General features: G+C 55.4%; 23 protein-coding genes across 23 annotated transcripts; 8 read left to right on the plus strand and 15 right to left on the minus strand.

Annotated features, from left to right (window-relative positions):
• Nucleotides 1-5,981: 5,981 nt before the first annotated feature.
• On the plus strand, nt 5,982-6,386 carry HRG_11684 (uncharacterized protein; the record flags this gene model as incomplete). The annotated part of the gene is made up of 1 exon (XM_044870154.1): nt 5,982-6,386. One exon carries the CDS (start codon nt 5,982-5,984, stop codon nt 6,384-6,386), a length of 405 nt encoding a protein of 134 aa, XP_044714649.1.
• A 2,074-nt stretch (nt 6,387-8,460) lies between these two features.
• On the minus strand, nt 8,461-13,570 carry HRG_11685 (PIF1-like helicase domain-containing protein; the record flags this gene model as incomplete). The annotated part of the gene is made up of 12 exons (XM_044870155.1): nt 8,461-8,490; nt 8,572-8,642; nt 8,705-9,480; nt 9,528-10,191; nt 10,269-10,555; nt 10,617-11,021; nt 11,079-11,482; nt 11,631-11,675; nt 11,758-11,842; nt 11,949-12,579; nt 12,652-13,081; nt 13,286-13,570. 12 exons carry the CDS (start codon nt 13,568-13,570, stop codon nt 8,461-8,463), a joined length of 4,113 nt encoding a protein of 1,370 aa, XP_044714650.1.
• A 5,663-nt stretch (nt 13,571-19,233) lies between these two features.
• On the minus strand, nt 19,234-25,527 carry HRG_11686 (PIF1-like helicase domain-containing protein; the record flags this gene model as incomplete). Its single annotated transcript, XM_044870156.1, has 5 exons — nt 19,234-21,438; nt 21,511-21,540; nt 21,611-22,478; nt 22,534-24,657; nt 24,734-25,527. The coding sequence occupies 5 exons, from the start codon at nt 25,525-25,527 to the stop codon at nt 19,234-19,236; spliced, it is 6,021 nt and encodes a 2,006-aa protein (XP_044714651.1).
• Nucleotides 25,528-28,848: 3,321 nt separating this feature from the next.
• Nucleotides 28,849-30,118, minus strand: HRG_11687 (restless-like transposase; the record flags this gene model as incomplete). The annotated part of the gene is made up of 2 exons (XM_044870157.1): nt 28,849-28,853; nt 29,197-30,118. The coding sequence occupies 2 exons, from the start codon at nt 30,116-30,118 to the stop codon at nt 28,849-28,851; spliced, it is 927 nt and encodes a 308-aa protein (XP_044714652.1).
• A 1,623-nt stretch (nt 30,119-31,741) lies between these two features.
• On the plus strand, nt 31,742-32,854 carry HRG_11688 (DDE superfamily endonuclease domain-containing protein; the record flags this gene model as incomplete). Its single annotated transcript, XM_044870158.1, has 2 exons — nt 31,742-32,126; nt 32,472-32,854. 2 exons carry the CDS (start codon nt 31,742-31,744, stop codon nt 32,852-32,854), a joined length of 768 nt encoding a protein of 255 aa, XP_044714653.1.
• Nucleotides 32,855-36,131: 3,277 nt separating this feature from the next.
• HRG_11689 (DDE superfamily endonuclease, CENP-B-like protein) lies at nt 36,132-36,761 on the minus strand (the record flags this gene model as incomplete). The annotated part of the gene is made up of 3 exons (XM_044870159.1): nt 36,132-36,395; nt 36,447-36,545; nt 36,591-36,761. The coding sequence occupies 3 exons, from the start codon at nt 36,759-36,761 to the stop codon at nt 36,132-36,134; spliced, it is 534 nt and encodes a 177-aa protein (XP_044714654.1).
• A 1,579-nt stretch (nt 36,762-38,340) lies between these two features.
• On the plus strand, nt 38,341-39,153 carry HRG_11690 (transposase; the record flags this gene model as incomplete). Its single annotated transcript, XM_044870160.1, has 1 exon — nt 38,341-39,153. The coding sequence occupies one exon, from the start codon at nt 38,341-38,343 to the stop codon at nt 39,151-39,153; it is 813 nt and encodes a 270-aa protein (XP_044714655.1).
• A 3,242-nt stretch (nt 39,154-42,395) lies between these two features.
• Nucleotides 42,396-44,199, minus strand: HRG_11691 (DDE superfamily endonuclease domain-containing protein; the record flags this gene model as incomplete). The annotated part of the gene is made up of 4 exons (XM_044870161.1): nt 42,396-43,514; nt 43,565-43,594; nt 43,649-44,030; nt 44,099-44,199. The coding sequence occupies 4 exons, from the start codon at nt 44,197-44,199 to the stop codon at nt 42,396-42,398; spliced, it is 1,632 nt and encodes a 543-aa protein (XP_044714656.1).
• Nucleotides 44,200-45,266: 1,067 nt separating this feature from the next.
• Nucleotides 45,267-46,907, minus strand: HRG_11692 (amidase domain-containing protein; the record flags this gene model as incomplete). Its single annotated transcript, XM_044870162.1, has 1 exon — nt 45,267-46,907. The coding sequence occupies one exon, from the start codon at nt 46,905-46,907 to the stop codon at nt 45,267-45,269; it is 1,641 nt and encodes a 546-aa protein (XP_044714657.1).
• A 5,277-nt stretch (nt 46,908-52,184) lies between these two features.
• On the plus strand, nt 52,185-53,660 carry HRG_11693 (PIF1-like helicase domain-containing protein; the record flags this gene model as incomplete). Its single annotated transcript, XM_044870163.1, has 3 exons — nt 52,185-52,430; nt 52,491-53,288; nt 53,589-53,660. The coding sequence occupies 3 exons, from the start codon at nt 52,185-52,187 to the stop codon at nt 53,658-53,660; spliced, it is 1,116 nt and encodes a 371-aa protein (XP_044714658.1).
• A 7,222-nt stretch (nt 53,661-60,882) lies between these two features.
• HRG_11694 (PIF1-like helicase domain-containing protein) lies at nt 60,883-64,254 on the plus strand (the record flags this gene model as incomplete). Its single annotated transcript, XM_044870164.1, has 7 exons — nt 60,883-61,435; nt 61,521-61,842; nt 61,910-62,129; nt 62,295-62,365; nt 62,417-62,850; nt 62,923-64,175; nt 64,246-64,254. The coding sequence occupies 7 exons, from the start codon at nt 60,883-60,885 to the stop codon at nt 64,252-64,254; spliced, it is 2,862 nt and encodes a 953-aa protein (XP_044714659.1).
• Nucleotides 64,255-64,887: 633 nt separating this feature from the next.
• Nucleotides 64,888-65,464, minus strand: HRG_11695 (uncharacterized protein; the record flags this gene model as incomplete). The annotated part of the gene is made up of 2 exons (XM_044870165.1): nt 64,888-65,274; nt 65,312-65,464. The coding sequence occupies 2 exons, from the start codon at nt 65,462-65,464 to the stop codon at nt 64,888-64,890; spliced, it is 540 nt and encodes a 179-aa protein (XP_044714660.1).
• Nucleotides 65,465-68,611: 3,147 nt separating this feature from the next.
• Nucleotides 68,612-70,056, plus strand: HRG_11696 (uncharacterized protein; the record flags this gene model as incomplete). Its single annotated transcript, XM_044870166.1, has 5 exons — nt 68,612-69,181; nt 69,251-69,328; nt 69,394-69,435; nt 69,481-69,624; nt 70,015-70,056. 5 exons carry the CDS (start codon nt 68,612-68,614, stop codon nt 70,054-70,056), a joined length of 876 nt encoding a protein of 291 aa, XP_044714661.1.
• A 3,747-nt stretch (nt 70,057-73,803) lies between these two features.
• HRG_11697 (ATP dependent DNA ligase domain-containing protein) lies at nt 73,804-74,449 on the minus strand (the record flags this gene model as incomplete). Its single annotated transcript, XM_044870167.1, has 2 exons — nt 73,804-73,938; nt 74,009-74,449. The coding sequence occupies 2 exons, from the start codon at nt 74,447-74,449 to the stop codon at nt 73,804-73,806; spliced, it is 576 nt and encodes a 191-aa protein (XP_044714662.1).
• Nucleotides 74,450-77,741: 3,292 nt separating this feature from the next.
• Nucleotides 77,742-79,297, minus strand: HRG_11698 (uncharacterized protein; the record flags this gene model as incomplete). Its single annotated transcript, XM_044870168.1, has 5 exons — nt 77,742-78,073; nt 78,309-78,678; nt 78,732-78,794; nt 78,854-79,072; nt 79,220-79,297. 5 exons carry the CDS (start codon nt 79,295-79,297, stop codon nt 77,742-77,744), a joined length of 1,062 nt encoding a protein of 353 aa, XP_044714663.1.
• A 3,537-nt stretch (nt 79,298-82,834) lies between these two features.
• Nucleotides 82,835-83,529, minus strand: HRG_11699 (uncharacterized protein; the record flags this gene model as incomplete). Its single annotated transcript, XM_044870169.1, has 3 exons — nt 82,835-83,156; nt 83,221-83,254; nt 83,427-83,529. The coding sequence occupies 3 exons, from the start codon at nt 83,527-83,529 to the stop codon at nt 82,835-82,837; spliced, it is 459 nt and encodes a 152-aa protein (XP_044714664.1).
• A 3,180-nt stretch (nt 83,530-86,709) lies between these two features.
• HRG_11700 (uncharacterized protein) lies at nt 86,710-88,022 on the minus strand (the record flags this gene model as incomplete). The annotated part of the gene is made up of 2 exons (XM_044870170.1): nt 86,710-87,623; nt 87,959-88,022. The coding sequence occupies 2 exons, from the start codon at nt 88,020-88,022 to the stop codon at nt 86,710-86,712; spliced, it is 978 nt and encodes a 325-aa protein (XP_044714665.1).
• Nucleotides 88,023-90,400: 2,378 nt separating this feature from the next.
• HRG_11701 (reverse transcriptase (RNA-dependent DNA polymerase) domain-containing protein) lies at nt 90,401-93,443 on the plus strand (the record flags this gene model as incomplete). Its single annotated transcript, XM_044870171.1, has 5 exons — nt 90,401-90,664; nt 90,731-90,876; nt 90,956-92,451; nt 92,509-92,691; nt 92,821-93,443. The coding sequence occupies 5 exons, from the start codon at nt 90,401-90,403 to the stop codon at nt 93,441-93,443; spliced, it is 2,712 nt and encodes a 903-aa protein (XP_044714666.1).
• An 870-nt stretch (nt 93,444-94,313) lies between these two features.
• HRG_11702 (integral membrane protein pth11) lies at nt 94,314-95,543 on the minus strand (the record flags this gene model as incomplete). The annotated part of the gene is made up of 4 exons (XM_044870172.1): nt 94,314-94,630; nt 94,687-94,745; nt 94,803-95,311; nt 95,388-95,543. The coding sequence occupies 4 exons, from the start codon at nt 95,541-95,543 to the stop codon at nt 94,314-94,316; spliced, it is 1,041 nt and encodes a 346-aa protein (XP_044714667.1).
• A 1,764-nt stretch (nt 95,544-97,307) lies between these two features.
• Nucleotides 97,308-98,353, minus strand: HRG_11703 (ATP-dependent DNA helicase PIF1; the record flags this gene model as incomplete). The annotated part of the gene is made up of 2 exons (XM_044870173.1): nt 97,308-98,135; nt 98,207-98,353. The coding sequence occupies 2 exons, from the start codon at nt 98,351-98,353 to the stop codon at nt 97,308-97,310; spliced, it is 975 nt and encodes a 324-aa protein (XP_044714668.1).
• Nucleotides 98,354-100,806: 2,453 nt separating this feature from the next.
• Nucleotides 100,807-102,240, plus strand: HRG_11704 (uncharacterized protein; the record flags this gene model as incomplete). The annotated part of the gene is made up of 2 exons (XM_044870174.1): nt 100,807-101,273; nt 101,343-102,240. 2 exons carry the CDS (start codon nt 100,807-100,809, stop codon nt 102,238-102,240), a joined length of 1,365 nt encoding a protein of 454 aa, XP_044714669.1.
• A 678-nt stretch (nt 102,241-102,918) lies between these two features.
• HRG_11705 (MYND finger domain-containing protein) lies at nt 102,919-103,485 on the minus strand (the record flags this gene model as incomplete). Its single annotated transcript, XM_044870175.1, has 1 exon — nt 102,919-103,485. The coding sequence occupies one exon, from the start codon at nt 103,483-103,485 to the stop codon at nt 102,919-102,921; it is 567 nt and encodes a 188-aa protein (XP_044714670.1).
• A 3,304-nt stretch (nt 103,486-106,789) lies between these two features.
• Nucleotides 106,790-107,131, minus strand: HRG_11706 (uncharacterized protein; the record flags this gene model as incomplete). Its single annotated transcript, XM_044870176.1, has 1 exon — nt 106,790-107,131. The coding sequence occupies one exon, from the start codon at nt 107,129-107,131 to the stop codon at nt 106,790-106,792; it is 342 nt and encodes a 113-aa protein (XP_044714671.1).
• Between the last annotated feature and the right edge of the window lie 14,423 nt (nt 107,132-121,554).

Consider the following 121,554-nt stretch of genomic DNA (forward strand, 5'->3'; position numbering starts at 1 on the left):
CTCGCTGCGAGGCCGATGCGTTCCAAGGCAAAACGACACCCAAGAAGACACATCTTTGCATATGACCAGTTTTCCTGCCTGCAAGTTTCGCATCTGAGGCAAGCCCCTTCTTCCTAGCGGGGATGTCCACCCGGCTTACACCACCTGTTTGGGTACCCCTCTATCCCCCCTCACATTTTCCTCCAAGAGTTCCTGTTCTTCATCATTTCCTATCAACTCTATTTATCAGTCATCCATCATGTCTGTTACCGCCAACCCAAAGCTCCTCCTTTCCAAGACCGAGGAATGGGCCAGCTGGTTCAGCACATTCAAACGCAATGCCGAGACCACTGACGTTTGGAAATTCGTCAATCCCGGTCCCTTTGCAGAAGATCAGATGGTTCCAACGCTTGAGAAGCCATCTGAGGTGACGTACGATGGAGAAGTTGCCCGATTGGCAGCTAGAGGTGATGGTCAGGAAACCATCAAGGATCTCAACGAGGCCCAGCTCAAGGTCTTCGTCATTCGACAGGGAGAGTATAAAACGAAAATGACTCAATACCTCTCCGACCGCAAGTCATATAGTGACCTCATGACTTGGGTCCATCAGACGGTTGACCTAGCTCTCATCAAGTTCCTCCGGAAACGGCCAACCTTCGCGATATCATCATCAAACTCAAGGAGCTCGTAGGCGTTACCGAAGCCTACAAGATCGAGCTAGCTAGACTAGCATATCGCAGGCCCTTCACACCAACCGACGCACGAGCCCGGTCGATTGGTACAATCAGTGGGAACTGGCTTATAGAGAATGAGAGAAGCTGGAGATCTTCGAAGTTGAGGGGATATCGCCATAGGGATTTCTTGGAAGCAGTCAAGACTTTCGACCTGGAATGGGCGAAGAGGTATAAGGACGACCTACGCAAGGATCAACGCGCCACTGGCAAATCGTCAATGACTCTATTGGAAGTGGGCAAGCAGTTCCTTGATGCTGCCCGCGACAACGTCAGAGATAAGCCATCATCAGGGGCGTTTTCAACGACAAATCCTTCCTCTTCGTCAGAAAGGGACATGATTGCCCATGCGGCCTCGCTAAGAATCGGCACTTTTGGGCACCAACGGACTGCACGGCTCTCCATGTTGCCGTCAATGGGATCGCCAATTCGACCCGCCCGGTTCGAGAAGACCGCATGAAGAAGGCCAAAGCCGCGATGACAGCGTCGAAGTGGAAGACTCTTATCGAGGCGGTAAAGGCAGCGAAGCCAGCCTCAGGGGGTGCAGACTCGTCGTGGCCTCCACCAATGGCCCAAATGGTCATTGATCAGTCAACCCCTGAAGGGCGGCAGCTGCTGGCCTTTTCGACTATGCCTCAAGCCCACCCACTCCGCGATTCGACGCTTCTCGATAATTGCGCCAGCACGCACGTTGTCAACAACAGAGATCTTCTCGTGGATGTCCACCCGGCCAGCGCCTCTGATGTCGTTTTAGTCGGTGATACGGCTCTCCAAGTCGTGTGCCGAGGAAAGCGCATCATGAGGAATGCCTTTAACGGCCCTGGCGGACGAAACACACGAGATTTGGTCCTCAACAACGTCGCCTTCGTGCCGGGATTCCATACTAACCTGATCAGCGGCAACGAGCTTCGGGCCCTTGGCTATTGGTCGTGCACCCTCGACGACACGCTGCGCTTTGGGACGATGGCCAGCAACAAGATCATGATGAATATGTCCAGCAAGTACGGTCTTACCGTAGCTGAATACAAGCCTCTTTCATCTTGCTTCTCTCCCAAGTGCTCCAGCGTGTGTGTTTCATCAATTCGAGACGTTAATGCCGACCAACCAAGGCGCCGGCCCTCAAGGGATCCACAACAACCAAGGCTTGCAACGGCAGCTTTGTGGCATCTCAGGGCCGGGCATGCAAACCCGAAGGTCCTTGATCAGATGGTTCCACAAGTCAACGGAGTCCGAATCCAAGGTCCAACAACGGTTCAGTGCATTGGGTGCGCAACGGGTAAAGCGCACACAGTGATCTCCCGCAGAGAGTCGCCCAACCGGTCAAAACAGCCATTCCACCGGGTGTTTTTAGACGTGTTCACCTTCTCTGCGGCTTACAACGGTCATCGCTATGTTCTCCTTGTCACGGATGAATATAGCGGAATGATGTTCTCATGGACGATGGCGTCAAAAACCGAGTGCTTCCACATCATTCGGAACTTCGAGTCATCAATCAAGCGTCACTGTGGAGTTGTGATCTGCAAGATCAGGATGGATAACGAGAGAGCGCTGGTTAACTTACCGGAACAGTGCGACTCGGAATTCCAGTCCTGGGCAAAGGAAGAAGGTATCGAGATCGAGCTGCCGCCCTCCCACACAAAGGAGCCCACAGGGGGAGCAGAGAGACCAGGCGGCATAAACCAACAACGCCTGAGATCAATGCTTGGCGAGCTTCCTCGTAACCTTTGGCCTGAAGCCTATCAGACCGCAGTCAAACTTCACAACATCCTTCCAAGCCGCAGAAATCAATGGAAAACCCCTCAGGAATCATGTGATCAATGGTTCAACAGGCATCTCCGCTGGTTTGGCAAGGTAGGGACAGATATTAACTATGAGAAAGATTTACGACCAGAGTGGAGAGGCAAGTACGCTTTCGGATGTCGAGCGTATCCTCTGATCAACGACTACAAGGCAGGCATTTCCAAAACGCCTTCAAAGTCAACCCCAGAGCACATGTAGGATATTTGGTTGGCTATCACAGCAGCAATATCTACCGCATCTGGGTTCCCAAGCTTCGGCGGGTAATTCTGTCAAGAGATGTTACGTTCAATGAATATCAATTCTTCGACCCTGCAACAGAGGACCAGCAAATCGCGATACCGGAGTTCAAGCCGACCGTTGAGGCTATTGAACTGCCTATCCAACGAGACTGGAACGCGATATTGGACGATTTCCTGCAGGAATTCGATGAACAAATCCTTGAAGTTAACCCCGTCGGTTCGATCTCGGGGGTGGAGGGCCAGAGCACCGCATATACCACGAGATTAGCTATCTCGATGGACGATCAGATGCTTCGTGCAGAGCCAGAACCTGCCCCAAGAAGAGATCTCACGCCGGAGGAACTAGACACGTCGACTACCGCAGAACCTCTGAGAGTTGCAAACTTGGGGCAGATAGCGGCTCACGTGGTCCCCTCCATTTTTGCAGACGAGGGACTAGATGTGCCGACTACCGCAGAACCTGAGGACGCTGCACAACCTCAGGCAGATAGCGGCTCGACCAATCCTCCTTTCCCTATTCCAGAGGACTTTCCGCCGAGGACTAGACACACGGACTACCACAGAACCTTTGGACGCTGCACAACCAAAGGAAGATAGTGGCTCGCGTGGTCCCCTCCATTCACGCCCGAAGCAACACCTAGGCGACCTGGACGAGATTTATCGATGTCGCAGGGTTAGGCTTCGAGGCACCATCTAACGAGGGTTCAGACGGTGTAGGATCATCTGATCACATGTCTGACAGTCCTGTTAGAACGCCTTCTTCGCTTCCAACTTCTTCGCCACACGTGGAGCTTGGCACACCGACCTGTCAGATGAGGCCACATCTGAAGGGAGTACAGGGCGGCCCAACTGCCAGCAACGGCAAGACAGGAAGGAATAGCAACCTCGGTCTCGCCTCCGCAATGCTCCTCGTTATAGCAGCTGCCGCTGGCCCGACGTTAGACCCGCCCTCGTCCGGTGGAGCTATGTGTCCGGCCGCGTCCCCGATCCCTTTGGGCCGGATGGGTTGGGGCGAGTGCTTGCTTACGCCCTTCAGCCGAAATCTTGTTAAACGTGATGCTTGCCCTCCCTCTGAAGTGGCACCATCGACGTGCGGCAGCTTTTTTCCCAGCTGACCGCCTCGCCGACTTCGCTGAGGCAACAATCTTTTGAGTGCTTCTGCTTCTTCCCTCGTGAGTCCCCTCGGACGCCGGCGCCTTCTTCGCCTCGATAGGCCGCAACCTAGGTGCCGCGCCCGCTTGACTTTCGTCGCCCGACCCCGATTCGGCCCTGTGTCCGTTGCGATCATCCTCGCCTCCGCAATGATCCTCGTTGCAGCAGCGGCAGCTCCTACTGTCTCCGGTTCACCCTCTCCTACCACCGACCTAACGTCGCCCCTAGGATTCTCCCCCAAACTTATATTTCCCTTACGGTAAGGGTCTGCGAACAGGCGAGAAATTACGAAGCCTTCGCCTGAGGTGTGATCCAAGGCCACCCCGCTTGCAAGCGATGGCAAACTTATAGTCTCGATAACATGCGGGCAACACGGCAGTACCTGGTCCGGGAGAGGCCCCCCCTCCCCATCTATTCCCCCTTCTCCCCATCCTTCCCTACCTTACCGCCATGTGTCTATCCCTACGGACGGCCTTGACCGGCCCTAGCCCAGGCAATGATGCTGCAGCTCTATCTAGCGCGGCCTTCTCCTGGTCGACTCTCCTGGCAGCTCCTATTTGACCGTTGCCAAAGGGCGTCCAATCGGGCATTATACTAAGACATTCTCCTTGGTATCTCTTACCATCCCCGCCGCGCCGAAACCAGGAATCGCCCTGCCATCCGGCTCCGCTCGCCTAGCACGGTGTCGAGAAGAAGGTCCGAACGAGTTGAGGTCTCTAGGTCTCTCTAGGTAATACAGCTTGAAACCAGGTAAGAAGGGAAGTCTGCAGACTGTTGTTTCTTCTTCCTAGACCACTGAGGGGTCCGGAGGATCTCCTATTCGAACGGGGACCCTTTGAGGAGTCCGGCATAACTATTACTGGCTCGGGGACCTCGAGAGACTGAACTATCGATTTCATAGCTAGAAGAGCTATTCGATCGGGGAGATGGAGCTGATGTTGCTGACGTAGATGACTTACGTGGCCTTCAGTAAGTGGCAAGAAGTGCCCTCTTCCTGATAGAATGTATACTATACCTGAAAACGGGATATCAACTTGGGAGAAGCTTGGAGGGATATAAAAGGGGCTGCTTGAACGGGAGAGATAGAGAAAAAAAAACATCTGATCGGGTGATACTCGACCTTCAAAAAGTCCCTTTATCCACGTTTATGCCCGCTTTTGCTCTCTCCTTCGCGAGAGTTATGAGCCCGGGCGGAGGGGTTACCCCTCCGGGAACTTCCCGGTGACTGCGCACGCACTTCTTCTGGCTAGCCTGGCGCGCACTACCCGAAAGGCCCGTGGTTCGAGTCCCGCCAGCGCAATTGAGCGCGGTTTCAGCATGGGGCCTGCCTATATAAAAATTCCCGCTGTGGTCTAGGATATCCAGGTATCCCGGGACGAATTGACCCGATATCCCTGAGGGGGTGTGTCGCGTACTCTATATGCGTTAATTGACGCTGTCGCTTGTATCTGACAGGCGGCCACATCTTTTTCGTGACACACGGTGGTTTTTAGGTCCGTCTTGCCCGACCTTCCCTGTCAACCCTAACTGCGACCTTCCTTATAGCCGCTCTCCGTGCGCTTGTTTATATTATATGATGTTCGGTCGACTTCTTCTACCCCAACTGAAGACGGCGTGCTAGTCATCATACGGCAAGGCGAGGAAGGCCGGGACTCGGTTCCGTGTGTCGACCTGGCTTGCTTTATCCTCCTATATTTCGGCCTTCCAACACGCCCCTTGTGTATGTCCTTCCGCAATAATGCCCCCCTTTATGCATTGGGCCTCTATTCTCCCGGACCTTCCGGGCTTCCTCTAGACCTATCGGCAGACGAGTCTGCCGACAGCCCTGCCGGACTCTTAAGTCCGCGTCACCCTTGGTGCCTGACTGGAGCCCAGCTTCGCGACACCACTGCGTATCCCTTCGACATCTAGGCAAACACTTGCCGTGGCAAAACTCCTCACATTTCCCGGCCAATCTATATCACCCTTGGTTTTTTTCTACGTACGTTTACGCTCGATCTCCTCCTTACTCCGCTCTTAACGCCAGGCAGCGGTCGTTCTAGGGGGGCGCGACGGGTCTATCGACCGGCCCAGGTGCACAATGTCTTCCTCTCTACATCCTACCGACCTGCCCGCACCGCACCTCCGAAAGCCGCTCGATAGCCAAACCGGCGCTGGCGGTGATATGTCCGTGATGCTTTTCGTCCAAACCGACTGCCCCGCCAGGTTTGCCCACCTGGACGAACACCGCATCAAGGGACTTAACGCCGAAGCCATGGCCCGCGTCTTGCTGCCTCCGCCCGCGTGGCTGCTCACAGCGGAATATGCGCCCCTGCGGTCGGGTGCCGACAGTTCCCCAACCTTCGTCTTCTTTAGCCTTAACCTCTCGATTTACGGTCAGTCGATTCTTGACACCGACTGGACCGAGCAGTGGTTCTTCATGAACGGCCGCGTCCACCCTACGCCCTTGCGTGGAGGTCGAACAGCGCGACGGCCTGGAGTCTGACACGGGCGGCACCGTTCTCTATACCATGCCCGCCCTCGTCGTCCGCGACCAGGGCTACCAGCCGTAGGCCGGGTCCCATTCCCCCGCGCGTGGCAGCGAGGAAATGGGTAGCTAAATCTGTCCTAAAGCGTTCTTCCTAGGCTCTTTGCCTCTATGGACGACTTCCCCCACGTCCCGCCTGTTGTTTCCTTCACCGGCCTCGTCGTCGGCACCGGCCACTCCTGCTGCGGAGGGACCTGCTGCCAGGCCTAGACACCGCCCAACTTAGATGTTGCGGCTTCGTCCACCTATCTACCTACGTCGCCCCGGGAACCCCGATAAGATCCCTTTAAGGGCTTCCACCTTCCAGGCCTTCGTCATCTTCCCTATTCACGCCAACCCCTGGGCCGTCCTATGTAAGAAGATGGCCGAGAGGCGAAACTCTTACTTTCAGCCTAATGTCCCCTTTACCTGCACAGGCAAGGTCGCTGGCCTGCTGGACCACAGCGTCATGGTTCACCCGCCGGGCTCTGACCGTGACTTTGTTTTTATAGTCGTCCCGGATTCCTGGACTTTTCTCGACAAGTCGTCCACCTCTATGGCTGCGATGACACCGCTACCTCTACGCCACCAAAACGACAACAGTCCTCCGCTTCTGCCGCTTTTCATAATATGCGCGCTGCCTCTATGTCCGTGGTTATCCCTAGCACTCTCCCAATTAGTCCTCCGTCCTTAGCCGCGGCTGCGCCTTCGACTTGCTCCCCCACGCCGCCCCAAAAGCGCCATTATCCTGAACCTGCCGATACGCCGACGAAGCGACCGTGCCTGACGCAACAGGCCTCTGTGCCTTCTTCTTCCCCTATCCCTGGCCCCTTGGCTACTCAATCCTTCTCGGTCTCGGCTGTCTCATCCATTCCCGACCCGGATGTATCATCTAAACAGGGTCCCGCCTCGGAAACCCGCCCCTTGATTCGATTGTCGCCCACCCCGTAGCCTCACCGGCCCGCCCGCCTCGAAACCGTCACCCAGCTAAGAGAACGATAGATATAGAATAATAAGGCAAGTTTACTGTCGGCTGGGATTTCTTGAACAGCTCATGTTAGTTGACCTTTATTTTATCTACTCTTATATTACTTGATAGAGGCCTTGACCTGGCACATTATGTCGTGAATCGTCACTTACACCTACCAAACTAAACCTCGTCCCTTCGTATATCGTCCTAACTTCCTATCACCCCTCCCAACTTTGAGTCTTTCCTGCCTCCCCCTTTCCTACCTTGAGTCTTCCTAACTTTCCAACCTTAACTTAAAGTCTTTTTCTTTCTTTCTAACTTCCCCCTCTTAACTAATCTTAAATCTTCCTAGCTTCCCTTTCTGAGCTTGGATCTTTTAGCTTGAGTCTTTCCAAACCTCCCCTTCCAACCGCAAGTCTTTCCAACCGCAAGTCTTTCGTTCCTCAAGGCTCTTTGCGCAACCCTGCTGGGTTGCCTTCTCCTGTGTGCCTTGAGGAACGAAAGGCTCTTCTGGACGCGAAAAAAAACCCAAAAACTTCAAAACTCATTCACCCTCGAAAACCTCGGCTTCTAATTGGCCCAAGATTTCCTTCTTTCGTCTTAGCCCCTCCTTGCAAGCTTCCTTCTTTTATTGGTTGTTTGGTTGTGTTGCTTTAGCACGTTGGCCGAGGTCCGAACCGCGACCTCTCCCGCATCCCTACTTAATACGAGCACGATGCTGTCGAGCGTCCGGCATCACCATGGCTGCACATATATGCCCCTGGAGCTTAAAGAGTCGACGTCCAGCCATCCCGAGGCCTCGCGAACAGTCTTGTCGCTCAGCTCACCCAGTCTCGCTTGTGCGGCGGTCATCTCCTCTGGAACTCTATTGCCCACCAAATCTCTATCCCGCACTTTAGAGACGAGCATGATGCCATCCAACGTCGGGCAGCGGGACAGCTGCACGTACAGGCTGTACGGGTCGCACTGCGAGGATACGGCGCGTCCATCGATGTTTGACGTCCGCGTCCCCCGCAGCTCCAGAGCTACACGCTCGAGCGTCCTGCCCTGCACTTTATAGTCTGTGCACGCGAAGGCCGCCGTTCAGGGCAGACCCTTTCGGCTGACGTCGTTCTGCTGCCACGGCCTCTTTCGCTGGCATTGTATCTTGACGGTCATGGGCGTCAACAAGATCGTTCCTGGCGGCATCCCGACGGAGTGAATGTCTTTCGTTGTCTCGGACTCCAGCATTATCCCCGCCGGCGGCCCGAAATGGACCGTCATGTCTGCCGAGATGCGATGCCCCGGGTACGACTTGTCGAAACCTCCAGCGCCGTGTAGCTGGCACCGTTCACCAGCTTTAGCCCCTGATGGGTGTTGTGGTTCACGACGACCGGCATCCCCGGCACGAACATGAAGACGGCCGGCACCGGTATTGCGCTATCGTCGCCCTGGTTCAGCATCATGATGGCCTCCTCCTCCGTCGGCAAGCCCTCCTTCCATTTATGGCCGGATATGAAGATGCGCAGCGTCGACCGGTGCTGGATCTGGAACGCCAAGCTGGCCTCCATGTTGAGGTTCCACCGGTTCCTATTCAGCGGCGTCACCACAGTGATGCCTGATGCCCACGGGATCCGCCTACCTTCCTGGTAGCATCTTGAGTTGAGGAGGTCCAGATCCGTGCGGTCCTGCGCGCCCAGTCGGATTCGCTTTAACAGCCTCTGCAGCTCTGGGTCGCCAGCGGCGCGCACTTGCTCGTCGAGCATGACGACGGTCGTGAACCTCTTCCACAGCGCGTGCGCCTTGTCGTGCTGGTGCCGTTGCTCGGCCTTGAAAGAGTTGTCCATGTCCCACGAGACGGCCGTGCTGGGGAGGAGGATCGACCGCTCTTGGACCGGGCGGAACTGGTGGAAGTCTCCGCAGAAGAGGACAATGGGGATCCCTCCAAAATCCTTGTTCGACCCGCGCAGCCGGCAGAGCTGCTCGTTGACCGCGTGGAGCGTCCGCGCACCGAGCATGCTAACCTCGTCGACGACAAGCACGTCCTTCTCCTGCCAGTCCATCCGGGATTGCCCGTGGACGAACCGCTCCGCCTGGTTCGGCATTCGCAACCCGTCGAGATCCCTGGCCATATTTGCGACTGCCGCGAGATCTTTGGAGAACCCGCAGGCGGGTGGATCGTGATGCCATTGATCCGTGCTGCTGCCGTCCCTGACGTCGCCGTTATTATCACGCGATTCGATTGATCCTTGGACGCGAAGAGTTCGACGAGCGCCTCGATGACTCGCGACTTGCCCGTTCCGCCCTCTCCGCCGACGAATTGGCATAGCTGACACCCGTTGCCTTTCTCCCCGCGCCGTATGAGGTCAAGCTGACGGCATATGATTAGGAAGGCAATCGCCTGCTTCTTGTTCAGCGTGAACCTCGCTACCAGGGCCTTACCCGCCTCGATAAAGGAGGTTGAGGCGCCGAGCCGGATCTCCATTCCCGCGCTGGCCTCTACCGTTTCCTCGAGGTCCGCCGCCGTCATCAGGATATCGTCATCCCCGAAACCCGTGAGCACGCTGCGCACCGCCGCCCGACGATCAGTCACCTCTGCCGGGGGCACGCTTTGTATTCCCGGATCATCTTCTCCTCTCCTGGACGCACAGGTTTGCTGCGACTTTATGGCCCTAACCTGACTCTGCGGCGGTATGGTGGCTCCGGAGGATGCCCGCCCCGGGATGTTGATTCGTCTCGGGCCCCGTTCGGATAGTATTGCGGCCTGGAACTCGGAAGACGACGAAAACGCCAGTTGCTGGAAGCGGCTGAGCTCCTGCATTATCGCTATGAGCTCTGGCGAGCCGGCCGTGATTTGGTTCGCCCCGATCGAGCTTCTGACAACGTCGATTAGACGCGTCGTGTTTCCGTACTGTCGGCCTGGTATACCGATCCGGGCTCGACACCCGCCTCCGCGGTGCCATCCTCGTCTAGATAGACTGCCGTGGAGTCGCCGTCACCGGATGAGGCTGCCCACTGCTTGGCGTCCCGCTTTGCATCTTCGGCCGACCGTCGCAGCAACTGCACGTTATCGACGTAACATGATATCCTCGGGACCAGAGCTGCTCGTTCCCTCCCCCATATGCGGTTGATGTCGCCGCTTTCTTCCCCTAAGAAGAGCTCCCAAGGCACGAACAGCGCAAGATGCTGCACAGCCGCTCTTCGACGTGGAAATTAGCCTCCTCGACCCGGCGCCCCTGGTCCGTCAACGACAAACGCACCTTCGGTAGCATGATCCTTCGTCGTCTTCGTCGAAATCCTTGCTCAAATACCCGTCGAGGCAGACCATGGCCTGCTTGCCCGGTCGCCTGAGCACCTGCACCCAACTGCTTCCTGGAGCCCAGCCGCTCTCAAGCGGGACCTCGCCCCAGGCGGCGGGCCTCTCGTCCCCGTCGTTGCGCTTCAGCCTGACTAGCGAAATGTAATCGTAGAGACATAGCCCTCGAAGGACATCTCCCCGGTGACGATATGCCTCGACGCGGCAAATCCTCTGGCCTGCTTCCTCGACGAGTATTGACTCGTCCACGGAACCATCTGCAGTGGCTGCGCCGCTTTCTCGTCGAAGGTGCGGCCATTGTCGGAAGACGTGCCAGTAGAGCACCGAAACGTTCAGGAACGCCCAGGTACTGTTATTCGTCAGTTCAGTCGGGTATCCCAGAAGATCCGCAATAACCTCGACCTGCGATAACGGCCTCTCCGTAAACACGCGATTCGCCACCTTCATTAAGAATTTTCGTGTCTTATTTTGCCTGCCATCGTCCCCGGCACCTTCGCCTCCACGAACCTCCGCGCCGTCGGCCATTTCGTCGCCTGCTCTGGGAGGCAAGAGGTCCGCGGCCGCGACGACGCGCTTCCACACGGGGTCCTCTACCTTGGTCACATAGTTAGTGACGTAAAAGACGAGGGCCATGGTCTTGCGCTGTGTGGCGATGAAGGATATGTCATGGTTGTGGCGAAGCCCCACGGCAATCGCCTTGTTCCACCGATTCACCATGCTGTGCGACCTCCGAATCCGCAGCACGCCGTCTCCCGTGAAGGCCGTCTCGTCGACCAGTCCCCATGGCGCCTTGAAGCGGCATAAATCACCCTGCGCCCCTTTTTCCCAGCGAGTACTTGACACAGGTCGGGCTATGGGTATGGATTTGCGTCGCGCCGGCACAGAAGTTCGCTTCTTCGTCGAACGAGGCTGAGAATTGCCGTTCATCGCCTAGCAATTGCGATATATCTAACGTCACCGATCGCTCTGCCTGGATTGCGCAGAAACCTTCCTGGTCGAGATCCTGTCCCATTCGTCAGCATTCCTCTCGCTCGGGTTTAACTGAACGGGGGACATAGGCCAACACGCGGCCCCCTGCACCATACCTCGGAAAAGACGCTGTCGACGTATCTGACGATGCGTTCTCGGTATGCCGCTTGATCCTCGCCGTGGATATCGACAAGCATCGAGCTTAGATGCGCGTTTCCTGCAGCCAGAGCAGTCCGTGAACATGAAGCGCCCTCGCTCGTTGGTCTCAACGGCGCCGTAATAGTGGCTGATGCGCCCGAATACCGACTCCTCGCCCACTCTGACGTAATTTTCGAAGAACAACGTCATCTCTCGGTGGAAGAATTCGGCCGAGCTCAACGGGTCCGAGATGGCCAGCCGCGCACGTTTGAATGCCATGTCGAGGCTTCTCAGAAATGCCTCGGCCGCTTCAGGATCACGTGTGCGGTACGCCGCCAGTCTCAGCTTCACCGGGTTCGTGATGTCGTTCGGGTTGAGCGTGAACCATATTGCAGGCACGCCACGACACAAGATGAGTGACTGGATCTTGCGTCGCATGCTCAGACGGAGTTCCCTCGACATGGGCTGCCGGTAGCCGTATAGCGAAAGGCATCTTAGGAGCTCCTTCACGCCATCATCGGTGGTCTTGCCCAGGCTCTCCAACTCCAGCCTGGCCGCCGCCAACCTATCTGCGGTCAGCGACTGTACGATGCGCTCTACCTCGGGGAAGTTCTTCCGCGTCACGCTGAGCATGCTGACACGACGATTCCTCGACCGCACGTCCATGTTGAAAACGAGAAACGAGAAGATGGCATGCGTCGCGAATCGGCCACCATGGCGCCGCAGCACGATGCCGGCCCACGTCCGAAGGCTCATGTTCCGAGACGACAGGAGATCTCGCGCGGCCGTCTCGTCTCCGACTGCCGTAGCGCGCGAATTGACCGTCCCCTCCGACCCTAGGATGACTTCCTCCGCCAGCCGTGGTCCTCCACATCCGAACGGCAATAGGGTGGGAAAGGTCTTCGCGAAGAACGAGGCGTCCAGCGAGTCGGCGAATTCATCTCCACGACCGACGTGAATGTACGGCTCACGGACATCCATACCCCCTCGACCCGCCCCCGCCGACCTTATCCATGCCCTCGGGCCCGGCCGGTCGTCCTCGGCCCCGTCGCCGCCCACGGCATTGCAAGCAAAGCGGACCTTCTCCGCATCCGACACGCCCGGCGGTCCGTCCAACGCAAACATGCCGGAAGAGGTTATCTCGTTGATCATTTTGGCCCCGTCTTCGGGCACGGCATCATTAGCCCCGTCCGCTCCGCCCCTCAAATTCTCGACTCGGCTTGTCCGATACGTCTTGTCCCTGGCGGAGCCGAGCAAGGACTTCCTCGATCTCTGCCGGACCATCGTCGTCCATGGCCCGCTCTGCGGGCGGCACAACCTGTGCCGTTCGCGTCTTCTCCCACGCAGACGGTTCGTTCCGCTCCATGCGTCCGTACACCATCGACGGCACGCCGTGCGACGGGTTCCCCAACTATCCATTTCCGCCTTGTCGATCTCAATGTCGGCGTAATGGGGATTGTTCTTCTTCAACCAGACAAGCGCTCTCTCGACGACTTGACGCCTCACCGACAAGAGACCCGACAAATCGCTCGGTGCTGGCTTCTCCGCGCCCTGCCACGAGACATGGATCTCGTCCATTGTTTGCAAGAGCGGGTGCGGGAGCACCTTTCTCGCCAGCTCCTGCACGTTGTTTGGGAACACCGTGATGTGGCCCTTGACGTGTCTCGGATACCTCACGGCCTGCCGCTGCCCGCCCGGAATGCTATACCTCGTCACAAAGCCATAACACGAGTTCAGCGAGATGAGCTTTTCTTCGACCGGCGTCAGGCCCTTGAGCTCGTCGGGGAACATGTGCTCACAGCCGAGGCGACTGTGAAGGTGGACCGCCGGCGACAGGCTCCCGCGCCCCAAACATCGAGCGCACTCCACACAAACCGAGACGGCCTCGCCCTCGGAAAGCAACTTCGACACCCAAATGGCGACCGGCCGCCTTTTGGAACGCTGCTTGACCTCCATTGGTCCCATGTGCTCTCCTCAACTCCTTCCTTGTGCACTTGCGGTAGCTGGCATGCAGGTCATTATCGGCAAGGTGCTCACATCGTGGAACGCCCGATAGAACTTTCCCACCGTCGATACCTTCCTCTCATGCGGTACTGGTGTGCACCAAGTTTGCTCGTTGGACAGCCTCTCCTTCACGGCGAATTCCTCTTCAAGGTACCGCAAGGCACTGGCCAAATCCTCCGCCTGCAATTCCTTCCTCCTCTGCCCCGGATGGCCGCCCCGTATGCGTTTCGTCAGAGACCCGTCACGGCCGGGGTGGCGCCTCCTCTTTCTCTGCTCCACGGGCCGCGAAGGTCTCGCCGCCTCGTCTCGTCTCGGCCGACCCTGTTCTCCACCTGTGGTCTGGCGTGATGGCCGCGCTGACAACAGTCCGAATGACTGCCCATCTCCTGCTGCCTCGCCCTCTCTTTGGGCTGGATTGGCCGAACCGGGTACTCCTGATATTCCCAGACGGACGCCTGACAGCGGTTGCTGGCCGACCTTCTCTTCCCGGGCTACCTTGGTCTCCCTCCGGCCCTTCCGCATTCTCCATTTCTTTAGGTCTGATTGGCCTTGGCGAATGCTGACTCCCGTTTTCCAGCCGAAATCTCATCATCATTGTTGATCCTCCATCCTGGCGCTTTCTCCCCACACCAAGTGTCCGCTCAATAGGACCGTTCGGCCTCACCAGTACGTCCCCGCTAGATTGCCTAGGCCCAACGGTCTCAGGTCCACTTACGGCCACGACAGACGCTCTCCCACTGTCTAGGTCGTCGTCTCGCCCGACCAAGGCCTTCGGGGGACTTGGTGCTTGCATACCAACGGTGGCCGCTGCGCTCCTCCCATCACCCCAATCCTCCTCCTCTTGGGCAAAATGTGCCGGTACGAGATCGAGTCGTTACCCTCGCACTGCAATACACCGCCGACGGGTGGCTCCAGACTCCACACGGCTTCGTACCCAGCCCCGGCATCGCAGCGTCCGTGTCCATACTCACGGGCTCGTCACGCACGTTTATCGGTGCTAAACGTCGTGCTGGCCGCACCTTCGAAATGCCATCGTTCAGATCTGATGTTCCCCTTCGCCGCCGACCGCCTCGCCGACTGCCCCTGGGCGACGCTCCTTTGAGTGCTTCCGCTTGTTCTCCCCGGGAGACCTCCTCGGCCGGCGCCTGCTTGGCCTGGATAGGCCGAAACCTGGATACCACGTTCGCCTGTCTTTCATATTCCGGCACCCGCTTCAACCCTTCATCCATTGCACTCAATCTCGCCTCCGCGGTACCCCCCGTTGCAGCAACGGCCGCTGCTGCCGTCACTATCTCGCCTTCTCCCCCCACCGATTGAACCTTGCGGCTAGGATTCTCCCCCATGATGATGCTGTCTTAACGCCGAAGATCTGCAAACGGACGATGGATCGCAAAGCTTTCGCCCGGAAGATTCTCCCAGGTTGTCTCGCTTTCTGGTAATGGTGCGCTCCGCCGTATCTGGCATTCTTCCTACCAGCGGTTTCCCAAAGCCCTATTGTCTTTATATCACCGAGGCAACACGGTAATGCTTGTCTGAGAGGGCCCCCTCCCCCCTTTTCGGACGGCCTCGACCAGCCCATGCGCAGGAACTGACACCGCAACCCTATCCTGAGCGACCTTCAACCGCTCTGCCCCCCCGCTTCCTCCGATTCCATCGTCGCAAGTGCGCGTTTGAACAAACGTCGTATTAGACTTTCTTTTTCTCCACTGTCCATGCTGCAGCAGGCAAAGGGGTAACCCTGCCATTTGGCTCAGCTCACCCGGACGATAGCTTCCAACACCGTCATCCCCAGCTTTCCCCCTCAATCCTAACAGCAACGTTCCCCAGACCGCCTCTTCGTGTCACTCATTCGTGGCGTTGAGCACCATGTGCACCATTCTTCTCCTCATGCTTGTCATGACAAAGTTGCTCGCCCCTCCCGTCCTTTCCGTAATCCCTTCAAAATACAATAAGCTCGTTCACTCTCCGCTTCCTACTTTCCTGCTCCACGGTTGCAACAGTCGTTTGCGTGCGGGACAAAACACTGATCAACCCCACGTAGATGCAGTGATACACCATGTCTTCCTCTTCACCTCTGCCCCACCACACCTTCGAAGGCCGCTCGACAGCCAGAGAGACGCTGGCGGTGAAATGTCCATGATGTTCTTCGTCCAGCCGGATTGCCCTCCAGATTCGCCCACCAAGACGAGCATCGCATCAGAGGCCTCAACGCCGAGACCATGGCCCGCGTCTTCCTGCCTCCTCCGTCGTGGTTGCTCACTGCGGAATATGCGCCTCTCCGATCGGATACCGACGACTCCGCGACATCCATCTTCTTCAGCCTCAATCTCTCAATTTACAATCAGCTAGTTGTCGCCTCCGAATGGACCGAAGAGTGGTTTTTCATGAATGGCCGCGTCCATCCCTACGCCCTTGCGTGGGAGGTCGAGCAACGAGACGGTCTTGAGTCTGGCGCCGGAGGCATCCTTCTCTACACTATGCCCGCCCTTATCATCCGCGACCAAGGCTACCAGCCGTAAGGACTACCCAATTCCTCCGCGCACACCTCGAGCACTAAATTTAGCTGAAATGGGCCTCAAGCGTTCTTCCTAGGCTCTTTGCCTCCATGGACAGCTTCCCCCGTATCCCCCCCATCGTTTCCTTCACCGGGCTCATTGTTGGCCCCGGCCACTCCCTGCTACGACAGGACCTTCTGCCAGGTCTGGACGCCACCCAGCTGAGGTGCTGCGGCTTCCTCCAGCTTTCGACCTATATCACTCCCGGATCCCTGACAAGATCCCTCTCAGGGCTTCCACCCGTTTCAGGTCTTCGTCATCTTCCCCATCCGCGCCAACCGTGGGCCATCCTTTGCAAGAAGATGGCCGAGAGGCGGGACTCTCAATTTCAGACTAATATCTCCTTCACCTGCACGGGCAAGGTCGCTGGCCTCCTCGATCACCGCGTCATGGTCCACCAGCCGAGCTCCGACAGAGACTACGTCTTCATCGTCGTCCCGGATTCTTGGACTTTTCTCGACAAGACCGCCACCACCGCAGCCGCGTCGGCCTTAGCCCTCACATCGCCACCGAAGCGGCAACCGTCCTCCGCTTCGGCGGCCTTCCAGGATGCCCGCGCTGCCTCTTTCTCTGTCGCTACACCTGGCGCCCTCCCGCCGAGTCCTCCGCCTTCGGCTTCGACTTCGGCTTCGGCCGATCCCGTTACACCGCTGCAGAAGCGTCCTTGTCCCGAGCCCGCCGACACGCCAACGAAGAAACCGCGCCTGTTGCAGCTGGCCTCAAAACCTTCCTCATCGGCCGCCACTGGAAGCTCTGCCACTCAATCGTTCTCGCTTTCCGCTGCCTCTTCTTCCTTCGAGCCGGAGACGATGAGACAGAGTCCTGCCTCGGGAACCGTCTTGGGACCCGCCGTTGATTCGATCGTTGCCTACACGTCAGACTCATCGGCCCGGCCGCTCAGAAACCGCCACCCAGGCAAAAGGACAATGGAAACAGAGTAACTGCTTGATATAATAGTCTACCGATATAAGTTACAACATTCACAGAAAAGTGATTCAGTTCCATGCTTTATCTTGCTTCTTAGCAAATATCTACACCGAGCTGCAATCTTACAACACTCCGTCCACAACTTCGGATCTCGTCATCATTCCCTTCCGGACCTTCCCTCTCTAGTGATCTTCTCTCGGCACGCATGCCTTTTTGTGAACCTTCCAGTCCGCCTTTTGGTGTTCTTTCCCGCAGTATGCCACTGCATGACATCTGCCGCAGCGACTCACGCCCGCGGTCGTCCCGCATACTTTGCACAACGTGACCTCCGTGCAACCAGTGCGTCCTAAGAACCCGTCGCGTGTTTCGTGCTCTTGCCGCATTTCCCCCATCATCAGTTGCATTTCCTGTCTCATTTCCACCTCGCACTGCCCGCTTCCGCATAAAGATGTGACCCAAACTATAATGCGAGCTTCGTCCGCGTGCAGCAAAGATATTGGACTCTGTAGGATATCTGTCGCAAACCGCCCGCAGCATTCGCAGAAAGCCCCCGACGCGCTGCGACATCTTGATTCATGCTCCTTCATGAGAGGCATCATGGCCTGTGCAAATTGTTCCTTGTATTCAGCATCCTCTCCGGCGCGGTTTGCGCCGGTGATGAGGCTCCGGCAATGCCGTGGCTGCGTATGAATTGCTTGGCACCGATTTGGCACATGAATTCGAATCGAACCGTGGACGTTGCCATAACTGACTTGGCCGTGATTTAGATGCTATGGGTGATAATGCGTAGGTAGGTACGTATGATGAGAAGGACGGGGAAAAGCCCGTGGCTCCGGATCGGATTCTACTTGTCCGATCTATTGTATCGGCTCTTCCACCCATCCCTTCTCACCTTCGCCTTGCTTTTCTTGACACGTTGTGCTGCATGACACGTTGGCGCGCGCTCCCAAGGCCTCTACGTTTCGCCCCTAACCGGCCGTCGCGCAATGCAAGCTACTGCGGGAAGGAATTGCCGGTTACCTAGTGCCGCAACCACCACAAAAACCTTCAAATAGATGACTCCCTCTCCAACGTCATCTCATCCAACGTCATTTCATGTTAACTCAATCCTCCAACTTTCGTTCCGAAAGGCTCTTTGCGCAACCCCCGTTGGGTTGCCTCTCCTGTGCCGCCCTCTGATTCGTCGTCTGCCAACCTCTGATTCGTCGGTTGCCGGGGCCTCTTCTCTGATTCGTCGCCTGCCGCCCTCTGATTCGTCGGTTACCGCCCTCTGATTCGTCGGTTGCCGCCCTCTGATTCGTCGGTTGCCGGTGTCTTTCCTCTGATTCGTCAGCTGCCGCCATCTGATTCGTCGGCTTGCTCTCCTCTTATTGGTCTGAAAATACATCGCACTCGTCCTCGTCGCCCCCTTCGCCCGTCCTCCTGGCCCTTGCTTGACCTATACTCCTTTTACGTCGGTAGCTACCGCTAGCCTAGAGTCGGCCGGCCCGTCTCTCTTCCTCTTGGCTGTACTGTATATGTGTGCGAAAATGTAAATCTCCGCCTTTTTGCGGTTCGGCTATATTGGGCACGCACCCGTCCATGTCCGTTAACTACTCTTCGGATTTTTGATCTTGTTTCCATCTACCTACGTTGCGCCTTCCCATACCTCCAATGATATCTTCGCCCCCTGATTATGTGCTAGGATAGTCGTCCTAAGGGCAGGATCTCCTCCGCTGCGAGCGAGACGCCTACGCCGCCCGCGTTACCCGCTGAGCCAGTCGGCCGCCTCCCGCGTTGTCTGCCTGCTAAGCTCCTCTAGCCGGGCCTGCGCTGCCGTCATCTCCTCGGGCACCCGGTTCCCCACCAGGTCCCGCTCCCGCACCTCCGATACGAGCATGATGCCGTCGAGCGTCGGGCACCGCGACAGCTGCACGTACAGGCTGTACGGGTCGCACGGCGACGGCACCGCCCGCCCCTCGACCGTCGTCATCCTCGCCCCCGCAGCTCCAGCGCCACGCGCTCCAGCGTCCCGCCCTGCACCTTATAGTCTGTGCAGGCGAAGGCCGCCGCGCACGGCAGGCCCCTCCGGCTGACGTCGTTGCGCTGCCACGGCCGCTTCCGCTGCGCCGTGATCTTGACGCTGATGGGCGTCAGCAGGATCGTCCCGGCCGGCATCCCGACGAAGTGGAAGCCCCTGGTCGTCTCCGAGGCCAGCACGATGCCCGCCGGCGGACCGAAGTGCATCGTCAGCTCCGCCGACACCCGGTGGCCGGGGAAGGCCCGGTCGGGGATGACGTCTACCGCCGTGTACCCGGCGCCGTTCACTAGCTTCAGCCCCTGGTGCGTGTTCTGGTTCACGACGACCGGCATGCCGGGCACGAAGACGAAGACGGCCGGGACCGGCGTCGCGCTATCGTCGCCCTGGCCCAGCATTAACAACGCCTCCTCCTCCGTCGGCAGGCCCTCCCTCCACTTGTGCTCGGACAGGAAGACGCGCGCCGCCGTCCGCCGCCGCGCCCGGAACGCGAGCGCCGCCTCTAGGTTGAGGTTCCAGCGGTTCCGGTTGAGCGGCGTGACCACCGTCAGGCCCGTCTCCCACGGGATCCGCCTGCCCGGCCGGTGGCACCTCGAGTTGAGCAGCTCAAGGTCCGACCGGTCCTGCTCCCCCCGGCGGATGCGCCCGAGCAGCCGCCGCAGCTCCGGGTCGCCGGCGGCCCGCATCTGCTCGTCTAGCATGACGACCGTTGTGAACCGCCGCCACAGCGCGTGCGCCTTGTCGTGCTGCCGCCGCTGCTCGGCCGCGAACGCCCCGTCCTCGACCCACGCCACCGCCGCGCTCGGCAGCAGGATCGACCGCTCCTGCACCGGCCGGAACTGGTGGAAGTCGCCGCAGAAGATCACCACCGGGATGCCGCCGAAGTCTCGCGCCGACCCCCGCAGCCTGCACGTCTGCTCGTTGGCGGCGTGCAGCGTCCGCGCCCCGAGCATGCTGACCTCGTCGATCACCCACACCTCCTTCTCCTGCCAGTCCATCCGCGACCGGCCGTCGACGAAGCGCTCGCCCTGGCCCGGCAGCCGTACGCCGTCTACGTCCCTCGTCGCCCCTCCCGCCTGGCCGCCCTGACCGACCGTAAGGCCGCAGGCCGAGTGTAGTGTGATGCCGTTGATCCGTGCTGCCGCCGTCCCCGACGTCGCCGTAACCAGCAGCCGGCTCGATAGGTCCCTCCGGGCGAGCAGCTCGACGAGCGCCTCAATGACGCGCGACTTGCCGGTGCCGCCCTCGCCGCCGATGAACAGGCAGAGCTGAGCGCTGCCGTCGCCGCCTGCTTCGTCGCCCTGCCGGATTCGGTCGAGCTGCCGACACACGATTACGAGGGCGATGGCCTGCTTCTCGTTGAGCGTGAGCTGCCCCGCCAGCTCCCTGCCGGCGGCGACGAACGAGCTCGACGGGCCGAGCCGCACGCGCATCCCCGCCGCCGTGCCAGCGTCTACGTCGCCGTCGGCCGCCGTTACGTCCATGTCGTCCTCGCCGAAGCCCCCCATCACCCCGCGAAGAGCCGCGCCGCGGTCGGCCCCGACTCCCGCCGCCGCCCCGCCGCCCTGGATGCCCTGGATGGCTCGCTCCCGCTCCCGCGCCGCGCTCCTCTGCTGCGACTTGATGGCCCGCACCTCTTCTTGCCGTGGCAGCGCCGCCCCCGAGAGCTCCGAGCCCGGTAGGTTCACCCGCCTGCCTGCCCTCTCCTCCGCCACTACCGTCGCCGCGAGCTCGGCCGCCGACCCCAGCGCCGACTGCTGGAACCGGCAGAGCTGCTGCGTCATCGCTAGCAGCTCTGTTGACTGCGCCGTGACTTGTCCCGCGCCGGCGGCATTCCGGACGACGTCGATGAGCCGGGCCGCGTCGCCCGCCCCGCCGGCGCGGTACGCCTCCTCGCCCCCCTCGGCCGCCCCCCTGCCTTCGTCGCCGGCCTGCGGCACCGTCGTACCGCCCTCCTCGGCCGTGGCGGCCCACTGCTTGGCGTCGCGCTTCGCGTCCTCCGCCGACCGCCGGAGGAGCTGCACGTTGTCTGCGAGCCGCGCGACCCTCGGCGCCAGCGACTCCCGCGCCCGCGCCCAGATGTCGTCGATGTCGCCTGCCTCCTCGCCGAGGAAGGACTCCACGGCACGAATAGGGCCAGGTGCTGTACCGCCGCCCTAGGCGCTGTTAGCCGATGCCCCTAGCCGCGCTGCCTTCCCCTTGGGCGCTCCCCGTCTTATGGTGCGCACCTTCGGTGGCACGACTCGTCGTCTCCCTCGCTAAACTCCTTGCTGAGGTATCCGTCGAGGCATACGGTCGCCCCGCTACCCGGCCGCCTAAGCGGGGTACCTCGCCCCAGCCCGTCCCACCGTCGGCACCGCGGCCGTTTCGCTTTAGCCTTACGAGCGATGCGTAGTCATAAAGGCAGAGGCCCCGCAGGAGCTCGCCCCTGTGCCGGTAGGCCTCGACGAGGGGGATCCTCGGGCCGGCCTCCTCGACGACGACCGTCTCGTCCGGCGCGTCGCCCGTCGCCTCCGCGCCGCTCGCCCGTCGGAGGTGCCGCCACCGGCGGAAGACGGCCCAGTAGAGCTGGTTCGCGTTCACGTACGCCCACGCCGAGCTGCTGCTAAATTCTGCCGGGTACCCTAGGAGGTGCGCGATCACCTCGACCTGCGACAGCGGCCGCTCCGTAAATACTCGGTTCGCCGCCTTGAGCAGGAACGTTCTCGTCTTGTTCCCCCCTCTGGGGTCCGCCGCCGTCGCCACCCCTTCGGCCCCGCCCCATCGGCCGGCGTCGCGGTCGGCGCCACTTCCGTTGCCCTCTCCCGTCGGCTCTAGCGCGGGGAGGAACTCGGCCGCGGCGGCCACACGCTTCCACACGGGGTCCTCTACCTTCGTCGCATAGTTGGTAATGTAGTAGATTAGGGCCATGGTCTTGCGCTGCGTCGCGATGAACGAGATGTCGTGGTTGTGCCGTAGCCCTACTGCCATCGCCCGGTTCCACCGGTTCACCATGCTATGCGTCCGCCGGATCTCGAGCACCCCGTCCGCCGTCAGCGCCGTCCTCTCCACCAGCCTCCACGGCGCCTTGAACCGGCAAAGGTCCCCCTTCCGCGCCCCCGCGCCGAGCGAGTATTTTACGCAGGTCGCGCTATGCGTGTGGATCTGCGTCGCGCCGGCGCAGAAGTTGGCCTCCTCGTCGAAGGTGTCCGTGAAGCTCCAGCGTCCCGCCCTGCACCTTGTAGTCGGTGCAGGCGAAGGCCGCCGCGCACGGCAGGCCCCTGCGACTGACGTCGCTTCGCTGCCACGGCCGCTTCCGCCGCGCGTCGATCTTGACGCTGATGGGCGTCAGCAGGATCGTCCCGGCAGGCATCCCGACGAAGTGGAAGTCCTTGGTCGTCTCCGAGGCCAGCACGATGCCCGCCGGCGGCCCGAAGTGCATCGTTAGCTCCGCCGACACCCGGTGGCCGGGGAAGGCCCGGTCGGGGATGACCTCCACCGCCGTATACCCGGCCCCGTTCACCAGCTTCAGCCCCTGGTGCGTGTTCTGGTTCACGACGACCGGCATGCCCGGCACGAAGACGAAGACGGCCGGCACCGGCGTCGCGCTGTCGTCGCCGTAGCCTAGCATTAGCGCCGCCTCCTCCTCCGTCGGCACGCCCCCCTTCCACTTGTGCTCGGAGAGGAAGACGCGCGCCGCCGTCCGTCGCTGCGCCCGGAACGCGAGCGCCGCCTCTAGGTTGAGGTTCCAGCGGTTGCGGTTGAGAGGCGTGACCACCGTCAGGCCCGTCTCCCACGGGATCCGCCTGCCCGGCCGGTGGCACCTCGAGTTGAGCAGCTCTAGGTCCGACCGGTCCTGCTCCCCCCGGCGGATGCGCCCGAGCAGCCGCCGCAGCTCCGGGTCGCCGGCGGCCCGCATCTGCTCGTCCAGCATGACCACGGTCGTGAACCGCCGCCATAACGCGTGCGCCTTGTCGTGCTGCCGCCGCTGCTCGGCCGCGAACGCCCCGTCCTCGTCCCACGCCACCGCCGCGCTCGGCAGCAGGATCGACCGCTCCTGCACCGGCCGGAACTGGTGGAAGTCGCCGCAGAAGATCACCACCGGGATGCCGCCGAAGTCTCGCGCCGACCCCCGCAGTCGGCAGAGCTGCTCGTTGGCGGCGTGCAGCGTCCGCGCCCCGAGCATGCTGACCTCGTCGATCACCAGCACCTCCTTCTCCTGCCAGTCCATCCGCGACCGGCCGTCGACGAAGCGCTCCCCCTGGCCCGGCAGCCGCACCCCGTCTATCTCCCTCGTCGCCCTTCCCGCCTGGCCGCTCTGGCCAACCGCGAGGCCGCAGGCCGAGTGCAGCGTGATGCCGTTGATCCGCGCCGCCGCCGTCCCCGACGTCGCCGTAACCAGCAGCCGGCTCGATAGGTCCCTCCGGGCGAGCAGCTCGACGAGCGCCTCAATGACGCGCGACTTGCCGGTGCCACCCTCCCCGCCGATGAACAGGCAGAGCTGGCCGCCCTCGCCTGCCCCGTCGCCCGCCCCGTCGCCCTGCCGGATCCGGTCGAGCTGCCGGCATACGATTAGGAGGGCGACCGACTGCTTCTCGTTGAGCGTCAGCTGCCCCACCAGCTCCCTGCCGGCGGCGACGAATGAGCTCGACGGGCCGAGCCGCACGCGCATCCCCGCCGCCGTGCCTGCGTCTGCGTCGCCGTCGGCCGCCGTCACGTCCATGTCGTCCTCGCCGAAGCCCCCCATCACCCCGCGAAGGGCCGCGCCGCGGTCGGCCCCGACGCCCGCCGCCGCCCCGCCGCCCTGGATGCCCTGGATGGCTCGCTCCCGCTCCCGCGCCGCGCTCTTCTGCTGCGACTTAATGCCCCGCACCTCCTCCTGCCGCGGCAGTGCCGCCCCCGATAGCGCCGAGCCCGGCAGGTTCACCTGCCTGCCTGCCCTTGCGTCCGCCACTACCGTCGCCGCGAGCTCGGCCGCCGACCCGAGCGCCGACTGCTGGAACCGGCAGAGCTGCTGCGTCATCGCGAGCAGCTCCGTCGACTGTGCCGTTACCTGTCCCGCACTGGCGGCGTTCCGGACGACGTCGATGAGCCGCGCCCCGTCGCCCGCCCCGCCGGCACGGTACGCCCCTTCGCCGCCCTTGGCCGCCTCCCCGCCCTCGCCCTCGGCCTGCGCCGCCGCCGTCTCGCCTTCCTCCGACGTGGCGGCCCACTGCTTGGCGTCGCGCTTCGCGTCCTCTGCCGACCGCCGGAGGAGCTGCACGTTGTCCACGAGCCGCGCGATCCTCGGCGCCAGCGACCCCCGCGCCCGCGCCCAGATGTCGTTAATGTCGCCTGCGTCTACGCCGACGAAGGACTCCCACGGCACGAACAGGGCCAGGTGCTGCACCGCCGCCCTATTATGTCCCGTTAGCGTAAGCCCCTGGCCGCGCGGCCTTCTCCCCTAGGCGGCCCCTTTCTCGTGATACGCACCTCCGGCAATACGACTCCTCGTCTTCCTCGCTAAACTCCTTGCTTAGGTATCCGTCAAGGCGCACGCTCGCCCCCTTGCCCGGCCGCCTGAGCGCCTGCACCCAGCCCTTCCCCGACGCCCAGCCCGCCTCGAGGGGCACCTCGCCCCAGGCCGCGCTGCCGCCCCCGTCTCGCCTTAGCCTCACTAGCGACGCGTAGTCGTAGAGGCAGAGGCCCCGCAGGAGCTCGCCTCTGTGCCGGTAGGCCTCGACGAGGGGGATCCTCGGCCCGGCCTCCTCGACGACGACCGTCTCGTCCGGCGCGTCGCCCGTCGCCTCTGCGCCGCTCGCCCGTCGGAGGTGCCGCCACCGGCGGAAGACAGCCCAGTAGAGCTGGTTCACGTTGACGTACGCCCACGCCGCGCTGCTGCCGAACTCGAACGGGTACCCAAGGAGGTGCGCCACCACCTCGACCTGCGACAGCGGCCGCTCCGTGAAGACTCGATTCGCTGCCTTTAGTAGGAACACCCTCGTCCTATTCCCCCCTGCGCCGTCTACCGTCGCCATCCCCTCGGCCCCGCCCCCCCGGCCGGCGTCGCGGTCGCCGCCACTTCCGTTGCCTTCTCCTGTCGGCTCTAGCGCGGGAAGGAACTCGGCCGCGGCCGCCACCCGCTTCCACACCGGGTCCTCGACCTTTGTCGCATAGTTCGTGATGTAGTAGACTAGGGCCATGGTCTTGCGCTGCGTCGCGATGAACGAGATGTCGTGGTTGTGCCGTAGCCCTACTGCCATCGCCCTATTCCACCGGTTCACCATGCTATGCGTCCGCCGGATCTCGAGCACCCCGTCCGCCGTCAGCGCCGTCCTCTCCACCAACCTCCACGGCGCCTTGAACCGGCAGAGGCCCCCCTTCCGCGCCCCCACACCGAGCGAGTATTTTACGCAGGTTGCGCTATGCGTGTGGATCTGCGTCACGCCCGCGCAGAAGTTGGCCTCCTCGTCGAAGACTATCGGCAACTACTACAGTACCATCGCCGAAGAACATGACGTTGCGAAACAACTATCACTCCTACAGTCTCGAGTCGCACCTACAGACTGGGCGCTCGAACGGGAAGTTCTTCAACGTTATCGTTCAACACTGTCGTCGCCTAATAGGACCAAGATCGAGACTTGGTGTCACGCGCCTAAAGTGCTTGACCACGGTAGATGGCTGGTTGATTCCAACCACTGGCTGGAGTGACTTTTCCAGGGAAAAGCACGGGGCTGGGAGGCCTCTCGTGGTTATAAAAGTAGGGTTGCATAGCACCTGATGGAGCTCGTCAGAGATCAATGAATTGAATGATTGACCCCCGTTCCTCACTCTCTGTTTAGTTGTGTGTGCGCCTTACATTGACAGTATATTGGGGTCATCGCCGCCGCCGGTCACCCCAACACCACTCATTCCGGGGTGGAAGGGGCTTCAAGGGATCGTTTAATACGTCCGGGCTTCTCAGGCACCGAATTAGGATCAAGAAGGTATATAAATTGGGAAGAGCCGAATGTGGGCTACGCACTTCAACATTAATAGGTGCGCGCCTCAACGCCGCGCAAGGCCGCATAACGCGTGTTTTCTGCATCATCAATAGCCTCAAATAATAAGGGTGATTGGGTCTACAATTTGCATGTCTAGAAAATTTATTTAGACACTCAAAGGACGCTGTGGCGGCTGTTTACCCGGATGTGCCCACCAGGCGCGCGTCCGGGAGTTTTGGGGCTGTCCGGGAATTTTGGGCCCTCAGGAACCCTAAGAACCTTTCGTCACTCGTTCCTCGTTCCTCAAGGCATTTGTCAAGATCGGAACGCTCATTCACTGTGCTGCCTAACAGGCAGCAAACAGTTCGTAATGCCATATTAGTGATGGATTCGAACCTTCTAGGTGACGTCGTCATCTATGCTGCCTGGGTGGCAACATCGCCACTCAGCCCAAAATCACAAGTATAAGAAGCCAACTTTTCACCATCACTTAGATAGAGAATTAAGAGTCTTTCGTTGCCCGATTCACAGGGGATCTTCTTCCCGATCGTTGCTCAGTCACCCACACTGTCCGTGCCTCTTGTTGTGTGACAGCATTGGTCTCTTTCCGACTGCTATCTTCGTAATGCCTGGTAATTCTTTTGATTCTGGACCCCGCTAACCCCAGAAGCTGTCCCATTTGGACTCAGAATTTTCAGCGTCGTTCCGTCCTCGCAAGTATTGGGTTACTTCGCTGTTATGAGCACTACCCGCCTGTCCAGACCTGTGTCGCATGGAAGTTGCCGTCTGCGTTGTCATGATGGGCGAAGAGATATTTATGTCTCTTACAGGTCTGTTGGCCTTGTTCCTGCGCAATCGAAAAATTGACAAGACGAAGCGAATGAATTGGTTTTTTCTTTTGTCCTTGTGCAGTGCATCTGCTCCGACTGCCCGATTGACTTGGGCTGGCTTAGCGCAATGGCGCTGAGGGGAAGACTTTTGGCTTTGCCTGCGCATCCTGGCGATGACCGTAGTTTCGGTCAACGCACCGTTGAGGTCTTCGCCTCCGGAGTTGTAGTACGAACGTGGACTAGACATATACGAGGCCTGGTGGTAATACAATGAAATCAGTTACCAGAGAAGTTTAAATGAATCCGGGCCGATATAGGATGCTTTTTTATGGATTGTGAAAGCATTATGACTCCCCTTATATAGTAACACTTATGAATGGCTGGACGATGTCAGAACCACCGTGCGTAAAAGCCGGCAAGGCCTGTATAGAAATGTGTCATGGAACCTGTAACCATGGTTGCCACAACTTGAGATGTAATTCATTAAAGGAGTGAGAGCTATCTGTCGGGAAGGAAGACAGACATCAGATATGTGTCAGTTGCAGCACACCTGTTGGAGCGCGTTCCACTTTTGCCTGCATGGCGCAATGGTCTTCGCAACACTATCTAGAGCAATAATGCCGTGGCTAATCGTAAGAAATGGCGCGGATGCATAAGCGAACGAACTGGTTCGGGCAAGATTGGCTATTTAGTGAGGTAGCAGAACCTCCCTTCCTTGGAGGGGATCCTCTGAGCTGGTTTGGCCCAGAGGTTTAAAATGAATACTCAAACCTTATCTGGGGTTGATTGCTTGAGTCAGGACCAACCCAAGTCCTGAAGGCACTAGGCTTTTCCGATCCGGAGGATGTTGTTAAGAACAAGCCGAAAAGCAAAATGCAACATCCTAATGACTCGAAGGCCTGCTAAGTCCGCCCTGACTCGTTTTTAAGCATGCAATACTGGCGTGGTATCCGGTGGTCGAAGCGATTCTAGGGCAAGGGTCGAAATTCTCGTGCTGCGGTGGGGAGGGTTCCAAATAAGGTTGTGTCACAGGTTCCCGGGGCCGGCTGACCGGTAATCCGGCATCGGATTACCGCGCCACCCCCATACAAAAACCATGTCATTTCTGAAGGGCCAGTATCCGTGCCACGCCCCACTTTATTGTCACTCGCAAGCTCGCACCACTTACAGACTTCGTTGGGTGCCTGCAAAGAACGAGGAGTTCGCCCTTGGGCCACTGGCCAAAATGCAAGCGAAAATAGCGACGCGAGATGAATGCATCGCTGAACCAGCAACGTTTCAGGCAAGAGCAACGACGTTACGACTGCTGCTCAACGAACACACTCGCGGTCGTCAGATCCCAGAAAGGGTTGGAAAGCACTCAAAGCGCATCGATAAAGCATTGCCGGGCAAGCACACCCGCAAGATGTACGACGAGCTAACTAGAAAGGAATCTGAAGTGTTGGTACAACTTCGAACTGGCAAATCACGACTGAATGGCTACCTTTGCAAAATCGGGGCAGAGGAATCGGATGAGTGCACCTGCGGACAGTCGGCGGAAACGGTGGAACATTTCCTCTTTTGATGCAGAAGATGGACGGTACAACGAGAAATCATGCTTCGATATGCTCGCGGAAAGATGGGAAACCTGTCTTTCTTCCTAGGAGGCAAGGCAGAGTCAGACGACGACAAGTGGCAGCCCGATATGGGGGCTGTACGGGCGACAATACAGTTCGCATTGGCAACAAAACGCTTCAGTATGGACCGACGAGGAACCATGTACTGATCAAGGGATAATCATACTAACACAACAGCCTTAAACTTGGCAGACCGCGCTTCAGTCGCTGAAGGTAGGACGCTGAACACTTGGAGAAACTGACCTTCAAGCAGGCCTGTCATGTCACAGCGAACGAGGCTGGAAACAGATGGAAAGAAGCGTTGGGCTTTAGGTGAGAAGAAACCATGTATAGTAGGTACGTAGCTTAGCGTAGTGGCTCTATGGGGGAACCCTCCGGGCGTAATACAACCAAAAAAAGTGGGGGCGGGGGTAGCGTATGCTGACCCGTGGGGCTTAAGGTGTTACGCATTAATGTATTTTTGACAACGAGGTTGAGTATATGTCCAGTGCAACGGACACGTCGCTGGATATGATTGAAATCGAGACTTCGGCCGATAATCTCCATCGCTGTGTCGTTGTTACCTGCGTTGTCGAGGGTGAAATATCCAAGCTTGTGCTCAATGCCAAACGAGCGAATGACGTCGAGCACCTCTGCCGCGATGTTCTCCCCGGTATGGCGGTTGATTAGTTCGGGAAGGCCAAGGACGATTTTCTGCGGTTCATTCTTGACGTTCCTGGATACTGCCGTGATTCCATATAACGTATGCCTGTTCCTGCTCCTAGAACCGTCAAAGGCAATGTGAATCTGCCCAGGGGCTGCCTTCAGTATTTCCTTCACCCTCGTCTTGTGCTTCTCGAAGCGCTGAATTGCCAGGCGCCGAACCGTATGCCTCGAGATGTGGGCGTCTGTGACCTTAACTGCGGGGTTAAGATATTCGAATATGTGCCGTAGGCGAGGGTTTTCGACCTGTTGGAAGGACTGTTGACTATCGACAATCCAGTTGACAATGAGCTTTTGGAAATGCCCTCGATCAAACCGTTTGATCAGATTGTTGGCCAAGGACTGCTCCTTTGGGTCGTCGCGGCTGAGATTGAAGATATCGGTGATGGAAGAGAACATCCTCTTCCCCCCCTTCGTCACAGAGGGTGCCGGGCGTTTTCCTGATAGATCCCAATGACCGTGGGATTTCCATAAGTGATGTTCAGCGTTCTGTGTGCCTCTAGAGTCGTATGACTGCGGGTTGTGGCTTCTTTGGCGGATACATGGCATACAAATCCACCGTCTCGCCGCCTTAGACTGGATCTCAATACCGTATCCCCATACCCAAGATGAGGTGTCCTTTGATCGTTCCGCTGCCGTGAATCCTTGCCATCGTTTGAAGATGCGGGCTTCTTCCTCCGGGGTTGGTTTCCAGTCAGATGGTACAGCGGGGCTATCGTCGGTCGATAGGGCAGAGTCGAGAGGCATTTGGTTTGGGTGGTTTACCATGCTTAACGTAATGGCCGGGAATTGGGGGATGAAAGTGTACGAAATAGGGGTCTGTCTGACGCGACGCGACGCACTTTTTAAATGATTCGACGCCATATTAAGGTTACTTGGCAATAGTGCGTGTTAACAAATATTACTCACTATCCAGCAGAACATATCTAGGTCTATCTAGCACTACTGAACTTGGTCAGGGTCCCATGTCTAGCGTCAACGATCATCAATCAATATCAATCAACGAGAAGACGACATGGATTGGTGGATTATGAAAGCCAGACGCCCGTGGATTGATGTGGATATTGATTGACGTCAATATATTGATCAACGCGTTGATCTGGTGGATTGATGAGCGTCTCTGAGTAAGTTCAATCGCAACACGGACCCCTCAGTGGTCTAGGAAGTGGAAATAACAGTCTGTAGACTTCCCTTCTTACCTGGTTTCAAGCTGTATTACCTAGAGAGACCTAGAGACCTCAACTCGTTCGGACCTTCTTCTCGACAGAAGATGGAGACTTGAAGAACGGTTACAACCGATGTATGTAATTGATCAGGAGGGCTGTGGCCGGCTGCTACGGCGGGCTTGAAGATAAAGATCGATATTCTGCTCATTCGGGTAATCTGTTCATTTGGGTGTCCAGCACCCACTTTATTGGGATTCGCTTGGGCTGGCGAGAGAGCATGAACATACCGGTAATGCATACAGTACCGTACACTATGCGAGCCCGTGTAGAGCAAGAGAAGCCTTGCCTCCCGTTGGAGCTGATTCGTGAATTTCATCTTCTCGTAGTTAAAGCTATCGATGTTGAGTCGCCAATCAAGTTCAATGTGGGTAGAGACATGAGTCGTGGGAGTTTTACTGACTATTAGCTGGTGGAGCCGTTGGACCCCAACGGGAACTCCGTAATTGTAGCTCGATGATGACACTACTCGTGCCCGCCCCCACTTTAGTGGGTGAGCCGCTTGGTCGAGTCAATCGCAGCTAGTTCGGGAGCAGTGCATAATAACCTTAACCTTATGGCCTCCGGGGCCGTCCCCTATTCATCGACGAGTCGAGATTACCTACAGTGGGTCCCCTTTCGCGCTGGATGGCTCCGGACAGTCAGGTTCGGACAGTCAGATTACAGGGATTGTTGCGCTAAGCAAGGATCAAAAGCCATCGCGCCTTGGCTACCATGCTTACCCCCCCTTCTGCTCACCCCCCCCCCTTATGCTCCGCAAAAATGTTGCCGCTCCATACAAATTGGACCAACTTCACTTATACAGAATCTACTCAATTTAAAAGCTTTCGACGAACAGTCACCTGTAGCGGGTATAGAAATGACTGAACTTACATTTTGTGAGGTCAGATGATGACCACAGGTGTCGTGGCCCGTGACACCCCGGCATCGCAAAATGGCAATTTCAACCCCTAATCTCCTCCTGCCTCCTTTGCTTTCCACTCTTGCTCATCCTCCACCACCTGTCACAAATGGCTCCAAAAAGGCCTCGTTCCATCTATACAGAGAACTTGATGGCTGAGGCAATCCTCAATGTCACTGATAACGGTTTGTCGCAGCGCCAGGCTTCTCAGAAAGGGGGATACCCCAGAGTACTATTTCCAGCAGAATGCGAGGTCAGTCGGCATTAACCGACCAGGAACAGCCTGGAAAACTCGTATCCAGAGACCAGGAGGCCAACTTGGTTGCATGGAATCTTCGCCAAGAATCTCTGGGTTACGCTCCGTCCCAGAGTCAAATCCGCGCCTGCGTTGTTGCCGTTCTGAAACAGCAAGGCTGCGACTCAAGATTGGGACGTCATTGGGTAGAAAAGTTCATTCAACGCCATCCGGAACTTAGAAGCAAGGTCGGTAGGCGTCAGGAAGCCAACAGATTCGACTCATTTACTCCCAAAGCAGTGCACTGGTACTTTGACGTCAGGGAGAAGGAGTACGGGTGGATCAAGCCGGAGAACACGGTAAATGTTGATGAAGGGGGGATTATGTCGGGCTTTGGTATGCGATCTCTCACGAAGAAAGTCAGCAGAAAGGTCATATTGTATTCCGTGTCTCTGTTCTCCTCCCTTTCTGCCCTAAACCCAAGCCCCTATTTATATCCCTCTTTCGTAGTAAAGGTAATGTGTTCAGGGAGGCTGGGGACCTGGGGGTTCCCAGCCTCTCGACTTGAGATGTTCCAGTCTTTTAAGAGGAGCTTTCCAGCCTCCTCGTTCAGACCTGGTTATCAGCTCCCTTGCTGCCCTAGCTACCCATGGGTGACCTGGTTGACTCGACCATGGGCCGTTCTTCGCGACACGATCAACTCTCCATAGGCGATATAAGCTAACATAATTTCTTTGCTAGGTCTGGACAGTCTGGTGGTTGGAAGTTCGGACCCTAAACGGAAGACTCTTCTCAAGGGACCCCAGTCCCGCAGCTGGACCACTTTTATAGAGGCCATCACCGCCGACGGGCGCGCCTTGACTCCTGGCATCATATTTAAGGGCAAAGATCTCCAGGCACAGTGGTTTAAGGACGAGTTTCGAGAATTTGCGGATTGGAACTACATAACTTCACCAAATGGATGGACGGACAACCACATTGCCGTCGAATGGCTTGAGGAAGTCTATTTGCCTCAGACGCGGCCTGACGACGACTCTGAGGCCAGGCTTATCATCTGGATGGACATGGGAGTCATTCAACGGTTCGTCCTTTGTTTTTATGGCGATGAGGCCCTGCTGATTTGACGACAGAATAAGTGGATGGCTCGTCACCACCTCTCCGTCGATAGCACGCGCATACGGCTCAGAAAGAGCCAGCACAGCGAAGTCCTTGAGGCCTGCGTCGTTCATCAGGCTTTTCTGCACTACATCACTCTTGTGCGCATTCAGCTGTAGGATGCGGAGGGACTCAAGCATCACTGTTCGGGTTCCTCATCCTACACTTCCAGCTGAACGACTCGTGCGGTCCGCCACACGGGACGCATTTTGGCTCAATTGCTGTGCACTCTCTGTGGTGATGCCCAACGTTTGCGCACTTGCCGCATGTCCGCTGCTTCTTGCATGAATATGCTTTGTGACCGATCTCCTGGCAGTTGAAGCATTGGACTGGTCCCGTTCTTGGCTCGAATACATAGGTGGTGGCTGACTCTCCCGCTAGGTCAAAGTAGTACCCTTCTAGAAGCCTTTCTGCGTCGCTTTTCTTGGTGACATACACCACCATGGACCCATACGCTTTGCCAGACTCTCGTTTGCTCAACCAGGAAATCTTGCCAATGGTCACTCTGTTTTCGGCACTCAAGGCCTCGATCGCTCCAGGCAGAACGTTACCTTCCGCGTCAAGGACTGCTGTGCGGTTGGCGTTGTCGACTCGGACCGGGTACAGCTGGTCTCGCATAACTCGTGAACTTTCCACGGCTGTCTTCTGCCATCTGAAGCTCGGCTTCGTCTCTGCAGACGATCTTGACTCGGTCGGCATAGTTATGAGTCTTGTCCCTCCGCTGAGTAAAGTCGGACGAGGTTTAAACCTGACCTTGTCCCAGTCGTCTATGCACTTGCAGGTGATCCGCTCAACTGAAACATGGTTTCTGCAATCGGAAGATCGGACATGACTAGTCACCGGCCGCAGACTGGCCATCCCAACTCAAATCCCGCCTTTATCTTGACCCACTGTCGGCCGACCCGGATTCGCAAGTCATGAACGCCGACTCGCGGCCGTGATGAGTCAACCAGAACTCACACTGTACGGACGGATCCTCGCCCGCCTCTGTCATCCCGATTGAGCGACCGGCCCATGCTAAAGATGACGCTCTGGCCCTGGAGCTGATCGAGCTCCTCCCCACGAGTCCCACTTGGGCACATATCATGTCGACTCGCACCAGCTTCCCCGATTACCTGAGCCGGCAAAAGTGCTCGACAGAGTCGTTAGCATACTCGTGCCCGCCAACTGTTAGATCCGGTAGAATCCGGGTAGATGCAGCTACGATAGCGTCAGGCTACTAGCGGCAGCGCCAACGGTAGCGCAGACGATAGCGCACCAGGTAGCGCAGCCGATGAGGCCACGAGGACATCTATGAGACAGTTACAGAGATATGACGTGATGGCATGTCATAGGGATTGAGGCCATCGCCCTTTGATATAGGGCTTGGGGCAGAGCACCCCCAAATGGGGGACACAGACAGACACACACATCATACCTCACTTCATCCGATCGTACCATTCTTGCTGTGTCCGTGACCTATCCGACGAGAACCTCATCAAGGTTCTGACACCAACCGCCCCCACTTTAAAGTGGTAGTAAGTACTTTAAATGCGGTGGATTGTTAAGCGGTCCCTATTACAGTACCAAGCCATCGGTTTACTTTCCACCGTTTCAAGTGACGCTAATCTTTCATCTATCTAGGCAGAACTAACTTTGGCCGCATTAGATTGAATGGCGCTAGATTCTTATCTAGGCAGACTTGCAAATAGATAAATCATAATCAAATCAAATCAAATCAAATCAAATTTATCCAAATCAAATCAAATCAAATTGCCCCTGCGCTGAATCAAATCAAATCAAATCGCAACATCCAAATTTATTTGGATATCTGATTATTTGGATACGCCCCACAATGGCGACCTGGGCCAATAATTTTTGGGAGCCAGCCCTGGCCCAGAGCGGTCGCTTATTAAGGGATTTCCCGGTGATCTGCCGGATCGGATGATTCGCCGGATTTTGGTTCCCTTGCATTCCGGTGAAGATTTGAGTGAAACTCCACGAAAATAATATGAAACAATCTCACATTAAAGCAGAAGCAAGAAAGATGCCTAGCAATTCCATTCAATCTACTTCGCAGTCATCAAGCCACCGTGGCCGCTTCCTGTGGCGTCCCGATCGCGCAAGTCCCCGCATTGCGACTACCATCTCCTGGTCGCGCTCGACAGCCAATGATGGCTTTTGGGACGTGAGGAAGTGGTCAATGCCGGCTTTGGATCTTTACGCAACTTAATGTTTGGCGATTTTGAGTGTTCCGGAGCTGTCGTCGGTTCTGGTGGAGCCGAAATGGCGACGACAATCTCGTCTCGAACGCCCGGACTCTTCTCGCGAGTCTGTGGAGCAACAGAGGTCCGGATCCCATTTCCGACATTTTTTTCTGGTTCTTTCGCTTGAGCTCTTTCCGTATCTGCCTGTTTTTCTCCCGCTCTTGTTGTCTGGCTTCCTTTGCCTGACGTCTTTGCTCAGTTTTTGCCTCCCGCTGCCTTCTCTTCTCCAGAGCGAGAACTTTGAGGTTTGCCGCCTTTTGCTGTCGCTCAAACCTTTGTCGTTCTTTCTCCAAGGCCTCTTCTTGCTTCTGAGTCTCCATGGCTGCTTTCTTCAAGCGCGCTTGGGCCACTTTTGCAGGGCTAAATACCTGCGCCGAGTTAGGATCTACACGATCGAAAAGGTAATCCTTCAGAGCTTTACCGCGCATTCTGCGCTGCTTTTCGTGAAAGATAGTCTCCGAAGTCCCTGATTCTCATATCGAAGCAATTCGTTCTGAGATTGGAGACTTTCGAGAGTACTTTGAGCTTCCGACTGTCTCGGCTAGCGTTTTTGAGGATCCATCGACTACCTTGTCGACAAGTCGGCGCAAATCCCGAGCAGTGGGCTGCTGCAGGGCGAGCGAGTCAACGGAGCTGTCGCCAGACTCAGACTCATCTTCTGTTTTCTCCGCGATCTGCGACAAAACGACTTCAGGGTCAAATGGGAGGAGTCCGGTCCGTTTCCAACCACTTGCGATGTTCTCCGCCGAGAAAGATGACCCGAATGCGTTCCAAAATAACGACCAGAACTCGCGTTTCGATAGCCCGATGAGTCCCTGTGTCTTTGCAGTCCACTGGATGAGCTGGTTGGTGTATGCGGTCGAAAGAGGGCCAAAAAGGGACACATCAAGGGGCTGCAGCCTGTGCGTGGAATGCGGCGGAAACACGGCAACGATTATCCGATGCTGGTCACACCACTCCAGGAAGTCCATATTGACATGACTAGAGTGTCCGTCGGTAATCAGGAGGCGGTAATCCCGGCCGTTTCGCGCCTTTTCTTTCGTGAACCGGTCGAAAACACCAATGAGCCATTCCTTTCCAAGTTCATGGTTCGTCCAACCCGTTTCTGAGGTTGTGAAAACGCCGCTTGGTGCTCCGGATCAAACTCCGTGAGCCAGGAGTCCTGAACTTGCCCTGGCTTGCCTTGGTAGATGAGAAACGGGGGTAGCGCGGTCAGGTCTTGACAGACACATGCCAGGAACGTGATCCATGATCTGTTGCCATCCTGCGCAGCACCGATCAATTTTCCTTGCTTCTTGGCACGAACAGAGAATACTCTCTTGGTACGATTGATGACGCCGAGGAGAAAGCCCTTTTCGTCCACATTATACGTGTTGCAAGGCAGGATGTCGTATTTCTCGATTTTCTCGCCAATCTTGTACGATCAGCAATGAAGGGATGGACTTGGGCACCTACTTACAAGCTCATAGTAGGCTCTGTATCTAGAAGCATTGTCTGCTCTCTTTCTTGCGATATCAAAACCGTCGAACCAAGTGCAACCGAGCTCATCGCTGTTACGTCGGACGAAGCTATACGGCCAGTCCTTTCCGACCTCAATTTTGGCGATATCCTGGGCAAAACTTTTGATCATCGGCAGCGTAGGCGGAATCCCACGTGATGAAAGCTTGCGAATATACGCAACAAGATCCCTTTCTTGCTGTTTTGAGAGACGTGACTTATACAAACTGTCGGCATCCCGTCTTGACCTCTGTTTGCCTTGGTGTCGCCGTCGCAGGGTAGTCTCGTCGCAATTGAACTGACGCGCAGTCTTGGCATAGTTAACAGTGTCACACAGCTTCAGAAACTCAAGCGCTTCATCAATCGGGGCCATGGTGGTGGAGAAATTCAGGATTGAAGTGGAGACGTGAACTGGCGGTGAATCCGGCGAATCGCCCGATCCGGCAGATCACCGGAAATCCCTTACTGGCAGTTGCTTTTCCAGGCCGTGTCACTAAGCTTTCTTTTGCGTTTTACCTGACACGTTTGATCGTGAAATATATCTTTGGGTGCGTCTGCCATATTACTGGGGAAATATTTGTAGCCGGTGGCCAAATGGGACAGCTCTGCACTTGACTGCAATGGCGCATACAGCAGAAGGCGAGGCGCTGTCAGCCGCCCTTTCTAGTGTCCCGTCCACCAGTTTTAGCGCTCCCGAGAGCTCCCCGACCTTGACACATCACCTTCGATCGACTACGTTGGATATGAAGGCATCGATTGAATCGCCTCTCGGTTTCTCCATACGCAAGTATAGAAAAGAGCGCGGACGGGATGGGTATGGGAGCATGGGTTCGATATCGAGAAAACCGATTCCGGTCATCGGTTTTGGCTTTGCAAGGCCTGCCACGGGAAGAAGGCTACAATTACCCATATGTACGATGCTGCATCCACAAGTCAAGCGAACAGTCACATGGAAGAAATTCACCACATCAACAAAGGCGGGCCAATGCTACCACAGAGGAAGAAGCAACGCACTCTTTTCGACGTGGTTGACCTAGACTCCAACCGACCGAAGGATCAGGCTCTGATGAATGCCTTCATCTCGTCCTTTGAACCGCTTCGCTTTCAACATCTCTTGATACGCTGGGTGGCATGCGACAACATACCATTCCACAAACTGGAGAGTCCGTACTTTCGCGACCTTATGGCTTACGCGAACAGCGCAATTGCGGATTCGGGCAGTATTCCCACTCATAGCACAATACGCGACTGGATTGTGCGCTCCTTCAATTGTCACAAAGGTGTCGTGACGGAATTGCTTCGTCGGTCGCTCAGCCGCATCAACGTCTCCTTTGATGCTTGGTCCTCCCGAAAATTCACATCTCTGCTCGGCCTTACCGTACACTTTATTGATGACGAAGGGAAGTTCCGTACGTTTCTCCTCGGCTTGCCACGGATTGAAGGTCGCCACTGTGGAGAAAACCTGGCCGACCGTGTCAGCGAGATAATCCACGAGTATGGGTTCGAGGATCGCGTTGGATATTTTGTCACAGACAATGCGGAGAGCAACGACACGTGCCTTGAAGACTTGGGCGCTGAGTTGGGGTTCAACAAGCAGCATCGTCGGCTCCGTTGCTGCGGCCACATCATCAACCTCGTCGCCCGATCCATCCTTTTCGGCACGGACGCCGACGCGTTCGAAGAGGATTGCCAAGCCAACAAAGAGATCCAAGATGAGGTCAGACTCTGAGATCAAGGGCCCCATCGGCAAGTTGCACAATATCGTTCACTGGGTGGAAAGGTCTGGGCAGCGCATTGAAAGGCTCCACATGCTCCAATCCATCGAGAACACCGCCCTGGGCCTCGAAGACAAAACAACCTACGATGTGGTCATGGACAACGCTACTCGCTGGAACTCGTCCGAAGCGATGATGGAGCGGGGCTACATGCTTCGCAATGCACTCGATTCGCTGGTCCAAGCGGAAGTGACAGAGTGGAATCAATATGTGGCGAGAAGGACACAGCACGGGGCAAAGCCGATGCCGAAGAAGTGCCGCAAGAAGCCTACAATTGTGGACGACCAGATGGTCACTGAGGACTGGTCCGTTATTGCAGAGTATTTGGCGATCCTGAAACCATTGAAGATCGCGACAAAGCGCCTAGAGGGCCAGCCACGACAAGGCAAATTCGGCGCGATTTGGGAAGTTTTGCTCACAATGGAGTGGCTTCTGAAGCACCTAGAAGAGGCAAAGCTACAGCACGAACGGGACGAGGAACCGTACCTGCGAATCGGCTGCAATCTCGGCTGGATGAAGCTGGATCAATACTACGCCCTTACGGAGGATAGCCCTGCGTACCTCGCGAGCCTCGTCCTCCATCCCGCGTTTCGCTGGTCCACCGTCGAGTCGCAGTGGTCCGATCATCCGGACTGGTTGGCCAGAGGAAGGGCGGCTGTGCAAGAGCTATGGGAGGAGTACCGAACCTCGCGGTCGAGCAAGATACGATACCCGAGGAGCCCACAGCTGCAAGGAAGACAACGGACCTAGATGACTTCATGACCTCAATTAGGAAACTTGGCGCCCAACCTGCGCCCTCACCGTCCTCCACGCGTGACGAATACGCAGAATGGGTGGCCAGTACCGATCCGGGCGATTGTCTTGTGGACAATCCCATCCAGTACTGGCTTCTCCGCAGACGCCAGTATCCACGCTTGTCGCGAATGGCAATCGACCTCTTTTCTATTCCGGCAATGTCTTCAGAGCCGGAGAGAATATTTAGCCTTGCCGGACAGATGGTCACAGCTCAGAGAGGCCGCCTCAAAGCGGACCTTATCGGGGCGGCTCAGTGTATTTCGTCGTGGGAAAAAAGTGGAGTTATCCAGATATCCAAATGAGATCCAAATCGACTCAAATCAAATCAAATCAAATCAGATCCATGATTTTGCCATCCAAATCAAATCAAATTGGACCCCGGATTTGATTTGATTTATCTATTTGCAAGTCTGTATCTAGGAGTTCTAGCAGGACCAGTTTGGTCAGATTTTATACAGGAACTTTCCCCGTCATTGTACCAGCGCACTTCTCATGTCAGGTCAGTCTCCCACTTTGCAGGTTCAATGCTGACGAATTGAAGTACGCTAGGTCCAGAGGCGCGATCCTGAGTTTAAGGAGCCTCGCCACCGCTCCTACGTCAAGCGACTCTCTCGCTTTGAAGAGAACGGACGAAGATGCCGCAGCGCTGACATCAATTCAAGTATCAATTCAAGTATATCAAGTAAGTCAAGTAAGTTGACTGCTAAAATTATTTCAAGTAAGTAAGTCCATGGTGTCCGAAACTTGATATACTTGATATAGGTACTTGAAATGAAATATTTTCAAGCTTATTAACTCAAGCTATAGGGTATGCGATGAAGGCTTCTAGCCATCGCACCAATGGCAGACGGTAGGGCGCAGCAGGGATCGCGTCGCAAACCGCGCGTGTTTTTGCTTTTGCAGGCGATACGTGTCTCAGCTCAAATCGAGGGTCCTAGGGCTTCGCCCCGTCATTCCTTTCCCGAAAGACTTTAGTTCGCGATCTTCCAGTTCGCCAGTGGCCCACTATGGCAGCCCAGCAGCTGTCTCTAACATCGCTTTTGGCGACTAGCGCCCATCGCAAATCACTCAAACAGCAGCTCGACGCTGCCTCTGTTAATGTCGAATCCGGAAGAACGACGCTTGCCGAGCTTCCTACGGTTCGCATTGGCTGCAAAAAGTATATACCAGAAGAATATATGGCAAACAAGAACCGCGAAGGCCGGCGAAGCTGGATTCAAGCGCACGGGTTCTTCCTCACTGAAATTAGTCCTGATTTACAGACCTTGCAGACCTACTTGGTGTGCTCGAGATGTGATGAGCAAGGGAAGAGCTCGTGATTTGTGGCAATTGTGGTGGAAGGATCATCAAGAAGAATATCCACGCCTGAGCAAGTTTGCCCTCGACGTAATGGCGGTTCTTGCCATGTCTGTCGACCCTGAGCGAACATTCAGCGTCACAAAGCTAACCCTGAGCTCGCAAAGGCATAGCCTGAGTCCAGAAGTCATAGAGGAGATACAGTGTCTGCGGAATTGGCTGGGCCATGGAGCGATCAATGTTGGTGAGATCGTCAGCCTTGGTAACGAACTGAAAGGCTTAGATGAAGAGGAGGCATGTTAGTACCCCTGATTGTGATCCGACCCCAGATATCAAGTATATCAAGTATATCAATTCAATTCAAGTTAATCAAGTTGACAGGCGATTTTATTTCAAGTAATCAAGTTACACCCTCAAACTTGACTTACTTGAATTGAAGTCAGCACTGAGATGCCGGCCTATCGCCTGCAAAGGATAGGTCGGGAACTCGTCCAACGCCGCCAGAGACACTACAACAATCTTCCGTAGCTAGAAGCTTTGTTCGGAGAGCAGAGCAGCCAGCCTCATGTTGTGTTGGGCACGCCGCTTCCAGCAACCCAACAAAGCCCGCGGCTCTTCAGGGCACTGGCTCCCGTGCAGCGAACGGCCCATCCAAGAGTCTCACACTCTAATGCATCGACTGTCCGAAGCAGCCATGGTAGTATCAGAGATTACAGTTACTTGGCTGGTAGATTCCACAGAGGTGGGAAAGACTCGCAAGATGATTCTGCCAGGGCCGGGGCGAGAGCCAAGCGGGCCGCGATCCAGCGCGGACACCGTTCACGACGCCGTGCAGGGAATCTGTGTCATTGACCCCTCTCATATCCCAACTCGGCGTCACGGAAGGTTCATGTGTTCTGGGTAAGGATATTCTTGCGCTTCCGTTGCAAACAGTTTGTTTCAGCTAACTATGGAAGATAGATGCAAGTCAAGATCGAATGCAGCCGAGCGGGCTTCTGGATGAGGATCGGGTAGCTAATAATGGAGACGACAGAGACCGGTTCTCTGAATCTGATATGGACGCCGAGGACTATTTCAACCTGCTACTTTCGCCCGTTCGACCGCGTCGCCACGTCAACAATTACCCGTTGGCGGGGCCTCTGGCAGCCAACTAAGGGGCCCCTTCCCCTTAGTTGGGCCCAAAATTCCCGGACAGCCCCAAAACTCCCGGACGCGCGCCTCGTGGGCAAATCCGGGCACACAGCCGCCACAGCGTCCTATGAGTGTCTAAATATATTTTCTAGACATGCAAATTGTAGAGCCAATGGCCCTTATTATTTGAGGCTATTGACGATATAGAAAACACGCGTTATGCGGCGTTGCACGGCGTTGAGGCGCGCACCTATTACTGTTGAAGTGTGTAGCCCGTATTCGGCTCTTCCCAATTTATATACCGGTACTTTCTTGATCCGAATTCGGTGCCTGAGAAGCTCGGAAGTATTGTACGATCCCTTGAAGCCTCTTCCACCCCGGAATGAGCGGCGTTGGGGTGACCGGCGGCGACGATGGCGGCGTGGCCCCCGGCGGCGGCGATGACCCCAATATACTGTCAACCTCGTCAAAGGAGGCAGTGCATAGTGTAGAATCGAGTGAGGCTTCTTGTGTGTTCTCGTCAGGCGCGGGCTCGTTCGGTTCGCTCGTTTCGTAGGGCTCAGGTTGAGGCTTCTTTTCTGACGATATGATGATCTCAATAGACTGCTCTCTTTGGAGGTGAGGCCATTGAATTGATTGCAGAGGCCGCGCCGAGGCGCAAGCTCTATCGACGGCTTCTTCCTCGGCAGCTGTGCGCTGCGTGCGTGTTGTATCGATCGTGAACTGGTCTCGTGGTCTGAGGAGTCTGTTGTAGACCTCTTCGCTGCTCTCTAGGGCAAGGAATCCTCGCTCTTCCCGACGAAGTCAAGCCATTGTTTGATAGTCAGTCTCTTCATCTTTCCGTTCACCAGCTGCACCTTGTTTTTACGGTATTCGTCAAGGAGTTGCTGTCGCTCGCGCCGTATAATGCCACGCATCGAGAGGAGCAGTTGGCGTTGACTTTTCTCTTCTTCGAGCCGAAGCGTGCGTTCACGAGATTTACGGATATCTTCTAGGCTGACGCTAGTGTAGAAAGTGCCCTCGGCAGCCTTGACGGCCTTGCCGCACCTCGGGCGGCTGCTTATCTTCTCGATGCGTTGTAGGCGGTCTTTATAGCACTTGGCCAGTGTAGAGCTAAGAAGAGATGCCTCTGTGACGGCCTGGGAGACGTTGGAAAGCCTGCCACGCGTTGGAGAGCTTAGAATCTCGTGATAACGCGTTCGAAGGTCTTGTACAGTGTCGGCAGCCTGTTGGAAGCGTGTTTCCTTAGGGAGGAGCGATGCGAACGCTGGGTTAACGGCCTGTGATACCTTCAGCTGCTCGGCCACGAGCTTCTTCATTGCCGGCTGCTCTGTGGGAGGGTAGATGCCCATTTTTTCGAAGCCCCCTATGATATAACACGCTGCGAAGCCCTCTTTGAACCCTTCCCAGAAAGACTTGAGGAAATCGTGCCTCGTGAAGTTCAGCTCCCCTGACTCGATGAACTTATGTAGGATTTTCTGCTGTGCGTGCTTAAGAGGCTGGAAAACGCCTACATCGAGCGGCTGAAGGATATGCGTTGAATGCGGAGGGAACACCGCGACGATGATGTCAAATTTGATGCAATATTGTATGAAATCGAGGCCTGTATGCCCAGTGAAGCCGTCGATGACGAGAAGACGATGAATTCGCTCGTTTTCCGGGATAAGGCGTGGCTCTGCCTCGAGGAAGGGATATTCGGGCTCTCTGCACCACTCATCTACACCAAACCACTCCTCAAGGGTCTTTCCGGTGCGTTGAGCACGGGCAGACCGCTTCCAAGACCATACATTAAACTGGTGTATCCAATCAAACGTTATCTCGCCGTTGCTGAAGCCTGTGTCGGATCGTGCGAATCGTATATCGTCGGGGGCGTTGATCTCGGCCCAAGACTCACAAGGGAAGGTCTTGAACACCAGCCAAGGCGGATCGTGTCCCCAACCGCGTTGGCAGCGGCAATAAGCGTACAAGACTCGCGATTCCCTGGGTCAGAGACTTGAGGGCGTTGATGACGCGTTGTACGCACTATAACGACGTGAATGCGTTCTCGTAAACTTCCAATACGGATGCCGCACTCGTCTTCGTTCCAGACCTCTGAGGGGCCGATTCCATACGAGCTGATGATCTCCTTAAGCCTCGAGAAGAACTTCTCAACGTATGACACATCGTTGGCCTCAAATACCTTCCTGGACTTCTCTACGGCCTTTAAATATGTGGTTCGAAGCTCTGGGTGATCCTGAAGCCAACGACGATACCAGTTTTTGCCTGGTGGCTTCGCATTAGGGTTACGGCGCTGAAGGAGCGTTAGAGCGGCCGATTCGACCTGTATCTTGCTCGCTGGGAAGCCAGAGCGTTGTAGCCATGTCACGTAGGCGGCGATGGCATCGTCTTCGTTGTCAGAGAGCAGCCTTGGCCGGCCACGGCTTCGAACGCGACCCTGAAGCCATCGTGGATGCCGCTTGACGCCGTCGTGTACCGTAGAGCTCGGTACGCCGAAGATCTGAGCCGCCTGCCGTATTGTGACTGTGTTGGGGAGCGCGCGGCGCGTCTGACGGCGCCGCCCTTGTGCGATGGCATCGCGGGAGTCTATAACTAGCTCCACAGCCCTTGACGTGGCCGTCGGCTCAAGCCCGACGTATTGAGACATTGAAACACGTGCTGCGCATCACGCGTTCTTGTGTTTTGGTGGGAATGCGCACTATTTACGAAGCAGCTACGATGGCGGGGCTGTAGGCGCGCGTCCGGGAGTTTTGGGGCTGTCCGGGAATTTTGGGCCCAACTAAGGGGAAGGGGCCCCTTAGTTGGCTGCCAGAGGCCCCGCCAACGGGTAAGTGGCGAAGACACTTAGTTGGGCTGCTGTGGGCCCCACACCTTGACCAACGGGTAATGCCGAGATAAAGAGAGCCACAGGACGTTGTCTAGTTACTTTGAAGCGGGCATACGTATCTGGAGTGATGTGGCCATGATAATTTATCCGTCATCCACTTCACACGCATCGCAGAACGCGACAGGAGTCTCGAGGCGTGCTGCTTCTGGGCCGCGCGAGGGGCCCGCATACCGTGCCTCTTCATTAGCTCCCGGCCAGGCGTTGGGAGGATGCTCATACGGGGGGTCAAGGGGTGCCGCTCATCTAGGGAGCGTAGACGGACCGCGGCGCGTCCCTGGGCGTCTGGGAGGAGCAGCGTGGTAGGGGGGATCCCGGTTTCGCGGTGGAGGGCCACAATGGGCATGGTACACCAAACGGGCGCGATAGCGCGCATCGCGACGTTTAAGGTCAGCTGGATCCTATTCTTCAGGTAGGTGATCCGCGGCGGAACTAAGCGGGCAGTCCCCCACACAGGCCGAAGCGCTCCCGGGTACCATACATGGGCGCCGTATAAGAGGATCGGGAGGACGCAGGCCGTGACCGCATGCCGTGTCGACCGGGGAGGGATTCCGCGCCGGGTGTTTGAGAGGTTCTGGAGGAACCCTGCGGCCTTCCTCGCCTTCGCGGCCCAATGGAACACGGAGGAAGAAGCAGGGCAAGGGGATAAATATAGGGCCTATGACAAAAGGGAAGAATCAACACACATGCACCCCAAAAAAACTATGCCCTTTGCCCTGCTTTCTTCGTGAGACTAATATACAACTATATACGGCAAGATTCAAGGCCGCATTACATCTCGCAACTCGGTCTTGGGCTGCATAAATGGCTTGATCGAGGTTCGCACTTGAGTCTTTTGTTCAAAGGCATACGCCATGCCAATGAGAAGTTCCTCGCTCCACCTGTCCCCGGAAAACCCGATTCCAAACGGCAAGTTGGGCCCTGTTGTGTTCAAGTTGCCAAATTCATTCAACTCAGTAACGGTCGAGTCTGGTGTTCGTCCCAGCGGCACTGTGACAACTGGAGTCCCGAGGAGAGCCGCATTGCTTATTGCCAACGTAGTCGGCAGCACAACGGCGTCGAGGGTGAAATTCTTCAAGGCCCCCGTAAGGCCTAAGGTGCCAGCCAGGTACGCTATGGTGTCTCTAGTCTTCTGCGCCTCAGAGGCATTCTTATCGAAACCCTGTGCCAGTGCTTCATCCCAAGTCGCAGTGTCACGCTTGGGGAACTCCTCCGCGGGGTTCTTTTGCGTAAACTGTCGCAGACTTTGTAAAGAAGTGATGTTGTTGGCGTTTGAAACCAAGAGCGAGAGGTAATCGGGGAGGTTCGAAACGAAATCAGAGTTTAGCACCACGCCTGAAGCATTTGCAAAGTCTCTGTTCAGAATGTCCAAGCCGGGAAACGCTAGGTCATCGATGATTTCGGCGCCCGCTCCTCGGAGGACCTTCAGAGCCGATTCGAAGGCTGCTACGGACGGGTCTGACTTTAGTTGACTGATTAGATTTCGGGGTATGCCAAGGCGCTTGCCTTTCAGAGCATCCTCTTTGCAAACCTTGATGTAGTCGGGAACTTGGCTAAAGGGAATGGCAGATGTGTAATTATCATTGTGATCAGGCCCTGCGATTGCCGCGAGAAGATGGGCAGCATCCTTGACAGTTCGTGCCATGGGGCCAACGGTGTCTTGGTGCTCCGAAATTGGAATCACCAAGTAGCGAGACGTCAATCCTACCGTAGGCTTGATACCAACCGTATTAGCCAGCGCAGCGGGTGACAAGATTGAGCCAGCCGTTTCCGTGCCCAAACTGGCCCATGCTAGACCAAGTGACGAGGCAACCGCGCTGCCTGATGATGAGCCCGAGGGGTCTTGTCCGGGATAGTACGCGCCCACGGTCTGACCCCCGTGCGCCGACCAGCCATTGGTTGAATTGGTGCTTCGAAAGTTTGCCCACTGGGACAAGTTGGACTTTCCGAGTATAATAGCGCCCGCCTTCCGTAGCTTGGCAACAACGGGGCTATCCTCAGGTACCTTTGCCCCGAGCAGGGCCGTAGACCCGGCCGTGTTATTCATGGAGTCGGCAGTAGCAATATTGTTCTTGATGAGGACCGGAATCCCATGAAGCGGACCCAATATGCGGGCGCCATTACTCTGTTTTCTCTCTGCGTCTAGCTTTTCGGCGATGACGCGCGCGTCCGGGTTGATCTCGGTGACGGCCCGAACAACCCCATTTACCTCGCCTATCCTGGCGAGGTATGCATCGACGAGGTTGACGCTTAAAAGCGCTCCAGTGTCCAAACCTTGGCGGAGCTGGTCGAGAGTCGCATCGAGCAGAGGTGGAAGTGTTTCGTTTGCAAAACGCTGTGCCGAGAGGGCTGCGTAGGCAATGCCGATGATTTGACTAGTGAGCAAGACTGAGGCTCGCATTGTATATGCTTCGTTTAGGTATATCTTGGAGGTGGATTTTTGATCTTTTTTTGTAGGGGAGTTTCACATTTTAATACATGTCGCCATACCTGTCGTCAACACAAAGGGTTAGCTGTCTTCCGCGGGGCTACTGTTCAAGAGGCGCAGCATGGTCGACCTGTTTGGCAACGGGAAAACGGGCGCAGTGCTGGATGCCGTCTTCGTAATGTTAGCGCGACTCGTTAGCGCGACTCACTAGAGGCCCTTCACAACCCCACTTTATGCAATGCCTTCACTTGTGGGATCGACCTCTGTCGCGAAGAACGGCCCATGGTCGAGTCAACCAGGTCACCCATGGGTAGCTAGGGCAGCAAGGGAGCTGATAACCAGGTCTGAACGAGGAGGCTGGAAAGCTCCTCTTAAAAGACTGGAACATCTCCAGTCGAGAGGCTGGGAACCCCCAGGTCCCCAGCCTCCCTGAACACATTACCTTTACTACGAAAGAGGGATATAAATAGGGGCTTGGGTTTAGGGCAGAAAGGGAGGAGAACAGAGACACGGAATACAATATGACCTTTCTGCTGACTTTCTTCGTGAGAGTTATGAGCCCGGGCGGAGGGGTTACCCCTCCGGGAACTTCCCGGTGACTGCGCACGCACTTCTTCTGGCTAGCCTGGCGCGCACTACCCGAAAGGCCCGTGGTTCGAGTCCCGCCAGCGCAATTGAGCGCGGTTTCAGCATGGGGCCTGCCTATATAAAAATTCCCGCTGTGGTCTAGGATATCCAGGTATCCCGGGACGAATTGACCCGATATCCCTGAGGGGGTGTGTCGCGTACTCTATATACGTCAATTGACGCTGTCGCTTGTATCTGACAGGCGGCCACATCTTTTTTCGTGACAACCTCAGCGTTCTTAGCTGAAAAGTCGGCCAAAAGAGATGCCCGCATCACGGGAACGGCCACGGGACAGGAAAATGACTTCGTACGGACACGGTTGGGATACTAGAATGACTCCAAGTAAGTTCGCTCGGGGCGCCACGAGTTGAAATATTCGTCGCATCTCGGTGGCCGGATCGCATGGCTGACCAGAGTGAACGGCTGATGAAGAGGCTTTGAGCGCTGCGGTTGCGTCAGCAACGCAGATGAATACGTCCGCAGGCGATCTACTATTGTCGTACATCAAGCCTGCCTAGAAGGCTTATTCATGAATCATGAGGTGGCACCGTGGCGATATTACTACGCAACGCCGCTGTGGCCTGCCAGGGAACAGCTACTGCGTAATCATGCGACGAACCTTTCATTTGTGTATAAAAGAGCTGCACAATTCCGTGCGTTCATTCACTCGCTTCTTGTTCTTTAGATAATTCTCATCAACTTGACTGATGCCATTCAGATTGCTTTGCCCAACTGCCGTCGTCGTGCTAGGTGTGGGACTGTGGCAGTCCCCGGCCACTCCATCACCAGAACGAATTAGAGACGAGCAGGCACATCCCGCTCCACCGCCCACGCAGCCAAAGAGCTCCAAGAGACATAATCAACCGCCAGCCACGCCATCGCCGAAACGGCCTAGAGACGAGCAAGCACCCCCCACTCCGCCACCGACGCAGCCCAAGCGCTCCCCCAAAAGACCCCGGCCGATGCGAGAAACCGTTCAACTTCAACGAGACTCTGTCGAATCCATACTGCATCACTACAACGCCACTTTCCGCGTCAAGGAGCAGGCATCATCGACAAGATCCTGGTGCAACGAAGTTCCAGTTGCCCTCCAGGTAGAGGCTGCTAAATCTTTCTACCAAGCGTTTACCGAGGAACGGACGTTGCCGGTTTCCCACTGCGTCTTCTGCTATAGGAAGACACCGCCATGCGAACTCGCCACCATGCAGTGGAGGGGTCGCTTGTCGCCCTCCATGCTGCGGGTGACCAGGACTATCCAAGAGTGTGGCGCGTGCCTTCCGTCACACGAGGGCGGCGGGGTTGACGTGTGCCGCGAGTGTCGCGCCAGCTTCGACAGTGGACGGCTGCCTAAAGCCTGCTCGGTCAACAACATGGCCATCGGTTGCGAACATCGGTACCCCGAAGAGCTTGATGACCTCTCCCCCGTTGAAGAGAGACTCATTGCCCTGCATGCGCCTTTTGGCTATATCACCAAGTTCACAGTCGACAACAAGACCCGTTCGGGAATCAGCTACCGCAAGCACGTGAAAGGACATATCGTCGTATTTCCAAACAAGGTGGACGATCTTGTTGCCACCGTTCTTCCCCATCCCTTACTGCAGGCCATCGAGAACATCCACATCTCCTGGAGCGGTTCAGGCAAGCCTGGCTCCGGGGATGTCAGACACTTGCTTCAAGTACGCAAATCTCGAGTGGCAGCTGCACTGGCATGGCTGCAAAGGAACAACCCGCTCTACGAGGATATCGCGATTAACCAAGCAGAGATGGATGGCTGGCAGTATGCCGATGGCTCCACTGTTCCGACCGTCATCATGGACCGCATGCAAAGAGAGGAACCGTCGACCGTTGAGAGGACACAAACGGATCACATAGTCCCGGACACTGATCGAGGCCTGCAGGAAAACAGCTTCAGAAGCATCGATGAACTCGTGAGCTCGATCGATTCTACCTTCGTCGCTGAATCTTGCGATTTGGACTGTACTCTGTCGACTGAGCAGACTCGACCCCCCCCTGGTGAGCCGGTGACTCTTGTCCCCGACTCGGCTGCCATCGGCCAGGACGTTGACATCGTCTGTGAGACGTCTACGTCCGGCATGTTTCCTCTCGATGGACCGGCTGCCTTCGCGGATACAGATAAACTGTCGTTTCTGGCCGACATCGTCAACGCCAATCCGGACCGCCATGGCACCTCTGTGCCGTGCGTTATGCAGGTCCAAACTGCGGGAGACCAGCCGTTTGTCCGAGTAGAGCGTGGTGCGGATTTTGCAGACAACTTGCACGAAGATTTCTTCCCTCGAACATTTCCCAAGCTTTTTCCGTGGGGAAAGGGCGGCCCGAAATCGAAGTGCGGCTCAAGTCCCGACCTGCGAAGCGACTCTGCTGACCATCATCCGAATCACTCGCTTAGTTACTGGGCCAGATATGTATTGCAACGGCATGGTGGTCGATTCGCCGCGCACCCTGTCTTTTGTTTCCTAGTGTTCAACACCCTCCTTCGCTCCTCCAACCGCCGCATTAGCATGGTCCGTGTCGCTAAAAACTCCTTTCACAGACTTGAACAAGCGTATGCGAACCTGACCGAGGACCGACTGAAGAGGGCCGAGGCGGAGATGCGGGAGACAAGGACTACGTCGGACCCCGACATATCGGTCTTGCTTCGCGAGCTGTCGATTTTGGTCACGCACAGCCGCTCTCGAACGAATCCCGTTTGCTTATGCGGAGGAAGATACAAGCTCTGGACATCCGCGCTGGCATGCCCGCATTATGGATTACCATCAATCCTAACGACATCAATAATCCGGTCAAGATGAAACTCGCCATTCACAGGCTCCATGATCATGAGTCTGCCGAGGAGCTTTTAGCAGATCTCCGTGGAAAATACGACAGAGTCGCTCTCAGCACCATGGATCCAGTCAGCTCGGCCGTTTTCTTCCATCGGGAAATATCATTGTTCTTCGATAAGTACGTGAACACAGGCCAGGAGTCCATCTTCGGGAAGGTCAGCCACTACTACGCGACGGTGGAAACGAACGAACGAGGCAGCCTCCATTTACACGGACTCCTGGCTGGACGGCAACATGCGATTACCGAACCTGATGGATGACATGGCCAACCCCGCGGAAGAAGCATACCGTGCCCGAGTGATCCGATACGTAGATTCCGTCTTTCACGAATGTCTAGATGAAGATGCCGGGAAAGCCGTGCGACAGGAGAGGAAGCCCATTCATCCCGTGGAGGAGGTCATGACCAGCAACCTCGGCTCTCACTGCGGCCTTCCGAGGACGAATCCAACTTCATCGCGTACTGTTGCCAAGTGCACTCCCACACGTACACCTGCCTCAAGTATTCTCTCAAGGGGATCGTCGAACAGGGTGCAGGTCCACAGAGACGAACGGCCTGCCGCTTCAAAGCACCGTGGAAAATCGTCGACGAGACGGGGTTCACAGAGGACGGCTTGCTTCAGATCCGGCGCAACCATCCACTCGTCAATCGATATAACAAGTCATTGGCGGTCGGCCTTCGCCATAATCACGACGTCTCGATGATCTTGACCAAGACCAAGGGCCTGGCCATGGTGTACTACATCACGAACTACGCCACCAAACCGGATACGACACCGACTTTACCAACGTGCCGCATTGGTCCTTCCTGAACTTGACGGCCCTCTACTGGACAATCTTTCGGCTATGGTCACATCTCCGCCACCAGGCCGGCGAGCTCACGGACGCAGAACGTCCCCCGGAGACAATCCCTCTGAGGCAAGGAGGGCGAACCCTTTTATACCTGGACGCGTACGCCTACCGCGGCCATGTTCTACGAGACTTATGTCTGTATGACTATATGTCGATGATTTACTTGGTGCGTTGGAAAGGCCGGGCTGAAGATGAGTCTCACATTTCTCTCGATGGGCAGGATTCCGACTGTGACGGCTGGATCCAAAAGCTTCGACGGCCCGACGAGTACGCCATCCCAATCTTCCAAGGATACATTAGCGACGACGTTGAAGACGATCACCCGGTGTATGTTAAGCGGTACGCTCTAGACCTCCGGCGCCGCTTCGGTTTCATCTGACATTTTCTCTAGGAACTCCGTTCTCCACCTGGCGTTATTCGTCCCTTGGGAAACCTTCACTTCTGAGGGACAAGGCGATATCACCGACATATGGACGAGGCATCGAGCGGCGCTTTGCCCCCGCCTCCGTTTCCACGTCTCCAATATTTGTCTTCTGAGAAAGTCTGCAGAGGATGCCCGTCAAGACGCGAAGCTCTGGGCCAGTCGATCGGAGGGTGATGACACTGTTGACGTCGAATACCCGCTTGACGATGGCCAGTACGAGGAGCCTCCAGCGACGGCTCAACACCATCAAGCCTATACAGCTCTACTTCAGATTTTGCAAAATGCCGTCCAAGATGGTGAAGCCACGAAGGACTCCTCTGTCCTGGCGGTCTGATGCGTGACCTGTGCGAGGAGAACCCAGCTGAAGAAAGGCAACCTTTTGTGCAACGCCAGGAGGATCTGTACCGGAATATACCGCCTGGTCGTGGTGACGCCTTGTGCCAATTCCCAATATCTCGAGATGATGTCCAAGCAGCGGCAAAGGCTCAACAACTATTGCATCTTCGAATGCTAGACGACATTGAGAGTGGTTCTCAGGAGACCCTGCTTTCCACGGATGGCGCCGACATCGACGATACACTGGCTCGCTACGGCGATATGGGCCCCGCCATTGCGCACCCGGGTAGTGATCTCAATGAACGGGGCCCTCGAATGCTCGTCGACGCCAGTCCGGCGACTAGCTTCGCGGACATGGGACTCGCCACTGCAGCCACCTTCACTCTGAACTATCTACAGACCATGGCCCTTCAACTTGTTTGCGCATTTCTGGACAAGTATACCGCTAATCCGGACTCAGCTGGCCAACATCTCCAGTATACTGGCGGGCCGGGTGGCACGGGAAAGTCGAGGATCATCGATGCCCTGAAGGACATGTTCGCGGCGAGAAACCAGCCACATCTTCTGCAGATAACCGGCACATCGGGCAGTTCGGCGGCCCAGATTGGTGGCACGACCATCCACTCGGCCTGTGGGTTGGATTCCCATCGAGATCCAAACAAACCGCCTCCCCCTTTCTCGGAGGCGAAGAAATGGATATGGAAACAGAAGCTGGTACTCGTGATTGACGAGGTCAGTATGCTGGGAGGGGCCACTCTGCACAACGTCAGCCGTCACCTACAGGCGCTCCGTGACTGTCCGGACGAGCCGTTTGGCGGGATGCCCGGCGTTCTACTGATGGGAGACTTCTACCAGTTCGCCCCCGTGCGGGAAACAAGCCTCCTGATCATCAGACCGCCGGACCGAACGGAGACCCACCTGCGACAAGCGACCATCTCTCACCACAGCGGCTGCAGATTGTGGCATCTGTTCAAAACCGTGGTGCTCCTCGAAGACCAAGTCCGCGCACGCAACGATCCCCAGCTCCGCGCACTCCTGGATCGAGTTCGTAACGGGCGCCAGACACAGCAAGACCTCGAATTGCTCAACGCCAACATCGTAGGACGCTCCCAAATCACCTTCCACGATGGTTTGCGTGCTATAACGCCACTGAACCGCACCCGGTGGGCTCTCAACATGGAAGCTGTCGTGGGCTGGGCGCGCTTCAACAAGCGGCATATCCGTATCTTTGTCTCGACTCACACCTGGCGCAACGGCACGCTTTCTCCAAACATCGTAGCGCGAACCATAGGACAAGGTTGTCAAACGACATTCCGCCCCAGTCGAGGAGGTGTCCCGACCCATATGGGCACCGTTCTTGTGTATATAACTGGGACCTTCGTCCCCTTGACTTGGGCAGTGTTAAGGCCAATAGACTCTCTATAACCGTCATATGCATGGCATCTCTCATTTCCTTTTGACAGGCAGGACCATTCCCAATTCTGAAAGTCTACCCTCGTTCATGCTTGCTTAAACTCCCCGAGGGAATGAAGATATTTCCCGTGTTCCACAACTCGCTCCTACGACCAAAACCAGAAGCAAATGGTCTACCCGGCCAAGACGTTATCAACGAGGCCGAGTCAAAAAACATCCGAGGACGAGTCCTAGAACGCGATGACGAGACAGGAGAACTAGTCGAAAAAATGGCTATTTGACGGGCTACTAGATAGCCGCAGAGACGCTGATGGCCTACATTACCTAGTCAAGTGGAAACACTATGATCCTACCTGGCAACCGGCTGGAGACCTCAAAGGACATAACCAAGTACTCCTCGACTTTCATAGAGTTCACCCAAACAAGCCAGGCCCCCCGGTCTGGGCAAAGAGGTAAAAGGCACAACGATATACTTTGTGCCCAGGCCGCTCTTGGTCGTTTAGGCTGTTCGAGGACGAACAGCCGTTTGGGAAGGGGGTACTGTCACGGCACCAACCTGGGTTCTGTCACGTGCCTCCCTATACTTAGTCTAGACTCTGTTCCACCTCCGTAGTTTGCCCTCCTCACAGCACAACATAGATCTTCCCTGGCATCCTAGGTCTGCCCCGTGATACGATGGATTATGGAATGGCTGCAGTCCACTTAGTAGCCCCGCAAAGGAACACATGCTTTGCGGACGCCATCCCCAATTCATTGATAGCTTTCGTCTAACTCGACTCTGGCCGTGTCGTAGCTTGATACACCCACAAAATCCGACGGATAGTCGCGGCCTTCCGTAGCGTCATCGCGCAGCCTGGTCTTGACGCTCGAGCTGCTGCACTACGTAATGTGACACCCCAAAGAGAGTGATTCATTTCTGACGTCGTCGGTGGCTGCGTCAGCATTCTGTAACTTAACGATTTTCTTCCGGGACAGCGGGAAGCGCCTGTTGAGCATAATGAAGGTTGAAATTGGCCATTCGCATTTGTTCTAGGAACGGAAGCTACAGGACTCCCCAACAGTAACTAATGCAATACAATGCAAGCGAGGTTGAGTAAGAGTCGCTGAATCTGGAATGACGAGGTTTAGAACGGCAATGTTTGATGGTTTGATATGGCAAGGTTTTATTTGGCATGGTTTGATGTGGCAAGGTTCGACGTGGCAAAGTTTGATGTGGCATCACCACCTTCCCCACTTCGGCGACTAGGTCGTAGTACCTCGGTGTCACTGCCAAGCTCATTTAAACACAGTATATCAGGCTTTGCACGTGGTAATATTCGTCCCGCATGGCCTGCATCACCCGACTTAAAGTCTGGACCCCAATCTCGTCCAAATGTAGCTCAGAGCAATGAGTTAATATCTATATGAGGGCAAAAAAGACTAAACCTACCACTGTCCTTGCCGAACATATTTTCCATGAAAAACCACTCATGTGAGCGATAGAAATGAGTACTCCGTAGTGGGTCTTTATCTCCTGAGTCGTGCAAAACCCCCTAGTGGCGAGTAATTTACGCACTAGCTCCACTTTCAACAATATGAGGGATAAACACACTGCTACTTGAACCGAATCCAGAAAGGTGGGGCGGGCACGAGTAGCATGTTGTAATTGAACCTGCTGAACCGTTACAGCCAGGGCCCATGTCATATCAACCCCCCCCCTCCCTGCAAGCTCCCCTGTCTGCCCCCCTGCCGGGACAGGACTTTGAAAGCTTCCTCCGTACATTGTCGAGAAGAAGGTCCGAACCAAGCGAGAGGCCTCTAAGTCTCTCTAGGTAATACAGCTCGAAACCAGGTAAGGAGGGAGGTTTGTGGTCCACTGAGGGGTCCGGAGGATCTCCTATTCGAACGGGATCCTTCAAAGAGTCCGGTATATTATCTTTACTGGCACGGGGACCTCGAGAGATTGAACTATCGACCTAATAGCTTGGAAAGCTATTGATCGGGGAGATCGAGCTGAATGTGCTGGCGTAGATGACTTACGCGGCCTACAGTGAGAGGCAAGGAGTGCCCTCTTCCTGATAGAATGTATATTATACCTGAACACGGGATATGAACATAGGGAAGGCACAGAGGGATATAAAATGGGAGGGCTAGACGGATACGGGAAACCGAAGAGAGCAATGAACACATGCATTTTCACATACCATCTAATCGTACCGGTATGATACTCGACCTTCGAAAAGTCCTTTTATCCACTTTTATGCCCACTTTTGCTCTCTCCTTCGCGAGACCTTATACGCTCTTCCGTGATGGAAATCAAGTCAATCTTCTTCGCCTTGCTCTTGCTCGTTCAAGTGTCCCCTGGGCTTACCGGTACTGCGAAGAGAAGTGCAACTGTCCATGTCGATAATAAAAGCCAGAACCCGCTCGAGGGATTATCAGTCGTGCATAAGTATAGCGACGTCTTTGTTGACAAATACACCATCAACAGGCTTGCACCAGGGAGCAGGACAGAAGATTTAAAGGTCGAATATCATACGGGCTTTTGGACTACCGGCGGAGACTGGTGGAAAATCTGCTGGACAAGCAACAATGCCACTACCATTACCTATACAGATCCCAATAACTTTCGCGGCGCCGTTGATTGGTTTGAGAAATCCATTTCGGATATAATACCGTTCGTCGGCTGGGGAGTAGGAGGGATGCTCGGAGGGGGGGTTAGGGGCAGTGGCAGGGGGAGCACCTAGCATTCCAGGTTCAGCAGCTGGCGGTGCTGCAGGCTTCTTAGTCGGCAAGGTCATCACGGGTCTTGTAGCCAATCAAGCGACAACGGCTGGGTTCAAGCAGCACATATTACGGGAGGGGGATCACGACACATCCATCGTCATTGAGAAAGATGGCAGTGTCACTTTCCAATCGCCTTCGGGCGTGTCTACGACGACGACAACGACTCTGGAAGTGACCGACAAGCTCCTTGCCAAGCATAGGAAGGAATTGGAAAATGAAGTCCCCAAACGGCTGCGGCCTTGAACCCTAACCAGGGGCGGGGGAGGCAGGCGCTAGGTTTTATTCAGTCCGAAGGACTTTATTACGACGATAACTTGAATTCGAAAACTCTACTATCATTGGTCAGATGTGTCTCCATAGTCTCCACTCAACGCCCGGATTGAAGGGTGTTTGTCGGCCTGCCAACGACGCATGTCGCCAGGGGCCAGTCCTTTCTCATTCTTCCTCATCAAACCATCCCTCCAATCCAACACACTCATGGCTGATTCTATTCCTTCGACGAAAGCTTGCAGAACTGCAAGCAGAAGAAGCCGGCAGATCAATTCATATCGAAGAAAAAATCTTCCATATCATATGGAGGACTTACGGCTCACAGTCTCGACTGCAGGAATCGGCGAGCCTCACGCGCCTCTAAGCGTACGGCAGAACAAGCTGAGTTATCCCCGATACGTCGACAAGGATTGCCATTATTAGACTTGCAACTAGGTACACCAATTGTGTTACAGGAACCTATTCTGCTGGGAACACCAATTGCCATGTCAACAGGAGCAGTCGCTCTGGCGCCGATTACTTCCCGTCCGAGTCCCTCGATTGCATCTCAAGAAGGCGTACGACTTGTAACGCCGATCGAGTCTCCGGTATCGAGTGCTATTTGGCCGAGACCAGCCCAGGGAAGACACTCTCACTCACCTCTGCCGCTGCGTCAGGCGGCTCTCGAACGCCCAGTCATATAACGTCGAGATTTCGAGCTTCCAGATTCTGACTGGATGGGTGATATGTCGCACTGCCCATTGTCGGACCGTTGCTCCATTCTACACTGGGTTTCGTACGGCGCCACTCGTACGAAGGCGTGACTCTACCGTTAGCTGTGACAAGCCGCAGACCGAGCTTCGTACTGGCCTGCAGAACAAAGATCCTGACTCTCACCTGTTCCTGCGTGATCTCGGCCTCGTCGTGGCTGTTGGTCGTGAACATCGGAAAAAAGCAGGATTGTCGGGCAGGACTGAAAGGACCATAAGATAGTTACTGAAATGGGAGAGAAAACAAGTTACTTGGGCAATTCCTTCGGCCTGTTCCATCTCCTGAGGAACTTTTTCCATCGCCTTTTCCGAAAGAGCTTTGCCCTTATTGCTGTCCAACTCATCAACTGAATACCATCCTTGACCCTCCATAAAAAACTGCGCTCCCGCCGCAACTTTCCAGTTTGATATCTCTCCTGGTCTCTTCCTACCATATTTCGCGTACAATTATTTCCATTCGGCGAATGGCGTCCACCACGTTGCCGTCCTCGGGCAGTTGGCTCAGTCACTCGTTGTCGATGACGATGCATCGATATCCAGGATGATGATGGCGGAGGTAGTCAAGCCATATCATAACCGCCTGGCGGCGCACACGGAACTGACGGGTAAATTGCCGGCTCAGATTGGCTTGTGATGACGTGTTGGCAGGACGCAGCAACACCGTGTTCAACTCCCGCGGCAGAAGCGGGAGCTGGTTGTACACCAAGCCAACTTCGCGAAGAAAGTGAACGACATGCCCCCGATACTTGTACTGCTGCCCTCGCACCAGCATGATGTTCACAACTTGCCTGCTAGGCAACCGCTACTGCGTAATCACGCGACGGACCTTTCATTTGTGTATAAAGAGCTGCACAACTCCGTGCGTTCGTTCATTCACTTCTTGTTCTTTAGATAATTCTCATCAATTGCCTGATGCCATCTCTGACCCGTGTGGAGCCAATTGTCTGACAGTATTCGATTGCCGATGCGGATGGGTCATCTCGGCTTTAGGTGGGCGAAGGCTCTAATGACATGGCCTGTAGCTACCTGCTTTGCCTTGAGGAACGAAAGGTTCTTCCTTCCGCGTCCTTCGCCACACCTCCACATCCTCTACCCCCTACGCACGGACCGCATGCCGCTCCGTGCCCACCAGCCACTCTTCACCGCCACCTGTTCTTTTCCCCACCAACCTTCCTGTTCCTGCTGCCCGTTCCCCCGCTCCCGCCCCGGTCCCACTCTCCGGGGCCAACTCTCCTTCTCGTACCGATTGTTCACAGCCATCACCGTGCACCATGCCACGAGAACACCCCGTCACGGTCTCGCCCGAGGAGGTTCGCCGCACTTTGGGTGATCTTGAATCGCAGAGATCCCAGCAGCGCCGTTCCTATCAACGACCTTCACCGCTTATCAGGGTTCCCCACGACGAGATCCTCCGCGTCTTGCACGATATGGACCGCCAGCGCGCCGAAGAACGATCCCGCCGCCGTGAAGCTCAATTCCAATATACCGCACACACGCAACAGCCGAACAACCCATCCCCGAGACGACCCGAGAAGAGCAAGCGCCTCCACTCCACCTCCAACGCAGCCAAAACACTCCCTAGAAGACAAACGCAGCTGCCAGCGACTGCATCACCGAGACGACCTAGAGAGGGCTATCACCCTCCACTCCACCTCCCACGCGGCTAAGGCGCTCCTCCAAAGACACGCGCAGCCGCCGGCCGCTCCATCGCCGAAACGACACAGAGAAGAGGAGACACCTCCCACTCCACCCCACGCAGCCAACGCGCTCCTCCAAAAGACACACGCAGACGCCGGCCTCTCCATCACCGAGTCGATCCAGGGCGGAACAACCGCTTCGCCCTTCATCGCCCACACGGACGGGGCGCTTCCCACGAGGCCCGGGCCTACGCAAGAAACCGTTCAACTCCAGCGAGACTCTGTCGAGTCTGCGCTACATCACCATGACGCCCGTTTCCGCTCTAAAGAGCAGGCATCGTCAACAAGATCCTGGTGCAACGAAGTTCCACGTGCCCTTCAGGTAGCAGCTCCTAGATCGTTCTACCAGGCGTTTACGGACGAGAGGACGTTGCCCATTTCTCACTGCGTCTTCTGCTATAGAAAGACCCCACCTTGCGAGCTCTCAACCATGCAGTGGAGGGTCGATTGTCGCCCTCCTGCTGCAGGCGACCAGGACCATCCAGAAGTGTGGCGCTTGCCTTCCGCCGCACGAGCGCGCGGGAGTTGACGTATGCCGCGAGTGTCGCGCCAGCTTCGACGGTGGACGGCTGCCCAAAGCCTGCTCGGTCAACAATATGGCCATCGGTTGCGAACATCGGTACCCTGGCGAGCTTGATGACCTCTCTCCCGTTGAGGAGAGACTCATTGCCCTGCATGCGCCCTTTGGCTATATCACCAAGTTCACGGTCGACAACAAGACCCGTTCCGGAATCAGCTACCGCAAGCACGTGAAAGGACATATCGTCGTCTTTCCGAACAAGGTGGACGATCTTGTTACCACCGTTCTTCCCCATCCCTTGCTGCAGACCATTGAGAATATCCACGTCTCTTGGAGCGGTTCGGCTAAGCCTGGCTCCGCAGACGTCAGACACCTGCTTCAGGTGCGCAAATCTCGAGTGGCGGCCGCCCTGGCATGGCTGCAAAGGAACAACCCACTTTACGAGAATATCGCAATCGACCAGGCAGAGATGGATGGCTGGCGGTATGCCGACGGCTCCACTGTTCCGACCGTCATCATGGACCGCATGCAGAGAGAGGAACCGTCGACCGTTGAGAGGACTCAAACTGACCACATAGTCCCGGACACTGATCGAGGCTTGGAGGAAAACAGTTTCAGAAGCATCGATGAACTTGTGAGCTCGATCGATGGCACCTTCGTCGACGAGTCTCGCGACTTGGACTGTACTCTATCGACTGAGCAGACTCGACCTCTCCTGGTGAGCTGGCGACTCTTGTCCCCGACTCGGCTGCCATCGGCCAGGAAGTTGAAACCATATGTGAGACGTCTGCATCCGCCATGTTCCTCTCGATAGACCGGCTGCCTTTGCGGATACCGATAAGCTGTCGTTTGTGGCGGGCATGGCCAACGCCAATCCGGATCCACGTGGCCGCTCTATACCATGCGTTATGCAGGTCCAAACTACGGAGATCAGCCGTTTGTCCGAGTAGAACGTGGTGCGGACTTTGCAGACAACCTGCACGAAGATTTCTTCCCTCGAACATTTCCCAAGCTTTTTCCGTGGGGAAGGGGCGGCCCGAAATCGAAGGGCGACTCGAGTCGTAGCCGACAAAGCGACGCTGCCGACCGTCGTCCGAATCACTCTCTTCAATACTGACCAGATACGTATTGCAACGGCATGGAGGCCGATTCGCCACCCATCCTGTGTTTTGTTTCTTAGTATTCAACACCCTCCTTCGCTCCACCAACCGCCGCATCAGCATGGTCCGTGTCGCTAAAGATTCCTTCCACAGACTTGAGCAGGCCTATGCAAACTTGACCGAGGACCGACTGAAGAGGGCCGAAGTGGAGATGCGGAGACGAGGACTACGTCGGACCCCGACATATCGCTCTTGCTTCGCGAGCTGTCGATCTTTGGCCATGCACAGCCGCTCTCGAACGAATCCCGTTTACTTATGCGGAGGAAGATACAAGCTCTAGACATCCGCGCCGGTATGCCTGCAATCTGGATTACCATCAGTCCCAACGACATTAATAACCCGGTAAAGATGAAGCTTGCCATTCATAGGCTCCACGATTACGAGTCTGCGAAGGAGCTTTTGGCCGATCTCCGTGAAAAGTACGACAGGATCGCCCTGAGCACCATGGATCCGGTCAGCTCGGCCATCTTCTTCCACCGAGAAATATCCCTATTCTTTGAAAAGTATGTGAATACAGGCCGGGAATCGATCTTCGGGAAGATCAGCCACTACTACGCGACGGTGGAAACGAATGAGCGAGGCAGCCTCCACTTGCATGGACTCCTCTGGCTGGACGGCAACATGCGCTTACCGAACTTGATAGACGACATGGCCAATCCCGCGGAAGAAGCATATCGCGCCCAGGTGATTCGATATATAGACTCCGTCTTTCATGAGTGTCTAGATGAAGATGCCGGAAAAGCCGTGCGACAGGAGAGGAAGCCCATCGATCCCGTGGAGGAGGTCATGACCAGCACCTCGGCTCTCACTGCGGCTTTTGAAGACGAATCCAATTTTATCGCATACTGTTGCCAGGTGCACTCCCACATACACCTGCCTTAAGTATTCTTTGAAGGGGTCATCGACCGGGGCAGATCAACAGAGACGGACAGCCTGCCGCTTCAAGGCACCGTGGAAGATCGTCGAGCAGACAGGATTCACAGAGGATGGCTTGCTTCAGATTCGGCGCAACCATCCACTCGTCAACCGGTATAACAAGTCGTTGGCGGTCGGCCTTCGCCACAACCACGACGTCTCGATGATCTTGACCAAGACCAAGGGCCTGGCCATGGTGTACTACATCACGAACTACGCCACCAAGCTGGATACGCCGATGTGGAAGCGCATTGCTCTCGCCACCGAGGTTGCCCGCCAACTTCGCGAGGCCGGTCGTCCGACGTCTCGCGCGCCAGGTCCCGCCCTGCCCGACGAGAGGCACCAGGCGGTATTGAACGAAAGCCGTCAATTCCTGATGAGAACGGCAAATCGCATCTTCTCCGAGCGACAACTCGGCTGTCGAGGTTTGTTACCACCTCCTTGGATATGACACCGACTTTACCAACGTGCCGCATTGGTCCTTCTTGAACTTGACGGCCCTATACTGGACAATCTTTCGGCTATGGGCGCATCTCCGCCATCAGGCCGGCGAGCTCACGGACGCCGAACAGCCCCAGAGACAATCCTCTGAGGCAAGGAGGGCGAACCCTATTATGCCTGGAGGCGTACGCCTACCGCGGTCATGTTCTACAAGACTTATGCCTGTATGACTACATGTCAATGATTCACTTGGTGCGTCGAAATGGTCGGAGTGAAGATGACTCACATTTTCTCGATGGCCAGGATTCAGACTGTGAAGGCTGGATGCAAAGCTTCGACGGCCCGACCAGTACGCCGTCCCGATCTTCCAAGGATACATCAGCGACGACCACGAGGACGATCACCCAGTCTATATTAAGCGGTACGCTCTAACCCCCGGCACCGTTTTGGCTCCGTCTGACACTCTGTGTAGAAACTCTGTCCTACATTTGGCGTTATTCGTCCCTTGGGAAAACTTCACTTCTGAGAGCCTAGGTGATATAACCGACATATGGACGACGCATCGAGCGGGCCTTTGTCCCCGCCTCCGTTTCTACGTCTCTAACATTTGTCTTTTGAGAAAGTCTGCCGAAGACGCGCGTAAGGACGCGAAGCTCTGGGCCAGTCGGTCGGAGGGCGACGACACAATTGACGTTGAGTACCCGCTTGACGATGGCCGATACGAAGAAGAGCCTCCAGCGATGGCTCATCGTCAGGCCTACAGAGCTCTACTCCAGATTTTGCGAAATGCCGTGCAGGACACGGACGCCACAAAAGACTCCCCCGTCCTTGGAGGTTTAATACACGATCTGTGCGAAGAGAACCCGGCTGGAGAAGAGCAACCTTTGTCCAACGTCAAGAGGATCTGTACCGAATATGCCCCATGATCAAGGTGACGCCTTGTGTCAACTCCCATATCTCGAGACGATGTCCAGGCAGCGGCCAAGGCCCAACAACTATTGCATCTTCGGATGCTAGACGACATTGAGGGTGGTTCCCAGGGGACCATGCTTTCCGCGGATGGCGCCGACATCGACGATACGCTAGCTCGCTACGGCGATACGGAGTCCCCTGCTGCGCTCCCGGGCAGCGACCTCAATGAACGAGGCCCTCGGATGCTTGTCGACGTCAGTCCGGCAACTAGCTTCGCGGAGATGGGACACACCGCCGCGGCCAGCTTTACACTGAACTATCTACAGACCATGGCCCTTCAACTCGTTTGCCTGTTTCTGGACAAGTATACTGCTAATCCGGACTCAGCGGGTCAGCATCTTCAATACACCGGCGGGCCGGGTGGCACGGGAAAGTCGAGGATTATCGATGCCCTGAAGGACGTGTTCGCGGCGAGGAACCAGCCGCATCTTCTGCAGATAACCGGCACGTCGGGCAGTTCGGCGGCCCAGATTGGCGGCACGACGATCCACTCGGCCTGTGGGTTAGATTCCCATCGCGATCCAAACAAACCGCCTCCCCCCTTCTCGGAGGCGAAGAAGTGGATCTGGAAACAGAAGCTGGTACTCGTGATTGACGAGGTCAGTATGCTGGGAGGAGCCACTCTGCACAACGTCAGTCATTACCTGCAGGCACTCCGTGACTGTCCGGACGAACCGTTTGGCGGCATGCCCGTCGTTCTACTGATGGGAGACTTCTACCAGTTCGCCCCCGTGCGGGAGACAAGCCTACTGATCATCAGACCGCCGGACCGAACAGAGACCCCCTTGCGACAAGCGACCATATCTCACCACAGCGGCTGCAGATTGTGGCATCTGTTCAAAACCGTGGTGCTCCTCGAAGACCAAGTCCGCGCACGCAACGATCCCCAGCTCCGTGCACTCCTGGATCGAGTTCGTAACGGGCGCCAGACCCATGAAGATCTGAGCTTGCTCAATGCCAACATTGTAGGACGCTCGCAAATCACCTTCCACGATGGTTTGCGCGCTATAACGCCGCTGAACCGCACCCGGTGGGCCCTCAACATGGAAGCTGTTGTGGGCTGGGCGCGCTTCAACAAGCGGCACATCCGTATCTTTGTCTCGACTCACACCTGGCGCAACGGCACGCTGTCTCCAAACCTCATAGCGCGAACCATCGGACAAGGCGACGACTCTGCCTGCAAAGTCCCCGGCGTCTTCTTCTACGCCCAGGGCATGCCCGTGGTTGTGAACAAGAACATCTACACTGGCCTGAAGGTGGTGAATGGGGCTGACTTTACTGCCGTGGACGTGATAATCGATCCCAATCACCCGGGATACTGCTTGGCAGATGACGTGACCATCCACTTCGGGCCACCGCTCGGCATTCTTCTGCAGTCCGAGGAGACGAAGACCTTGGCGATACCGTCCTCCCGGTGGGGACAGTACTTATCCGGCCCATGTCGCATACACTTGATTCGACTAACTCTCACTTCAAGTTCTTATCCGCAAGATGCACGCGACGTGGACTGCCCGCTGTACCAGCGTTCGTTCTCACTGATTACAAAGCCCAGGGTAAAACATTCGTCGAAGTACTGTTGGAGCTGCGTGGAAATCGTGTGACCAATGGTGAACCCTCCAAGTGCGATTTTACGAGCCTCTATGTGCAACTATCCAGGTGCACCTCGCTTCGGGGCATCAAGCTTCTAATCCCGTGAGACACCATGACTTCATTGGCAATGGGCTCGATCAGGCCATTCTTGATGGAATGCAGAGACTCAAGAACTTGGCCGCGGAAACAAGACGGTTATACAAGGACCAAGGTTTCGAAAAGTAGTGCTAGTATACTAACCATCCTTATAGTTTGACCTTTCGCCCGTCGTAACGCGGCACGTAGACGTCCTACACTTCATAAGGTGACCGGACCGCACGCCAGTCGTCCGGATCTCGCCCTCCCTTCCCAGGACGTAAGCGCTTTGCTCCTCACAATAATTTACCCACCATTCGTCGAACGCCTGGCGGCTGTAAAGCCACCTCGGCGGCCCGTCTCCTTCCCGAACAGGTCCAGGATATGGTCGCAGAACATCCACACTCCTTCGAGATGCTGCGGATAAAATGGCTTCCTGTCCTTGCGCGCGACCACGACGGTGCCAACTTGTGACTGCCAGTCTGGAGGTGCAAACCCGGAGTTGGCATCAATATTGAGGTACGTAGCAATCTGGTTGTCGAGGTCTGCCTCGTTGACGGACTGAGTCCCCGTCCGATCCAGGACCAGCGGGACCTCGATGAGCCCTGGGACGGACGGCACTGACTGCGAAAACACGACATGATTCGCAGGGATTGTAGTGGCAGACCAAAGGGGAAACTTGCGTTTCTCGGCCTCACATCGGACAATGACAGCTTCGACATGCCCCGACTTGCTGTGCGTTTCCCTCAAACCTGATGTACCCATCGGCGGGGAGGCATGCGTGGGCGGCGGGTGGGTTTGCTGCTGGCGCTTGCTGGGGCGATGCCTCTGGCTCCGAATCGGTGTCGATGTTGTCCCACTTTGAGTAATCAATCGGAGGCATTGAGTCGATTCTTAACAAACTGTTACACTTTACTGCATGATTCGCGAACAGTTCAGACTCCTTTGCCCTTCGAGATGATGGCCCCTTACAAGTTACCTCCGCGTTCTTACCCCGCCCGCCCTCAACCCACCTTGTTGTGGCGGGGGAAAAAGGCGGCCAAGCAGCCACACCACCGGGGGCAAGCCTCATCGTCTCAGCAGACCTGCCAGTGTGGAACCAAATTCAGTCCCGTTCCTCAAGGCATTGGCGGACCCTGCAAGGGGCCGCTCTCCAGTCCGCACGCACCCAACTCTCAATTCGCACGCACCCCCCCACATTCAGCCACGTACCAGCCACAGCGTCCCCGATGTCGCCTACGTGTTGATTTAGCTCGCAAAAATTGTCCTCAACCTTTTGACGACCGTCAATGCAACAACTGAAGCTATGGCTATGGCTTCTCTAGCGCTGCCTCTAGCGCCTCCTCTAGGAGCCTGTCCTGAGCTGCCCCGAGCTGCCCCGAGCTGCCCTGGGTTGCCCGCTCCGGCGTGTGGAGCATCGAATAAGCCACTGCCAAGCGGTTGAACGAACATTGTACAGCCGCTGCATTTTTTCGCTGCCGCAATACTTGTGATATCCTGGCTTACACGCGTCGCCAAGTTGTAGCGTATTTAGGAATCTGGTGTACCAGTCTACGCTTCACAGTCTTCGATGCTGCGCGAAATACATATCGTGTAATTTTTTCCGGCCCTTCCATAATCTGCAGATACTCCCCTCTCATGCTCTTTGAACTCTTCAAATAACAAAAATTCGAGATGCGAAATTACAGTATCACGCATCGAGGAGAAAATTGACTTACCAGTTGGCAGTTGCTTGCCGTAGGTACATCTCAAGGCTTTGACCGTACCGTACTTGCGTTCTGGCGAAAGGTTTCTACCGCCCTGTCAAGATCAAGACGATCATTCACGGTGCTGCCTAAAGGCAGCAAGCAGTTCGTAATGCCATATTAGTGATGGATTCGAACCTTCTAGGTGACATCGTCATCTATGCTGTGTGATGGGTTCTAATAGTGTAAATTACAGCTATGTAGTCCTCGTGCGTTTTACATTGAGCTGAGGAAAGAAGAAGGAAAGGAAAATAGAAGGACAGAAATCCTCCAACAAAATAGACTAAGCCGTTACTGGAGCAACAGTGCTTAGACCGACAAGGCACTGCCTTGTCCAGCAGGGCCTAGCCCGTTACATGCTGCCTAGGTGGCGACATCGCCACTCAGCCCAAAATTCCAAGTATAAGAAGCCAACTTTTCACCATCACTTAGATAGAGAATCAAGAGTCTTTCGTTGCCCGATACACAGGGATCTTCTTCCCGATCGTTGTTCAGTCATCCACACCAACCGTGCCCCTTGTTGTGTGACCCCTGTCTCTTACGATCTGTGACTGACTGACTCACTGTGTTCCGTCCCGCAGGTCCTAACGGCCATCAGGTGCACAGCCTCTGATGCAGCTTGGCGTCACTTGACCAATCATACGCGCAGCCCAGAGTTATTGATGTTCTAAGCTCCAGTTCTCATTGGTCAAAATCGCTTCTACTAAGAGGACAAGATGACGCCACGCCATCCAGACGTGCGCCGTCTCTCGAAACATGCATGAAGTTTGTGCAAAAGCCCCTCCCTGCCCGGCTGAATTCTGCCTCCAGGTCCTGGTAAAAGACCAGCTCAAACGGAAATAATACTGTAGTGTACACTATGTTACATAGTAAGCCAGTCAGGACAATAAAGGTGCACTTCGGCGCTCATTAGCTCCACAGGAGTATGAACTACTCGCGCATGTCCACGACCGTTGCCCACCAGACTTACCTGAGCCTGCTTTTGCCCAATCTAGACGCTATATTCTTGGCTCGGCGGGCGGAGAGCCGGAAAAGCCTATGTCGCAGAAGAATCGAAAAATGTCTTAACCTTCTTCTGGGCGTTCACAAGCACGTTTCAGATCAACAGACAGTGTTGGAGCCGCCAAAAGCGGCAATTCTGGAGGTTGGGGTAGGTAATAGCCCCTGCCGCACCTCGAACGTCATCATCGCGGTTTGTGCCCATGTACCTGGAAGTAGTGTCGCTGAAATGCGCCCAAAAAGGACGCGGTTTGGTGACGCAAGTTGTGGCCCCTGACCATTCTCTCGCATACGTCTCCGAGACCCCACATCTCCCACCTCGCCTTCACTCCTCTCTCTAGCTCTACTTTAAAGTACTTCTGCACTATCCCGCTTCATCGCGCTCCAACCGAGCTGCTGCCACGAGACCCTCCACTACGCCCACCTTCGCCTCCATATGCCTCTAAACGCAGCCATCTCAAGAAGAGGGCGTAGTGCCTGGTACAACGCAAAATCTGACAGAAAAAGTGCTAAGAGAGGTGGAAGCACACTGTGGCTGCGGCATAGCAGCTCGTAGAACGAAGACGTCAGGTCATTGCTGTGTACATATTGCAACCATCTCGAGAATGTCGGGTGAAGCAGAAGCGCGATTCGGCCGGCAGTGCAATTTCATGGTTAACTAATCCTTTCTGGGCTGTGGCGGCAGCCATCCGAGAACAGGTGGTAGGATTGATGACCTGCAGCAAAAGATGCAGGACGCTGCTGACCAACGATCTCCATGTGCAGGGCACCTTCTTGAACGAATCATCACCTATGCATGGCCCTAAACCAGGACCCCTTAATCGTTCTATGCGCGATATTTATCTTCCATGTGTCTAGCCGTATTAGGCAAGGGCGCCTCACACCTAGCGGTAACTTAGCTATGCGCGTTTCCTCTGGAAATGGCGCTGTCGTAAGTCACGATTGGTGAGGCGCACTTACACTATCGACAAACATGTCTGACATAACATAGAGGTGTCGCGAAGCCAGATACTTAGTGTCATCTGAATCATTAGACAGTAGCTCCAACTTTTCGTAACATAAGGCAAACGCAATTGGCATCCAGAAAGTGAGGTTATCGCGAGATTTAATTACAATAAACTAGTAACTGAGTAGTATTGATTACCGTTTGGGACATCTCCAAAAAAGCAAAAAGACGTGCTAGGCTAGAGAAGTAGATCTCTATGACGGTACAAGATACAAAATAATAATAATAATAATACTCGGTCCGTGAAGCGAACGCCAGCTAGGCATTGAGGGGCCTCATCATGGAGACGCCGGCTGAGGCCGTGATCATGGTGGGGCGAAGCGCGTCGCCTGCGTCGACACCCGCGAAAAGATCGACACGCGTCGTGAGGCCAAGCACCAAAATTCGAGAAGCCGCGCGACAGCCCGACGATCTGGCGGAGAAGACAACACGCGCAACTAGGCTTGCAACGCGCATTGCCTCGGATGATGTCGCCATCAGTGACGCGACTGAGCGGCGCAAAGTTGCCAGCAGCAGCAGTGGCGCGAAAGAAGGCCGAGCCATGCTCCAGAAAGTTCTCGAACTCTTGAGCGAGTCACGTCAAGAAACGCAAAAGCTCAGCCGGGCGATAGATGCGCAAAACGAGATCATATCCAAGCAACAGCAGATGATCCAGGAAATGGATCAACAAGGGAAAGAGATGAGAGATGAGCTTCGTCACATCCGAGCGCAGTTAGAGACCCTGGCTACGCCCGCATCTTCTCTGCAGAGCAGTCCGCAGATGTCGTATGCGAGCGCTGCAGGGCCATCGCCGACGATCCAGACAATGAACCGGGGCACCGTACCAGCAGCTAAATCGGCACGAACAGCCGTCAGCGATAGTCTCTACTGTACGGTGGACACATCACGAGTCGAAGAAGCGAACAGGTGCCAGACGCAGATCGGCAACATCCGAAAAGCCATAGAGAGCGACATGAGAAAGAGTCAGAGGCAGGAGACTTGGAAATGCGCAGCGGTCGTGACAGACGCTCGAAACCCCGACCGGATCAAATTTTATGCAGAGACCAAACCGAGTTGAAGCAGGTCAAGGAAGCAGCACAGAAGACGGTAACTTCGGGAGCCAGGGTACTGAGAGATCAGCTTTACCCTGTCAAAGTCGACAACACCAAGCGTACCGCAGTGCTGGACGCCGAAGGCAACGTTCTGCCGGGCGCAGCTGAGGCGCTCGGAGCCGAGAATTACGTCACGATTGCCAAGATCACCTGGCTTAGCAACAGAGAGAAAGCCAAAGCGTACGGGTCAATGGTGATCTATGTCACTAAAGAGAGTGACGCGCAAAGACTTCTGGACGGCGTGTGGTTCGATGTTGCGGGAGAGTCCGCCTGCACCAATGTTTTTGAACGCCGCGTAGGACCGATTCAGTGCTTCAACTGTCAAGAGATGGGACACAAGGCGTTTTCATGCAAGAAGCCGCAAAGATGTGGCAGATGCGCGAAAGCAGAACATCACCACAGAGAATGCAAGGAGACAGTGCCAAAGTGCGTGCCCTGCGGTGGACCACACGAATCGTACAGCCGGAACTGTCGGGCGCGGAACCCTGGGGATGAGACGCAGGCAGCGTCTGGCCCTTCGGGCTAAGCAGCGGAAGTGAGAATCCACTTAGGATCGATTATGGCACTAACCTTCAACAATACTAACACACAGGTATTCGACTTCGATTTCGACAGACCGCGCTTCAGCTGCTGAAGGTAGGACGCTGAACACTTGGAGAAATTGGCCTTCAAGCAGGCCTGTCACGGAGCGAGTAGCGGCGAGGTTGGTGTAGCGTATGCTGACCCGTGGGGCTTAAGGTGTTACGCATTAATGTATTGAAATGTCAGTAGCTTTTACGTCTAGGCCCTATAGGAGAAATCCTCCGGGTGAAATACACATACATACTAGATGCATAAAGTATCCTGAGTATCCGTACCTGGGGTTGCCTCGAGCTAGTGGCGGTGTGTCACACACAATACGAGTCAGGGGTAAGCTTACAAGTGGGGTCTAAAGACCCCGCCCTTGGGCTAATGATCGGCTGCAGTGAGATCGTGCTCGAACTACCCCTGCCAATTAGTTTGGGCCGCCACGACATGGCGGGGGGACAAAGACGAGACAAGGCAAGACAAAATGTGGCGCGACGTGACAGAAAGCGACCCACCTGCGCGCCATCGAGGTCGGCATGACGTCTGCGATGTTGTGTTGCAGCACGTCGGTGCTGTAGTGACCCAAACACCAAACCTTGTTCCTCTACCTGAGCTCATGCAGACCAGGGCAACCATATGTACATACATATATACATACATAAATACAAGATATATATGCATGTACGTATGCACAAACATGCCTCGGGGCCGGCACGTTAAACCTTGCCATGGACAGCACGTGGCGATCGCGGCCCTGACCACCATCTCGCCGTGACGCCTAAGCCATGTTGTCTTGATACCTCGGGTCTGACCTCGACTGGCCCCGGGCACGATAGGCGTACCTTACATAAGGAGGCGGTTCCTTTCCACGGGCCACTACTGCACTTGGCAGCAAAGACAATGCCCCGTCGAATGCTGATACGAATGGCTTGTCAGAGGTGCCGCAAGAAACGAGCAAAGGTCAGTCGATAGCCCACCCGAAGCCAAAGCCCAAAGAGCCCCCAGTCGTCTGTCTCATCCCATATCCTGCCTAGCTGGATACTTTCACTGATTGGTTTCTCGCTCTCTAGTGTGATGATGGCCAGGCACCGTGCAAAAGATGCGACGAGGCCGGAGAAGGACGCGTATACGACCACCCGCGACGCAAGTCCAAAGACGATATACGGGCCGAGATCGATAGTCTACGGCGGTACAACGAGGAGCATGACCGACTACTCCGCGCAATATGTTCAATCAACGACGTCGAAGTCAGCAATGCCTTTATACAAGACTTGGTCGAGGGGACCAAGTCTCACCAAGCCATTCTGCAGGAGCTGGCGCACCTGAACGGTGAAAACGGGCGTGGCTCGTCAGATGGAGGTGAACAGGAATTATCGGCGGGCTCTTCCAGCTCCATTCTCGACGAAGCCGTCTGCCCGCACTGCCTGAGCCGACTGCCGTCGCCCACCATGCACCGTTCTGCCTCGGGCTCGAGCGACCTCAGCACACTGACCGAGGCTCCCAAGGCGACTTCGACACCGGCCCTGGCGGCTCCTGTTTCCCCGTCATTGCCCTTTGACGATGCATCACACGCGCAAACCGACAGGTGGACGTGCGCCGGGTGTACGGTGGCTTCGGTTCGGCAGATCCTCGACGCCCTCCTCACCTGGGACTACCTCCTTCTGCCTCATGTGCAAGGACCCCTTCTTCCGAGACTATTGCAGCGGCTCGAGCCGGTACTGCTCCTCTGCCCTGGTAAACGCGCTCATCGCGCTGGCAACCCGGGTGGTCCACGAGATCAGCGACGAAGCGGAGAGCCCGGGGCCTGGCTTCAAGTGCGGAAGCAAACCACTTTCGACAAGGCCGAGGCCATTATCCGCAGAACCGGCCCTCGGCCAACCTCCCAGATATACAGGCTATCGGGATTCTCTCGCTCTACCAGATTACCTGCGGGCGCGAGGCCGAAGCTCAAGCGCTTGCCGACTCCTTTGCCGCTAGGATAGTCAATCTTGTCCTCAAGAGCCCCTGATGGGCTCCGAGGCCGAGAAATATGCCAAAGTTTGGGCTACTTCGTACCGCGGCGCCGTGTCCCTGATTCGGTCTGTAAACCGCTTGCAGCCCCTGTTCCCGACTCCTCCGAAGCATAAACTGATGGGATTCCGCACACAGCATACTTCGTCTCACGACGGGCCAAGTCTTCACCATGTCTACGAGTTGCAAGCTACAAGACGACTCAATATTTCTAGACCAATCCGCCTGCAGTGCCGAGTACCTGTTTGGCGGCCAGTGCGGCAGCGGAACTACACCAGGTGAATGCATCAAGTTAGGTATACCCAGGAATTGTATCCAATCAGGAGTCGCACCGTAACACGGCTGCAGACCCTACCCTAAAAGCACGCAGCTCGCAACTGCGCGATCTACAGCTCATTCCAGCAAGAGTCTTCCAGCTCACGGAATGGGTGTACAAGCTCCTCTCATCAGCAACCCATACCCCAAACGGACGATTCGACACAGCCGAGGTCATGGCAGTGTATACCGAGTGTCTCGATTGGTACGAAGGATTCTTCTCCTACCCAAAACCGGCGGCAGTGACACCCTTTGTACTCTTTATCCAGTATGTACACAGACACAAGAACCCGGCTCACAGGACTCGGGAGGGCCGAGAGACACAGAGGGAGAAGAGACAGCATCATCCGGCTGACTGCCCGCATGTAGCATGTACTATCAGTTCTGCCTACTCTGCCTGTTCCGCCCTCTCGCCAACCTTGTCCTGGCTGATTCCGACGTCCGACCCGCGAAATCTGTCTCCAGGCTGCGGACTCTATCCTCACCCTGTCGCAGTCCTACAGCAGGCTCTTCACCCTTAGACGCGTCTCCCCATTCGTCCCCTATTTTGTTTGTGCCTCTGCCCTTGCATGGCTTACAATTGAGTCAACATGCAACTCTGTGGCCTTGGCTGGCTCGCAACCTTTCCAACCAAGAAAGTTGTCCTTGGCGACCATCTCGGATGTTTCAAGCGTGGACGGGTTTAGCACCTATCAAGACGTGTCCCCCTCCCCGACTGCCGCCAAAGTGCCCATAATGGCCCACGCGAGCCAATTGCTGGCAGAGATGAGCTCCAACCGTCGAATGGCCTCATCCATAGAGAAGATGCTTCGAGGATATCTTACCGAGTTATGGTGATGCAGAGTAGACTCGACAGAGTCTTGTTGTAACTTAACGGGTTCTCGCATCGGCCGGGGTCTTTTGCGGGCGCGCTTCAGTACAAGTAGCAAGGCAATCGCCTCACCGGGTTCGAACGCCGTTGGACAAGGCAGCCACAGTGCTTTTGCTCTCTTGCCAAACGCCGAATCTTGATAATTACCCACCCATTGCGTAAGTCTTCAATATGCATACACATATTTTCTAGTCCTGTTTTACGCGTTTGACTGTACTATGCCATGCACTGTCCGAATCCACCCTTCTCTTCGATGAATCGACGGAAATATTATCAGGGCTCGGAGCTCAACCGCTTCCCCGTTTTCCTGTTGCCTCTGATCTGGGCTGGTGGCTTGAATGTCCAAAGAAACTGAATCGACGCTAGGAGATCGCCTTGATGTCCCAAGGCTTGATGACCCAAGCCAGTGCCTGTGACCTCGCAACCTCCTTAGCCAAGATTCTTCCCCTTCGCAATTGTCAGGTATCTCTGAGCATTTTTGAGCCATTCCCTGCAGTTCGTCGAAGCTAGTGGTAGCAGTGAACGAGCGATCGCCATGTATCTTCAACACTCGTGGAAACCGTAGAGTATAGTACCGTGCATTTGCGGGCTTGTCGAAGCCAGATCCCACGAGTTCTACTATAAATGGATGCTGAAATAACGCCTTTGGGCGTAGTCCACGGTCGGGGTCCAAGACCACGTCAAAATTTGGCGTGGACTCAATGAAGGGTATTTGTGTGAAATATCCATGTCGGTTGAGATATTGCATATGGTCTTTCGGGATGCCATGTTTGTCGATGATGTCGATGATGCGAAGTCTTGGCTTAGAATTATAACGGCAGACCTCATCTTTATTTTCCATGCATCCGATAAAAAACGACGTCCACCAGAGCTTGCCAATTCCAATCTCTTGTTCGTCCTCCGCGCTATGGTTGCCACCGACAATAGTGAAGTCGGCAGAGTCACCGAGGCCTGGAATGTAGTCTTTCTTGAGTTTGATGGATGACTTGTCGCAATCGGAGGTGAAGTAAGGGTCGTTGCAACCTTTCAGCACCAGTCCCTCCCACCGTTGTGTAATGGCTCGTGCGAATAGTTCAGTGAGCCGCTCAGCAGCATTGGCTGAGGAGAATGCAACCACTTCGCGGAACCCGACCTCGGCAAGACCAGGGATCCGGCGAACCAGAGACCGAAGTAGTCGTCGCCGCTTAGCATGGCTTTTTCTAGCGCAGACCGTGTCGTCCAGCAACAGAAGATCGTAGAACATAATCATGAGATGTTCATTCATATTGAATGGGGGGTCTTGGGCCGCTCCAAGGAGCCGTCCTGATCGTCTGACGTGTTTACGAATTTTGTGGAAGGGCTCGATTACCCTACTGTCGTCGTTCCATACCAGCAGCTCGCCCTCCAGTATGCATTGTTTCTTGATCCTGCAGCCTGCCGTGCCAAGGTCGAGGCTTTCTCGTAACGCGCGATGAAGGCCAATGCGGTCGATGGTAGAGTCCCTCCCACTCTTGGAGAATATTTTGATGCAGGCCTGGTTTGCTTAAGTCAACATGAAGTTGACAGTATTCTCCATCGTATTTCCGCTCCACGCTCATTAGTCTTGAGCCAGCCAAGTGGCAGCAATGCTTGATGCTCCTTGCTTTCGCATAAGCTGGCCGTTCAATCATGACTCCAACCTGCGGCTGTAGGACTTTCCTCAACTCTTCCCAGGGATTTACCACGGCCTGTAGGGGTGTATTCCGGATCTCAAGTCCCCCTAGGATACTTACGGCAACTTGGATTGAATTCTGAAAACGGAGGAGATTCCACAAAAACGGATGAAATCTGCCCATCGCCAGTCTTTCTGGGACAGAGGCCGGATTGTAGTTTTTGGATAGCATGCGAACCAGCCATTTGGCCTCAAAGCTGTTCAATCTTCGGAACAAACTGATGAGCAGATCGTCCGAGCTGCTGCAGGGTTGACGGTATTTCCGCTCAGTTTCTTCTCGCAGATCAGGGACGAGAAAGGTGAGAAGGCTGCAATCCGATCGAGCACATCGTCAAGTTCTTGCAGAGTCACTTTCGGACCCATCCTTGGTTCGCAGTCCGTTATAGCCATAACGCGCTCAACACAAGTTGCGAAGTCCGGGCCGTTCCTGGTTTGCCATATCTGTAGCTCCTTCATTCGGGACGATCCAAGACATTGTGCTTGTTGGACAATCCTTTCGAGCTGAATTTTTGACAAGCCGAAAACTCGGTCCGGCCTGCGTTCGGGAAAGAGGCATGACAAGAATGCCACGGCTTCTGACCCTAGACGTGGGATGGCTGTATCATGTTTGTCGAACCAGCCAACAAGACTGCGCACATCGAAGTCCTGGGTCTTCTGAATACTGAAAGACCTCGTGTGATTTATTTCGAGTTCACTGAGGAGTTCACATAAGAGATGCAACGGAAATGGCATATTGGCTGAATATTTGTAGTCCAGGGCTGTTCAACCAGAGGATGGCGAATGTATGACGGAATGAGTCTTAGCACAAGCTCTGGGATGAGCGGAGGGAGTCGTAATCCAACTTATAAACGATGTCCTCCCTGCTCCATTTCCACTGAATCTATGGCCCTCGAGGCGAACTCAGACTTGTAGCATGCGGATGGGTTGCTCCGTCTAATGACGACGTCGTGTGAATCTCGTCGCTGCGGCTGACAGCCCTTGCGACATAAGTACCCATTCTGCCTTGCCAAGTTATTTGTCGTGACTGGATTCGGCACCTCTAGTTCGAAGGTTAGGGTGGGACTACTGACCTCGCAACGCAATAGCCATGAACGGCAAAACATGTTCACGGCTGGACGCTCGAATGCGACCTCCTTGGCATCCTGTGCCAACCCAAAACGGCTTCACGGCAACCGGCGCATGTATATTGTCACTTGATCTCTGCCCCAGCGCTATTTCCAGAAAGTAGTATCCCACTCGTATCTGCAACAAATGCTGCGTCTCGTTGCAAACCGTACAGTACGACTAGGCTCTAGCAGACTATTGTGATCCGTTGTACTCATACTTGACAAACCCGCCAATCCCTACACGCCTGATAGGGGTTGCAGAGCATCTCAAACATCTCGTCGTAACCGATGAGGAGATTCATTTCCCTCAGCATATCCTGCCCCTCGAAGGCTTCGGTCTCGTCATTCCATTGCAGCGTTATGGGAAAGTGGCTGCCGCCGTTAATCTCGACTTCAAGAAAAAGAACGTCCGTCATCAGCGCAAAATGTACTCCTTCCAGCGTGGTATCGGCCCCGATTGTTTCAGACCTCCAGAGCCCTCCGGCCCCTACACCATGCTCTCTTGGGCCTTTCAACGTATACTCATGGCGGGCACTCCCTTGGTTATTTCCGAGCCAGACCCGTGAGAGCTTGACTTTGTTCACTGTTTTCGCGGCTCCGCTCGCCCCCTCTGGGCAAGTCTTCCGATGCCTTCCACCGCTTCGGCGACGCGCGCGTGGTTCGTCATCCAGCGCCTGCTCTGCGGGCCCATGAGGTGGCTGGTCTCGCTGCTGCTGCGGGTCCTGTTTGGCATGCCGTTTGCGATCCTTGGTGCTGTGGCACTCCTGACAGACGGGTTTGGTATTGGCAAGTTGAGCTTCTAAGGCGCCGAGACGAGAGCTGATGTCGGCCAGCTGATTTCGAATTTCGCAGTGCTCGTTGTAGCAAAGGTCTCTGATCTTGCGGTCCGTCACAGCAAAGAGGCTGCCACATGTACAAGTAGTGCTCGCAGCGGCAGTTTCATTACAGCCGACATGATCGATTCCACTGTCTGCTGGCATGTGGCAGGATTTAAGTGCCTCATTCACATAGGTAAGTTCTTCCAATTCGATGTGACCTTCGAAAACGGGACCACAACTGGAGTCGTCGACATTGTATTCGCGAATATATTTCGGCCCGGATTGACCCTCTCCGCCCCAGGCTGACCAGCCGGTGAGTTTGTCGCTATTTGCTTCTTTACTTGCCATGGCGCTGTGGACGGGGAGAGAGTGGAGAAGGATGGAAATACGTGACAAGGATAGTGTAGAGGTAGGATGAGGAGACGAAGACACATGGAGTCGGAATGTATGGTCTTTATAGGCAAACCCTCGCCTAAGGACATCTCGTTATCTTCTCCTACACGGATGTCGTTCCTGTGATGTCGGCGCAATGGAACTTCGCCATGTATGTGGTTAGGGGGCACCTCCGCCTATTTTCGTTCTCCTGCGGGCAGTGATCTTGTTGGACTGGACTGGACTGGATTTCGAGGTCGGATCCAGTCCAGTCCAATGCACAGCGCTGAGGACTCCAGAACCGCCAATGCAAATCCAATCCTTAAATGGATTAGCTCAAGGTAGTCGATATTCCGTATTTTATAGTCATCGCGAGATTACCACGGAGTCGATCCTTGTTCAATGCTGTGCGGTGTGTGATTGACATCAATAACGCTGGTTAACTACCGCAAGCCCTCCTGGGGCTGAGGAGTATTATCATGGAGGTAATCATCTTGATCCACGATCCGAAGGTCCTCGTCGTCCATTTTAGCTTCAGATCCATCCCCAGCTTTGTAAGCCTCCTGCAGATCAGACTCCTTCTAGTCTCCCGATGTTGATATCCTCAAAAGTATTTCGTGCAGGTGGGCCGTACCAGGACCGGAGGCACTCGCTAGCTTCAATGATGTCGATCTTAAGCCTCGACCTCCGGTCAGAAAGCAGGATCTTAGCGCTGCTGAATAACCGCTCGCATTCATCCGACATTGGTGGAACAGATAGAACATCTAGTGCCATGCGTGCTAGATCAGGTTGTGTATGATAGCGATCGTTCCAATACTTGATAACGTCAAAGCTTTCCTCCTCACCAAGCCGGATAACATCTGTCTCCAGGAACTGATCGAGAAGGTCGATGGCGGGCAGGTCTGTTGATCCGACCTCGTGACGAAGCTTCAGTCTTTATGGCTCTTAACAGCCGCAAAAGGCTTCTCCTTCCTAACTGAAACAGACGACGTTGGACCGGGCGAAGCGGAGACCGAAGCCTGCTTTGTGGAATGCCTGCCCCGATACTCCTCTAGCCAGAGTTCTCTAACAAGCCTCGTAACGCCCGGGATCCATAACCGTTTTCTTCGTCTGTCCAAGCCTCGACGTACCACTGACTTTTGAGAGTCGGATTCAGCGAAATGGCGGTATAATATGCCGGTGTCTCGTCCACTTTATTGAAATACTGCTCGGCCTTACGCCAGGAAGCTTCTGCCGAAGCGGCAAGAAACGCAAAGTTGTCGGCTTCAGCAGCGGCAGCTCCACGACTGGTCTTCCTTCGAACAGCCGCCCTGTGAAGTTCCTCGAATTTAATCTTGGCCTGCTGGATCTCATTTAGCAACCAGTCGAGCGTCTGAAAGTGATCTGCTAGCGTTGAATGCCTGCCTTCCGTCGACAGGGTTCCGTCGTAGAACGTCTCCAGCTGATCATGAAGGTGTGCAAGCTCGTTCCACTGCTGCTCAGACAGGCGGTCTTCAGCGAGACTTTTCTGGCTCTGGCCAGCCTCATACTGGTCACAGAATATCTGAATTCTCTCCTGACATTGAGAGCTCTGCCGATTGACATGAAGTATGAGTTCCAGCGCGTTTGCTGGCTCTGGATAAGCTGGGCTAAATTAGTCCTGATCGATCTGCTGGTTCCCAGAGGGTACAAAGGCAACTCACCTCTAAGCCATCGAACTCCGACAGTGCTCCCCCACAGGCAATTGATCTGAAAAACTGACGGCGCTGAGGACTGGCTCGAATATATCTGATGATATTATGAAGCCTGCCGATGGCGCCGCGCTTCCGCCAGAGCTCCCGGATTCGCGTCATGTCGCCTTCTTTGTATGCAGCGTCTAGATCTTTGCAGATCTTTTTGGCGTCCTTTCCGATCAGGAAAGCCTGCGCGCAGAGATTCACAATATGCCCAAAGCAGCGGAGGCGCCTGCGTCTTCGCTGCTTGTCCGACATACTGGGGTAAACGGCGCGCAGCACCGAGTCAACGCACACATCGTTGGCCGTCGCGTTATCGGCCATGAAATAGCCGACCCGGTCCGTAATCTTATAATCTTTGATGACCTGTAGCAGGACATCGGCCATGTTCTCTCCCGAGTGTTCCCCTTCCATTTCGCGCAGCGCTAAGACAGCAGTTCGACGCAACCCAGATTTGTCTATGAAGTGTGCTACTACCCCAAGCACTGCGAGGTAGTTTGGCGACGTCCATAGATCGAATGACAACGAAATGGAACTCCGACTGTCGAGCATGTCCTGCCGCAATTTCTCCTTCCTCACCTCGAACGAATTCATCACCCACTGTCGAATAGTTGACGCTGCCCTTGGGAGAAAGTTCGTCAAGGGCGGGAACAGGTAAAAGAGGAGATCGCGAAAGTAGTCATTCTCAACCTGGAAGAAGGCGATATGGCAACCGACCAGCCACCGGACGAGCAGTTCCTTGAACCTATCTAAGCGGCGGGAGAAGATGATCGACTTCACGTCTTGGTAGTCGGATATCGAGGGCTGGCTCGAGTCAACCGAGTCTCCTCGAAAGCTCTTGTGTTCCCAGTAGATTTGTCGATATCATGTTTCGAGTGGAGGTGGTCAAGCGCTGTAGAATTGCCACTTGAGATAGCTGGGAGGTCTTGTTGACGACGCTGCTTCTCGCAGAGATAGCAGTACCAGACACGTTTATCATCTATTTTTGACTTCAGGTCCTCACCGTATAACCATATGACGGATGTACGCTTCTTTGTTGATTTAGGGCCTCTTGCCAGCACGGCACAGCGAGTATATTCCTCTCCCTGAAGCCTGAACTCATCTGGCTGGATCAGGGCCTCCGGATCGCGACGACTGTTGATCGATTCCGGAGCGAGAACAACATTATCTGACCTAGAGGGCTTATTAGAAGCGCCAGTGAAGAATTGGGTGATTGTCGATGCGGCCATTTGGAACGTTGATCAAGTTAAGGTTACGGTGGTTACCTTGTTGGCCAGATGGAAATATGGGATTCCTGCTGCTAGTTATACCGGCAGTCGGTCACATCTCCCGTCTGGCGAATTTCTACGTTGGTAGTTACCACTGCTCGTCATGAGCACGCTGTATTCCAATCAATAACGCGTTGTTGTGGTAGCCCTGAAACGAAAATTGGCGTTGAGGTTTTCTTCTTTCCTAATTAGGCATGGTCCATTGGAGCTCCAGGAGCCTCCAGACCTCTCGATCCAGTCCAGTCCAAATTTTTGAAACTGCAAATCCAGTCCAGCCAAATCCAGTCCATCCAAATCCACTCCAATGCTAGTCCAGTCCAACAAGATCACTGCCTGCGGGTATGCGAGTCGCTGTGGGCAGCCCCGGAAACGGTGTGATACGAGACGCAAATCCAGAAGCCCAAGCCATTCTCCGTCCGGCGTATCTGGCTACCATCTAGAGGCTAGCTCTAGACCGCGCCGTCACGTCGCAATTCATCGCCGAGCAGACCTTTGAGCTGGCAGCCCTCCACCCGCCGCACTGACTGCTGTCCACGACTGGCTCGCCGCCATACCGCCGTAGGCTCCGCCTAGCAAGCCTCCGGGCCGAGAGATGTACGATGAGGTGACAATGTGCTCCAATCAGAAGCGTCTGCGGCTTTGTGAAGCGGTATCAATCTGACTGATGATGGATCAGTGGATGAAGTCGTTTCCCAGACGTGGCGGCCGGTCTATGGTCCAATGGCCTGCGTGCTCCTCTGCACCCATGCCAGTATCGAGAGATACTTGCCCCGTTAGGGCCAACAGGCGTAATGAAGAGGCGATCATTCAGTGCGAGATAGCACGTATAATGGAACTTGTAAAGGCAAATATTGCTCCCGCTGATCGGTTGGAAAGCTCTATAGCCCCGCCAGGCAGTCATTGTAACGCCTCCCATGTCTCCGCTTGTAGTGGAAACGCAGCTGGGCTCGCGCGAGGTGTCATCGTCGTTCGCCGGTGAATACAACTGCCTGACGCTTGCTGGTTTGTGCGAGGCTGTCGTCCTGTGAGAGCTTTCAAGCTTAGATGGGGTCGTGCCCTCGGGTTGTCAGCCTGAGTATCGACACCGCTTTCGAAGTCGTCGTTATTGTCGTTGTCATTGCCTCATTTTCTGGGAAGCGATACTTCTGGCAGGGGTCGGCCAGGCAGGGGGACTCTGCTCGCAGGGACTTGGCTGGCCGCGGTTGTGATTGTGCCGCCGGTATGAGCCTTTGAACATGTGCCTTTGGACATCTAGTAGCGGCTCTATCCTATGGCGGAATAATGGTGAACTCAAGTGAGTGGTTGGCGGATGATTGGTACTGTAGGACAAAATTACCAGCTGTCGCAAAGAGAAGTTCGGGGAGAAGGCTGGGTACAGAAAACGCGGGGTGTCGCTCCTAGACCCTTCCGCTCATCATGGGTGCCTGGATTCCCGTTACCGTACCTGCGGCCGATTCTGGCTTCACAACAGTGCAGCAAGTCCTCGTCTTGGGCGATTGACAGCATCCTAGCTTCTGGCTGCTTGGTAGTACTGAGCTGTAAGGACTGCAACCCCTTCTTGGTAAGCAAAATCGTCTTCACTGCAGCCAGAAAGTGAGCTGGCGCCGAGCACCAGGCAGCAGCGGAAGGGTCTAGGAGCGACACCCCCGTTTTCCCTCGACCACCCCGTCCCCCGCCACTCGCCTCTACAACAGTTGGTGATCTAGTCATGCCAGTCCTCCGCCAACCTCTTGACTTCACCATCACTCTACCACGGCGTTGCAACAATTCTCCGCTCATAGATCAGCGTCCCGGTATAACATGGAAATATGTTCTGACGAAGATGGCGCATGGTATGACCAGTGCGTCTTTCTCCCGCCAATCCATCCGAGACTGGCCATGGACGAGCCGGTCCGCTTGGTTGGCAGTCACACCTCGACAAGATCTCTGGCCGTGTTCGCGGCCGCCCCTTAGTCTTTGGAGAACCCGCAGGTGGAAGTGGATCGTGATACTGTTGATGAGCGCTGCGGCAGTCCTGATGTCGCCGTGATCAGCAGGCGATTCGAAAGGCTCCTCCTACTGAACAATTCGACGAATGCCTCGATGATTCGCGACTTGCCAGTCCTGCCCTCGCCACCGACGAACTGGCAGAGTTGGCCGACTTCGCCTCCGTCGTTTTGTCGCATCAAATCGAGCTGGCAGCATATGATTGGGAAAGCGATCGACTGCGTTTTGTTCAGCGTCGGCCGTGTTGCCAACTCTCTGCCCGCCAAGCCTGCATTCCCGCCTCTACGTCGTCTGCGGTCTCGTCGAAGTCGGCCAACGCCATTTCGACATCGACCTCCTCGAAGCCAGCTAAGCCGACCATGACCCTCCGCAACGCAGCACGGCAGTCGCTTTCTCGGACCACGGTTATACTTTGTATGCCTTGGATCATCCTCTCCCTCTCTTTCGAGGCACTCATCTGCTGCGACTTGGTGGCCCTGACCTGATCCTACGGTGGCAGTGCGACCCCGGAAAATACCCGCCCCTACATGCTTATCCGTCTCGCCCCTTGTTCGGGTACTGTACCACGGCGGCCTGCCGCTCGGCCGTCGAGGAAAGCGCTGATCGATGGAACCGATAGAGCTGTTGCATCATCGCCATTGCTCCGGCGACTTGGCCGTCACCTGATTCGAGTCCAGTGCACCTCGGACGACGTCGATCAGCTGCGTTGCGTTTCCGATGCTGTTTGGACTGATACGTCGCTGTTGATTCTGCGCCCGCCTCGTCCGTCCCGCCCCTTCCACGTGTGCGACCGTCGGATAGGCATCTCCGGATGAGGATGCCCATTGCTTAGCGTCGCGTTTTGCGTCTTCGGCTGATCGTCGAACCAGCCGCACGATATCGGCACGATGTCGCCGAGACATGATATTCTCGGAGCCAGCGCCTCTCGCGCCCGCGCCCAGATGCTGTTGATGTCGCCCATTTCTTCGCACATGAAAGACTCCCATGGTACAAATAGCACAAAGTGCTGCACGGTTGCCCTTTCAAAGGTGGAAAAAAATTAGCGTCTCCCATATCCTCCGGCGAATCGGTTTCCGCGCAAACCTCCGATGACACGAGTCCTCGTCGTGGGCAAAGTCTTGCTCAGGTAGCCGTCAAGGCAAACGGTGGCCTGCTTTCCCGGCCGCCTGAGCACCTGAACCCAGCGTCTTCCTGGTGCCCGCCCATCATCGAAAGGCACCTCCCCCCTAGCCCCACAGCTCCCGTCGTTGCTGTTGCGTTTGAGTCTGACCAGCGATACGTAGTCGTACAGGCATAGGCCTCGTAGGAGATCTCCACGGTGCTGATATGCCTCGACGCGGGAGATCCTGGGGCCTGCTTCTTCGACGACGACCGACTCATCCAGGGGATCATCTGTGACCCATGCGCTACTTGTCGCAGATGCCGCAATCGTCGAAAGACGTGCCAGTAGAGCTAGTACCGGTATGTGTTTAGGTACGCCTAGGCGCTGCCATTGGAAAATTCGGCTGGATATCCTAGAAGATGAGCGACGACCTCGACCTGCGACAGGGGACGCTCCGTGAACATACGGTTCGTCACCTCATCAAGAACTGTATGGTCCGATCCGTGCTCCATGGGGTGTATATTGCATGTCACCATCTCGTCTGCCGGTTCGGTTCGGCCGACGCAAGCACTAGATCAATCGTGCTTTCCGAGTCTTGGCCCTGCCACGTCTTGGTGCCTCGCGGCAGGCTGCAGAGCCCACAGTCATTCATCAGGTCGATGATCGGCTGCGCTTCCCTTGTCTTCTTGTTGCTACCTCATCGCCTCCCAGAGCAGATCGTGGCGATTAAAGTCCCCCGCGACGACGTCCAGTTCCACCACGGAAGCCCACCACTAATCCATGCAGTTCTCTTACCGCTCTCGATAGCACCTCGCTCTTCTACTCTACGTATACCGACACTACCATCAGATCTCGGTCCGGTAGCCGAAGGATTACCGCCGTCAAATCCGCTGACTGCGTTACCGCTTGCTCCGCCTCGAGGTCACTCCGCACCCAGAGCATGCTCCGGATCGGCCAGCCGGTCTCGTGTATCGTCGTCAGTATCATTGTCACCCAACTGCTGTGGCTTATTGAGCTCGTAATTACCCTGTCGTTTATCCTCCTTGCGTACGGAATCCTGCGCGGCACCATGAACGGCAGTATGAGCGACAGTATGAGCGACTCTACCGCCGGTGACGGCATCTTGTGCTCGATGTCGGACCAAAAGGGGATAAATATCATCAGTAAAGATATCGACGGCGGTATAGTGCTGGAAATCTTAACATTAGATCTCAACTACCGTGGCTTCAAGGTCACGCGTCATTTTCACTGGGTCTAACCAGACAGAGAAATATGGTTTTTGTTGGCAGGTCTCTTTGCATGCAAAGGGTGGGGTTAACCGGTGTGTTGTATTCGTCTATCTTCCGCTCTTCAAGGGAGGGAGGAGGCCACGATGCTAGCTATGTGGCCTCATCCGTACACGTGACAGCGCACGTGAGCTAGCTAGATGAGTACAATAGATTACTAGAATTCCCACACTGGCAACTTTTCTTTTGCTATGAGAAGCATAGCAATGATCCATCCAGGTTCAAACGAGAAGAAAGACCTAGTTGTGTAGGTAATGATAACTGTGCCGAAAGTCCGGTTGTGCGGAGTACCCACAATAGGGATCTTAGGGAATGGACGAAAGAAAGACGGGCTAGTTGACTGCAATGACCATTTAATCATGGGCGTCACAAGTGATCAAGGGCGTTGGACGTATCCTTCCATTCGAATTGTCAGACTGTTGGTATCGATGAGACGTTCCAGGGCTCGGTTCGGTGATGCCTTTGTCATAGCATCAGCTGGATTGTCTGCACCGTTGATCCAACGAATCTCTGCGATCTCTCGTTGCTCGTACGACTGACGAAGGGCCATAATGTCGATCATCAATCGCTTCTCCTTCGTTGTGCCTAGTTTGATGAGACATTCGTAGAGAGAGTACGAGTCCGTACAGACGATCAGAGGGATAGGAGGAAGTCCGAGACGGTCAGTGATCATCTTTAAAGTCGTTGATACCGATATGCCAATGTCGAATCCATTGACCATTCCGTAGATTTCTGAGGCCAAAACGCTTCGAGTTATCCTTTTGCACTTGGTTGAACTCCAGTGGATAATATTGCCGTTAATCCTGAACTCTTTCTCTTTGTGGTCAGTCTCGTTAGCAAGGACAATAACGTATCCGAGTTGCGAGGATAGGTCCTTGTTGTTTGCAAACGATCCGTCGGTAAAGATCAAAAGCTTTGCGGTGGCGAGATCAATAGGTTTGTACATAAGGCCTCGTTCTTGGTGATCTATTTGCCATTGCAAGCGCTTGTTCAAAGCTTTGCAGTCGTTGTCATCAGGGTCCGGGCTTGTGCTGCGATAGAAACGTCAAAGGAGGCTTCGGGTTGACAGATTGAGGCAATGTACGATCCGCGCGCTCGTTGCTCGACGTAGCGTTGGCTATGATCAAATGCTTTGGGGTCAATGGTGGCGATTTTGGTGGCTTGTCCTTTCTACTGAAGCGATAGGGATCCTATGTCCAGCAGGGTAAGTTTTGCACCATTGAAGTCAACCGTTGTTCCTGGGGTCATCGAAGTCTTTGGTTTGGCTCGAAATTGTGCTTCCTCGAGCTTTTCTTCTTCACGGGCGGAAAAGCTGTCTGTTCCAAGCATAAGGGTATCATCTGTCTGCATTCCAACAATGCCAAACGTGTTAGGGCCTGTGTTTGTGATCAAAAGGCAGGAATCATAGGTTGAAGTAGACATATCAAGGTTCTTGAGGTGATGTTTGGCGTTGTGGGCTTCCTAGGTACATCACATCAACGATGATTTCGTAATTGAACTCTTGGTCATCCTTGAGGGTGAATTTGAAGCGTCTCGGGGCTTGCGAGTGCATTTGACAGTGATGGCAGAACTTAGAGACAGTCTCTAATGTGCCTATCGAGACGTCGCTGTGGCCGGCTTGCTTCAGAAGGTGATATAGCCTAGGGACTGCTGGGTGTCCAAATCGTCGGTGAAGTGTACGAATCTCAGCCTCTGTGAGAAACGTGATGGAGTCTTCGGCCTTAGAGAGAAAGAACCAGGGGTGTCCCCATTTACGGGTGACAGGGATGCTCATTTGGCGATTAGTACAATGATTAGTACATTCGATGGTGTCTTTGATGTTGTTAAAATAGATTCCAAGACGGTCCATATCGGCCAAAGAAAGCAGGAAAGGGGTAGGAGTCTGAAGGATATGGAACGTGATCCGTCCGACTGGTATTTTGAGGGCGATGGAGCCAACCGAGTGAATGGCTTCGCCATTCCCGAATTTGATGGTAGCCTGGCCGGACTTGGAGCTGTCTAGGGCTACAGAGGGATCTTCTCGTTGTAAAGCAATGTACTGAGAGTGACCGGCTGTAGAGACTTTGGCTGCACCTGTGTCAATCATGATGCCTTGGAATTTGTCTTTTGAATAGCGGTCTTCAATAACAAATTGTGAGGCGGGAACAGTGTTTTGATCTGTACGGTAAGCGTCTTCACCAGTGATCAAATGGTTGAACGCTTGCTGGCAGAGCATTTGACTTGCTTGCCACTGTTTCGGGTTAGCATCGTCATCCTGATTCTCATCCCAGTCGCCGTCATCGTCAGCGGGTCGCCTTCAATGCCTTCGTAGTCCGTCACATAGGCCGCGAGTTCCACGGGCGTGCCCGTGAAGTGACAGTGGGCTACATATTGACTCTTGGCCTTCTGACGTTCTTCGGCCGTGTGTTTGGTGGACCAGCAGCCTTCTTTGTTGCACACGAAGCACTTCCTAGTCCAGGGGCGGTTGTTGTTGCCTTGAGGGCGTTGGTTGAATCTACCGCGGTTGTAGCTCTGGCCTTTGAAGTCTCTGCTTCCTCTGTATCCACTACCTCTTTCGCGGTTGTTGTTGTATCGACGATCAAGGTAGTACTGCTGGTTATCATCCTGGGCGTATTGGGGGTTTGTGCCGCGTGCGAGATGTGTTTCAATGGAAGAACGAAGATCTGCAAACAACGCCTCTATCTTGTTTGATGGCTTGAAGAGGGCGTGCTGCAATTCTGGCACGCCGCGGCAGGCGTTGATAAGGGTTGTTCGGAGGTGAACTTCATCAGCAAATTCCCTGCCGAGGGCACGCTGACACCGTTGCAACTTGTCGAAGAGTAGCTGGAGCACTTCCTGGAGTGACTTCGTCGCGTTGGCATTATCCATACGAAGCTTAGTGAATGTAGGTCTAGTCCAATCCGTGTAGTAATGTGCGTGGTTCACTTCTGTATCAAAATGCTGCTTGATGCTATCGTATGCCTGTCGGAATGTTGCGGTCCAGCTGATGTGATCGATGTAATACATCTGGGCTCGGTCGGCGAGGATGTGAGGAAGCAGGGCGTGGAATTGGTTTGGTTTGAGTTGGATGTTATAGCAGAGGCTCATAAAGATGCGGACTTTATCATCGATGTTGCACTGTTACACTGGCACATCAATATCTACAAGCCTCATCAACCTTTCTTTTGCAAGGCTTATTCACCATTCCCTCAGCCGAGGCATATTCGGCCGTATACTCAGCCAAGACTCATTTTGTCTTCCAGTCAACCTAGGCTAATGCAGGCAATTAACCTTCCTTTTGCCTACGCTTTTCACAGCCACAACCCAACAGCTGGGTTATTCATTCACTTCCACTGTTCTTCTAGCTATATAAGATCATTTACACTCCCTCTCTAGATAGAAGAATCAAGAGCTTTATTCCACTCAAGATTAATGCTTGCTGCCCATCTCGTACTGCAATAATCGAAGAGGTCGTACGGCTCTCCAGTGTAATTCTTGTTCTTGTTCCAGAGCTTCATGAACTTATGCTGTGTGTCTGCGTCAACGAGGGCATTTGGGATATTATCCGGTGGAAGCCTTGTGTATGCATCGAGAGGTGTAGTCACAATGGGCGTAACTATGTTCGCTCGCACGGGGGCTTTAGGGGCTTCAGCGATAGGGGCTTGGTCTTGAACAATGTTAGAAAGCTGAAACTGATAGGTTGTCGGGTGCAGCGTTCGTTGAGTCGGTGCGTGTGCCGGGGCCGCGGGAGTCGGGGCTGTCGCAGTTGGAGTCGGGGGAGCCGGGGTTTGAGACGAAGGCGGAGGGGTTCGTAGTTCGATGCTAGGGGTGACGTTCGATGAGGGGAGCAGGGCCTGTAGCTGTGTTGCCCGTTGGGCTTGCCTGCGATACTGTCACGGGCTGTGCCCGGCTTGGTGGACCCGGTTGTACCGGGTCCGGTGGGTCGTGCTCGGGTGGCAGCACCGGCCCCGCTCCGCGGACCCGGAAGCTGCGAGAACATTCTGTGAAGGGTAATATAAGCTCGCACTCGAGGCTACGCCTCAAGTTCAGCTTCCTTTCCTCCTCAGCTCTAGATAGACAACACATAGGCACCTGCTAGTTGAACAAACTCCGGGCCAGCCTCTTACATATCTAGAGCTCACTACCGATGGACTCAACCCTTGCAGACGGGAGCTCCCCGGAGCGGACCTCCCAGCTCCTCATGCAGATGATGAGCCAGATGGCTGAGCAGATGCAAAGTTTGCGTGCCGACCGCGATGCCGATCGCGACGCCACGCGCGAGCAGATTCAACTGCTGCAAGACAGTCTGACGTCCTCGAGGCCAACGCCCTTAGGGACCGAGTCGGAGAGCAGAGCGGAACCTCTGCATGAACCGAATCGTTTGGTCGACACATCATTGCGGAAGACCAGGCCGACTCTCCCAGACCCACCGCGATTCGAGGGCGCTCGATCCAAGTTTCGCGCTTGGCTGAGCGAGATGAAGAACAAGCTTCGTGTAGACGGAAGGGTAATTGGGAGTAAGGCGGACCAGTTCGCCTACATTTACGCGCGGTTAGGGGGTGCCCCTCAGCAAATGACGATCGCGTATGTAGAAGCCGGAGGAAGGGGTGGAGACTCAGATCCGGACCAGTACCTCCAATATTTGGAAGAGTGCTATGGGGACCCGAACGCCAGGACTCGCGCGCTGGAAAAATTACGATCCTTGAGGCAAAGAGATAAGGAAAGCTTCGCGACACTGCTTCCTCGCTTCGAGAAAGAACTCGCTGATTCCGGCGGCGCTACCTGGCCGGAAGAAGTCAAAATCAGCTACCTGGAGGGCGCCCTGAGTCCGGAGTTGCGACTGGCAACTGTCTGCGCGGCGCCCACTCGCTCCACGTACTCGGAATGGGTCCAATCTCTTCAGAGGCTGTCCTCAGGTCTAGAATGTGTGGAAAAAAGGAACGCCCTTCGAAGCGGGGGTGCAACTCACGATAGTCGAGGCCGCGACGCAGACGGAGATACCAAGATGGCAGATGTCAACCGTACTAGTCATGAGCCGAAGAAACGTCGCAACGCAGATGCGGCGCCCAAGAACGAGCGCCGCTGTTATCGATGCGGCCGGAAGGGTCATCTCGTCGCGGAATGCCCAGCTCATTTGGTCTTCCCTGGCGAAGCGAAGAAAGATCGGCCTACGACCGCCTGCGTGAAGCGGCCGGATACTAGCGATGATTCAAAATCGGCTGCAACATCCAGTGGGGATGACGAGCCGATGGGAAAAGACTAGCCCCGGCGCGAAAGCGGGCGCCGGGGCCTTCGAAGGCAGATATCCATGACTGGAAGGCGTTCAAGTCGCGTATGAATAGTCGACCCGTGCTCGTTAATGCACGGCTCAACAGAGGTAATCCGATACGCGTTCTAGTCGACAGTGGATGTGACTGCTATGCCGTGATTGACGAATCGATCGTCCAAAAGTTTCGGATTCCTCTCGTCGATTCGAAGTCTCGAGAGATCGGGGGATTCTCGGAGTCCTCAGAAAGTGTCACGTCGCCGGGAGTTGTGGCTGTCGTTGTCGAGACCGCCGGTTTTGACGAACGCATCTTTGCGTACGTCGTCCCAAGCCTCGGCCAGGATATGTTCCTTGGCCGGCCTTGGATGGAGGAACCAGGTCGTGTACGACGCTGCTAAGCGGCAAGTGTACCACGGAAGAGCAGGCGTGACGGTACGCCTCGTAGGGCAGGAAGAGCCCGCCAAAGTACGCGCAATTCGGAGCGCAAGACTTGTGTCGGCAGCCGTGTTCACGGCGGAGTGCCGGCGTGCAAAGAGACGCCAGACGTGCGACGCGTTCTCGATACGAGCGATCAGCTTGGCAGACATAGAAAAGGCGCTTCAACCGAAGCCGCCAGTTGATCCGAGCAAGATGGTTCCAGCGGAAGTGTTGAACGAGTTCCGCCACCTGTTTTCACCAGAGGAGGCCATGAAGCTGCCGCCACACCGCCCGGGTGTGGACCACGAGGTGAACTTGCAGCCTGACAAGAATGGCAACGAGCCGCCCCTGCCATGGGGACCGCTCTACAACATGTCACGCGAAGAGTTGTTGGTCTTGCGAAAGACCCTGAAAGACCTTTTGGATAGAGGGTTCATCCGAGCGAGTAGCTCGGCGGCCGCAGCGCCGGTGCTGTTCGTGAGGAAGCCAAGTGGAGGACTGCGATTCTGTTGTGATTATCGGGCGCTAAACGCAATTACCAAGCGCGACCGATATCCGCTGCCACTCATCGCCGAGACGTTGCAGAACTTGGCCAAGGCCAAATGGTTTACCAAGTTAGACGTCGTAGCCGCCTTCCACAAGATCCGCATGGCCCCCGGGCACGAATGGAAGACGGCATTCCGCACGAGGTTCGGGCTCTACGAGTGGCTCGTGTGCCCCCTTCGGCCTAAGCGGCGCCCCAGCATCGTTCCAACGATACATGAACAGCGTGTTGCGCGAGTGGCTGGACGATTTCGTCACGGCGTACCTAGACGATGTGTTGATCTATTCGAGTGGTTCAAAGGCTGATCATGAGGCCAAGGTGCGAAAGGTTCTCCAAGCACTCGCCGACGCCGGCCTACATCTAGACCCAGCGAAGTGCGAGTTTTCCGTACAAGAGGTCAAGTACCTTGGGTTCATTGTAAATGCAGGAAGGGAATCGCGTGCGACCCGAGAAGCAGCGCGCCATCCGCGAATGGGAAGCCCTACCACGGTGAAGGGTGTCAGAAGCTTTCTGGGCTTCGCCAACTACTACAGGATCTTCATCCCCGACTACGCTAAGATCACTCAGCCGCTAGACGCTCTGCTGAAGAAAGGAACTGCCTTTTGTTGGGCGCGGGCGGAGAACGAGGCGTTTCATGAACTGAAGCGACGATTTTGCGAGTCGCCCGTGCTCAAGCAGTGGGACCCGAGCCTGCCGACATTCTTGGAGACGGACTGCTCAGGCTACGCGTTGGGAGGCGTCCTGGCGCAAGAGGACCAAGATGGACGTCGACACGCGTGCGCCTTCTTCTCGAAGCGACTTTCACCAGCAGAGTACAACTATCCAATCCACGACAAGGAGATGCTCGCCATCATGAAATGCCTCGATAATTGGAGTGCCGAGCTCAGAAGCTGCGGCTCCTTCACAATCCTCACCGATCACCGCAACCTGGAGTATTTCATGACACGCCAGAAGCTCACGGAACGGCAGAGCCGTTGGGCAGCCGAATTGTCCCAGTTCAACTTCAAGCTCGAGTATCGACCGGGAAGCGAGGCTGTCGTGCCCGATGCGTTGTCCCGTCGCGAACAAGACAAGCCACAGGGCATCGACGACGAGCGGGAACAAGGAAGAATGATACAGTTGATACCGGACAGTGCGATTCCATCATCGACAAGAGCACATATCAGCGCGATGAGTTCTGACTGTTCAGAAACATCCACCCTGCCGGAGATGAAGGTCTTCGAGGAAGCGGACCTGCAGATTGAACTGATAGGGCCGCATTCCGGTGAGAACATTGGTCCACACATCAAGAAGGTGATAGACCGATACGAGTTAGGATCAAAGCTTGGGTATTTCATGCTTGACAATGCGGAGAGCAACGATACATGCCTTCAAACTCTGGCGCAATGGTACCCGATGGACGTGCAGCGACGGCGACTGCGTTGCGTTGGCCACATCATCAACCTGGTCGTCCGGGCTGTCATATTTGGCTCCAATGCTGGGAAGTTTGAGTCACAACTTCGAGCTGCGACCGACGAGTTCAAATTTGATGTCTGGGCCAAGGTCGGAGCAGTGGGAAAACTTCACAACCTCGCCACGTACATCCGTCGAACGGACCAGCGGCGACAAGCACTTCGACAGTTGCAATCGGAGCTTGCCGGGGACGATCCCATCTTTACGCTGGAGATCCTGGTTGATGGTAAAACGAGATGGAGCTCCATTTACATGATGATTAGAAGAGGTAGGCTTCCGTGGTGTCTGAAGCTGCAACCATCTGAACATCGTTGACCGTCAACAGCGCTCGAGCTTCGGAGTGCTATTGAGCTCTATCAGTCGCGTTGGCAGAAGCCCAGGAATTATGTGGATCGACGTGACATCACCAAGGACTTCCTGAACGCTACCGACTGGGTCGAGCTGCAACGGTTTTTTGACTTTCTGAAGCCCTTTCACATCTTGACCCAGACGATGGAAGGCAACGCCAGTAAGGACTGAGCAGAGGGCGGCCATGGAGCCGTGTGGGAGACGCTGAAGACGATGGACTATCTCTTCATCAAGTTCAAGCAAGCCGCGGAGTTGACCCGACACGAGGATGCCTCTCACTTCAAATCAGGAATCGACTGTGGTTGGGCGAAACTGGAGGACTACTACCTCAAGACAGATCGGTCCCCTGTGTATCGTGCGGCGCTTGCGCTTCACCCTTCCTACGGGTACAATTACTTTGAGCGGCACTGGTCGGAGGGAATGGACAAACCGGAATGGTACAGCGAAATGAAAAGGGCGGTTAGTGACCTTTTCGAGGAATATCGGCAGCAGGCAGAGGTCGAGATACAGGCGCAGACAGGGCTTTTGGACGACGAATCCGACAGGGAGGCCGCCAGTGCCGACAATGACTACAGCTCTTTCGGCAAGAGATCAGCCACTTCTCTCAATGTGCGACGGAGAAGAGCCAGAACCGTGACCGAGCTCGATCTATTCCAAACTCGGCCAATTTATGTCCAGGATCTCGACGTCGCCGACCCGCTCGAATGGTGGCATCAACATCAACTTGAATACCCAGTGCTGTATCGAATGGCGCTCGACCTGTTCTCGATTCCCGGCATGAGCGCTGAATGCGAGAGAGTCTTCAGCCAGACCAAGAGACTGATCACAGACGAGCGCAACAATCTGTCAGAGGACACTGTGGAGGCAGATCAGCTTCAAAAGCAATGGTTATCCAGAGGCCTCGTAGAGTAGAACGAAGTAGCAACATATCTGACGCGTAACTTGGGCAGAGAATACTTTGCAAAATGCACACAAAAATGCACAACAAAGTATGACTTCTTGTAGCAAATTAAGTAATCAGACCACCTTCAGACCACCTTCAGACCCAGACCGACCGGTGCTCAAAACCCAGACCGACCGACCAAGACTCAGGATTGACCTAGACCGACCGACCGGAGGGGCCGGTCTGAGTCGGTCGGTTTGTTAGCCACACTGCTTTGAATTGCTCGGTGATGTCCTCGAGAGCGATTTGGACCACGAATGCGTCGAATTTGTCGCCTTGAAGCGCCTTGGTGAGGCCATCCGCCATCAGCTCTGCGCTCGGTGTGTATAGTACGTCGATCGTGCCGTTCGACACCTCTTGGCGAAGCCAATGGTTGTGAATGTCGACGTGACGAAGGCGTGTTTGTAGCGCGGCGTGAGGTCCTCAATTAAATACGCACCCAGCAGGTTTCCAGATTACGAAGCTTGGACGAATGACAAATTCGCCTTCCCTTGGGCCTTCTTGAAGAGGACAATTGGCGACGCGTTCTTCAGTCAACGGGCACGAACAGTGTAGATTGAGTTCATAATGGCCAGCATCAATCGATATGATCGACGATCGATATCGAACCTTGTCTCGAGGTCCCCGAGCCCGTAAGGGTTATACCGGACTCCTCAAAAGGTCCCCGTTCGAATAGGAGATCCTCCGGACCCCTCAGTGGTCTAGGAAGAAGAAATAACAGTCTGCAGGCCTCCCTTCTTACCTGGTTTCAAGCTGTATTATCTAGAGAGACCTAGAGAGTAGAGACCTCAACTCGTTCGGACCTTCTTCTCGACAAATGAAGTGTCGTTTCCTTTCTTCTATTCTGCTAGCATCATTTGCTCGTCTTCGACATGAACGTCCACCGTTACGTGAATGCACTCTTGCTTTACGTCTCCAGCCTGCACAGAAATACGCGATAGTCCTCCAAGGGTGCTCGTCCCCGAGATGTTGGATCGCCTGCTGAAGGAACGTTTAGACCCACGGAGCTCCGGATTAACGTCCTTTCGCAAGATGAATTTGTCCACCATGGGTTTTACTCCCGGGATTGACAGCGTAATAACCGTTGCGCCTATCTCGGAGACCTCGATGATATATAGCCTGAGGAGGGAATAATCGTATTCTTCGTCCAGTCTCCCTTGACGTTTCAAGTAAGTACGATTTACAAATCAGCCAAACGCGAGCTTGACTTACCTCTATCATATATGACAACGAGCGCTACTCGGGCGCTGGAAAGAGCTATAACGCTGTTTCTGCGGTTAGAAAACTCCCATTTTGCTATTTTTCTTTCCAGTACATCCATCACTTACGCAATGCCTGGCAAGAGGATACAAGCGAGTTGAATCTTTCGTCTCCGTGGCATGTCTAAGATCTTGAGCATTGCCAACGGGACACCGAAGAGCAAAAAGTCGGAGGCTAGAGAAATGCCGGAAATAGTGCCGTAGACCTCCATGAATGTCAAGCACCGATACGTTTGGGTATCTTCTTCCTCGACTGGCTTCCACACCAAGGTAACTGGCTTGCAGTGGAAGACGATGATGAAGATTTGCACCAGGTAGCCCATCGACATGATAGCGAGAATTATTCTGAGAGCGACGAGAAACTCCTTATGCAGAGCACAGATGCGGTAGTAAAAGGCGAGGCCCGATAGGCGACATAGCAGAAGCGTCGTGCTATAGACTAAATGTGCGATGCAGTCTATGATCTGGTTTCTGTCGAACGTCTCATCGGTCATGACGAATGCAACAAAGGTCGGGGGTCGTCCGGCGCCCTGAAGAATGAGGTGTATGATGAGGGCCGCAAAGGGAATAAAGGTAGTCTTTGTGGAAGAAAGAGTGGGTGCGGACCGGGTCAGCGTCATGTTCTCATAGCTCTATGCTCCTGGGGCAGCTTACCAGCGACGCAAGCACAATTCCATCGTCGAGTCCGAGTCCGAAGCGTTTGGTGAGAAATTTCCGCGAGAGCAACCTGCCGAGTACGACCAAACTGGCTAGGGCTGTCACTATGATGATGCTAATGATGCCCAATAGGTCTTGGTTCTCTTCAAGCATCGCAGCGGTGATTCTCTGAGGCACACGGCCAGAAGCCAGGGCTTCATCAACTCTGGGGTCGCCCATTTTCGCTCAGCTGTATAGATCTGTGGACCGGCACAGAAGAAAAGAACTGAATCCTCGAGAAATTTGAAGATGATAAAAAAGGGGGTAGTGGCCGTATATACCTACGTGCGGCGGTCGTGCAACTAAGTCTACATGTTGTTACTCTTGACGTTTCAGTCGCAGTAAGGGGCTACCTATCAGTCCTTCCTGATACTCGAAACTCACCATTCCTCGCATCATCCGAGCTTCTAGAATCTTAGTGCCAAGGGCCACAGACTGACGAACGGGCGGAGTTTTTCTTAACCTTGGCCGCACTACTGCCTATAGCTCGCGCAGTGTGGTCAAGCAGACTTCGCTCTGGAAGCCGTGGAATGCTTCGAAGCGTAGCCAGTACAGCTACTGTGTGAACCAACCCATTCAAACTGTCAAGATTAGGACGCTCATTCACTGTGCTGCCTAACATGCAGCAGGCAGTTCGTAATGTCATACAAGCAATGGATTCGAACCTTCTGGGTGACATCGTCATCTGAGCTGCCTGGGTGGCGACATCGCCACTCAACGCCAAATCCACAACTATAAGAAGCCAACTTCTTACGATAACTTAGATACAGAAACAAGAGTCTTCCGTTGCCCATTTCACAGGGGATCTTCTGCCCGATCGTTGTTCAGTCATCCATACTGTCCGTGCCTCTTGTTGTGTGACACACTCTGTCTCGGTCCTAGAGTGTGCGTGCAAACTGCCACTGCATGGAGGGCTGCTATGGGAAGACGAGCTCGTTCAATTATGACGGAAAAAACCTTTCTATTCGCTCGAAGCTGTTTACAAATAAGTCGAGCGAGCAGCCGGTTTGTTGCTGTTGTAAGTTAACAATGTGCATCCCCCCCCCCCGGCGGGGGCCCAATTGCGCTTGGGCGGTGCTGATTGAACGGGGTAACACTGATGATCTCCAGCGCTGCCGCATCTATGCTCGTTCGCCCCCACCGCCAAAATCCAGACCCACAACCATGGCTCATCCTCCCATTTCAATATTATTAGGTTTGTATCACACGCACGGCCAGGCTTTTGCTGTAACCGAGACAAGCCGGTTCGACCGCTTGGGCTGAGACACATGTATCAAACCCATCAAAAACCGGAACCCTAAATGACGGTTTTTCTTGATGGAGTAATGAGCCAGCGGCTCCTAATAGTGCAAGTAGTGCGTGTGGACACCCCAAACGGCGCCTTCAGTGCGTGTGACTCCACCGGACCAAACTGCCAGTGCACCCGGCCTGGGCGCACTGAACTGGCAGTGCAGCCCTGATGGTCAAACCAAACTGTCCGTTCGTTCGTCAGCGGCAAACTGCACTGCACTGCGAACTGCAGTTTACACTAAAATACTACGTCACCCCTTGCACGTTTGAACAGGGGCGCAAGGGGTAGAATCAGCCGAAGGCTGAGAGTCTGCGGCTCAAGCAACGGGCCACAGCCATTTGCACTGCAGGGTCTACGCACTCGAGCTAACTTTGGAACATTTCCTGTTGCGAGCAGAATCGCATCCTCGCATCCTCGCATCATCACATCATCACATACAATTATGTAGCACCCATGTACATCCCTCTTATAGGGATTCCGTGTAAGAGCTTGTCGCCTCCTAAGCCCTTGATCCCTCATCTTCATCTTGATACCGTCCGGGGGAGACGTGTAAGCCAGGTGATTACGGTCAAACGGGGCATCCAGCATCAAACCCTGCAGCGTTTGGCGCCCCGGTTCCCGACGCTAGGCGCTGCGTTCTCCACCGCAGCGCCCTCGTCGGCGAGCCTCGGCCCCCCTACGCCAAAGGGGAACAGGGTCGGGAAGGCCTTAGCGAAGAAGGAGGCGTCCGCCGAGTCGGCGAAGTCGTCGCCGCGCCGCACCTCTATGTACGGCTCGCCGTCGCCGCCGTTGCTGTCGGCCGCCGTCCCTCCGGCCGCCGTCCCTACCCACGTCCTCGGGCCGGCGCGCGCTCCCTCGGGCCCGACGGCACCGCGGGCGAAGAGAATCATCTCGGCATCGGCCACCTCTGGCGCCCCGTCCAACGGGAACATGCCGGAAGACGTCACCTCGTTGATTACGTCCCCGTCCTCTTCGGGCCTAGCGGCGTCCCTATCGTCGTCCTCGCACGTGAGCCCGACGTCGCGGCCCCCCTCGGCGGGGTCCCGCCCCTGCCTTAGCATCGCGATGATCTCCTCGATCTCGGCCGCGCCTCCGTCGTCCATGGCCCGCTCCGACGGCGGCACCACCTGCGCCGTCCGCGTCCTCTCCCGCGCCGACGGCTCGTTTCGCTCCAGCCGCTCGCACACCACCGGCGGCACCCCGTGCGGCGGCGTCCCCCAGCTGGCCATCTCCGCTGCGTCGATCTCGACCTCGCCGTAGAGCGGGTTGTTCTCCTTGAGCCAGGCCAGCGCCCTCTCGACCGCCGACCGCCTTACCGACAGCAGGCCCGATAGGTCCCGCGGCCCGGGCCTCTCGGCGCCCTGCCACGAGACGTGGATCTCGTCCATGACCCTGACTAGCGGGTGCGGGAGCACCTGGCGGCCAGGCCCTGCACGTCGTTCGGGAACACTGTGATATGGCCCTTGACGTGCCTCGGGTACCTCACGCTCTGCCGATGGCCGCCGGGGATGCTGTACTTGGTCACGAAGCCGTAGCACGAGTTGAGCGAGATGAGCTTCTCCTCGAGCGGCGTGAGGTCCTTCAGCTCGTCGGGGTACGCGTGCTCGCAGCCGAGCCGCCCGTGGAGGTGCATGGCCGGCGACGCCCCCTCGCGCCCGGCACATCGTGCGCACTCCGCGCAGACCGGAACCGGCCTGCCCTCCGGGAAGCAGCTTCGGCACCCGAACGGGGACCGCCCGCCCCCCGCAGCGTCGCTCCGCGACCACCCCTCCCCCGCCATCTCCCTCAGCTCCCCCCTTATCCCGCTTCCGGTAGCAGAGCGTGCAGGTCATAATCGGCAGCGTGCCGGCGTCGTGGAACGCCCGGTAGAACCTCCGCACCGTCCTCACCTGCCTCTCGCGCGGCACCGGCGCGCACCACGTCTGCTCGTTGGCCAGCCTCTCGCCCGCCTCGAACTCCTCGTCGAGGTGCCGCAGCGCGCTGGCTAGGTCCTCGGCCTGCAGCTCCCTTCGTCTCGGCATCCTTTCGCCGACCCGGGCGCGTTTCCGCCCGGCCTGCCCACCACTAAGATGGCGTTTCCTCTTCTGCTCTTCTCTCGCCTGCCGTCTTATCGCCGCTCTACCTGCGGCCGGTTAGCTGTCGCGGCTATACACCTTCACCTCGCTCTACGGCCGTACCTGCTGGTGCGCTATCTCTGCCGCTAACAAGCGGCCCGGCTGCGGCGGGAGTTGTGGCAAGAGCCTCCACTCTGCTGGCCGGCCGGGACTGGATGGCTCTCGGCGAGTGCTGGCTTCCGGCCGAGACTACGGCCGGGCTAGTCCCGCTCGACGGCGGCGAAGGGCCGGCGGCCCTCCATGTTGGCTGGGGCTGGATATCCTGCGGAGCCCCCCGGCTTCCGGTAAAGGCTGAAGCCAAACCTATCCCGTTCGACGGCGGCGAAGGACCGGCGGCCCTCCATGTCGGCTGTGGCCGAATGTCCCGCGGAACGTCCGAACTTCTCGTCGCCAGCGGCAAAGGCCCGGCGGCCCTCTTTGGCGCCTGGGGCCGGATATCTTGGGAAGCCCCCCGGCTTCCGGCCAATGCTGAAACAAGCGGCCCGGCTGCGGCGGGAGTTGTGGCCGGAGCCTCGGCCCTACTGGCCGGCCGGGACTGGATGGCTCGCGGCGGCAACGGGCCGGCGGCCCTCCGCTGGGGCCGGGCATCCTGAGCCCCCCGCCTTCCGGCCAAGGCTGAAGCCAAACCCATTACGTTTGACGGCGGCGAGGGCCCGGCGGCCCTCCATGTCGGCTGAGGCCGAATGTCCCGCGGAGCGTCCGAACTCCACGTTGCCGGCGGCGGAGGCCCGGCGGTCTCCACCGTCGGCAGAGGCCGAATTTCTCTCGGTGCACGTCGGATTTTCCCTGAGGCCGAGACGGCGCTCGGCCTGCCTAGCGGCAGCCACTGCCCCGCCGCACTCGGTGTCGGCTGAGGCTGGATATCCCGCGGCGCGACTCGGCCTGCGCTGATCCTCCATTTCCCTAGTCCTGGCGGTCTTCCCCGCCCTCGCCTCGGAGGCGCCTCCCTTGACGCCTCTTCTTGCTCTCTCCGAGAGGCGCCGCGACCGAGTGCCGGCGCTGCTGTGATCGGCCGGAACTCTGGTCCTGTGTACGGCGCTGCTCGGGCTTCTGGCGCCGGGCTTGCCCTGTCACCCGCTCCGGACTGGGCCCTCCCGTTAGCTGGCTTCATCGCGACACCGGTCTACCGAGGCCCCCGCGGACCTCTTGTCTTCCTCTCTTGCGCTGCCTCTTCGGCCCCGCCTACTTGCGGTGCTACTGGGCTCCCGGCGTTGATCCTCGTAAGTGTAATAACGGCGTATAAGTCCTTGCCTCGACCATTCGTCCTGCACTTGTCTTGCTGACTGGCACCCCTCCTGTGGGTGCAGGATCCTCTAGGGAAGTCTATATATCTTATATCTTACTCGTAGCTCTCTAGTACGTCTACAGGCGTGCCGCTGCTCTTTACATTATACCGGCGCCGCCTTGCTATCGAGCCCGCCCGCCATTGCCCGCCGCTAAAGGCGGCTACGGCCTCGGCCGGTCCTTACGTGTAGGTCGCCGAGACGGCCTCTTCTTGCCTGTGCTTTGCATGGTACACTTTCCCTTCTTGTCATCTAGGTCTTGTCGGTCAAAGCCTCAGTACGCCCCTAGACGCTCGCCTGCTGAATTTTGAACCCATGTCTTACACGTGTTGCGAATAAGTCTGCCTCCTTCTCCTCGAACATAGCCTCGCGCGTCCTGCTTGTCTTAAAACCCTCTACGTCTTACTATACCGCCTTTCGAGGTTTCCTCTTCTCCTCTTGTCGCATTTTTCTCTATGCGCATCTTATAGACCTCCTTTATATAGGCTCCTTATCTTAGCCTACCGCTAACGCTACGTTGCGTCTTCGTTTAGGATCCTTTGACTTCTCTTATACACCACGGCCACGAGCCCTTCCCTACTACACTAAACTCTTAAGACGGCATATTGGTAGGGAGCACTCCTGCCCCTATACCTCGCCGCTTCTAGCTTCGCTCCGGCAACGTTGCTCTTCCACCACACGGCCTCGCCATGTCTTCGTCTCCGTCGGCGGACAGCTCTGCCCCGCACCTCCGCAAGCCCCTTGCCACTAGCAAGGGCGCGGGCGGCGACATGTCCATGATGTTCTTCGCCCAGCCCGACTGCCCCGCGAGGTTTGCCCATCAGGACGAGCACCGCATCAGGGGCCTTAACGCCGAGGCCATCGCCCGAGTCCTCCTGCCGGTGCCCTCGTGGCTGCTAGAGTCGGAGTATGCACCCCTCCGGGCCGAGGGCGACGATCTAGGGCCCTCCCTCTTCTTTAGTCTAAACCTCTCCATCTACGGCCAGCCGGTCGTCGATACCGACTGGTCCGAGCAGTGGTTCTTTATGAGCGGCCGCGTTCACCCCTACGCCCTCTCCTGGGAGGTGGAGCGCCGCGACGGCCTCGAGGCCGGCCCGGACGATGCTATTCTCTACACCGTGCCCGCCCTTATCGTCCGCGACCAAGGTTACCAGCCGTGGGCCCCCCTCCCCTTTTCATTGTAATGCGCCTCCTCACCCACCGCCCCGCTGACTTTGCCCCCTAGCGTCCTGCCGCGCTCCTTGGCCTCTAGCGGCCAGTTCCCGTCTACGCCTCCCGTTGTCTCCTTCCATGGCGTCGTAGCCGGGCCCGGCCTCGACCTCCTGCGTCGAGACTTCCTGCCCGGTCTCGGGCCCGACCAGCTCCGCTGCTGCGGCTTCGTCCGGCTCACGACCTACATCGCCCTGGCCTGCCGGACAGGATTCCATTCAGGGCTACCACCCCTTCGAGGTCTTTGTTATCTTTCCGTCTACGTTAACCCTTGGGCCGTGCTATGCAAGAAAATCGCCGAAAAGTCTAACTCTTCCTTCCTGCCCGGCGTCCCCTTTACCTGCACCGGAAAGGTCGTCGGCCTTCTCGACCACCGCGTTATGCTCTCCCCCCCGGGCTCAGAGCGCGATTACGTCTTTATCATCGTCCCGGACAGCTGGACCTTTGTCGATAGGCCCTCGGCCGCCGCCGCCGCCTCGGCTTCCCCCCTCGCTACGCCCCTTAGGCGCCAGACCCCATCCGCCTCCTCTACCTTCGATTCCGTCCGCGCCGCCTTGTACTCCGTTGCTGCGCCGGCCTCGGCCGCATCGGTCCCCCCTTCCTCGGCGTCGGCCCCGATCGCCCTCGACCCCGTCACGCCGCCTCCTAAGCGCTCCCACCCGGCCCTTGCCGATACGCCCATGAAGAGGGCGCGCTTGCTGCAGCTGCAGCATTCGCCGCCTTCCTCGTCATCGAACACCGTCGGCTCCGCCGCCCCCTCCTCCTCTCCCCCGTCAGCTGCTTCTTCGTCTCGACCAGACGGCGCCCCGCCCGCTCCCGCTCCGACGGCCAGCCCGGGTTGCCCTCTCGACTCTATCATAGCGAGCACCTCCGACCCGCCCGCTCGCCCTCTCCGCTATCGCATGCAGAAATAAGTTGCCTGCTATAAACCCGTCGCTCTCTTACGCCTCCTGCCTGTACTAAAATGAACCGTTTCCCTTTCGGGATGCTATTCCTAACGCAACTTGTCGCTTCAAAATTACTATTAATCTACACATTACAATGTTTGTCCCTTTGTTAAAGGGACAGCTTTCGCTAACGAACCCGTTTCTTACAAAGTGCCCGCCTCTAGACGTTCTCCGTTATCTCGTTTATGTCCTGAGCGTTGCGCCTCGTCCCTTCTCTTTCCCTTCCCTCCCTTTCCTCCTCTCTCTTGCCAGCTTGCCGCCGCACCTCTCGGCTGCGTTTAGCAGCGACGAGGGGGCTGTAGTTGCGCCTCGGCAAATGGCGTCTTTGTTGCGGAAGCCGACTCCGCTTCTCGCCTATCGGTCATTGCTCTACATGGAGGATACGGTTTTCTACTGTAAAATCTTATATGCCGTTCCTTAGTTGTGCAAGCCATAGGGACGAGGGTCGCGGCGATGCTACTACTGTTAGACTCTCCGTTCAGACGGGTGGAGGCGGTCTTGCAGGCCCGTCGTCGACCTCGGTTGGCGTTCTGTCTCTTGAAGTCGGCGGTAGTTTCTACAAAGGCCGTTGCGGCGGTTAGCGGCCGTATGAGGCTGGCCGTAAGTCCGCCTCTGCGGCGTTGCTTGCTTCCTCTCCCTAGCTCCCTAGCTTGCCTTTGGCTTGCATCCCTTCTTGTGCGCCTTCCAGTCCTCCTTTTGGTGTTGCCTGCTGCAGTACGCGACCGCCAGGCATCGGCTGCACCTCCTCGCCCCCGCCGTCTCTCCGCACACCCGGCAGACCTTCCCCTCTGTGCTCTGCCGACCCTGCCCTTGCATTTGCTGTGCGCCCATGTTTCCGCCCGCCTGCCCCGTCTCTGCCATCGTGTCCTGCATTTCCTGCCTCGTCCTAATTTCGCATCCTTCTTTGCCGCAGAACGACGACACGACCACGAGCACAAACGGCCTCTCTGCGTGTAGGTACGATATCGGGCTCTGTAGAATGTCCTTTGCGAGTCCGCCGCAGCTCGCAGCGCGCCCTGATGCCTTCCGACACGCTGCCTCGTGCTCCCGTAGGATCGGCCTTATCCACTGTAGGAACCGTGCGCTGGCTTCGTCGTTCGGCCTCGCCTGGCCTACCTGCGTCACGAGCGTCTTCGGGATGCTATGCTTGTACTTGAGCTCCGTGGCCCCGAATTCGCACCAGAACTCCACGGAAACGTTGCAAGTGGCCATGCTGTAGTTGTTTTCCTAACTGCTCGATCGGTAGCTAGAGTAGACGCTTCTGCTCTCCTATTCGTGCCTTGGTGCCTCTCTTATACTCCCTTCCTCTCTCTTACCCCGCAACCGTTATCATCGCTGTATTTGCCTTCTTGCTTTTTCTCCCTCTTCCCGCTGCGGGATGGTGCCCGAATGGCCAATTTATTTGCCTACCTTCTTGCATGCATTAGTTCCTGGCGCTACCGCCTGCTTGCGTTCTTTGCTCTCGCCCTCTGTCTTCGTCTTGTTTGTCTCAATCCTCAGTCTTCGTTCCTCAAGGCTTTTTGCGCAACCCATGAGGGGTTGCCTTACCTGTTCCTCAAGGCACAGGGTAAGACAGGGTAAGAAGAAGCCTTTCGTTCCTCAAGGCATAGTCAGCCTTCGGCTGAATTAGCAACACTGAATTCGCGATTGAGATGGAGCGGCTCGACAGAAAGCCGCAACCATCAGAAGACAACTGAGCTCTAACAAGCAACTGCACTAAGTTACTAACGCATCTCAGCTTCGGAACTGGCAGACCGCGCTTCAGCTGCTGTGAATAGGATGCTGAACACTTGGAGAATTCGGCCTTCAAGCAGGCCTGTCATGGGACCAATGATAACGAGGCTGACCAGCAAACGATAAGACGACAATCTGTTGGGCTTGGGGAGTCAAGGAACAAACGTGCTGAACTGTACTCTAGACTGTGTAAAGGCCTTATAGGGACCTCCCTCCGGGCGAAATAAATCCTACCTACCTACCTACCCGACATTCTGGACTTAAGCGTTGAGCCTAAGTGAAGGAAGATTAGCAGACGAATTGGTGGAAAGAAGGCAAAAGGAGTAACGCACACCAGGATTATAAACCTGACGGCAGGGGAGACATTTCCTAGTGCGCTAAGACGGGTCAATGAGATGAATGAATTGATCGTCTTGCTTGAGCCCTTCCAACTTCTAGAACGGTTTCGGAACTTCTTTCTCCACAGGGTCACCCGTCGGCTGACCACAGATCCGAGAATTAGTGCGAACCGGGACGTTTACGCGGCGTGACAAGCGCAAGTGGAGAGCGTGAGACAACACTGACGGGTTCCGTCAAAAGATCACGTACTTCCGAAACAGAGCATCAAGAGACGAGAGATGGGCGAAGAAGGTCAGCTACAAGTCCGAAGGCATTTAGTGTGGTGCCCTATCTAGACTTGAGTGCGCATCCACGCAAGCGCTACCCTGACATCTCTCTATCTTTCTTTGCTCGGGAGCACCGGCTGTGGTGCTGGCGGACGGTGAGAGTGTATAGCTGAAACTAGGGATGCGAATACCTGGCCTCCATGCGTGCCCCCATGTCCTGGGAGCAGACCGTGACTCGGCCCTTGCGCCTCTGAAACCTCTATGCCTCGGCCCGCTCGTCGGCCTCCTGGGGTCGTCTTGCCAGCGGCTCGCCGGCTTCCCCCGGGGCTAGCTGCCAGGGAAAGCGGAAATGCCTATACTGATGAAGAGAGGCCTTTGAATCGCGCGTCCTAGCGTGGAAAACTAGTAAACACCTCGGGGCTAAATTCTTGGTCTTGTTCCCCGTATGATCTACATGGATCCTGTCTAGTGCATTAAATTGACAGCTCTTCCCGCAGCTCCCGTCAAAATAGCTTTATGGTGATCACCAATGGTACGGAAGGTTCTTCCGAGGCTTGGGAAAAGGCGTAAGGCAGTGCCGATGCACGTAGCACGAGCCTGGCCTGGAGGATGTACCTGTCAGAGGCCTGGACTCTAGCAATGGGGGCCGTGTTTCAGGAGGATGTGCTGCGGCCAGCCCGGTTCACCTTCGTTCATGCACCCAAGAGCTCCGATGGAGACCGCCGAACACTGTCTATGGATTTCGTCCTCCTTTTCGGTGGATTACAGGCGCTGCGTTGGGGATCTGGCATGAGTCGTCTACATCCTCAAACTCATGAAAAGGCCTCAACATGGCCGCCAACCCATGCCAGAAACCAATGGCCCATCAATGCCAGACTCCTGTGACCCGTGCCAGGAACCTGTCATGGACGTAGGCCAAGGCGAATGAGCATTGTGGATATGAATCACTGGTGAAGCTGCCAGGCTGATTGCACATCGAAACCTGTTTCGCCGATGGGAGTTCTCTGTTAGCAATGATTCGGTCAGCGAATTGAGTGAATACCATCTAGACCTGCTGCCATGCTTCATTCAATGTCTTCTGTGTGGCTGCCTCCCTTCTCACCGCGAGCGGCTCTGCTCCGCCTCCTTCCTCTGGTCTACTCCTCAATCTTGTCCGCCCCGTCAATCGTAGATAAGCTCGACACTGCTCTCGAGTCCCGAGTCAGGGCAACAAGTGCACGGGCTGACCCCCTAGTACCTCTATTTGGAGTCGTAGCCGGTATATGAGTGGCCAGGGTGCCGCGGGGGAAAATCCATATTCATGTACGCGCTTTAGTCGGTGTCGGTCCGCCCGCGACCCTGATGCGCGTTGATGAAACGTGTCGCACTCCGACCCGATTCTCTACTCCACTGTGTCCCCTAATAGCAATTCTCGCAGGGATAAAAAAATGGAAGGTAAGAGTCAATCTGTTCATCGTCGTCTATCTAAAATGAATGTGAGAAGTTCTGTCTTCTTATAGTCGTGTGGCTGCCTTGAGGTGGCGATGTCGCCACCTAGGCTGCTTATGTGACCTTGTTTTCTAGAAGGTTCAATGACACCGCTTAAGGCTTAACAATCGCGCGTTTCACCCAACATACGTATCCTGAATGCGACAGCAATCCTTTACTTTTGGATTCAACATTCCTTTTTCTCGTACTTCGCCACTATGCAAGCCACTTATATGCTTCTTCGTATTGACACTCTTTCAGCTCTCAAGCTGCAATCTGCCCTCTTTAGGACCACCTCTTTCTCCCTTCTACAAATAAGGGTTCTCCTCCCGCACCTTTCTAGATAGGACAGACAGATTTCAATATATTCGGTGACCCCTATTATTTGTGCTCAATTGTAGCAATCATCCACATTAACACTCAAGCTTCCGCAACTCCACACTGCAAGAAAACTGCTTGAACGCTGCCGCCAGCCTAGTGCTTGGGGCCCTCAGCCGGGCATGGTGCGCGAGGGCGTAGAGGGTTCGAAGTAACGGTCGTACAATGTATAGATCGTAATGTCTATTTGTCTTGTTCTATATCGTGTGAATCATTTCATGCCCGTCTCCAATGCCTCGTCCATTTGGGAGGGCCTTGCGTCTCCGGCGTTCGATTGTATCATGTCCCATGTCTATAAGCAGCCTCGGTTCTAAAGCCCAATTTTTTTGGTTTCAGCCCCAATTTTCGTCATCCTCGTCCGCTTCCCACTCGTACTTGGAAGACTCGACGCGCTTCCGTGATTCGATCGCACCGAATCGTGGCCTTTGCTGGATCATGTTGCCTTGATTTTGTCTGGGGCTTATCGGTCGCGACTTTGGCGGCGGAGCCGTCATGATTGGCGCCGAGATGTGGATGCACTGCATGGTTTCTTTTTCCTGTCGCTTCCGTGGCGAGAGTGCGGATAGGAAAGAGGATATTTTGGATTTGCATGTGGACTGCGGATAGTCGAAGAAGTTAACAGACTCGTCTTCGGCCTGCACCAAGGGGTTTTCGAGGTAGTAGTCCCTGACCATATTGCCGGATCTGTCCGCCGAGAGTCTCCGTATTGTGAAGAGAGAGAGGCTTCAAAGTGTAGCGCGTCGTGTCAAGTTGCTGGCTATGCGGCCCTTGAAGCCTCGTGACGTCTTGTGTAGGTAGACGTCTGGTAGAGTGTATGTTGCCGAAGCAGAGGACAGGGCGCTGGGAGAAAACCGAGGAGCAAGGCTATTCGCTAAAAGAAGAAGTACGATACTGATTGCAGATGGCTGATGGAGAAGACGAAAAGGAGGCATGGCCCTTTTTATACATGTGAATAAGCCTTCAGCAAGCTTTGGAGTTGACGTGCCTTGGCACACATCACGAGGTCGAAATGGCCGGCAGGTTTCCGAAATGACTGGCAGGTTTCTGAAACGGCTATGCAAGTTAGAGGTCTAAATTCTGTTGGCATAGCCTCGGTCGGTCTGAAAATTATATTTGGACGACTAATGCCGTGCTGGTCTGTTGGCCAGAACGGTCTAGACGGGCTGCTAGGTCTAGTAGTCGGAGTGAGGTTTCATGCGGGACCTGTGTGTGTGCAGGGTTGTAACGCTTACCGCAGACTGACGGCTGCCATGCTTGTCGGCGTAGCCAAGAAGGCGGAGTCGCCGCTCAGCTGCGCTGAAAGCACAGTCGTCGTGTTACCCACTTAGGATTCCAAAGGAGCTTATTCCGAAGGCGACTCGGCGAGTATCATCTTGACTCCTCCCCGCATGCCTTTCGAGTCGGTGGATAGTCTCTTTGAGTGCACCCAAGCCGGGCCGTGAGGCTCACGCAGGTCCTCTAGACGAGTACCTAGTAGACGTCGCCGTGGTCTAGTACCATCGAAGGCAGCATGCCCGGCCTAGGTATGGACGCTTGCGCGGCTATGGCCTCTCCGCGGATCGGCTGGCCAATGGGCATAGCGGATAGCGGCTGATATCGCGAGTACATTGATCGAGGCGAGGGCGGCGTCAGATGGCGCGTAACCGTGTCCGGCGGCTGATAGTGGGTGCTGGGACGCGGCGTCACGTTCCTCCGCTCGCTCTCGACGTTGACGGCGGCGAGCGGAAAGGGAACGACGCCGGCTCGTCGAGCCATGTCTACCTCTCCGAGCTGCCAGTGTATGGCCTCGGCTGCTCGCCAGGGCACTGCGAGCTCCTCTGCCACCTTGCCCACATTTCGGGCTTAAACCTGTCACGCTTATGTCAGTATCCCACGGCATCAGTTAAGGTTAAGAAGCCTATTACTGGCGCTAAGTCCGGTGTCAGACATTTGGCTCCACATGGGTCACAGATGGCATCAGGCAATTGATGAGAATTATCTAAAGAACAAAGGAAAGGAAAAGGATTGGATGCACACATTCGTGCAACAATATATACCTCGATCATTGAGGCGAAGCCGCGGCGGAGCCGCGGCGTAGCAGTGGCAGTGGTCGGGTATGAGGTTTCAGGAGCTGTGATACATGACACGGTCGTGATATGCGACATCCGGGGATGGGCTAAGAGAACGACTTACCTCTCGTAGAGCCTCGCAAGCTTGTTTTTGCGCTCATCGTCCCACTCGCTCCGTCGTTCGAGGTAGTTTGGTAGTGAAGGCGGCAACTTTATAGTGCTTCGCCCCGGCGGCCGCTTGGAAACATCCTTCCACTTCATGCCACTCCCCCGAAGCTCGATAATGAGGGCGTCTTCTTCCGGGACCACTTGCTCTTCTTCTTGAACGGCTGGTCCGGAATCTGTGGGGGCATACCGCGACGCGAATTAGGCATTGAGGCAGTCGAGACAGCCGAGATGCCCCAGACCGGGGGCTGCCCATAGGCAGCTGGCGGCGCTATCGGCTGAGGCACGGAAACGGATCGGGGTTGCTGGGTATTGACGGAGGGCTTATTTAAGTGGGAAGACTTAAGGAGAGAGACGGTATTTACGTCGAGGAGATGCTGTCTGTCGCCGCGTCCGTTGGCAAGAGCCCCGGGGTCGCGAAGCAGACCAACGCCGTGGTGGGAGACGGTTGGGAAGGGCGACTCTGCCCGCGCCAGGCAGAGCAGACCCTGACTTTTGAGTCGGGCTAGCTCCACGACCGGGTGCAACGCTCGGCCTTAGCTGAGTCGCGAATAGAGACGAGCTGCGTTGCCTAAACGACGCAGTAGCAAGGCACAGGCCGTATCTGCCGCCGTATGGCGACGACGCAAAGGACAGGCGACAAATAACGGGGTCTTATTAGACAAGTCGAGGATGAAGGCTGCGAGACTGGAAGCTCGAGAGCAGAGTGGGCTCGGAAAGACAGTCGACAAAGAGCTATAATATCGCGGATGCTTATCGTCAAGGAGCTTTCTGGCAGCACGGGGTGAGGGAGGAGAGCAGGCAAGAGAGGAAGAGAAAACAAAAGTAAGGTGTCTAGGGACGGTCAATGACCCCTATAGTCGTGTTTATGACGGCAAACAACGATTTTTGATTGTTGCTGTCGGGGTTTATCATCCTCTCGCGAAGAGAGGATGCAAGTGATGAATTCATTAAGTTCCTTGTCCTTAGATTCTTCCTCTCTAACAAAAAGTGACTTCTTATAGTTCCCTTCACCTGTGGCTGCCTTGTGGTGGCGATGTCGCCACCCAGGCCGCCTAGATGACGTTGCCATCTAGAAGGTTCGATACCACCGCTTACCAACGACATTATTCATCCTTCTCAGTCACCTTTGCTAGAGTCAGCCCGACTAGGTAACCTTCGGACCTAGATCGTTAACCCGTTTTCACGACACGTCCACCAGACTCCAGTGGGCGGAGATGAGGGATAGCGAGGAGCGGCAACGGGCAATTACGTCAAAAAAGGACGAAAGCCGGGTTCCTGCAATCAGGCAGATCAGGTCGCAGCGGAAACAAGAGTGAGAAGTGATAGTGGTAGGGCAGGGTTCTTCTAGGTAAAAAAAGAGGCTTGGAAGAGCCGCTCCTGGGGGGGAGGGACCGCAGAGGAGAGAAGACGTCAGACAAAGAAAGTTAATGCCCGTATCTTATTTGGCACGCAAAGTACAGCAAGAAGGTATATACATACATACAAATGGAAGTGGTATAAGGCCAGGCTAGGTAGGCATGGGGGTACCCAAGGCAGACAGGGGCCCAAAATGGGCGTTTTAGTAGGAAAGGAGTAAGAAGGGAAGGTGTGGGTTTGCAATATGTTCTCAATGTCGTGGTACTCGCGAGTCGTCCCGTCGCTATCGCAAATCGTATTGTCGCACGAACTGCCTCTATGTTGGGCGTCCATTTCGTGTCATCTGAAAGTGACTTCCCGCCTAAGTAGAACGAAAGGTCCCCTCGCCGCATCTCTGTGCACTGTATCATCTCGTGTCGGTGCGCTGCCCATTGCCTACACTGAAATAGGAGATGAGCAACTGTCTCTGGCGATTGTCCGCATGCGCATTGCTGCTCTCGCGAAGGAGAGAGCAAAAGTGGGCATAAACGTGGATAAAGGGACTTTTTGAAGGTCGAGTATCGTACGATCAGATATTGTGTTTTTTTTTCGCTCTCTCCCCCGGTTCTCACGAAGAGAGCATGCAAGTGGGCATTGATTGTTTTAATAATAGGTATGTTCTTGTTGTCTTCCGTCGTCTCTTTTTTTTCTTGCAATGCCCTCTTCTAGGCTCCCTATTTATATCCCTTGGTTCCCTATTGATATCCCTTTCTCAGTTGTATAGGTACAATATCTAGGAGGCTGGGCTCCTTTCCCCAGCCCCCCCTTTGCATACTGACTTTCCCTAGTCGCCGAGGGCTCTTTCAGCTTCCCCCGTATATGCAGTCTCTCTACAGCCTATGTGGCTGCCTAATGCGGTCTCCTAATAGCCTTCTGCAGCCTCAGAACTCTCTGCAGGCTGCCTCTCTGTCTAGCCTGTCGGGGCCCTTAGCTGTATACCCCTTATGGTCACCCCGAGCTCAAGATCTCAGACGTGCTTCGCGACACCAGTTGCCTCCTTTTCCTTCCAAACAGCCCCTTTTATATCCCTCCAAGCTTCTCCCAAGTTGATATCCCGTTTTCAGGTATAGTATACATTCTATCAGGAAGAGGGCACTTCTTGCCTCTTACTGAAGGCCACGTAAGTCATCTACGTCAGCAACATCAGCTCCATCTCCCCGATCGAATAGCTCTTCTAGCTATGAGATCGATAGTTCAGTCTCTCGAGGTCCCCGAGCCAGTAAAGCTATGCCGGACTCCTCAAGGGTCCCCGTTCGAATAGGAGATCCTCCGGACCCCTCAGTGGTCCAGGAAGAAGAAAGAACAGTCTGCAGACTTCCCATCTTACCTGGTTTCAAGCTGTATTACCTAGAGAGACCTAGAGACCTCAACTCGTTCGGACCTTCTTCTCGACAGCTGCGATGCTGCTGCTCAGATGTTAGCAATTTAGGTACAAAGTTACTGTTTAGCGGGTCCAAGTGCACTCAACAGTTCATGGGATATGTGTCAATTGCAGCGCTCCTGTAGGTGTCGCGAAGACCACTGCGTCATGCAGGCAAAAGCGGAATGCACACTCCAACAAGTGCGCTGCAATCAACACATATCTGACCCCGCCTTCCCGACAGTAGGAGCGCATTCCACTTTTGCCTGCATGGCGCGACCGTCTTCGCGACAGTTATGAGCCCGTATTGCGCCAAAAGTAGAACACGTGCTCCAACAAGTGGTGCGCACTTGATAGCTATGACTGGTGGACATGACAGGGTGGCTCGACCCTATATGACTGTGTGACAGCCCGGGAGGGAAGGGGCTAACCCCTTGCCTGTGTGCGGCAGCTGACGGCAGCTCACGACCGAGTAAATCTTGGCTCCCATCGCTAGTCTCAAACGACAGCGGCTCGCACGGACGCGAACCTGTAGCGGTCCCACCACAAAGTGCTTCTAGAAGGCAGAATATAAGGTTAAGCTACCCGTGCCACGCCCCACTTTATTGTCATTCGCAGAACTCGTGTTGAGAGACGGGAGCCAATAGGCTCACGGTACCCGCGAATCTAATATTTCGCGGGCACCGTGACAATGACTAAGCAGATGTCGCAGGGGAACGCGAGCCCGGTGACCGCGCGTGTTATTGACGGTCGACAACGCGCCTCAGCAAAAGCACCCGTCCGCTTAAACATGCTGTAGCGACCGTTAAAATGGGTCCGCCTTCTCTCGGGCCGACTGCACCGTTTGCCGAAGACTGTCTTCCACCGGAACTTGACTACGACTCTCGCGATGACCTCCTCATTTCGATCAACGCTTGGGCTGCGACGCGGGCTATGCCTTCACAACGGAAAGTCCACCAGAGCCAAGGGTGGCAGACAGACAGTGACCTTCGCGTGCGACCGGTCTTGTCGACCCCAAATCCGTCGATAGAACGTCAGCGAAGACAACAACCCGAGGGACGGGCTGTGAGTTTTCGATTTTGGCCAAAGAATCAGCCGACAGGCAATCTTGGGCTGTGCGACACCGCCCAGACAAACGATTTTCCCTGCATAATCACGCGCCCAGTCGCCACCCTTCTGCTCATCCTGCTCATCGTAGGTTGACGGAGAAAGATATTGAAAAGTTATCGCGCCTTTCTAATGCCGGCATTGTCCCAAAGATATTCGGACCTATATACGACAGAACTGCGATTCTCTTGCCACACAACAAGACATTTACAATGGAATTGCAGCTACCAAGAGAGATGTATGCGAAGGGCAAAGTTCAATTCACGCTTTGGCCAGTCAGCTCGACCAGGAGGGTTTTGAGTCGGATCCAATTCGGCCAAGACGGCCGAGTGACCGCAGTCCTGTTCGCTCATCCAGAGTCCTTGACGTATCTCCAGGCATACCCAGATGTCTTGTTGCTAGATTGCACGTACAAGACGAACAAACACGGCATGCCGCTCCTCGACATGATAGGGTAGATGCTTGTCAGCGATCATTTTGCATAGCATTTGCATTCCTTGGTGGGAGACCGAAGCTGACTTCGTGTGGGCGTTGGATCGCCTGAGGTCACTGTACGAACACCATAGCGCCCGCTTACCCTCTGTCGTCCTAACAGACCGCTGCATCGCCTGTATGAACGCCGTTGCCATTTCCTTTCCACTTCTTGCTCACTACTCTGTCTGTGGCATGCCAACAAGGCCGTCCTCCGCTATTGCCGGCCAGCCTTCGTCCGCCAGGACCAACCGGAATCCACAAACGCAGAGACAATTGATACGTCAGAGAGCAACGGCTGGTCTGAGTTCTACCAATTCTGGCACTCGATCATGGCTGCACCAAACGAAGAAGCATTCAAGGACCGAGCTACGCAATTCGAGAAGAAGTACCTACCCAACCACCTCAAACAAGTTGGATACATCAAAACTTTCTGGCTTGAAGGGTATAAGGAAAAGCTTGTTAAGGCTTGGGTTGATCAACATGCTCATTTTGGAATACAGTCACGTCGCGCGTGGAGGGCATACATGCATTGTTGAAGGCCCATCTCAAAAGTCCACGCTAAATCTTTTCGAGGCTTGGAGGGCGATGAAGCACGCGTTACTCAATCAACTGTCAGACTTGAGATCGAATCAAGCCCGACAGCAGATTCAGGTCCCAATTGAGCTCTCTGGGCCCTTATACGCTTCAGTGCGCGGTTGGGTCTCCCATGAAGCGCTGAGAAAGGTGGAGGAGCAGCGGAAGATGCTTGGTAGGAAGATCCTCCCCACCGCCAACTTGCACGGGGCTTTCACCAAGTCCACGGGCTGCCTTGCCTTCACACTCTAAAATCTTTGCAGAGCAAGGACAAGTACTCTTACTTGAGCACTTCCATACGCACTGGCACCTGCAGCGGGATGGAACTCCCGGCCGCTGCTAGAGCCGCGCCAGCGAATCGAGTCGACCTTAGCAAGTTCGGCTATTCCCAAGCAGAGCACTCGGAGAGAACCCAGTGCATTTGAGAGTATCGAGGAGGCTCGTAAAGCGCCACCCACATGCAGCAGGTGCCATACGGTTGGTCATAGGATGACCGCGAAAGCCTGCCCGCTGCGCTTTGGAGAGCTGCTTCAGAGACTACGTCGTCGATGCATTCACGATCGGTGTCACCATCGGAGATCGTACCGTCATCCCAGTACGTGCAAGCCGCTTTGGACGCACAGGAGCCAGAGCTTGCAACTGAGCCGCCAACTGATGCGTCCCTGGCGACGGATTTGGGGAGTGTCGCAGGAACCCTTACAATTCTGCCCACTACAGCTCCAGACCATCCTCCTGCCCAGTCGGGTCAGTCCTTTCACGCCGAAATAGGTTCAGTTGCCACGACCTTTCCCGGTGACCAAGATTCCGGGCCCGTACCGGGTCCGCCCCGCGATGCCACTGAGCTGCTGGTATCGCCACCACCTATCTCACCTGACTTGCCAGCCCCACCGCCGCCGAAATATGATTCACCAGAAGCTATACACAAAGTTATACCGCTGCAAGAAGCGCATGGTATGCAGCGCAGCCGGCCGGCAGCATCAAGACAAACCAACAATACCGCAAGGCAATGAGGCTTCCAGCTAGGTATGACAAGCAAAGCTATGAATGGTGTATGGACTACAAACAAATGTCCAGGCATTGCGCCACTACAACGGGGTTGAGAGCATGGACGAAAGAAGAAATGATGGCATACCTTGACTGGAGCCATGCAGAAGATCAGCGTGTTGAAGCCCAGATCATGAAGGAGATGGGAGACAATCCGTTAGCCAACACACGGAGGGCGTGGCCGACATTTGGCGACAGGTGAAAAGGACAGCCGAGAGCAGGAAACGCTGTATTCTGCACATGTTGAGGCAGATGATTGTATTTTCGTCGAGCCGTAGTTGGCTCTACTGATATTAGCAGCTCTTTAGTTCTAGTAGACAGTAGACTCACACATACGACGAGCACAGTGCCGACAGACTACCCGCATCATGGCTTTACGCAGACAACGGACTGTGATTAGTCATTTTCGCGGTGCCCGCGAAATATTAGATTCGCGGGTACCGTGAGCCTATTGGCTCCCTTGAGAGACTTTCCAATTAGTCAGCTGCCACACCTATTTAGTGGCACACCTGAGGGGAGGGACCTAGCCCCTGAATGCGTATATGACATGTAGCTACGTATTGTGGGGCTCGTGACCCCTGACCGGCCTTCACGCAGTCAAAGGGATCGTGCAAGATCGTTCGCACGGTGCCTATCGCCACCCACACACATCACTCAGGGGATACAAACCCTGCCGCTCTTGTCTGCTTGCTTGCGCCAATCGTTCTGTCCCTCCTTGCTGCCAATTTCCCAACACCAAAGGCTTTCCCAAGATGACAGCCAAGTCTGAAGTCACGCTCTCTAGACCGTCCGAATGGGCTTCCTAGTACGATGATTTCGTCTCAAGGCTGAGACTTCCAAGGTCTTTGACTTTGTCAATATCGAAAAGGATGCTCCGATCCTGGGAGAACCAAAGGAGCCTATGACTTCCGATTAAATGCTTGAGTCACTCAACAAGTCGGCTGTCACGTGTCAGGGGTCGTCAGCAGAATAACGTCGTTGTTAAGCAGTGGCATCGAACCTTCTGATGACAACGTCATCTAGGCAGCCTGGGTAGTGACATCGCCACTCGAAGGCAGCCACAAGTGACAGAACTATAAGAAGTCGCCTTTTTGGAGAGATGGAACAATCGCTTCAGAGCAGTCAATACACCACAACCTCTATGCACCTTCATTACTGTACTGTAACCTGCGATGGTTTTCGTTGATGATACGAGCTCTTATACAAGCTACCATCCTTACCCCCCCTTTTGCTCACCCCCTTTTGCTCTGCAAAAATGTTGCCGCTCCATACAAATTGGGAATTTTAGTCTCCCCTAGTAGGCCCTATGGGAAGTATCCTCCGGGCGAAATAAATCCATACCACACCGTACACATCAGCCAAGCAATAGAAGACCCCGGATCTAAAAGAGGCGCAGGCATGAGTCAACCCGACAGATAGCTGCGAGATGGGCCAAGCGGATGAAGAGGCTGAAGCAGACTCTGGAGTCTCCAAACGATGGGACTCGAATCACTCGATCGCGACGACCGCCCTACACAGCGATTCCCCCGCTGGCCCTCCGAGAAGCGTCGAAGCCTTCGACAGCCGGCAGGGCTCAAGTCCGGTTGAGCATATTGCGCCTGGTTGGCAGTAGTGCGGCGAAGGTGAAACAGTGTCTGCCCTTGAGCGCCGGCTTGACTCGCTCCTCACTCTTTTGCGGGAAATTGCGGCGCGGAAAGACTGCCTCTGGCACAAAGTTTCTAGAAGCTGGGATGATGCGAGTAATGACAGGCGGCTCATGGCCGAGGCCGACACTTCAGGAGTGGCAAAGAATAGGTAATCCAGTCTCACGCCCTCCGCGCTCACGCCAGGCAGCCCATGTCGACTTTTCAACATCTTCATATTCCTCGGCTTCGGCTCTCTCGCCGGCAGACTGGAAGTATCGTGATGCAACTGAGCCAAAATGGGCGACCCCCGAGTTGAAGAAGCCATAGCTTCCGGCCGTTTGCCGCCGCGAGTCACCCGCGAGGAACTTGAAATGAGCCAAGACGTGGCGGGCATCGTCAGCATCTCTGTCGTCACAGCCCTGGCCACCTTGGTCGTCATCTGCAGACTGCTCTCGCGGAGGTTCATCATCAAGCGCTTCGGCTTCGGCCTGAACGACGGAATAGCGCTGGCGTCGCTGGCGAGCCGCCCTGATGGAGGAGCCGTGGCAAGGACTGGCCAGCCGCTGACTCCTTCCCGCACAGGTCGTCTTTATTCCCTTTGCGGCCCTTTGTATAGAACTCATCAACCTGGGCACCGGAAGAAGCATCGCCTTTGTCCGTTTCGCCATCGACGACGCCACGTGGGTGAGACAGCAGATTTTCGACTCGATTGCGCACTTGGTCTACGCCACTGCCCTCGTCCTCTGCCGCATATCGGGCCTCGCCTTCTACTACCGTATCTGCGCGCTGCACAAGGGTTTCTCGTCGCCATCCGGATAATATTCGCCGTCTTGGTCATCGGTTACCTGGCGCAGATCTGCCTCATCATTTTCCACTGCAAGCCCGTCAACATGCTTTGGGCGCCCACCTCATTCGAGGACGAGACCAGGTTCGAATGCTTGGAGTGGGATGAGATATACGGCGCCATCTCAGGCATCTCACTGGCCTGCGACCTGCTGCTCTTTGGCCTCCCCGTGGCCATGCTCAAGATCTTGGAGATGCCGCGGAAGCAAAAGGTTCAACTGGCCTGCATCCTCTTGCCAGGCATTGCGTAAGTATTGGGTACACCGGCAACTACCAAGGCGACGCGACTCTAACCGCATAATGTGTGACGGTACAAGTGCACGAACAAGGTCGGGTGCGACTTGGGTAAAGTGATTGTCTACGAAGAGAGAAGGAGGTTCCTAAGGAAGACTCTGACTTTCGCTATTTACATGAATCAAAGTGAGACATTTCATAAAGTATGAAAGTCACATGATCGTTCCCTCACACATGGGCCTCCCTTACTCCATCGCTTCTGATTCTTCCACGTCTTGCTGAGCCTGTAGGCGAGCATTTTGCACTTCTTGTTTCGTGGGTCTGGGTTTGTTTTTGCTGTGCTTCTCGAAGTCTCTGATGGCGATGTGAGCGTTGACGACGTTGTGTAGTGGTTCCCATGTTGCCTGCTCAAGGTCGAAGCCTCTCCATAGTATATGGTACTGGAAGCCTTTCTGTTTTGTGCGTTTCGAGTCCAGTATTGCTTCAATCGCCCAGAGTTTCTCCCCTTTGCATCTAGCGTTATTGGTGGGGGCGGTGTGTTGTATTGGCCGGGAGCGGGTCGTTTGGTGACGGTCGTAGGAGGTTGGCGTGGAATGAATTGTGAATTGAGTCTAATTCATGTGGCAACTTCAGTTGGTAGGAGTGAGGGTTGAGCACGCGCTCGATTCGAAAGGGCCAATGAACTTATGATCTAGTTTGGGGATGGGTCTGGCCGAATCGATGTTGCGTGTGCTAAGTAGCACCATGTCTCCAACTCGGTACGCTGGCGCCGGTGATCTATTTGCGTTGGCGAACTGTTCTTGTGAGGCTTGAGCTGAGAGCAGGTTTGTCAAGTAGATCAGTGATTTCTTGCATCTTGGCGACAAATTCGTTCCCCTCGTTGCAGCGTTCTGCCAGGTCTTTGGATGCCGCGAGTGGTATTGCGCGAGGGGACCAAAGCTCATTCGAGGTGGTAGCCTGTGTTCGCAAAAAATGGAGACATTCCCGTTGAATCGCTAACAACGTTACGGGCTGCGAATTCGGCCAATGGGAGCCACTCGTCCCAGTCGTCCTGAGCAAAGCTACCATACTGGCGAAGGTATTGTTCGAGAAATGAGTTAGCGTTTTCCGTCTGGCCGTCAGTTTCGGGGTGATATGCTGTGGAGGCTGATATTGATCTGTAGGCGGTGGCAAACCGCTTTCCAGAATTCCGAGACAAACAGTGGTCCTCTATCAGATACGATTGAATCCGGTAGTCCATGGGTTTCAGACATCTCGTACGAAGAGCGTTGCCAAGTCATGTGCTTTCATGTCGGTCTTGCAAGGCGTGAAATGTCTGTCCTTTGACAGCCTATCGACTACCACCATGATTGCGTTGAATCCACGAGCTGTGCGCTGAATTGGGCCAATGAAGTCAACGGACAAGTCCCTCCATCTTTGCAAGGAACTGGGAGCGGTTTCAACGTCCCCTGGTACCGTAACCGGGAGGTCTTGTTCCTCAGGCATCCGTGGCAATTGCGTGTGAATTGTTTCGTATCGGCGCTAAGCCTTGGCCACCAATAAGAGCGTGAAATGAGTTCGTATAGCTTGTTTTTCCCGGGTGGCCTGATTCGACGCTGTCGTGGGCGAGTTGAGTGAGAAGGGTCCGTAGTTCGCCTGCGGGTACGTATAGCCTCTCTCGGAAATATAATCGGCCTTCGTTTATCATGCATTCCGATAGAAACTTCCTTCAGTGAGGAGTGCCATGGGGTTTGAGCATCTCGTCCTGATTTTCATCCACCATTCGTCCTCCTCATAGCCCTTGTCTAGAAGTCTTGTGATTCTGTGGTTGATTGGTTCTGGCTGAATTTCGTCAAGAATGGCGGGACATAGTGCAATTTCTTGTTCCCAGGAGAGATTGGCAAAGAGTTCTGAGAGCTCGGGGTCAAGCTTTAGTTGTTCTTGTACGGAGGTCTACGTTGCAAGGCTTAAGCAGCGACTGTTGTTGGTACTGGATGCGGTCGTCATTTTCATCTTTCGGCAAGTCTTGTGATCTTCGTGTGAGTGAGTCAGGTTTTCCGTTCTCTTTCCCAGGCACTGACTTGATAGCGAATTGGAACTGTGATAGGAATTCGCTCCACCTGACTTGTCGTCTTGAAAGTTGCTTGGTTGTCATGAAATATCGAAGGTTGGCATGGTCAGTGATGACTGTAATCTGGTGGTGCGTGCCTTGGAGTTCGGGTCTCCAGCATTCGAAGCAGCGTACAATAGCCAAAAGTTCTTTGTCATAGATCTCGTAATTGCACTCAGCGGGGTCGTACTTCTTGGACATGAAAGCCACTGGGTGTAGCACTCCTTGATCATCTTCCTGGGAGAGGATGCCCGAAGAGACAAAATCGGATGCGTCGCATTCGACAAACACTTCTCTTGCGGGGTCGAAGTGTCTGAGGATTGGCGCTGAAGTGAAGCTATTTTTGAGCATATCAGAATGCTTCTTGGCACGATGAAGTCCAGTTCCATTTGACTAGTTTCCGTGTCAGGGCAACAAGTGGTCGTACGATGCGTGAAAATCCCTTGATGAACCGTCTGTAGAAATTCGAGAATCCTAAGAAGGCTTGAACATCTTTGACGTTGATAGGGGCCTCCCAGTTGATGAGACAGTCGACTTTCTCTGGGTCCATCCGTACTCCAGTGGTTGAGATGATCATGCCCAGATATTTAACTTCAGTAGTCTCAAATTCGCATTTCTTGACGTCAAGTTGTAGGCCTGCGGCTTCAAGTGCTTGAAGTACTGATTTGACGTGGAGTCTGTGGGTGGCGAGGTCGTCTGAGTAGATGAGAATGTCGTCGATGTAGGCTGTGCAATATCTATCAAGGAATGGGCGTAAGACTTCGTTGATTCGAGCTTGAAAGGTAGCTGGGGCGTTTGATAGTCAAAGGCATCACCATGCTCTCGAAGAGACCATATCTTGTGTTGAACGCCGTCATCCACTCCTGACCCTCCTTGATGCGTATTCGATTGAACGCTGCGACGACATCGAGTTTGGTGAAATACTTGGCTTGGCTTAGCTGAGAAAGTGTCTCCTGGATTAACGGTAGCGGGTAGCGGTTCTTGATGGTTATCGCGTTAAGACCTCGGTAGTCCACGCAAAAACGAAGGCCCCCTCCTGGCTTCTTTGCAAATAACACCGGCGAGGCCGCCGGTGAGGTGCTAGCGCGTATAAAACCCTTGTCAAGGTTTTCCTGAAGGAATTTCCGGAGGACGAGAAGTTCGTCTTGGGACATCCCGTACAGAGGTCCATGTGGTGGAGTCGTTCCAGGTTGAAGTTCAATTTCGTGGTCGCAGTCTCGGTGTGGGGGGAGTTTATCCGCCTCTGATTGGTCGAATGCCTTCAAGAATTCATGGTAGTGTTGTGGTACTTTTGTTGCAGGATCGATCAAAGTCTTGGGTTCGAGGGCTTTGTGAATGTCTTCAGTGATGCCCTGAAAGGTACATATCGGCTGCTATTTTCCGGGAAGCTCAGGTTCCTGTGTTTGTTGGTCCTTGGGGTTAAGGGAGGTGATTCCGTCCTGTAGCTGGAGCTCTCGGTTCATCTTGTCCATGTCTGTGAGTGCAGAGTCGAATCGGACCCGTCGGCGTGTTTTAGGTTCTACGAAGGTGGAGGCTTCTGTGATGACCCCAAGTTCAGCCAGCCTTTTGTCGATCTCATACAGTGATAATGAGAATACGTCGACGTCGCGGTTTTTGGTCAGCATGTGGAATGCGGCTGCGCCGACTCTTCGGGGGATTGATGGGCGTGGCAGTATAGTCGTGGTTGCAGAACTTGACAAAGAGGAGCTCAGAAACAGGCAGTTGGTATTGTCCTTTCTCCATGCAGTATTTGCGGCAGTGATCAGAGTTGAAAGTGACCACATTCGTGCTCCAATTGACGATTGGGTTGTGATCTGTTAGCCAGGGTTTTCCAAGTATGACATTATACTTCCCAAGCCCGTAAAAGCATCTTCTCCTTGTGTCCCTTGATGTCCATGTTGAGCTTCACCACATGAGTGATGTCGCCAGCCGAGGAGGGTCTTCCATCGACTACGTTCAGCCGGCGACGGTTTCGTAATTCATAAAGCGTGAGTTTGTTGGTGTGCGCGAAGGATTCGTCTATAAACCCCTTCCGGTGGCACCTGAGTCAAGCATTGCTTCGGTTTTAATCAGGTGGAATTGTCTTCGATTAGGTTACAAGGCAGTAGCAAATGAGCTTGGTTGGTGTCCAGAGAAG

This window comes from Hirsutella rhossiliensis (genome assembly GCF_020360975.1).
Source record: "Hirsutella rhossiliensis strain HR02 chromosome Unknown scaffold00022, whole genome shotgun sequence".
NCBI classification, from domain to species: Eukaryota; Fungi; Ascomycota; class Sordariomycetes; order Hypocreales; family Ophiocordycipitaceae; genus Hirsutella; species Hirsutella rhossiliensis.